The 140,701-nt window shown below is 42.3% G+C and overlaps 11 protein-coding genes across 14 annotated transcripts; 2 read left to right on the forward strand and 9 right to left on the reverse strand.

Annotated features, from left to right (window-relative positions):
- Nucleotides 1–5,589: 5,589 nt before the first annotated feature.
- On the reverse strand, nucleotides 5,590–13,816 carry gata2b (GATA binding protein 2b). Its single transcript, XM_084543272.1, has 6 exons — nucleotides 13,688–13,816; nucleotides 13,013–13,437; nucleotides 11,890–12,483; nucleotides 10,006–10,151; nucleotides 7,432–7,557; nucleotides 5,590–6,596 (listed from the first exon to the last, which is right to left on the reverse strand). Exons 2-6 carry the CDS (start codon nucleotides 13,236–13,238, stop codon nucleotides 6,312–6,314), a joined length of 1,377 nt encoding a protein of 458 aa, XP_084399398.1. The 5' UTR covers nucleotides 13,239–13,437; nucleotides 13,688–13,816; the 3' UTR covers nucleotides 5,590–6,311.
- A 13,958-nt stretch (nucleotides 13,817–27,774) lies between these two features.
- LOC311486888 (fibroleukin) lies at nucleotides 27,775–30,566 on the reverse strand (the record flags this gene model as incomplete). The annotated part of the gene is made up of 6 exons (XM_084542905.1): nucleotides 27,775–28,255; nucleotides 28,699–28,961; nucleotides 29,073–29,185; nucleotides 29,259–29,336; nucleotides 29,669–29,864; nucleotides 30,486–30,566. The coding sequence occupies 6 exons, from the start codon at nucleotides 30,564–30,566 to the stop codon at nucleotides 27,913–27,915; spliced, it is 1,074 nt and encodes a 357-aa protein (XP_084399031.1). The 3' UTR covers nucleotides 27,775–27,912.
- A 3,172-nt stretch (nucleotides 30,567–33,738) lies between these two features.
- LOC311486993 (ras-related protein rab7-like) lies at nucleotides 33,739–41,750 on the forward strand. Of its 2 annotated transcripts, none has more exons than XM_084543068.1 (6): nucleotides 33,739–34,101; nucleotides 37,767–37,829; nucleotides 38,334–38,460; nucleotides 38,573–38,791; nucleotides 40,174–40,302; nucleotides 40,402–41,750. In XM_084543068.1, exons 2-6 carry the CDS (start codon nucleotides 37,777–37,779, stop codon nucleotides 40,495–40,497), a joined length of 624 nt encoding a protein of 207 aa, XP_084399194.1. In that variant the 5' UTR covers nucleotides 33,739–34,101; nucleotides 37,767–37,776; the 3' UTR covers nucleotides 40,498–41,750. The 2 variants fall into 2 exon arrangements, with proteins under 2 accessions (XP_084399194.1, XP_084399195.1); XM_084543069.1 differs by lacking the exon at nucleotides 33,739–34,101 and adding an exon at nucleotides 34,237–34,315.
- A 1,361-nt stretch (nucleotides 41,751–43,111) lies between these two features.
- Nucleotides 43,112–46,709, forward strand: arpc4 (actin related protein 2/3 complex, subunit 4). Its single transcript, XM_084542790.1, has 6 exons — nucleotides 43,112–43,171; nucleotides 44,368–44,486; nucleotides 44,606–44,717; nucleotides 44,824–44,919; nucleotides 45,992–46,162; nucleotides 46,330–46,709. Exons 1-6 carry the CDS (start codon nucleotides 43,169–43,171, stop codon nucleotides 46,333–46,335), a joined length of 507 nt encoding a protein of 168 aa, XP_084398916.1. The 5' UTR covers nucleotides 43,112–43,168; the 3' UTR covers nucleotides 46,336–46,709.
- Nucleotides 46,710–46,929: 220 nt separating this feature from the next.
- On the reverse strand, nucleotides 46,930–63,652 carry pfkfb4b (6-phosphofructo-2-kinase/fructose-2,6-biphosphatase 4b). Of its 2 annotated transcripts, none has more exons than XM_084542789.1 (14): nucleotides 63,561–63,652; nucleotides 53,944–54,060; nucleotides 53,757–53,853; nucleotides 53,508–53,574; nucleotides 53,321–53,395; nucleotides 53,184–53,240; nucleotides 52,970–53,091; nucleotides 52,681–52,888; nucleotides 52,431–52,577; nucleotides 52,227–52,331; nucleotides 52,010–52,139; nucleotides 51,853–51,915; nucleotides 49,339–49,403; nucleotides 46,930–47,914 (listed from the first exon to the last, which is right to left on the reverse strand). In XM_084542789.1, exons 1-14 carry the CDS (start codon nucleotides 63,601–63,603, stop codon nucleotides 47,855–47,857), a joined length of 1,356 nt encoding a protein of 451 aa, XP_084398915.1. In that variant the 5' UTR covers nucleotides 63,604–63,652; the 3' UTR covers nucleotides 46,930–47,854. The 2 variants fall into 2 exon arrangements, with proteins under 2 accessions (XP_084398915.1, XP_084398914.1); XM_084542788.1 differs by lacking the exon at nucleotides 63,561–63,652 and adding an exon at nucleotides 55,487–55,882 and having other exon boundaries at nucleotides 46,931–47,914.
- A 686-nt stretch (nucleotides 63,653–64,338) lies between these two features.
- Nucleotides 64,339–69,489, reverse strand: LOC311487575 (actin nucleation-promoting factor WAS). The gene is made up of 9 exons (XM_084543897.1): nucleotides 69,114–69,489; nucleotides 67,038–67,178; nucleotides 66,699–66,785; nucleotides 66,527–66,602; nucleotides 65,819–65,894; nucleotides 65,648–65,729; nucleotides 65,392–65,545; nucleotides 65,048–65,256; nucleotides 64,339–64,970 (listed from the first exon to the last, which is right to left on the reverse strand). The coding sequence occupies exons 1-9, from the start codon at nucleotides 69,210–69,212 to the stop codon at nucleotides 64,842–64,844; spliced, it is 1,053 nt and encodes a 350-aa protein (XP_084400023.1). The 5' UTR covers nucleotides 69,213–69,489; the 3' UTR covers nucleotides 64,339–64,841.
- Nucleotides 69,490–69,955: 466 nt separating this feature from the next.
- On the reverse strand, nucleotides 69,956–76,858 carry LOC311487574 (MAP kinase-activated protein kinase 2-like). The gene is made up of 10 exons (XM_084543896.1): nucleotides 76,063–76,858; nucleotides 74,901–75,040; nucleotides 73,187–73,251; nucleotides 73,032–73,111; nucleotides 72,811–72,937; nucleotides 72,601–72,676; nucleotides 72,356–72,480; nucleotides 71,170–71,255; nucleotides 70,993–71,073; nucleotides 69,956–70,889 (listed from the first exon to the last, which is right to left on the reverse strand). Exons 1-10 carry the CDS (start codon nucleotides 76,318–76,320, stop codon nucleotides 70,650–70,652), a joined length of 1,278 nt encoding a protein of 425 aa, XP_084400022.1. The 5' UTR covers nucleotides 76,321–76,858; the 3' UTR covers nucleotides 69,956–70,649.
- Nucleotide 76,859: 1 nt separating this feature from the next.
- uroc1 (urocanate hydratase 1) lies at nucleotides 76,860–85,094 on the reverse strand. The gene is made up of 19 exons (XM_084543895.1): nucleotides 83,871–85,094; nucleotides 83,134–83,264; nucleotides 82,546–82,639; nucleotides 82,397–82,456; nucleotides 82,176–82,304; nucleotides 82,035–82,096; nucleotides 81,892–81,958; nucleotides 81,606–81,749; nucleotides 81,409–81,497; nucleotides 80,419–80,481; nucleotides 80,091–80,270; nucleotides 79,897–79,994; nucleotides 79,733–79,805; nucleotides 79,422–79,611; nucleotides 78,844–78,942; nucleotides 78,663–78,762; nucleotides 78,012–78,093; nucleotides 77,799–77,898; nucleotides 76,860–77,691 (listed from the first exon to the last, which is right to left on the reverse strand). Exons 1-19 carry the CDS (start codon nucleotides 83,994–83,996, stop codon nucleotides 77,551–77,553), a joined length of 2,028 nt encoding a protein of 675 aa, XP_084400021.1. The 5' UTR covers nucleotides 83,997–85,094; the 3' UTR covers nucleotides 76,860–77,550.
- Nucleotide 85,095: 1 nt separating this feature from the next.
- chchd4b (coiled-coil-helix-coiled-coil-helix domain containing 4b) lies at nucleotides 85,096–88,797 on the reverse strand. The gene is made up of 3 exons (XM_084543898.1): nucleotides 88,536–88,797; nucleotides 86,864–86,962; nucleotides 85,096–86,779 (listed from the first exon to the last, which is right to left on the reverse strand). The coding sequence occupies exons 1-3, from the start codon at nucleotides 88,555–88,557 to the stop codon at nucleotides 86,442–86,444; spliced, it is 459 nt and encodes a 152-aa protein (XP_084400024.1). The 5' UTR covers nucleotides 88,558–88,797; the 3' UTR covers nucleotides 85,096–86,441.
- Nucleotides 88,798–89,027: 230 nt separating this feature from the next.
- Nucleotides 89,028–109,402, reverse strand: LOC311487461 (protein transport protein Sec61 subunit alpha-like). 2 transcript variants are annotated; one of them, XM_084543742.1, is made up of 13 exons: nucleotides 109,325–109,402; nucleotides 95,298–95,372; nucleotides 94,608–94,675; nucleotides 94,421–94,486; nucleotides 93,781–93,859; nucleotides 93,561–93,692; nucleotides 93,369–93,478; nucleotides 92,717–92,870; nucleotides 92,463–92,623; nucleotides 92,180–92,377; nucleotides 91,591–91,782; nucleotides 91,425–91,501; nucleotides 89,028–90,542 (listed from the first exon to the last, which is right to left on the reverse strand). In XM_084543742.1, the coding sequence occupies exons 2-13, from the start codon at nucleotides 95,302–95,304 to the stop codon at nucleotides 90,356–90,358; spliced, it is 1,431 nt and encodes a 476-aa protein (XP_084399868.1). In that variant the 5' UTR covers nucleotides 95,305–95,372; nucleotides 109,325–109,402; the 3' UTR covers nucleotides 89,028–90,355. The 2 variants fall into 2 exon arrangements, with proteins under 2 accessions (XP_084399868.1, XP_084399869.1); XM_084543743.1 differs by lacking the exon at nucleotides 109,325–109,402 and having other exon boundaries at nucleotides 95,298–95,823.
- Nucleotides 109,403–109,891: 489 nt separating this feature from the next.
- On the reverse strand, nucleotides 109,892–115,407 carry LOC311486416 (inositol hexakisphosphate kinase 2-like). The gene is made up of 5 exons (XM_084542260.1): nucleotides 114,706–115,407; nucleotides 112,338–112,569; nucleotides 112,053–112,216; nucleotides 111,724–111,899; nucleotides 109,892–111,633 (listed from the first exon to the last, which is right to left on the reverse strand). Exons 1-5 carry the CDS (start codon nucleotides 114,917–114,919, stop codon nucleotides 111,025–111,027), a joined length of 1,395 nt encoding a protein of 464 aa, XP_084398386.1. The 5' UTR covers nucleotides 114,920–115,407; the 3' UTR covers nucleotides 109,892–111,024.
- Nucleotides 115,408–140,701: the final 25,294 nt, after the last annotated feature.

Consider the following 140,701-nt stretch of genomic DNA (forward strand, 5'->3'; position numbering starts at 1 on the left):
CGAGGATCCATCTGGAGGTAACACGCGTTGACTTGGGACAGCCAGGTATACCAGAACGCATTTTACGGGCATCATCATGTTGGTTTCAGTTCCAAATCACAGAATGACCGTATTACATCCAGTCTGTATTTTTTATCAAATCCCAACCACCAAGTACGAAGTTTGAGTTCTTGGTATTGATAAACACCCATTGTTGTAGATTCTTTTGCAATGACACACTAATGGGGAAAAAATTCTCCATGGCTAGCAGTTCAGTAGTTTAATTGCTAAATTTAATTGCTAAATATGGATGGAAACTAAACTTGACCCAAACTTGGAAAAACCTTTAGTTTGGTCATTTGAAAAAGGCTTGCTTTGCAACATCTACATGAACTAGTTAGTTTTGAGCAATCCTCAGCCTTTAGACTTACAGTATATAGGCCAGCATTGGTGCAACGTACCTGAGATGTTTTGTCCCTCCTTCCCTCTTTCCAGCCCTCCCGGCCTAGATACCCCGCCTCTCAGATTTCCTGAGGGCTGAGCCCTGGGCTTTTTGTCAACTTTGTTATAAGATAGTGGGGCCCAGACGCCCAGTCCCAGGGGCCCTAACACACAGGACGTTAGCTTAGTGCCTACAGTGTAGCACTGTCAGGCAGATGTATTTCTCCCTCCCTCTCTCCTGGAACCTCCCTCCTTCTTTCATTGGCGCATCAGGCAGAAGAAAAGAGGTGATTGTTTGGAGACAAGAGGGATGAATTTGTCTGCCTCAGACAGGAGAAGAAAAGCAGTTTGAAAGGGACTTGTCATTGGTTGTGGATCGGGTGGTTGGAGGGTGTCCCACTTTTCAGAGAGAATGCACCGGGTGTCAGCATGTTCTACCTTCTCTGCCGAGCCCAGCTTACAGTCACATTGTGTGAAGTCTGAACAGTGTGTGTCGAGCCGTGCGCATGTAGATTGTTGTTCCAGCGTGGTTAGATGGGGACTCCACTGCCTGATTTTGCCATAATTTACAGTTTTATTTAAGTTTCTGTTTACTTAGTTACGCTGGGATTGAAGCTTTATAGTTTTGTGCTTGTCTAGACCGTGGATTATAGTTTCTACTATTAAGGTGCCGTCATTATGTTGTCTCCTACCAGTGTTGTAACGGTGTGGCTACCTTGGTGGAAGCTGTGACACATGTCAATAACCACATCAGCTCACTCTGAGAGTATGTCACTGAGTCTCTGTGGACAAGATAGTTTTGTCATTTCACCCCTGGGAATCTGAAGATGAATAGCTTTAGCCCTCTCTTTCTCTACTCTATTACTGTTTTTGTGTGTTTCACTCTTCTTTACATCCCAGCAGGGTCAAAACCTTTCTCACGTCCTTGTGTTGTCAAAGATGCTTTGGTGGAATTGTTTTAGTATTCATGACCACAGAGTCATTTTAGTGATGTAACAGTCCTTGACCCATGTGAAATGCAACTCTCTATAATACACTGCCTGGCCAAAAAAAAAAGCTTTAATTATAGCATGCATTTGCCTGTTTCGACAAGCTTCTCCAATGTCGCCAGATTTATTTCCATCCAGTGTTGCATTCGTTTTTCACCAAGATCTTATATTGATGATGGGAGAGTCTGACCACTGCACAAAGCCTTCTCCAGCACATCCCAAAGATTCTCAATGGGGTTAAGGTCTGGACTCTGTGGTGGCCAATCCATGTGTGAAAATTATGTCTCATGCTCCCTGAACCACTCTTTCACAATCTGAGCCCCATGATTCCTGACATTGTCATCTTGGAATATGCCCGTGAACATCAGGGAAGAAAAACTCCATTGATGGAATAACCTGGTCATTCAGTATATTCAGGTAGTCAGCTGACCTCATTCTTTGGACACATAATGTTGCTGAACCTAGACCTGAACAACTACAGCAACCCCAGATCATAGCACTGCCCCCACAGGCTTGTACAGTAGACACTAGGCATGATGGGTGCATCACTTCATCTGCCTCTTTTCTTACCCTGATGGTTCCCCAGTATCCTTCCAGTTTTTAATAATGCGTTGGACAGTTCTTAACCCAGTTTTAGTAGTTTCTTCAATCTCCTTAGATGTTTTCTCTGCTTTATGCATGCCAATGATTTGATCCTTCTCAAACAGACTAACATCTTTTCCACGACCACAGGATGTGTCTTTAGACATGGTTGTTTAAGAAATGAGAAGCTACTCATTGCATCAGTTGGGGTTAAATAACTTGTTGCCAGCTGAAAGATAATCACCCATGCAGTAATTATCCAATAGGAGGCTCGTACCTATTTGCCTTGTTACATCCTGGTGGTTATTTATTTTTTTTGTTTTTAGCCAGGCAGTGTATGAATATGCAAGAACTGTGGGCAGGGGAGACTGTTTCTGGTTTCTGTTTGTAGTATTAACAGTACTGACAGACCACATTTTCGAGTGCTTTGCTTGCATGCATTTTAACAGACTGCGTTCAAACTGTTAGCAGAGCGTTAACCGTCTCGTTGCGGTCGCTGACGTGTGAAAACAGACTTCAGCGTTAATAATAACAACGATGATTCTCCCATAACCTCTTGCAGTGGATATCACGTGTATGCTGCAAATATTAACTTTCAGCATAATAATCTAATTGTGTGTACGTACAGTAAATCCAAACGTTGCAAAAAAGCAATGAACTTGTGCTTGTTATTTTCTCACTCTTGATTTTACACGTTAATTATAAGCTAGTTTATAACATATTGGATATTTTCAAGATAGAGTTGGATCTCCCTGACAGTTGTTGTTGTTACCCTGGTTACAGAGGACTGAGCCTCTCATACATACAGTATACATATATCATTTATGGTCACCTCTACCATTTATACTGCATATGATCATAACCTATGACAAAGATGCTTTTTATATTTGAAAAACACATTAATCTGAAAATCTTTCTTTGACAGAAAAACAGGCATTTCTTCCAAAAAACCTCCGACACAACTCAAACACTGCAGATTATGTCAGACTAGACACATTTTTCTACTCAGCAGGACTTTTTACTGCCAACAGGAGACAACAGGAAACACTCAGATAGAAACACTTCAACATGTGACTTTGATTGTCCATCAGAATCCTTCCAGTAATTTCAAAGGGATCTCTGCAATTCTGGCAACTTTGATATAAACTTTACTAGATTTCCCTATCTGGGATAAATCAGAAAATCATTAATGGTGCTAAAATATAATTTTGTAATTTGTGTGCACTCATTTTCTGCTTGCTTGGCTTTCAGTTCAGAAGACGATGGTCTTTAACAAACACAGCTTTAACACCAGTTTTGGAAAATGCAGACATAAAGTAGATGAGTTGTTTTCTTCCTCTCCTGAAAGACGCCCCCCTCCCTTCATCATTATTAGTTCTCTGCACTGGATAAAACTCTGCTCCTTTTCCCTTTCATCTCTTTTATCGCCATCTGTCTACTAACTCACTCCTCTGAAGTCTCCTCTGTCCTTGTTTTTGATTCCAGTAATTGAATTTGGAAGAAAAACACACGGTCTAAGGAGTTGTAGCCGTACAAAGGTGGGAGTTATAAATCTCACTTTTGAGCTGATTTAGGATGCCCACCCACTCGTACAAAAACCCTCCCTTCACAGAGGTCCTCCAAGAGTTTCGCCCAGCAAAGTGGCTCTCACCACCTGGCCGCTTTTTATCTCCTCTTTACGGGGAAACGTCTCGAGTTTTCGCTCTGTCACTTTTTCGGGGAGGACGCGGCATTTTAAAAGGGTCTGTGAGTTAAGTCTGTGGGAGGCCTTGGAAGAATGACACAGTAAGTGCTTCCAGGGTGAAAGGTCAGGGAAGTCATGAGAGGAGGCTGCGGGCTGCACTCATGTTGACCCTTAACTGCATGTCTCAAGGCGCAGCACCCGCGGGGCAACAACAACCTTTAGATTTCTAAGGAACTCCTGCTCTCATAGACACTTCATCAAGGACGAGCGTTACATTGATACTGGTACACATTTCCAATAGTTCACATGCAGTTTAGCTCCAAATAATGCCTATTATATGAGTTAAAACAATCATTTAGATGCTGTACCATTGCTTCAGATACTAAAACTTTAGGAACACAGTTTTGCACTGCTCCCTTTGACCCTAAAGCAGATCTGATCTTCTTAATTATTTTGGGTTTACAACAAAACAGCCCTGTGCAGTAAATAGAATATTATTATTATTACTGTTGGTGTTATTAAGTGTTTAAAGTGTAGTGAACAGGGTCTCCTTTGTATTATTGTATGCTGATCTGAGGTTTGTGGATTGTTTTTGTAACTCAGAGCTGAAACCCAATATCTAATCACCGCTATAAGAAAAAACCTAAAACATGCTCGGCAGCGTTGCGGATTATACATCATTTGTAAACGTCTTATATCACTGTTGCGCTGGCCTCACGTACGACGGATTGATAACGAAAAAGCCAATTTCATAAGGGTATTATCCAATGAGCAGATGCAACTGGTTAAGTAACTGTGCGACCATATGGCTCAGCCTGCTCGGTTTCTGTCAACAGCTCTAATCTCCAGTGCCGTGCGAAACAACCTGTGTTCTTAGAAAGAGGCGGTTCGAGTCAGCAGAGGTTACAGAAGTGACTAAAATAAGCTGATGTTGTACCGTTGAGGATTACTGTAAATGCCGTCTTGAAAAAGAGAGAGTTGTTGCACAATCGTGGAGGTCAATGAGTGAAAAGGTCACAGAATCACATCAACAGGTCCTGGTTAGACAACGAATGCTTTTAGATTTATTTATTTATTATTTTCTTCAAAGTAGCCGGAACTGCAAATGCAGCACTAGCTTATTATTAAGGTAAATGAAGTGGACGCAGAAGAGGTCAATATTCACTTTTCTTTTACCTTTGCTTTTGGTCTCCACCAGTCTCTGCTAAATGCTCCGCTATGTTTATCTTCTGTTCACTAACTTTGTGTCTCTGATCTAGTGCTAAGCAGGTGGCTGTGGGTTTATCAGTGTTTTGATTTTTTGTTTTTTTCATTGATAGCGGATTCCTGCTCTGCCCGACTATCACATTATGTGTAACGTTGCAGGCTTTCAAATCAAAACAGGGAGCTAAAAGATGCTAAAATGCTCAGAGTGGAGCCATGTGATCATTCTCTGCATGTTCATCTGTGCTATGCAGTCTATTTTTTTTAATTTAAAAATAGGTTTGTAGAATCCTATCAAGTGGGAAATAAGTTATCTCACTCCACGCTGCTATGTTTGTATATATTTTTTTTATTTGTGTAGCTGCATGGCCTCCAGATTTTCTGCCTTTTATTAACAGGAAGCGCAGAGCAAGCATGTGCCCTTTACTCTTTACACAAGATGGCAGAAGTGTTAGATGAATACAGATTATTAGTTGAAGATGGAGACGTTAATGTCATCTGTTAATGTGAGACACAGAAAAAATATAGTAGTAAATAATTATTACTGTAGTTTTGATTGTGAATTTTCCTCTTGTGTTTCTCTACCTTAACGTTTGGCCCTGTGTTCTCACATCAGACACAATGCATATTTGGGATTGAATAGACCGGACGGACTAGTTCGTGAACTTGATCTCTTTATTTCTTTCTTGAGAGTATAAATGTTGACCAGCTCAGACAAAGCGCTTCAGCTAAAAATATATTCATAACTGGGATAACAGTATCCATATTATGATTCAGGTAATATAGTCAAAGAAAAAAAAAACAAAGACAGTGAAAATAAATTATCTGAATAACAATATTAATTAAAATAACAATAATTATAATAAACAGTGTCAAATTAGAATTCCTAAACCTTTTTTTTTTTTCTTTTTTTGGTAGCTTGTTTCTTTCTTTTCGTGAAAACTCCTTTAAAATCGTCCATGAGCAAAAAATCCAGCATATTTTTTTTTGTTTTTATTTAAAGTAGCGAAGGAGATTTCTCTGTCCCTTCAGTCCCACACATTTACAATATTCACAGTAACTATAAACCTCTTTAGCACGTGTTGAGCCACACCGCAGTCTCTCAGGCTGTCAGTGGGGGGAAACCTATGAGGTGCAATGACATTTTTTGTATGTGTGTGTGTGTTTAGATGTGTGTGCCTGGCTGACAGGAATCAGAATCTTTCTCCATCAAAATAGGTACCTATAGATAAGGAGTAAGAGGTCCTTTCCCCTCACAATACATCTTCTCTCCCACCTACCACTGGCATAAACAATCAAGAGACAATCTAGACGCACATACTGCATGTCCGTAACACTGTACACACTGTCCATTGGTTAGACCCTCATCCCCGTTCATGTAACTGTCTCAGGCTCTTGACGTATCCCCTATGCCGACGCCTCTCCTGTCCCTCTCAGCCCATCGCCGTCACCATGTTGGAGTGGTGCGGGTGGCCGAACGACGGGTGTATCGGGGTGGGCGTAGGGAGCATGTGTCCGGCGTGGCTGAAGGGCGGCAAGTGTCCCATGGACATGTGGCCGGCCAGGGAGGCGGCGCTGAAGGGGGAGCTCTTGTCGTGCAGACTTTTGGAGAACTCCTCGTAGCTGTCGCTGACCCGCTTGTTCTTTTTGGACTTGTTGGACATTTTGCGGTTGCGTGTCTGTATTCCCTCCTTTTTCATGGTCAGAGGCCGGTTCACCTGTGCAGAGGAGGACAGCGGAGCAGGTGAATGATTGTGTTGCCGTATGGACGGAAATTACATATTATGTGTCTCCATTATTCTCAACTAATCTCCAACTATAGTCCGTTAATACTTTTCCTCTCACTCTGCTCCCAGCTCATTAATTCCTACTCATAATGTCAACCCTTAAAAACAGACTACATGTACAGTGTATAGTAATTTCCTAACATAGCTTGGTAAAGTAGTTTGTAGCAAACAGTGCATGTGTTTGGACTTATTTTAGGCATGGATGAATTATGGAGTGCTCTCTAGGGAACATTAACTGCAGCAGAAACTTCTACAGTGGCATAATAAACTACAGTGAACATGATCATTATCACGAAAGAACATGTCAAAGTGTAATTCTCTGATGTGTTTGGACAATACTGGCGCTCAAATGGCACAGAGAAGTAAATCATATAATGCTTTATACGTGTCGGTGAAATCTGTTCTTTGTTGATTTTGTTTTATAAATACGGTATGCCTCCCTGCTACCCGTGTAGTTTATTTTGATGCCTCTAGCCTTAATGCTATTCATATGGAGACCGGCCTTGTGGCGGTCCCACTCAACAACAGTCCCACCATTGTGACCCTCAAGGGGATTACGCCTACCATGGAAACAATAAAGCACAAAGAAAGAAAACACCAACGAGCGCAACAGTGTCTGAGAGTAAAACAACCCTCATGCCCCCTCTCTCTGTCTCCCTCTCCTCTCTGTTTTCTGCCTCTCTTGTCACTAGACAGTTAGCGTAGCTTCCCCGCTTTCTGCCTATGCTTTTTCCCAAACTGGGGGATCGTCAGCGAAAAGACTCACGTTGTGCAGTTTGTAGTACAGGCCGCAGGCGTTGCACACCGGGTCTCCATTTGCATTGCGCCGCCAGAGCGTGGTGGTGGTCGTCTGACAGTTAGCACAACAGGTGCCGGCTCGTCTGGCAGCAGACTGTGGAAGAATATAGATGAAGCATTGATTAGAGCGAGCAGACGAGACAGATTTAATATTACTCAAAGTAGTAAATGTAATTGACTGAACTTTCTCTTCTATTGATTTAAACTGTTATGTCACCAGTGAAGATTATTTTTTATGATGTATTATTTTTATGTAATTGATTTATCTTCAATTCACAAATTGTGCAAAATGGTCATCACATGTTACAGGAGTCCGCTGTGACATTTTCAAATGTCAGTCCCATGACATTCAGTTAGCATCGCGGCACCAATAAATCTCTGATGTTTTGCTAATGAAATGACAATTAATCACTAATTGCAGCTTTCCTTTATCAATTTTCTGTGCCACAACAAATGCAAATTGATAACAAGCACATTCAGTCCCTGTTAATCGCCTCCTCAGTTGAATGATTTCAAATAGAAACTCACAACCACGATGCCACAATGGAGACAGGATTCTGGTACAGCAGGTTTGTTATTACCAATATAGTTGCTCTCCTTAATTAGTTTAAAAAGACCAAAGGAGGAGCCACATAGTCTGAGTCTCATGTCATTTATAATGGATGTTTTACACCTTATTATTTCTTGCTTTAAACTGAGTTACAGGATATTAATACGACAATCCACACATTAATTCATCAGTGCACTTAAATTAAATCGTTTTCCTAACATTTATTTATATGTTGTTTTTATTTTTCATTGTTAAAGTGGAGTAAACAGTAGTATGCCATGCTGCCCTCTGGCATACTTCACACTTCCATATCTGCAGCTTTGCCATTCCCACTTTAAAATCCCCTGCACTGTTGTTCCTCTGTGTAGTGGACGGGGAGCTTGACCACTAGAAAGTGAGGTCTGGGCCTGTAGTTATGGAGGCCGCAGGAGGAAGCAGGCGCTGGCCCCCCTTTGCTTTATCTGGACCGGTCAGATATCCGGATAGGAAACACATGGAAGGCTGCTGCCAGTGAGCGCAAGACGCTGTGGAGCAGTGCGAGCTCCGGCTGAGCTGCACGGAAACCAGGCCTGATATATGGCCGTATACGCATTTATAGCCGAAGGCGCTGGAAATAAATTGTATAACTAGTTTGTAAGAAGCAGACAGTTTAGTTCCTGTGCGTATTTCAGTGTTTAATGGGACAGACTCGCATCGGATCAGGCGAATAAACGTGTAACAATAATCGCTAACACTGCGTCTGTGCGCAAATGAGCGTTTTATATCCTCGTTGGACCTTTTCCTTGTGCGTGAGAGGATGCTCACGTTTACTGGCGCAATTAAAATATTTATTTGGTCATTCTGATTTCACTGCTGTGAGATGTGATTTGTTGTTTTTTCCTCAAAGCCTCCCTGACGTATTGATCCTTCAAAAATAAAACTATTTAAAAGCTTTTCCACAAGGTTAAAGTGTGGCGTCCGAAAACTGTTAATTAGGCTGTAATTGATTTAATGAGCAATCTGTGTTGACTTTGCAAATGCTGTCTTCCTCTCACAGCTGCACAGGGTGCATGAATGCATTTAAGGTGTCTGTTTACTTTGCATCATAAGTGTGGTGCTGTCAAAGAAAAGATCATGCATGTGGCATTTTTTAAAGTGGCATCCTTGTCTGCTTTGTTTCAGGTAAAATTTGACTCCACTCCTCAGCCAAAACAGTCCACATCCTTGTGTTAAACACTCATTTAAACATTTTAAAGTGTAGGATGGGTGTGCCATGGAGTTTGAATGCTGACCTACTTCCCAGCAACAGTGCTGGTGTTTGAACCAGTTCATGATGGGAAATGTGTGTTTTGTCTGTTGCTTTGATGTTCCAGTTTAAAAACCATGTGTGTCTCCAAAATGTCAGCCTTTCATGAGCTAAGAAAAACAGCCCTGTTTTCAGCCCTGCGTTTTTCACACAATGCCTTTTTTTTATTATTCAACTTCTCAAACCACTGGAACAGTTAATCTTACAGTTTATTTGAAAAACTAAAAAAAATCACCGCAATTGGAGACAGTTTTCACAGACAGTTGCTCCCCACATGTCAAAATAAAAACAAATCCGGAGTTAAACGTCCTTAGCCTAAAGATTTAAAAGATATAGAGGTGACGGACAGCAGCACCGTGGCCCGTGGAAGACTCAGCCAGGCTTTGTGTTGTTTTGAGTGGATGAAACGCCGGGGCCTTGCTATCAGTGACAGTATCAGAAGTAGCTATAATAATGATAACAGAAACAACACAGATAGTCCAAATCTGCTAACCGCTCGAGCTGAAGGGGCAAGAGGTGAGTGAGAAACACAATTCCTGGAAACTGATTGGGAAAATATAACTTTCCTGGAATTGTGCCTCCTCCCCCTCACCCTTCACCTTACACTCCTTTTATTTACTACCCTTCATCGCGCGCACACACACACACACACACACACACACACAGCTGTTCACCGCCATGCAGGAGTAACAGTGGATGGGACTCACCAGCCTGCGCTTGGGTTTGATGAGTGGTCTGTTCTGGCCGTTCATCTTGTGGTACAGCCCGCAGGCATTGCACAGGTAGTGTCCGGTGCTGTCACGTCTCCACAGAGGTGTAGAGGTGGCTCCACAGTTTACACACTCGCGGCCCTCTGAAGGACAAAACGCATTGAAATTAGAACAAGAACATTCATGGGTTATTTTAATTTTGCGTGCACATGTGATTTTTGTGCATAGTCATCAGTATTTGTTGAGTCCCACAAACAACATCTCCAGTTAAAGATTGCATTTTAAAAATTTACACCCAGTAACACTTTATTAAAGTGGTAAAGGAGGCATGCAGTGTGAATAAATAAATTATTTATTTATTCAGTTATTTTATTATTTTTACGGTTTGTGGTAGCAAATTCAGCCTGAATTTGGAGAAAGCTATTTTAGGGAACTGAGTTGAGTTTCAGCCTCAGTTTTTAAAACATAAATTCAACACTAATACCTTTTATTGTTCTTTTAATGCAGCTCAGCAGAATTATTTGTTCCCCTCATGAAATACTGTAAGTGAGCGGATCCAAGCTGAAGGCCTTTGACCCTTCAGCCACCACCAGAAGATAATTTAGGTCAGCATTATAATAATAATCCTAGTCTTTAATTTCAATCCATGCAATATAAAGTATAATTACACTGAATTATAGAAAAAGATTTTACTGCCTGTTTAGATGTCCTGTTTGATAATGGAAAAAGTGAGTTTAGGTTACCCTGCACTGTATCTCCCCTAATAAGCGGCACAAACACAATCCGTCTTGAAGCTGGGAGTCTCCTGGTGTGTAATCAAATAACAATCAGGACAATGTATTCATGTCTTATGTAACAGAGAAGCGACTCCTAGCCTAAATACTGAGGTTTTGGCTCCGTGCGCCATGCGGATCTTCCTTTCACACCTCTGGGCTGGATCCAGTTCACCCGTTCAGCCGCAGCCAGATCATGCGTAATTACAAAGTCACGGATAACAAAGGCGGATTATCAAAGTGTCTCTGTGCTGCAGATCTGTCCACTGCGGGCTAATGTCATTTACTGGGTGGGTGGAAATATTGCTATTATTGCTGGCTGCGCTGTTATCGTTGTTCAAGATTAATGATGCACAAATCACAGCCTGCACATTGCAGCGAGCCGGCTCCGTTTAATGAAATTTACATGAATGACTCAAAAGAAATAAATGACATAACATGTGATCGTTCCGTTCTGAAAATATTAACCGGGATTTATAAGGCGGTTATGAATTCAATTATAGTGAAATAACAAGAGTGTTATTGTTGGGCTGTCAAAAAAAAAACGGTTTCTCGTTTAAGTTTTGTTTTATTGGTAAATGTTATTTTCAAAAGAATTCAATTTTATTTTTATTTTTTAAATTTTATTTGACAATTCCATTAGTTATTTAACCATTAAAGGTTATGTGATAATGTTTACATGACACCATAACCTCATTCAATTTTAAGGGATAGTTTGATTGTCCATAATTAAGGAAAGACTGAAATGATCATCTTATAGGAATATTAACGTAGTAGGCCAAGTATATGAATTTTAAAAAGGGCGTTTTAAAAAAAAAAAAAAAAAAAAAAAAACTTTATAAAACGATGCAAAGCTGCACTAGGATAAAAAGAAAATCTTTGCACCACAAATGCACAAATATCCCCTAGAGCAGAGTGGCACGGGACATTTTAAAAATATATATATTAGGTTACTTTGTTATTGCTCAAGAGTTACTACCTTTAGGTTTGGTTCACTTTAATTTAGATCAAAACAGCAGGCATGTGATAAGATCGTTATATAAATCACAGACTGAGTTTTTGTTTTATTATTATTATTTAGGACTCGTGTATTTACCAGTGGACTCACCGGTGCACGACCGTGTCTTGCCTTTGTTCTTGTGAGAGTAGCTGGATGGTGATCCCAGCAGGCTGCCTGGGTGGAACAGGCCGCCGCCGTACTCGTGGGCCGCTGGGAGAGAGTAGGGGGCATACGTCGGTATGGGATGATGGGTGGAGGAGGTCTGTGCGCTCATTGACGCCAGGCTGCTTCTCAGCGGACTGGATCCCTCCATCTTCATGCCCTCCGGTAACGACACCTGGTATTTGATAGATTCCTTCTCGTCCATTCTGGTGGCGGAGGACGACGGAGACGCGGCCCCTGGGTCCGGGGACACGTCTTTTGGTGGCGTGGGAGGGAAAGTGTATAGGTGAGAGCTGGAGTGGGACGGCGGCGTTAGCGAGGATGCGGAGACCGCGTTTGAGTTGCTGCTGCACGGGTAAACGGCAGAGAGGGCGCCGGGGGACGCGGAGCCGGGGTGGTGCAGGCTGGGCTTGCTGAAGGGGCTCACGGCCCAGGCGTTGTGGTGGTGAGCGGACAGGGCTGCTTTCCCACCGTCCAGCCATGAAATCCCCGGGCTGTGGATGAGATGAGGCCGGCACACCTGAGTGCCCGTCAGACGAGCTGTGAAACAACAGCAGACTTTTATTATGATTGCTGATTCAGAATCCGTGTTATTTTCTTTTGCATGCGTGTCTGGATGCAGAAGTCACTGAGACTTGTTGATTCTCTGGTCTGATTTATTTGAATATAATGACATAATATTACAGAAGTAACGACCAGTGGAATGAATGAAGTATTTCCAGAGCCTGATGCGTAAAAACGCACTGGTACGTTATCCATTCTAATCTCAGAATAGGTTTTTATATTGGAGTCTCAAGACAAACGCACAAAAAAATAGGACAATATAAAACTGTGACAGCCACATAAACAGACCCAGAGGTCAGCAATGCCTTTATAGGCTACATAAAAGGAAAATGATTCACACTTTAATCAACAATTTGACGTTTCGATCTGCAGAGAAATATCAAATACACGTGTGACGTTTAACTGCTCTGAAAACAACTTACGGTTTAATTCTTTACAACTCATATCTCTGAGGCTGATCATTTATTTTGTTTAAAGGTGCACCCTTGTGTTTGCTCCCTCTTACCGTGCGCTTGGCTGTAGGACACTCTGGCCCTGGCAGAGTTGTGGTAGTACGGGTTTCCCTGTGAGTCCAGGTGATTAAAGAAAACATCCACCTCATCCGGAGGCAGGAGCTGCGCCGTGGGCTCCATGTAGTTGTGCCCCAGGCCGGGATGGTGAGAGTCTGGGTGTTGTCCGTTCAGCACGGCGTGGTGGTGCATCCAGCGGGGCTGATCAGCAGCCACATCCATCTTCGCGGCTCTGCGTAGCGCGTTTTTTTTTTTTATAAAGTCAAAGAATATCCAGGGAGAGGACGCAGGTTAGTCGAAATGATCTGTCCTTCGGAGAGATTCGCTGTGCCCATACACAGCACGGGGCTGGTGTTTTGCTTTTTGTTCCTCCGAGTTAAATCCCTCTCATGGACATCGAGTCGAGTCTGACACTGGAAACCTGCAACAAGCAAACATCAGATGTTAATATTTTAAAAGCAGAGCCGTTGTGCAGCCTGAGTTGTAAGCACAGGTCCTCTAAACGCGCGTTTCTCATGTAATGCAACCAAACGAAATAAATAAGAATCCCCAGCCAACACATTTATCACATCACTCTTGCTACTACTCATCCAGAGCCCGGTGAGGCTTTTTATATATTTATACATAATAACTCTCAGTGCATTACTCAACATGACAACAACAAGGCGTACCTCTGCCAAGGTTTTATCCACTGCGTCCGATCAGCTCACCAGTCTTTGGAAAACCCCTCTCTGTCCCTCCTCGGAGCTGCGGATTCCTCTCCAGTTTTCGGTTGGTGTTTGTCACAGTAAACTCTGTCTACTGGGACTTAAAGCAACACGTATAACTGTGTCTGACAGCGCGGGGCCAGCCTTGTTAAGCTCATAGGCGGAGTCTCCAATAAAGCTTTGACTCAGCCAATTGAACGATCCCTCTCCAAAACCTCAGAGGCTCTACCCCCCGACCAGAAAAAAATAAAAAAAATTACTGAGATATTTCTATCATTTTCATACTCTGTCTGGCTGCTTGTGGCCGGGCCTTTGGAACATTTTACTTAGAAATGTAATATTTAGTCACCAGTTAACAAAATGTGTATTTTTATTTTCCAGGGGCTACATCCAATTTGTGCTGAGCCTATATTGTCCATTATACTTTTAATTACAACCCTAGACAAGTGCTTAACAATAATAGATAATTTCTTTTAAATCTAAGGGTTAATAAAAAATAAACAAAAGTAGGGTTTCGCATACATAGCAGTGGCAGATGTGGATCTCTGCTTGTGTTTATCCCACAGACTACAAGATTTATTGACACAGAACTCTCTGCTTATGAAGCTCGAGTTAAAGAAACTTTGATCTGTCATATAAATGAGCCTTAATGGTAGAAATAATGGAGCAGGGTCCCCAGGAATGTTAATTTATAGAACATATACCGGTGGCGTATTGTGATTGATCAGATTATTAATCAGGCAACGATGAGCTGATACGTTTGTGGCCCTGCACGTGGTTTTAGTATTTAGTAGTGCTTTATTTTATTATCAGATTATTTGTCTGTTGTTGGTCTAATAGCTGAAAGTTCAGTCCCTTTCTGTCTCTCTCCCTCTCTCTCTCTCTCTCTCTCTCTCATCGCGCATGATTGACAGACAATAATTGGAGAGGGAGCGCGTGCAGCCCCGACCGGCCGGCACTGCCGCCTGCTTGACGCCGTCTCCTGACGTCAGTGCATCTTAGTGAAGAAAAAACAGATTCAGCAGGACATGAACTTTTTTTTTTTTTTCCCAACGGACAGAGAGTGAGTGAGAGAGAGAGAGAGAGAAAGAGAGAGAGAGAGAGAGAGAGAGAGAGAGAGAGAGACCGGGGTTGCCCTGGGTCGGCTGCGGTCCCAGCGGATGAACTCGAGGAAGGACACTGCAACTGATATTTACACTGTGGCAGCATTAATAATACATCAAGTACATCCTCCTGACCCTGCTGTGATTTCGAAGAACGCGCCAACAAGCAGTGGATGACAAACTTTGGGCGAAATCCAGATTTGATTAGATTAGATTAGATTAGATTAGATTAGACACTTAGACAGGAAGTTATTTTGTTTTGCAGATGCACACCCACCCGCATTGATCTAATCAACAAGCTAAACAAATACCTTTTAAATATTAGAAAATTAGAATGTAGTTTGGTGTTGAAATCCATAGGCCCAGGGAAGTTTTGACTGGTTTGCTGTGAAATGCAAAGACGCACGAAACATTACATCATCCTTTAATTCTTATGTGCTCTGCAGGTTGCAGCGGCGGCTACAGGAGGAAATAAACTGACTCAGAATTGCCCTTACCCCAAAAACTATCTGCACTCACTTGCCAAAACATTAGGTGCATAGTGAAAACTAATGCACTACGTAGCAGCCCTGCTCCAAATCATCCTTCACGACTGTTGTTATGCTCAGTTAATGTACAAACAGTGTAAAGAAAAGATGTTAATTCAACTGTATGATCATTTTGGAGATCATATTGCACACAATGCAATTCAATAGTGCTACAAACCACAACCTCTGAAAATAAAAACACAGCATGGATATTATAAACTTCATGAAGCTAAGATTTAAGATTTAATATCTATCTATCTATCTATCTATCTATCTATCTATCTATCTATCTATCTATCTATCTAATAATAATCTATCTAATAATAATCTATCTAATAATAATAATAATAACTGATCTACCTAATTCCCATGAGGAGAGCAATAACTTTAGATGATAAATCTATGTTTTTATATGTTTTTTTATAATTTCAGATTGCAGTACAAATAACATTTATAAAGACAAAAAGAACCAACAACCACACAATCTTTATAAGCAGCATTAAGAAAAATCTGCCACACTGACTGGAGCGAGCAGAACCGCACCAGAGGGGACGAGGCGAGCAGCATTAGAGCTCATCAGCATGATAATGTGGAAATACACATGCTTTTGAGTGTGAGCCCTTTTGATCTGGCCTGGCGATAAAAACCTTATCGGCGGCGAACATCCACTTCCATTTTAGGATCTGACATTAATTCAATCCAGCCTTTTATTTACGGCTCCTTTCCCCCCCCCCTCACACGAGACCAGGAGAAAGAGGAGAGAGGTCTCTCCCCGAATCAGCCCCGAGAATTTCATTATGGGACCAAACACTGACAAGGAAAGGGGGGTTTACGTAATGCTAAAAATACATTAAAAGGAAACGTGGTATAACCCACACAAATAAAAAATAAATAGATAAAATTTTTAAAAAAAAAGATAAAAATACAAAAGCTATCGTAAGCTTATTATTATTATTATTATTATTATTATTATTATTATTATTATTATTATTATTATTACACTATTTTCTGTTTAAAATAGACATTTTGCATCTAAATAATTATTTTATCTTGTTCCATTAATGTGTGCGTATCTGAGATTGAAGGGGAGAGAAATCCAATGCCGTTAGGATCCTTGGATCCCAGTGATTATAGCCCATCCCGGGGTAATTTTTCATCGGTGCTGGCTAATCTTTGTTCTTTGTGAAGATAATAAATAGCTTAATCGTTATCAGCGAGCTGCTGGAGGTGTCGGGGAGAATGGGGCTGATCGGGCCGGGAAATAGGCTCCAAAGTGCCGCGGAATAAATGACATTTCTTATCTCCCTCTCCCAGATTATCGCCGCCTTTTCAAACTCGCACAACAAATACATCTAATGCAGGGAATGCATCACTTACTGGACCAGATCTGTTTGAATGATTGATAGATAAGCAGATAGATAGAGGAAGAGGAGGAGGAGGAGGAGGAAGAAGGGGGCTAATGCACGTGTGGGGGGGGGGGGGGCATGGTTTTGGCTGCTATTTACAAGTCCAATGTTCTGCATGTGCAAAGTCTTTATTCGGTGTGTTTGACGGCATGGACGCAGCTTCTCGCTTTTCCCATTATTTTTCAGGTTATCTGGAGGAGCCATCTGAGGTTCCGGTTCTTTGTCGCGGCGTCTTATTTCTTTCATCTTGGATTTAAGAGTTAGACACACGCAGCCTCTTCCAAAAAAATAAAATAAATATATATATTTGAATAATCTTTTAAAGTGTGTGGAAATCTTTGCAAATGGCAAGTACGACGGTGTGGAGCCACGGGTTGCCTATAACAGGCCTGAGATTTACTTGATATCTGGAACTCAAAGCCAAAGAGCCTTATTTATTTATTTATTTATTTGTTAAGTCTTAGTTTAAACCCTACTGCACAATTGTCCTGAATATTGTCCCAAATGGGGCACCTTTAAATGACAAAAACAAAGAAAATTGTGCACAAAATTTGCAAGTTCATTAAAATATCAAGCATATGGGAGCTTAATTTAAATAAAATGAAAAAGGGGAACAAAAGTTTTACCCCTGTTTTGCAATTTCTGCTTTATCTGAAATTAAGACACAATCACACAACTTTAGATAAACACACCGCTGAGGAAATGCTGCTTTTATGCTGTTTTGAAATGCTGCACGCTTCATACAAAGATTTAAATAAGAACCTGTGCCCTGTTAGGCACAAAGAATGAAGAGGAACCTATTTATTAAAGCATTGTGCACGAGTGTGTGTGCACGGGCAGTGACCGGTTATGACAGGGGTAGAAAAAAAAAATGTATTTTTCTTTTTTTTTTTTTCAACATATACAAACTGGATGCTTAATAACTTGGCAGCTGCAGCAGCCCTGGGTGCTGCTGATGGTCTCCAGGGTAACGCAGATAACAGCGCAGTCATTTTCCATATCTTACAGTCTATTATATTCAAGGATTAGTTCTCCTTCCCGAAAAGGTCAAACATAAAGTCAAGCCAGCCAGGAGTGCTCCTCCTCCTCCTCCTCTTCCTCCTTCTCCCTCCATTCCCCCTACAATGACGGAGCATTTCCCATTTTTTCATATTATCTAGTTAAACCAGTGTGATGACCTTTGCCAGCGTGCTTTGATAGATGCAAACCTCCCACAGCAGACAACAAACCTCCCTGTATGTGCCTCTAATATCCTCAGAAGGACTTGTTCTGTGGTGAACAGTGTTCCTACAATTATATTGTTTTCTTCATCCAAAATCAGAGTTCTTTCCCCTGACTTGTTCACCGTGAGCCCAAAACTACTTTCTCTCGACTCAGGAGACGAAAACAAAGATCAGATGATATAATAGCTCAGTGGTATTTGGGGGATGTGCAACGCTTGGCCATGCTGTATAAATATGAGAGTTGCCGGCGATCTGATTGCAGGCTCTGTTCACAAAACATCATAGCAGCTCGAAAACTGACTGAGTTAGTAGGAACTCCCAAAAATGAGTAGGCTGTCAGACCTCATGTGGGACTTTTGAGTACAATGCAAATCAGTTAAGCGCTAAAAGTTGCTTTCTCAGGCCGAATAAAAGAGGGGATTGCTCGGAGAAAAGATGCATGAGAAGGCAACTTCAAATGCTGTCGAAAGCTGCAGGTAATCTGTCTCGTCACGTTAGTGTTTTTTGAAGAATAAAACAGAAGTGAAGCCTGTTTTAAAAGTGAAAATTTAAATGACAAAATTTGAAAACTTACTTCGATTCAGGTTAAAATATGCAGTTCAGTGTGCTGCTTGTTAGACTTATCAAAGCCAACCATGTGTAACCTGGAAAAGATTTCTTTCAGCTTTCTAAATCTTCCCAGTTTGATTTTGTTTTGATAGATTTCTTCAGTCAGTGTGATATTTTATTTATTTATTTAATATTTAAATTATATATTTTCTATCAATTGGTTTGTTTCATTTCATTTTTAGTTGGTTACTTCTTCAATTCCATCAAATTTAAATGAAGTCTAATGAATAATCACATTTTTTAATTTACTTTCTTAACGTTACTTTGTTCATTTGATAGATTTCAATAAATCTTTTAATTTTATTGTATTTGATTTAGCCATATCAATGATGTCATTCATCTCCTCTCTCACTAAGCAGTTTCGTGACAAAGCCAATACCAGATTTGCTATGAATGTTTTCAGAAACCAGTTCAGAGGAGGGGGTGACAAGTTGTGCAGGTTGGAATAATCAGGTGGACAGTGACACCTAGAGGAGACGAGTTTGTCTGTTCGTCCTCGTACTCTCGTGTGGAAGATGCTGGCACCTCCTGATTTTATTTATCTTGGGGGTCTTTCATCCCTTCCCTGACGTGTTTATTCCTCACAGATCAAACAACAAATCTCTGCACATGCACTGATGACAGCAAATAAGCACATTCAAACAGCGAATAAGAGAATAGGCTCTGAAAGAAACTCTTCCCTCCAGAGTCGAGAGATTTGATAATAAGCTACAATACAACACCCTAGCTGTTTTCAGTCTCTCCAGAATCTAAATGTTCCCACTCGATCTCATACTTGGTTGTGTGTGTAGTCTTCATTAGGATCTTTTCTAAGCCTTTACAGGTCAGAGGTTCACTACTTCACTTCCTGCCCAGAGAGCAGCAGGAAGTGAGAGTTTACAACACCTTGTCACTAACCACCTGTCAATCAATCTCTGTTTCACCGGCGCTGTCCGGGGAGTTGTAGAATTCAAAACAACTTTTTATTTTTCTCTCCCTCCTCAACCTGTGAGCGTTCATCAGTTTCATATCGTCCTGACTTTATTTTGTCTTTGTGAGACTCCAGGCATAACGTGAGTGTCTGTGTGCGCCGGACACCAAACGTGTTCAAATGTTCAAATATGTCTAATAGTGTCTGCTCAATAAGATCTGAACGCAGCCAGAGGAAAAAATGTCCAAAAAAGCCGCACACAGTCACTTGAATTGTGATGCTTTCTGTGACAGTGGAAAGATAAACAGCTAGAGTTTGTTGTCTCTCACTTTAAAATACACACCACGATGGTTCAAGTTCAAATTGACCTCCTTTTGCTTTTGTTTGCACAGAGAAAGCTGGTAATTCACTGGTGGCAGAGTTGATGAGGACAGGATAAAGGTCACACCCCACTTTAAGTCATTCAGTAAGGATCAAATGTCCTTATATTTGACATCAATTTTCAAAACCAAACTGTGTAGTTTTGTATATTCGATGCCTTCTACAAAGTTATTTATGTGTGGAACGGACATCAGTCAGCACTCTCTTTGCTCTGCATGTCTTTTTGTTAGCGTCACATGAATACTGTTTTGTGGTGACGCAGTTTAAGTGCGAAGAGTCTGATCTTCTTTCACGACAATAATTAAACTTTGATTCAAAAAACAACAAATCTGTATTAGCTAAATCGACACCACTTGTTCACGTCTGATTTCCGTACTGATTCCTCCAGCACCGATGAATGTTATTGTCACATTTGTCTGTATGCCACGTGTTTAATCGAGTACGTGGCCTGCTGCCGCTCACGTTGACTCGTCTGCGTTTCTTCCTCGAGCTTAAAATAACTCCACACAGCTGACGCGATGACAGCACTGCTGACACGTCTCACTCACCTTCTCGCCAGTGCTCATGTGAAACATGCTGCTCGTCTGTGTTACTACTCACACATCTCTGTACCGTATTGGACTGGACATATTTTAAATTCTGTTTCATTAAACCTTCATTTAAACCCAGAGATATGTCGAGGTAGGGGTCTCATTTGCAAAGCAAAGATATACAGGAATAAGAAGATAAAACTTAATGAAGTATCAGAAAGGAAAAATAGCATAATAATGTCTGTGAAGGTCATGGCATATCTATGACCATTAAGGACAAACAAAGCCTTTAGATTAAAACAGAAGTGAATAAAAACAAGAGCAACTGCAGGTAGTTTAAAATTAAATTAAGAATCTGAACTTCAGAGAGGAAACTAATGAGACAAGCCATAGACAGTGCTGCATGTCGTTCCATGACCGCAAGTAAGTAAAACTGAATTTAGTGAAAACAGCTGACACAATTAAACTGACACATCAACTATAATGGACTATAACACACAAACTCTTTAGATTCACCTCCTGGGTTTGTGGACTACCTCATGGGTAGACCTCAGTATGTCATGTTGGGGAACTGCACATCCGGGACTATCGTCAGAAGCACTGGAGCACCACAGTGGACTGTGGTCTCCCCTGTCCTATTCACACTGTACACCTCGGACTTCAAGTACAACACAGAGTCATGTCATCTGCAGAAGTTCTCAGATGACGGTGCAGTTGTGAATCTGGTGAACAACTTCGTCTCATGGTGCTTAGCGAACCATCTTCAGCTCAATACAGCTAAAACCAAAGAGATGGTTAGTGGATTTCTGGAGGTCCAGGCCTATATCTGCAGCCTGTAACCACCAACGGGGAGGTGTAGAGGTGTTTCAGACCTAGAAGTACCTGGGTCTACTGCTGGATCACAAACTGGACTGGTCGACTAACATAGACTAAGTATATAAAAAAGGTCAGAGCCGTCTGTATTTCCTCAGGAGACTAGGATCGTTTAATATCTGACAAAAGATGCTGGACATGTTCTACCAGATTGTCACTGCCAGTGTCCTCTTCTACGCTGTGGTGTGCTAGGGAGGCAGCACTAAGAAGAAGGACACCTCACGGCTGAACAAACTGATATAGAAGGCCGGCTCTGTGGTAGGGGCAGAGCTGGAGTCCCTGACATCGGTGGTATCATGAATAATGTCCACCATACTCTACACGACACCATAGTCAGAAAGAGAAGCTTGTTTAGTGACAGGCTGCTGTCTCCATCCTGCTCCATGGACAGGTTGAGGAGGTCGTTTGTCCCTCAGGCCATAAGACTATACGACGCCTCCTTGTGAGGAAACAACTGACTTTGGTCATTGCTGCCAATACTATATATATATATATATATATATATATATATATTTTTTTTTTTTTACATAGCATTATATATTCATATTATTATATAACTTAGATATCTTTATATCAGTTTCTATGTGATGAAGCTACTGGATACCAATTAATCTAGTAGGGTAGCTAGCATAAATTAACTACAATTCTACGGCCATGCCAAGGACTATGTGAGCCTGTACTGTGGCACAGTTGTGCAAAGAGGAAAACGCTTTGAGTAATTGCGGTATATCATTAAAAATTGTGGTATTATTAATTATATACGGCTCCAAGTGACCTGGCGACATGATCATGGGCGGCCAAGACTCACTGATGCAAGGATAGGGATCGAAGACTCAGAGTTCTAGTCGAGTCCGTGCCTCGACAGATCAGGGTATAATGTTGTGGCTGATCGGTGTATGTAACTCCATCCCACAGCTGTTAATATGGTGGACTGACTCACTGATAGGGAAACTACATTTCTTACCCATCTCCATGCTTCCGTCTGTCAGTTTTAATCCATGTTTCATAAAGGAAACCAAAGTGACCAAGACCTCCAGAAGCAACCCAAAGGGAAATCACATTCCCATCCGTTATACGGCGAAGAACTCACACCAGTATGTGTGTTTTATTCCCTGCCTATTGAGAGTATAAGAGTATGTGTGCGTGCACATCTCTCTGCTCATTCTGCACCTGATCCTCAGTGATTTTATGACTATAAATCCTCAGACTCCTTCCTCCTGTGAAGAAATGTCTGCTGCTTTGCTTAAGCTGATTCTGCCGCGCTAACCCATCCTTTCTGTAACACACACAGAAACACAAACGCAGAATAAACCAGGGGTCTGATCCACCGCACACACACAGAGGAATTCACTGAAGGACACTGAAATCATGAGGCTGCAGTTACAAGACGTGTTTGTGCGTCTGTTTTGTCTGTCTGCCGCAACTCTCTGCAGGTGCAAGAGAGAAAGTGGCAGAGAGAAGAGAAACACAGCTGACCACTGGGCTGCTTTACCACATCCTTCATACGCTACTTCACTTCTCCCACAACACACACACACACACACTGACACACATTTCATAACAATCACACAGTGTGCGTGAGTTGTTGCTGGATTATTAATTGTGAGACATTTTCCCGGTATTTTCACGTGGATTATGATGAGCTGCTTCTGACCTTCACGGGGTTTCCTTCATGTGTGTTTGCGTCAGTAGGTATTATCAGATTAGATAATCCCTGGATTTTAGAAATAGGAGTCTGCCTGATCAGCATTCTCCATCTCTTCACCCTTTCTCTTGCTATTTTCTCCTCGTATCCGAGTGACAGGTTTTGCTGGGTTGTAATGGAGCTGCAGCACGAGATGTTCTGAGAGGAACTGCTGCAGGTAAACTGCTTTGAAGCATTATCTCCTGACACTGAGACCACGCCGGGTTCAACTTCTGCTGCAGTAGGGAGAGTTTCTTTTTTTGTTTTTGTAGTTAAATGAATATCGGTATAGTGTGATTCATGGCCTCATGCATCACCAGATGTGAAAGTGAAAGTGCCCTATATATATATATATATACAGCATACAGCGATCAGTGCCTCCAAAACAGTTGTGACTCATCTGAGAATGGACATGGGCCTTCTGAGGGTGTCCTGTGGTGTCTGGCAACAGAATGTTGTTAGTGGGGGGGCCTTTGGGTCGTTTGGGTTGAGGGGAGGGGCCTCTGTGGATCATCCCACAGATAGTTGATCAGTTTGGGATCTAGAGATCTTGTGTTGTTTTTGTGTGTGTCTGTGTCAGGCCGCATCCTGCTGGGGATGGCTTCTGCCATCAAGGAGTGTCATTGCTATTGTGTGGGGGTGCCTGGTCTGGTCTAGTTGGGTGCTACATGTCTAAGTAACATCCACACGAATGAATGCCAGGTGCAAAAGTTTCCCAGCAGAACACTGAACTGTCACAAGATTATGAATGTTGTTTACAACACCTGTCAGTGGTTTTAATGTTGTGGCTGATCGGGGTCAGTGTGGGTTTGTCAATATGGGCGACACCTTTCACATGCAAGTAGTCAAGTAATCTGTCAGGGAAATAAACAACACTGAATATGGATGCTTTGAAAAATATTTGAAGTAATGCATTGAGTGAGTTCAGAAATAATAAGAAAGCTTTCTTATTATTTCTGAACTCACTCTGAGACAAAAGTTGGACAAAAAGGCTTTAATCAAAATTAGATGATAACACAAAGTATAAATGGCATAAATCTAAATTTACATTATTTCTAGTCAGTAAAATTATCTTTGAAAATAAAGTTAAATTAATATAACTTATTTTTAAAAAAATACGTTGCACAAGTAAGTCTTGAAACCCTCTTCAGACATTCACCATGCCACACATGCTGATCTTTAATCAGATAAATGTTTTTGTTCATTAAAATGCTTTTCAGTGTGACAAACACAGCAGTGCCTCCTCCCCTCTTGCCTGCAAAACTTCTCCAACCCAACTTTCATGTGCAGATATAGCCCAGAGATGGAGTGAGGCCTACCACATGGCGCCCTCTGTGTCCTCCCTCCCTCCCCTCCCCTCCTCACCCCCAGCTCCTCACCACATCAGGATACACTTGTTCTGGTGAATTCCGGTTTCAAACGGAACGCTGCCTTGCTCTGGTTTTCTGCAGGACCAGTATTAAAAGCAGGCACATGCTGTCTCTCAGTGGTCCTGTGGTCAGGGAAGGGGAGCCTCTAACGGCCTGTTACGCTCACACACCTTTCAAACCTCACCCGCTCCTGCTTCCTCCCCACCCTCTCGCCTCCTCACCCTTTGACAGCCGCCATGCACACCCTTATCACCATGAGAGCAGATTAAAGAATGAAAAGTCCCTTCCACTGCAGGCGACAGTTCATCGCCTCCTCCTGCGTCTTTCGCGCTGTCACATCACCATTTTCCCACTTCTGCAGACTGATGCTGAGCCTGTTTATTTTCTATATATACCACATTGAAACTGCGCTGTAGTGTTTTTTGTCAAGTCTTAAAACTTCGCAAACTTGCTGTTACGGTGTGCAATGTTTGTCCTTTGACCTCCAACCTCAATTGTGGCGCCCCCGGTGTTGAGAAGAGGCGCTGCAACCTGAATTTCTGGAAATTTGATGTTCGGTATTTCGACATACTGTAAGTCAAAGCCCCCGCTCCTTCTCCTCTGTTTTTAGTTGGTCTCTGATATGAATCGAAGGCAAGCAGGCTTATCTATCAGAGAAATCAAAACCACTGAAAGGAGTCCTATTTTACAAAAACATATAGCTTTAAAGCACTTCTTACTCAGCGGCCTTCACGTAAACAGACTGTAAGTTTAACACAGTTATTGTCTTTGACTGTTTATTTTCCTATAGGGCACAATATATCTATTGTTCTTTCATTTCTATACGCTGTGTTTCTGCTTCTTTTGTTTTTGACTGCAGGGCCGTTTCTCATGTGAAAGTTATGTTCTTGATTTCCTCTGAGCAACATTGCCACCTGCTGTTACATGTCTACAATTTCATTTACTCCAAGTAGTCGACGTAACAACCAAATTGCCCATCTTTGTGCAGCAGACCTGATTAGTTTGGACAAAATAAATTTCCTTTATGAGCAACCTGCCTACACATTTTTTCAACTGCTTTTAAATTACACAAATTTAATTTGATGGAAGGATATCACCAGGATGAATGGATGATAAAACCAAGAAACAGCATTTGTCGTTGCTGTCGCCATTTGAGGATTTGAATGTATTCATATTAGGAGTTTGTGTGACTGACATGGCTATTAAAAATCACTCTGCATCAAGTAATGCTCTCGGATAAGAATTTTTGTTAATATTTGCTCTGAAGAGGGCAGAGGTTCCTGCCTGCAAGCTGCGTAAAGGTCAACACACGTATCAAGATGAGTTCTCACTCTGACGTTTTACTGTGGCACCCGCAGAAATGAATGACACAGGTCACAGGGGAACTTCCCTCAAAAGGAGCGCAGTGTTTCTCAAAGGGATGTGCTGGCTAACCGCTGCCCAGTCTGGGCTTCCGGCCCTGGGCAAGCAGAGCCTGCCGGTACCCCTCACACCCTGCAGCACCACCACTATCACCCTACCCCAGACACTGTGCCAGGATACTGTGGTGACACAACCGTGGGCCTCTGTTCCTCCCTTGTCAAAAAGACTGATGGATGCAGAAAGGAGGAGAGGAGAGCAAAAAGAGGACAGGATTGATATTTAAAATGATTGCAAAAAAAAAAAGTGTGTTAAATCAAAAAGGAGAAGAGGACTGGAAAAGTGAGGGATAACATTTGAGCGAGGAAGTAAATGGAAGAAAAAGAGGACAGCAAGGATGAGTAGAAAGTGAAGGGAAGGAGTGAATATTGATTTCTTTTTTTGGCAATTGCATGAAGTGAAAATCAGTTTTAGGTGCTGAAGTGCATGTGAGATGTTCATTGTTGTCTTAGTGTGTTTTAAGAGTATCTCTTAACAGACAGAAACTTCATTTAGACAAACATGTAATTTGCTTAAGAGTCTAAATTGCTGCAGTGCAGATTTTTTTACTAGTCATCTTCAACTGAAACAAAACTCTTCTCTGTCGCTCCAATAAGACCAGCAGCCACCAGGGGGCAGAACACAGGGCTTCTGCTTGTATTGTTTCCTCCAGTGATACAACACCATGCACACTCAAACACACACGGGCAAAATCAAATGAGAAAGTTGATATGTATAATGGCCTTTATGGGTGACTGGTCTTGATTGGCTATGGTTAACTGTCTGCCTGTGTGTGTGTGTGTGTGTGAGTGAGTGTGTGTGTATGCAAGCATATGCGTAAAACAGAGAAAAAGGGAAAAGGAGCTTGTGGTTGCATAACAATAATTAAGCCGCCATGATGTGTACAAAGGGAGCCATTTGTTTTTATTAAGCCAAGCACATCACGCAACCCCTGATCTGCTCAGAGAACCACTGAGTGTGTGTGTGTGTGTGTGTGTGTGTGTGTGTGATACAAGCATGTGTACATTAGTGGTGTACGCGAAACTCCACGGCCAGCAGTGCAGTGTGTCTGTGTGTTTAGATCGGCTTCACGTGTTAATATTAGACACCGTTCTTGTCGGAGAGACTGACAGCTCATCGCGAACGCTGCTAAAATAGGTGCAGCATTTTGCATGCACGGTGAGACACACACTCGCCAATCACACTGCTCACACGCCAACTCTAAACTCCCAGAAAAGGCTTTGTGAGGCATGAGCCAGGGAGGGAGCCGCCCGCCTGACGCCAGCTCTAGAGAGCAGGTGAGGCCGAGTGTGTGTGTGTTTATGTGTGTGTTTGTGGGCGGAGGACAGTTTTGGAGTATGGTTTGACGACTGAATAAAGCTCTGAATCAGCATCGGTGTGTCAGACTTGGACGTGGGAAAGTGTTAGTTAGGTGAGGTGAGAAAAATGGCTTCTTCAAAACCGGGCCACTCTCTGTTGAGTGTGAAACTGAGAGCTTTGGGTTTGGCTCTACATTAGTACAGCTGGAGGCAGAACACATGGGCCTGTGGTTAGACAGAAACTGTTTTTTTTTTAAGTTTAAAGTTTAGGAATCTTAGAACTGCTAGAGCAGCAGGTAGTGCAGGGTGATGACCTCTCGGTTGTTATGACGTCATCTGACCTAATAATCACGTGAGCTGTTGCAGACAGCTTGTATTTTAACGGGTTGTGGAGCTTAGGGAAGGATACATGCACGCTTGTAGGATCACTTTCATGTGCAGGTTTCATCTCTATCGTATCTGTGTGCATCCACTGCAATAAAACCACCTTTAATACGTAAACCGTGATTGTGTGCGGACACATGCTGGACCAGACGTCGTAGCAAGTAATTGAATGTTATTTTTAATGTGCAGTAAAGATTCTGGTGATTTATTACAACAACTTCTACAAGTAGTATTTTCACCATCTGTTTCTTCGTTTCACGTTTTGTATTGACATGTTTTTTTGCAAACCTTCTTCTACTGATTAGCTGCCGTGCGCATGTAGCTGCTACGTGACAAGAAAACTGCTCAAAATAGGTCGATGTACAGGCAGCGACTAAAACATCTATCGAATCAAATAAAATGCAAACAGGTTTTTCTGTCTGGTGTGATTATTATCTGCGAGGCAAATCTTTCCACCGCCTTTTCGCCATCTCTAGTGCGTTCCCATAAAGTTCTTGGGTCTCGTCTTCATCTCCACCCTCTTGAAGGAGTAGCGCTCTCCGGTTCGTCCGTCTGTCAGGATGTACCACGTTCCCCAGTAGATGCCGTTGGTCACACCGCTGTAACGGCCACGATAATACTTTCCATTCAGGTTTGCTGCCAGGCAAGCGTCAAACCACCAGCCTGCACCATAGTACTGACCACAGTTTCCAGATGCGTAACGGTCGTGGTCTCGGTCAGCAGTGCTGAAAGGTCTGCCATCATGGTTGTACCGCTTGCTGTAGCTCAGAGCGTTGCCTGCATCGCCAGAGTACTCCCGGGCTGTGAGACGGTACCTGGAAGACGCACAGGCAGAGGCACATTTGTGAGGGTTGTGTCCAAATCTTTTTGTTTGTGTCATCTTTTTTTTTATACTCATTTCATCAACCACAAGTCACTAGAACAGCTTCTGCACTTCTTGGCATAGTTTACACACGCAAATTCTACAACAAGGTCCTGAATGCTTCAAGGCCCTTGAATTTAATTTATGAATCAAATCTATTGCTGCAACTGAGTCCACTTTAAACTGTTGACAAAACCACAGATAAAAACACAGATAAAAACACAGTTCAGATACTCTAATTGTGAGCTCATGTACATTGTCGATACTTGATTGGGTACACAGGTTTCCACTGATGAAAATGGGTGAAATTTAGAAATCCTTTTCTCATTCTGTCTATTCCAGAGGTTACTGTCATCATCTAGTTCACAATGTGTGTGTGTCTGCGGTACGCTTCACCTCTGTGCCTCCGAGGCCACTTTAAAGTTGTTGTAGGTTGCCTGGCGCTTCTGTTGGTGCCAGTCCTCGAGCTCAATGCGGAGTTGGTGTTGGCCAGTGGAGGTGAGGGCGTGCAGCGCTGCGTTACCCAGCCAGTGTTCTCCCTGCAGGCTGCCAAAGCCTTCCCGGTATTCCTGCCATGTTCTGTTGAAGTCCAACGAGCCGTCCTGACGATTCTGGACCACTGTCCACCCACCGCCCGCAGTCTCCATGTCACATTTAGCCTGTGCCAAAACAAAGAGTCGACTGATCCACAGATATAGCACCCAGATCACCACAGGGGTCGAGTAGGGGTTGTGCCTGTGTGTTTTATGAGTGTGATGAATACGAAATACCTCCAGTGCCGGCCCATGTAAATCAGGCTGGATGGTGTAGATCCCGTTCTCTTTGATCCCAAGTCGGTAAATCTCTGCGCAATCCTGAGGATGTAGCCTCTCCAAGGGGGCAACTGAGGGCAGCACACATTTTTATTTAGCTCATTATGCAAGAACTGTTCACATGATTGCCCCTGATGCCCTCACCTGTGGGTGGATGGTGTGTGATGCTCTTGAGGAAAAGCAACAGGTCTTTCTCCCCTTCTCTTCCTACTGCTGCACTCTCTGTCAACCCAGGCAAAGATTGGGTTATGAATGAGACACATGACATTGAAAGTAGAACCTTTGTCTTTATGATGTTGTATGATGTCCCGTTTAAGGTTCTTCAAATTGTGAGCTATACAGTATGTATGTCTCTGTGTGCATGTGCACAGAGTTTTTGCCATGCTTCTTAGTGCAGTTAAATTCCTATGCACTCACCTATGACCGACACTTCGCAGGCCTCATTGAGGTTCTGTTTACTATGTGTGGGGGAGTGACTGCCCTGGCATTTCTGTGTGTGCGCGTATGTTTGTCTGTGTGTTACAGGGTGGGGGATATAAATGTCTACTACGCACCCAGTCGTTTGGCCATCGCCCCAAGGGCCTGACTGTGACAGTGGAGGTCACACTCTGTCAGCACAGCTGCCATTAAAGCCAGAATGGCCCCTAGAGAGTTGCTCTCCTGGCCCCCGTGACTCAAGGGCCCCCCTGTTTCCTGGAGAGAGCGCATGCAGCGCTGCAGCTGAACCAGGCGCTCTTTGACACCTCCAGTCTGAAAGACAGCGGCCACAGGTACTTCTTGAAATGACACATGAAGTCAGCAATGATTCAGGTCTGCTAAATCCTCTTTATGCTCTAAAATAGATAAATACGGTTAAAATGTGTGAAGTAATGAAAAGGAAGCTGTGCATGTCCCCAAAGGTGGGCCCTTAGTTTGGAAGATAACATGTCAAACGTTAATCCACACACAAAACCTACAGCTCAGCTTTGCGTCACGCTCAGCCCGTCTCTGACACTTACATCAGCCATTGTAATCGTGCCCCTCACACACCTGTTGCTGCATGAGCTCAGCACGCCCGTATGATGAGGACATTTTTAAAGCAGACCTAATTTTATCCCTTCTTTGATTGCTGACAGTTATTGCTCCGTGGCTGTTAGGTGGTGCCAAGTTTAGTGTCCCACGAGAAAGGACCTGCTGGCATGTACGCTGCTCACTTTCACTGGCACAAGTGAATGACGATGTCAGACGTTCAGGTCTGCTTCAGCTTGTCTGACGGTGGTTTGGAACCATCTCACAGTTAAATGACATCTGGCTTCTCTTAGAAACACATTTTAAGATTTTATATTTTGGAAAAGCTAAATTGTAGGATAAACCGTAGGCGATGGCCCTTACCTTATACTGAACCTTGGGGAGGTCGGGTCTGTGCTCCACCCTCCGAGGAACGTCTGAGATCGCTGGGAGTGAAACCCCCATCCTGCAGACAGTTGTCCCAGCTTGACCCTCACAGGCCCCGGTAGCCACTCCTGCTCCTGTCCCCGGTGAGATGGGTGCAGCCACTAGGCTATCCCTGCAGGGAGGATGTGTGCAGGCTGGAGATGCATCTGAGGATAGCAGTGCTCCCAAACAGAGTGACAGCAGAGGAAGCATGCTGAAAGAGCTGAGAGGAATCATGAGAAAAATGCGGCGATGCAGGCCTTTTCTAAACCTTTGTTGTAAACTCTGGACTAGTGATCCAAACTTGTTTCCCCTCTCTGCTTTTTGTTGATGTTTCCCAGCAAACTTCACTTTTCTCTTTTAACCCAGTAACGGCTTCTTCAGGTGCAAACGATTTACTGACTACTCCTTTTTGTTCAGCTCCTTGTATTTTTGTCCATCTTGTCTTATCTCTGCTTCTTCTTCTTCTCCTTCTTCTTTCTTTTTTCGTCACTTCATCTCATCGCTGTCATCTCCTTTCTCCCGGTCGCTCTGTGTTAGTGAGGTTGCTTTGGCTCAGATTCCTAGATAAATGCGGCACTCTTTGCTGTCTGACACGGACTAATGCACCCACCCCCTAATTCTCGCACGCACGCACACACACGCACACACACAAACACACACACACAAATACACAATCTGTCCATCTCCCTAACTCATCTCATTCTCTCTCCCACACTCCCACACAGCCACACACAGAGATGCATGTTTACGCACACACATGCACCAAGAACGCGACTACAAGTCTCACTATGTGGTGCCACATTATGCACACTTTGATGAACTTTCTACACCGAGGAGGAGAGCAGCTTTGCTTGCTCTAAATCTCATGTACGTTTCTCACTCTGAACACACTTTGGCGGCTCTTTGAGGCGGTTAAGGGGCATACGTGACAGCGTTTCGCATCGATGAAAATCCAGCAGATGCTTCAAGTATGCGGCTCCTTCCCTTCCCGTGAGCCATTTTCTCACCCACATACTTTTGTGTTGCAGTGTTTGTGTTTACAAACTGAGTTCCAAGGAGGCCATAAAGAGTCGACATTCAATAGGTGTGAGAAGGCAGGAATTCCTCCATAAACACCAGAGTCCTCCCGGTCATCGGGATTCTGTGGAGGCACACTCCCAGTAACGAGGAGAACAAACATGCACACGTAGACACACTTCCACATGAACACGGAGCAGGACTAAATCAATCTAAGATCTCCCTCACGCTGAGTGAAGTGAAGCAATGGTAGTATCGGGACCTCTTGTGAGTTTAGATGAAAATTTTAAAGACTTATATGAGAGAGTTCAGATTTGGGATGCTAATCTTAGATTGTATGAAAAAAAGTCACGTTCACAATTATGTATGGTTTCTGTTAAATAAATAATATATTTTAACAAAGAAAGTATGGGAAACAGCTGCTGTGACTCTGATCACCAGCAAAAGTTGCAAATTGAAATAAGACACTCGGCCCAAATGGCAAATCTTTATCTGTTGTCTGAGGGAAATTATGAAAAAGGTGCCTGAATAACAAAATTAAACTGAATTATTTACCTAAAGCATGTGTTAAATAAAGAAATGTCAGTAAAGATCAAGCAAAAGATACTCAGACTCAGTTTTTTTTGGTTTCACCTCATATATTTTGTTTAATAAATGGGTGTATTGTATAGGTTTGTGCAGTCAATATAAAGTTTAGTTCAAAGTTTAACCCGGTCTCATTGACAGATTAAAACAAATATGTTTTTATTATACAGGTATCTGTCACAAATGTAAAGGTTTGTAATGTCAGCAGACAAAAGTCCTACTGTTCCCTATGCGACTCCCACCACACACTCATGCACGATAGAAGAAAGAAGAAATATACTCTAGTCCCACAGGCTGCAAAGAGCTAAAAGCTAACCTGCCTACCCACCTTAGCATGTTTCACTGGCAGCAGTTTTAAAAGTATTAAAGAAGCAGATCGCTAACCTAACCAACCAACCCCTTTTGACCTTTACACTTTCTCTGCGCTACACGGCACTTAAATGTGCAGCACAGAATGGGCCCCTCACTTCACTTGGTTCCTCCTTTTAAAATGGGTTAACACTGTCCTCTAGTGGTGGATTATCTCGCCCCCTCTTCACCCCTTTGTGTACAACTGACCACACTGAACCATTTATTTCTAACGCGTTATCTTGATTGTACCGAGATCAAATCACATCAGTGGTGGTGAGGGTGTTGAGATGCACAGAGGTGGAAGTCCTGGGTTTAAGATCACCTGAGAATGTCTTATCTTTAGAGGTTTTAAACATATACCGCCAGCAGTTTCACAGTTATGGTCGCACTTTACTGTTTGACACTTTCATCATGTATACAAGAACATCAGAGTAGTTTCAGGACATACAGTGAGAAGAGGCCATCCCTCCAAGACAGATTCATTGGGTTTAAATGTTCTGTATTGAGCAGTAGAATAGACAACAAGCGTAAGATTGTGTAACGTGACCTGGCCTAAGTAGTGTTTCTCTTAAATTTCACCAATTACACTGAAGGAATGTAAAAAATACCGGCTATCAACTGGGACAATGGGTGTGCAGGAGGATATCAGAGCGATTACAAGCCTTCATCATGACCATACTAGTCAAAATACCGCTTTATCTCACACCTTGTGATACAACAATTACCCCTTTAAAAGCAGAGCGGATGGAGATCACGTGAGTCTGGGAAAACAGCTACGCCCTGATGATGTCGTCAGGTTATCTGAGTTTGGGCTTGATGATCAATTTTTAACAGGAAGTCTGCTTTTCAAAGTACGTTTAAGAGGAGGATCAAACAAACAGGCTGCTGAGTTGGCCTCCAAAGCCCATCAGCGACTACTAAATGTTAAGGTGTCTATTTTCCCATTCTTATGCAGATATTTTAGTCCCCCTAGTTAATAAATGTGCAATACTAAATAACTTCTACAACAAAACTGAAACTCGATACCTGTTGTACTTGAAACTTGTACTTTGTACTTGAAACTACATATTTAACCATTTATTCTGAAATTTGTGTTTTTCTTTTTTTTTTAATGAGACATGTTGAATATTAATATAATTATTTTAACAGAAGTAATGAAGAAAAACAAACGTAAAGTAAAACTAATTTGTCATTTGTTGAGCTGCTGGGCGGTCCTGCGTCTGACGTAAGACGCAGGCGTTGTTTTGGAGGAGGAAGTGAAAGGGGAAGGCAGAAGCTGGGGGTAGTAGGTAGTTAGCTGGCTGACAGGCAAGCAAGCCTTCAAGCAAAGTGCCAAATTTACACCGCGTTTGTAGATAGATTGCCTTGTCAGTTTACGACGCAGTTGTTGCCAGTGTTCGCTCAAAGGGCAGTGCGTTTTTTACAACTAATCCGAGTCGAGGTTTTGCCAAATTAACACTAAGCCAGGCGGGATCAGCTGCAGCGAGCTAGCTAGCTAGCTAACGTAACGCCTAGTTAGCCTCCGACGCTAGCTGTCCTGAACAATAACAGCTAGTTAGCTCGCAGCCGGGTCTGATACGATCGAGAAGTCGCCTCTCCGGTGTGCTACAAGTTGAAAGTAAGTGTTTTGTTTGGTTTTTTTTTTAGAGACGACGACAGTCATTTTGGGTGTGTTGTGTTTGCTCACTCATCGTGTTATTCTGTGTCCCATTAACCCTGACGTGTAACGGCTAACGGTGGTGCAATGTTTTTCGAGAAGCTCGATGGCAAAAACAACAAGGCCGGCCTGTGGCTCCTCTGGGTCGAGTCCAACCAAGAGAGGGAGAGTCGAGGTCTGTCTGTCGAGCTAATCATTGTCAAAGGACGGCAATCTCTGTCAAATGTGGGCAGGAGGATTAATGATCTTTCTTACTGAATATAATATATAATTGTCGTTCATGCACAGAGAGAAGGGACTTCCAACCAAAGCTACACACATCTCCGATAAATCACTTCAAATGTGGTCTTTGGTGACATATCTTGACTCTGACGAAGTGTCGTTTTCTCATCTGTTCTGTCAACAGGCTGAGAGAAATAAATGTTGTGTTGCCTGGCAGACGAGACATGTCATGTGTTTCTTTCTTCTTCTCCTCTAGTTTTTGTTTCGTTTATGACTTGCAGGTACACGTCGTTCGCTTTTAATTTAATAACCTAATGTGACCACTCCTATCAGTTATGTTATTGAAACATAAAAGTCCTGTATTTAATTACCCATTCGAGTTTAAAAGTCTGTCAGGACATGAAGACTGAAAGTCTTTACTGCTCCAATGATTGATTGCAGTTGTTTGCAACCAGAGTGCAAACGACTCATCTCAGGTTACTTGATACTGGAGCTCGACTCTGGTAGTTTGGATCAGGCCTGTTTTGTTGTTCACTCATAACACACGATGTTGTTTGATTCTTTGAACATATTTTTATGTTCGTGTAGGGTTTGTCGTACTTTGAAATGTCTTCTTTACTTGCAGTCCCTTTGAACTGGAGCCTTGAAGAGTTTTTATGGTTTCGGTGGCACCGAGTGCGTAACTCTAACCGCATGTTGTTCACGTCGCTCCTGGCAAGCTCATATTAGTGGTAATAATTATTTTAAGGTTAATATTGTGTTGTGTACTGACCAGACTTCTTGATATCACATGAGCTGGAGCGTCAGGTAGAAACTAGTTTACCAGGAAATATTATGATTGACTCAGCACTGAGAAACATCTGAGCTCTGCCTTCCAAAATCTAAATTTAGTTCAGAGTTTGTTTGTTTGTGTCTGTTATTTGTATTCATGATGCATATCCAAGGTGAATTCAGGCTGCTCCTTCCAAGGATGTACCGGCAAAAGGAAGTTACGTTGGGTGACAGATTAAACAGGAGTAAAAGAACATAATTAACATTTTTTTTATAGTTTGTTCACAAATCAGTTGACAGCCAGTTTGTGTATACAGCTTATATAGTGTATACAACCGTGTGTTACCATCCCACATTTCCTCTAACCTGCAGATGCCCTACAAACTTTTCTTTTGTTCATCAGTTTACTCGGCTTTAACTCCTGAAGCTCACATCATTGACAAATGCCAGTCAATCATGTGACTAACGTGTGAGCACACCTAGACTTCAGTGATGTGCTGTTCATTCTTTAGTCAGCTGCTCCGTTCTTCACAGTGTTGTTGTCACGGGAGTGGTATGCTTGTTCCAGTCAGAACAAATGCAAGTGTCCTAACTCAAGAGTTTTTTTGCCGACTCAGTCGACGCACATTCTCTAGTTTTCAGTCCTGTGTGTTAATTTTAGTTTGAATTAGAAGTGATGTCTGTGTTTCGTAACAAGTTACACCAAAACCACTTTGAGTTGGTTTATTGGCATGTCTAAAATCTCTCGTGTGTTTTGTGTGTGATGTATATTGACCTACGTAAGGCTGATGGGAAGTGGTCAGGTTTTTGGTTAAACCCTCTTAAAACAGGCCACTGCCAAAGACATGAAGGTAACCGAATTATCTATTGGTGAAGATCACAGCACTGCTTAATATTTGATTGTATACAGTATGTACAGTGGCCATCCGTACATATGTTTAGATCAGCCCTAGTTATATTCGTGTTGAGGAGACGTTGCTACGTATATTACCTTCAGACAGCTGCTGTCATTCTTGCTGAGTGCACACATACGGTAGACTTACCTAGTTTTTTTTTTTTTGTCACAGTTGTTTGATGATGATTTACGCGGCGCAGAGAAGACAAAAGTATGAAAAAAGATAAGGTAGCCTCTTATGAAATCACAGTGAATTTTTTGTTTGCCTAGCTTATTTGTGCACGGATAAGGTTTATAGATAAGCTTTCAAGACAGGGAACACATTTTACTGCCCGACACTTCTTTGAGTTATACGAGTTTTAGCCATGAAAAGTGAAGTCGGCATGTGCTCCACATCTGTGTCACATGGAATCACAGAACGAGTGTGGTACCAGCTGGGTAGTATGTCCTGTGCACCAGTTCATTGTCATGCATTTGGCCTCGGTGAAACAGACACATTTCATATTTCTATTTTTGTATTACTAAAATTGCACGTACAGTGTTTTGCAGCTCAGAGAGGGGACAGTACACCATTTGTTAACTTATTCATGTGTTGTGCAATGTCTTGCTTACTTCATTTTGACTTGAACTGATGGACACCGTGCACGTAACTGAGCAGTGGTGTGCATTACAGGCTTTGGAAATTACACTGATTGCCCAATAGTGAACTAGAGTTCCTGCTGAAAGTACGGTGGCCTGCTTCATCTGACTGACCCAGACCAAGGGGATAAGATGTGCCATTGTTTGGTTGGATTAATGCAGATATGCCTAATTTCTGCCTCATTCTTGAACGTTATTGACACCCATGGTACAATTAGGAGTAGACACATTAGCTTGAAGGAGATTGGAGTGAGTATATATCCAAAAAAGGTTCAAAAAAAGGCAACTGGACTTGTAGAGTTTTTTTGAGAAGACGTTTCACCACTCATCTGAGTAGCTTCTTCAGTTGTAGGGGACTGGTGGGAAGTTTGAGGTTTAAATAGGACCTCCTACTGAAACTTGCTTGTTGGTATTAACAAACGGAAACCAGTGCAGCTAATTTCCATTAACGGTTGGGTACTTACCTATCGTTGAAGGGTGGGGGGGCTGTTTTTGTCCCTGTCCTCTTTCCCTATCTTAGCTACTCGGATGAGTGGTGAAACGTCTTCTCAAAAAACTCTACAAGTCCAGTTGCATTTTTTTGAACCTTTTTTGGATAAACCATGCCCTGGATGTCTGAGAACCTTCACAGTTTCTTCAAACTCGTGTTGTTTATGGGGTTTTGGTCATTTTTGTAACTTTTCTCTTATTATCTGATGGAAAGTAAGCCGTAAATTGTCAGTTTAGTGATTGTTATATCAGCAGAATATATCAGATTGCTCGGACGGTACGACGAAGAAGTCAGCCCTCTGAGAGGTAACTTCCTGTGCTGTGCTGTGTGAGAGAAAGAGAAAGAATGAAGTGCTCCTCGTGATTTGCCCAACAGCTTAGAAAGCACATGACTGGAATGAAAGGCGTTCAGACCCGATTGGTGCAGGGCCTTGAAACTCAACATGCAATTTTGCAGACCAGTGTTTGCCGGTCTGCTTAGAGACAGATTTACTTTTGTATTGATTTCGTTGTCTCCAAACAATAGGAATCATGTGATCAGGTGGTGACTTGATGTGACGTGGTGGTTAGATGGCGTAACTTTTTTTTTTCCCCTTTTGTCTTTCTGCAGCTGTGGAAAAATGACATCCAGGAAGAAAGTGCTCTTGAAAGTCATCATCCTGGGAGATTCTGGGTGAGTCACAACGTGGCAGGTTTTTTAAAAAAAGAAATTCTCCTATGTGCCAAAACCAGCGGTGGCGTGCTTAAAAAAAAACGTGACGCAGTAAAAATAGTTAGTTAGGAAAAAAACGAACGAGCTGAATCTTCTCTGTAAATTTGTTTGCATGCCGATACTTCCTTGTTGGCACGAGTTATCATTATGTCATAAGCTGTCTCCGGGCAGAGTGCTTCTTGTAAATACAGCCCAGCTGCTCTTATCTGTGTACGGTTTAAAGGGCACTCTATGGTTCACCGCTTTTAATAAGTCGTATGAGTATAGATGTAAGAGCTGGGGGATAGTGTAAAAGTCTTTCATTGTTGTTATTTATTTATTTATTTTTAACTCTGCTGATGATGGTGACTTTCTGTAATGCTTCTTACTCTCAGTTCTTCTAAGTAGCTGTCTGAAGGCACATGAAAGTTGTAGTAAGATTTCGTCCACGTGGCACTCACTCTATACTTTGTGTTTCACGCACAGTGTTGGAAAGACCTCCTTAATGAACCAGTATGTGAACAAGAAGTTCAGTAACCAGTACAAAGCTACAATAGGAGCAGACTTCCTGACCAAGGAGGTGATGGTGGACGACCGGCTCGTTACAATGCAGGTGTGGATTAATTACAGCTGGAAGATCCTTATCTTGAATGTTAACTGTAATTTTTTTTTGGTCTCTATGAGCCTGGAGTACCTAACGTTCTTCTTCTTCTTCGTTTGTCTAGATCTGGGACACAGCTGGCCAGGAGAGGTTCCAGTCTCTGGGTGTTGCGTTCTACCGTGGAGCAGACTGCTGTGTGCTGGTGTTCGACGTGACCGCGCCCAACACCTTCAAGACACTCGACAGCTGGCGGGATGAGTTTCTGATCCAGGCCAGCCCTCGCGATCCGGAGAACTTCCCCTTCGTGGTGCTAGGAAACAAGATTGACTTGGAGAATAGACAGGTTGGTATGAGCGGATAATGGAAAATATCATGATCCTGTGAAACCGAGGCCCGGTCTGTTATCTCATTTCACTGATAGAAGACAGTCTAGATGTGTTACAACGGTAACACGCCATGGTTGTTTGTGCGCTGGTGTACAGGAGGAGTAAAGACTGAGCCTGTAAAGACTTCTATTGACTTGACCTTTGTGATCCGCAAGAGTTGCATAATGTAAATGTTTATGGCATAAAACTGCTGTGTAAACAACTGAAGAAATTACAAGAGTCATTGTACCTGAGCAGAGTCATGTCTGTGCTCAGTGAAAGCATTGCATCAATATCAGCACGGCGCATTTAAATTCAGGCCGTTTTACAATTCAGCATTCATTAAGAGTGTGCAGACATAATTAAAGTTCTGTCACTTTCTGTTTAATTTAAAGTTACAGTAGAGATATTGGCAGTAAGTATGGTGTTGAGGGTCACATACAACCGATAGCTAACCTCACTTGTACAGATATTCTCCTAAATTATTCAGACTGTCGTCTCCTACTCTTCAATAACTTGATCTTGGAATACCTGACATTTTTATTCTTTACCTTATTAGTTTTACTGCTGCTGTACCTGTACACCATGCATGTGATGAATAATAAACCTTGTATCCTTAAACAGTGGCTAGAAAGTAAGTTAAGTTGGAAATCTCTCTCAAAATATAACCAGATCTTCATTGAAGTTAAAATTATGAACAGTTTATTTTAACTAACTCAAGTGACCGAATAGAAACTAGTTTGTAAAAAACATGTAGCACGTCATATGTTAAAAGGGTCTCTGCATCCAAGATGGAAACATCATGCCACAAGTGTGTAGTGGTGTCTTTATTTATGGGCTACATGGCTGCCTCTAACCCTGAACTATTTACAATCACTGAGGGGAACTCCCACATTATAAATGTATATTACAGGAGTGTAGTGTCAGAGCAGTTTTCCATGTAGAATTCAAAAGACTTGAGTCTATTCTGACTAGAGTCTAGAATGACAGTAACTCAATAGAGATGCTGCAGAATTACCTCAAACAAGCCATTCACCCCAGAAATCTGAAAAATATGGCTGAGCTGAAGCAGCTCTGTCATAAATTATTGTCCAAACTTCTGGCTGGACATTATGCAGGCCTGATCCACAGCTAAAACTGTTTTGAGGTTATTCATGCCAAAAGACACAAGGGTTATTATTGTTGGTGTCATGTGTTTATTTAAAATTGTAACCTAAACAAAAGGTAAAATTTTATGAAGTAGAACAACATGTGAAATAGATTTGATTTTATGAAAGGTTATTTCATTTGGAGACGACCATGATCCCGTCCAGATTCGGGTCATCATTGTTGACTGATGTCGTCTTCTTCATACACACAGGTTCCCACCAAAAGGGCTCAGGCTTGGTGTCAGAGCAAGAACAACATCCCCTACTTTGAGACCAGCGCCAAAGAGGCCATCAATGTAGAACAGGCATTCCAGACAATTGCACGTAACGCCCTCAAACAGGTGAGTTATAGTTCCTTTCTATGAAAAGTCCAACTTGTGTTGTCTGTGTAATAACGATTGGTTTCACTCATCGCTGTTTTCTCTCTCGCTGCCTCTCAGGAGACAGAGGTGGAGTTGTATAACGAATTCCCAGATCCCATTAAGCTGGGTCGGGATGACAGAGCTAAACCTTCAGCAGAAAGCTGCAGCTGCTAAGGGACATCTTGGACCACCTTCTCTCTTTCTGAATCACCCCGTCACCGGTTACGTCACCTCCAACTCGCTCCCAGGGAAAAGACTTCCCTCCTGGTCTTCCTCCTTCACGCCACTGATCATTCCATCGACACCACCCCCCACGCAGTACGCTGCACATGGATGTATCTCCCCCCCCCTCTCCTCCCTACCTAGCACACAAATCAACACACTAGCGTACTCTCGCAAATTACGCCCGACAAATCCAGAGCCCAAAGATCACACGAGAGAAGAATGCCCCCCTGTGGCCTCTGAGTCTCTCGCTGAGGGGGCAAGATGGAGCCATGTTCAGAGAGTGCGATTGGGAACTCTAGATGGACTGGCTGATGCTCTGTAACGTGAGACGATGTTGGCTAATGTCAGCATCCCAAGTATCTTATTCTCCCTGTTTTTCTGTTGCTTTCTTTCTTTTTTTTTTTGTCAAGAAATAATCTAATTGAACAATATATATATATATTTTAATTGGCTGATGTTATTTTTTTTTTCTAGCCACCCTGAAACACACGCTTATTGTTTTGCACTTTCTTATGTTTTTGCCTTTAAACGTTATAGAGGGATGACTGATTTTGGGCAACGTCTGCTACCACACGCCTTTCGGTAAGCTTCAAATTATGCCGCCTCACGTTTTTTTCCTTGTTAGATATCTCCTGAGAATCTTTTGAACACTCTGGTGATTGTATTTTCCCCCGCAAGATTGTGCGTTAAAGGGTTTGTAACGGCCTCACGGTGCAAAAGAGACATTAAGTAGACATTAAATAAAAGCTGACAAGGCGGTCACAGTGTAAAACGTGGATTAATCCCCCCTTGCTATATTAATATTTGCCTTTTATGTAACATTACTTGTACTTCTACTATTACTGCTGTATGTGTTCTGTCCCTCATCAGACATCTTTGAGTGCTCTGGAATTACAGTATGCGTCACCGACACTGCTTACACCTGTCTCTTCTGTCATGTCTTTGTTATTGCTGTTCTATCTATCTGCTTGTAGCTCAGGTTGGCTAAGTACTTAATATTTTTAACGGATTGTGTATTACAGTGTATAGATGGCAAAGGTTAAACGGATTGAACTGAAATGGATGTTCTTTCTTTCCATTTAAGAAAATATCCAACTATTTGCCCCGGTATTACTCCTTCTCCTTACAGAAACAATTACTGCAACGCCAATGATGTTGTTAAAGAAAATTCGGACGTCAAATAATAAAAACTCTTGAATATACCAGTTGTCTAACGTTATTTGTCTCAATTTATGTTCGATTGAGTGGTTAATTTCTTTTTGCACTCAGACACCACCTCACTACTGTTACTAGTTCTAATCCAGCACTGATGTGCCCCCTTTAGCCTCGGTATCCTTGAGCAAGTCGCCTAACTCAAGCTCCCCGGCTGCCTCATGTGTACGTACGGCTGGGTTAAATTTAGAAGACAAAAGTACTTTCTTCTTTAAAAGCAAATTGATATCCACTCACGGTTTAATTTATTATCTCTTCTGTGTCATGAACCCCTGTTCAATCATTCCAAGCCGTATGAAACACTGATAAATGGAGGTTGCATTATACGTAAGTGAGACAGCTCCACAGGCCTGGGTTTCAGGTTTCATTATGGTGGTTTACTGGAATGGTTTTCTAATCTTATTTGTGGTTTTCTAGCCGCAACAACTCAACAGTGTCTGCCCTTGGAAAAATTCCCATGTTTGTTAAAACTAACTGAGTCCAGTCTTTGCTGTATATCCCAGTGTATTGATGTCTTTTTAAAAAAAAAAAAAAAAAAAAAATTGGATCTGCATCTGGCCTAAAAACATAACAGAAGTAGACGCAGTATTATTGATGTCAATAGTATGTATTTTTTGTCTCAAATGGTTCATCCTGATATCGTGAAGAGAATTAATCCAAAGGTGAATAAATTCTACCATCACCGCCTCAGTCATTCATGATGAGCCACCATCAAAACAATTTTGACAAATTATATTTTCTGTATTATCTGATTCCATTAAGCTTTAAATGTGTTTTATCATTCATGTGGCTGCGATGATCGTTCAACTGTTTTTGTATTTTGTGTGCCCAAAACGGTGAGATTTTAAAATAATGGTGCATTTAAAAATGTCAGAATAAGCCTGAAAGGAAATTGCATGTGTGATTATAGTAATAATAACTGTTTTTTAATATTACTAAGAGAAAGAAAAAGTGTTTCAAGGGGAGGCCCTACGCCAAGTTTTTGCATGCTCAGAGAATTAATCTGAATACACACGAGTTTAGTAGTCATTCTGGGACATCAATGAAAGTTTCTTAAAATTAAATAAATTATATATATAAATTATATATATTGATATAATAATTAATATATTTATTTTTTTCTAGCATAGTAATGTTTATGTAATTGGGATTTTATCTTAGACAGGAATTGCAGAGAAATAAAAATGTTAAACAAATACGCTATAAATGATTTCCGCTTTGATTTACTTTTGATTAATTACATTTACTACTAATAATGACTCATTTTGAAACCTAACCGTTTTCATTCCATATCTGGATATCTGAGCGCACACATCAACGGCTGTTCATGATTTCCGGTATGTACGCGGAAGTAGCTCTCGCGACTGCAGCCACTTCCGCCTTTAGCCGCCTCTCCGGATACTGAGAAATGGTAAGAGAAAAAAGACATAAGAGCTGATAAAACGACACAATTCAACGGTTACATTTATCAGACGTTGTCGATAGAAGGCTGTGACCGCGCGTACATTAAAGCTGCATCAATTTACGAAGGCGCAATTCGTTTATTTTTTCCGTTGGTCATGTTAGAAGTGGCTAAGGAGGCGGTGAGCTAACAGGCTAACGTTAGCTATTTGGCTTTTTAGCTAAAAAGAGAGCAGATATAATCATATAGACACGACGAATTTTAATATAATATTTATGTTACGACACGCGGGGCTGGTTGTAACATCATAATAATACCCTGTTGCTAAATAACGTATTATGCTAACTGCAATGACGGAAAAGGAAGGCAAGCATCTGTTGAACTTTGCTGCTGGTAGCAGGGTCATCTGATAAAGATGTTTATAGAGCAGGTGGAGGATGGTGGTGCAGCTCCTGGAAAACAAACACTGCTTAATTTTAATATGTCTACATGTCGCATATACAAATTTTTCCCAGTTCTGTCACTGTTTACTGACATTATCTGCAGTTAATAGGAGACAGCATCATAAATGAGACATTGGGCATTTGTTTTGAGTTTATGTCAGCTGCACAGCCTTTGGGACAGCAGGACAATAATAACATTTTGAAGACAGTGTGGCTTTTGACAATCAAAATGTTAAAATATATAAGCAGTTTCTCTTAACTGCCTTTTATAGACCTGAATCACAGCAAAGCAGGAAGAACACAGGCGTCGTAAACAAGACTAACGATGGCTTTATTCCATTTAGACGGTTCCACATGAACCTTTGTGGGGAACTCAACAGAACAGAGTCTTTGTTACTGTTTGTAATTGCGACAAAATATCTGAAAGGTGCATCTGCTGCCATATAAAAAAGAAGAGATGCTGCCTTCAAATGGTGTTTACCGTGTTAACGAGTAAACTACATGTGAACAGCTGCATCTTGTTCTATTCTTGAACTTTTGGTAAGGGCTGAGTTTCATAGTTGTGTACATGGCCTCTAATATTGTAATCACAAGCTCGCTAGTTTCTTTTAGCAATTATTTGCTTCTCCCGCTCAGGTTTCCTTCAAATGTGCCTAAAGTGAAGTAGCACGCCTGTTGTAGCGTCCAATATATAGTATAAATGAAGACAGTGTTCGTTAGAAACGATCGTCATCTATTCTTTTCCTTGTTTTCCGTACCCAGACGGCAACTTTGCGCCCGTATCTCAACGCAGTGCGTGCCACACTGCAGGCCGCCCTCTGCCTTGAGAATTTCTCTTCACAGGTGGTGGAGAGACACAACAAGCCGGAGGTGGAAGTCAGGTGAGGGTGGCACCACAGCTGTGCATGTGACAAAACCAAACGGCGTGTGAAAAAGTTTAACCTCTTAGTACCTGTGACTGACTGACTGAGAGTGTGTGTTTTTTTTTTTTCACTTCCAGGAGTAGTAAAGAGTTGCTCCTCCAGCCTGTCATCATCAGTCGTAATGACAAGGAGAAGGTTCTGATCGAGGGCTCCATCAACTCTGTCAGAGTCAGCATCGCTGTCAAGCAGGTCGGTCGGGGCGCTGTCCCAGTGTGAACCGTCACTCAGAGCAAAGGGATATGTTTTATGAGAATCGTGTCCTGATTGTTCCTTTGAAATGATTTTGCTGCCGTAGGCCGATGAGATTGAGAAGATTCTGTGCCACAAGTTCATGCGTTTCATGATGATGAGAGCAGAGAACTTCTTCATCCTGAGGAGGAAACCAGTCGAGGTAAGTGGACATTAATAGTATGCTTCATTAATGAGATATCATGTATGTAAAATGTTTGACGGGTGCTTTCAGAATAATCCAAGCCTTTAAAACAGTTTTTTTTTATGCCTGAAGTCTTATCAGCATCCCTTAATTTGCTTCAGTATATAATTTTAAATGGAGAGCACTTTTGGCGCCAACCCCTCCTAACTCACCATCCCGCCACAAGCAAGGAATCACTTCAACTTGTGCGGAGCGCGCTTACATAGCTTAAACAGGTGATGTAATATTTTATTACCACCTACAGATGTCAGTATTATCTGATGTGCTCTTTAAAAATATTTCCATATACTTAAGTTAAAACAACAATTACAATTTTAGAGAGTGGTGGACTTTCTTTAAAGATCTGTGTAAATACTCAGTGGTGATAAAATGTCCAAAATAGCCTAATGGGCATTAAAGTGATTGACTGGAAGGCACCTCAAAGTTCTCCTGCTCTCAGAATTTTAGTGTGAAATTTTCGGGATGGAGTCGCTCCGTTAGGAATTCATTATACGTGACAAAGACCTCCTGGGCCAATCAAACCATTCTGGACAGCATAGTCAATTACATCACCTGAGTGGTGTGAAATTGAATTAGTTCACAATGGAAATGGCTGCTGTCAGAGAAGGATTATTTGTTGCTCTGATTGGTTGTAGGACTATCTATATGTAGTTTTTTTTAGTGTGTTACCAGACTCACATTCTTCATAATTATTTTAAACACCTAATTTTAGTCTAAATGTTGTCAGGTACAAGTTAAGATTTTACCTTGAATCACATTGAGTGATTCCTGTTAATGCAGGCAGCTGACGGCTGAAAGAAAATATTTTTTCATTTACAAATAACAGTTTTCATCTTTAGTTGTTTAATTTAAACTGCACGTTTTCCCCAAATATCCAGGAAAGTCCTGGAAAACCTTTTGCAAATAGTGGGATTACTGGTTATCATGTCTGTCTTTGCAAAGTTCATAATACTCATCTCAAACAGATGCATGTGATCGTGTGGTGGGAGGATCTTTTAACGCTGTCATTTTACCCGTCGTTGTTTCGCAGGGGTATGACATCAGCTTTCTCATCACCAACTTCCACACAGAGCAGATGTACAAGCATAAACTAGTGGACTTTGTCATTCATTTTATGGAGGAAATTGACAAAGAGATCAGTGAAATGAAGCTGTCGGTCAACGCCAGGGCTCGTATAGTCGCCGAGGAGTTCCTCAAAAATGTGAGTTACAGTCTCTCAACATGCAAATTTGCACCAAAAACAAATTTATGTTGGTTTATTATTATATTAGGATGACAGTTTTATATTGGTGCAGTGTTTATTCAGTCTGTTGCAGCCATGAAGCACATTTTAAGCTCAGACATTGTGTTTTTGTTTTACGTTTGCAGTTTTGAGAGAGAGACACAAAGAGAAATCCCAGGAAAACATTCCTTTTGCAATCTCGGCCGCCGCTGTGGAGCGTTCGTATCACAGGACGGAGAGGAGGCAAAATGCAATCGGCCCAGAGACGCTGGTGAAACATAAGATGTACAGCAAAAATGTACAGGCCAATGGGGCTTTAACCCTTTAACCTTTAAATTCCCCTGTGCTCAAAAATATTGATGTTTGTACATAATTGATATCCACACCAGACATGAATCTCTGCCTCTGGAATATTGGAAATCAGGGCAGGTCCTTAAAAAAAAAAAAAAAGAGATTTATCAATATTAGTGAGCACAGGATAATACAGGTTTCTTTTTCCAGATAATTTAAATGTTTTTTTTTAAAATACATAAATATATATATAAATATTATATGCACATGCATTTCATTTTTGTTACACCAGTCCGTAAACCATGAAGGCAATCAATTAGCATGAGAACACAGAAGACCCTATTGTACATGACAAACAAATATACCTACACTGGCAGTGAATAAGGAGGAATAAAAACATTATACTTTGTATTTTTCTGTGATTTATTTTTTCATAAAACAGAAACAGCAGCTTTCACACACAAACAAAATTAACGTTTATTGCGATATGGACAGTAGAAGACAGACAAGGCATGTGGGATTATACTTTAAGTACAATAATAGTTCTCATTAAAAAAAAAGTATGATACAGGAAATTTTACACACAGAACAATGAAACAAAGAGGCACGTACAGTTTGCACAGTACCCTTTAAGCTCCTGAATAAAACGGCTATCTATTATTTATTGGCAGATCTCTTAAAAACAGACACTGCATCCCCAAAAATCCTTTTTTTTTTCTTTTTGGTTTCACCACAGTAATCCCAGAGGAAGGAAAGAGACTCGTTTATCGATTACAGCTACATTTTTGAGAGATGCATGTATGATTTCAGCCCTCTGCAGTGCAGTGTGTGGTTTAGTGTAAGTGTTTTATCTCCACGTCTGGAATGTTTAGTCTTTACACACACCTGCTGCCTTTTTTTTTTTAAAGAAATACTGAAATAGAAATAGATCAACCAGGAAAAAAGAAAAAAAGAATAGTTATATTGACTCAGTCATTCAGACTCTTTTGTTTTTCCATACAGTAAAAACATCAGAAACAATGGGAGCATATGGCAGTATACATAGAGCACAACATACAGTAGATATTCAGTATAGACATGGAAGAACATGCTGAAATTTGAGCATATCGTCTTTGCACCAGTAACAGTAGAACCACTTATCAAAAATATTGGCATTTGCCCTTGATTTTTTTTTTTTTTTATTTCCCCCACCTACTGAGAGTGAAGCTACAGTTCAAACAAACAAACAAACAGGTATCAAAATGGATTACATTTAAAGAAAGTGCGTTTCAGTATGAGTCTGGGGAGATGTCTCTGTGTCCGTTTGGAGTAGGCAGTTGAACGGCGGCGCTCCCTGTTCAGAGGACGAGGTCTCGGGCAGGAACGTGAAAGTGCGGGAGATTAGAAGTGGTCCGGGACCGTCAGCAGAGCATCCTCGGTGCTGCGCTGCACGTTCACATTCTAAAACGGTGGTGAGAGGGGAGGGAGGGGGGAAAAAAAAAAGATTTAGTCGTCACTGCTGCTTATGTGACACTTACAAACTGACTTTATATTAAATATTCCCTTAAAATTAATTGGAAATAATAATGCATTTAGTCTAAAGAAGCAGAGTTTGTATGTTTTGGATGCAGCTATAACGGTTTTTAGTCTTTTGCCGTGGTTCAAACGTATTGTCTCAGTTCAGAGGACGTTTTCCCAGTGAAATGATTAATTTGACTTCTTTAACGGCGACTATTAAAGAAGCACTTTAGAAGTAATAATTTGACTGTAGATAGCAGTTCATTCTCTGCTTAGATTTACTGAGATAAACGACTCCCACTGACATGAATGCAGTTCATAAAACTGTTTATGTGGACGTTATTACAGCCAGTGAGTGCTGCTTTGAGCTTTGACAAAATAAACATGTTTTGAGGATAAAATATATTTATTTCCATCTGGATTATTACTATTATTATTATTTTTTTTTATATTCACAATGAAACAAAACATGAAACAAGTTACATCTTGATGAAATCATTTACTGATTTGGTAGTAAAAACACATCTTTATTCTTATGGAGCTTTTTAAAAATGTTGGTGCACGTTATAACCCTTCACATTTAGAAAGTAAACAAGCCTTGGCACAGTCGTAGCTTAGGACAAACACATTAGTGAAATGACAATCAAATTGTGCAAAAAAAAAAGTATGTAAATGTAAAAAATGAAATAACAGCTATATTATACATAATACATGTAAATAGTTTCAAGTCAATACAAAAAACATTCACAATCAGTAATGAAATCTAAAATGTTCTGAGATATAATATAGATATAATGAGCTAGCTATGTTTCTTCATTCATTCACTTCAGTCATTTAAGAGCACACTGCTTTGACTTTTGATGTTAGCATTGATTTAATTTAAATTAGGGGTTTATTGTATGTGAACCAGCTGTTTGTCCCCTAATAAGTCTCAATAAGGTCACAGATTTTTGTCCAGTACACAGGCACTGCTGAGACGATGAGATGTGATTCATGCAGCTCCAGCTAACATGATTAACCGTGGAAATAAAACAGCACGATGCTTCCCATAAACAAGAGTCAAGATGGAGGTAGAGTATCAGTGGTAAGAGATGTCACAGTTGTTCTGGTTCACAGGCCGATGGGAGACTAAACATGATATTGTGTGGTAGGAAAGAAAGGGGAGCTGAATATGATGGAGGAAGACGTAATGCGCCTCTCAAGAAAAACAAAACAAAACACACAGACGGTTTGTGTGTGTGTGTGTGTGTTATCTGCGTGGGATCCTCCTGATTGAGTTGTAGGTCACGGACGAGGGTTAGCTTGAATACGGAGTGAAGTCAGGCGTTTGCTGTGAGACATTTCTGTGAGCTGCCAGAGATACCTACCACTGGTCTGTCTCTGTGTGTGTTCACAGCGTCCACGCCTAAATACACAGACTCCACTTTACATCCTGAGCAGGAGCAAACGAAAAACAAGGAGCATTAGTACGGAAACAGATGACAAAGCAAGTTAGTCCCATTTAAGACTGAAAAAAATATATGGAAATATGTCTACATAATTTCACACAGATAGTTTTTTAAAGTGAGGAGTTGGATGAGATCCACAGTCAGCAGCGAAATGTATTTAAGACAACCTAGTAGGGGTGTAACGGTATTTGTATTCGTGCCGCGGTGTCACGGTACGAGCGTCACGGTTCAGTGCACGCAGTCATACGGCGAATACGTCTGAGGCCCTGTCCACACGTACGAAAACGATCTTTTTTCTCTCCGTTTTCGACGTCATCGTTTCAAGAAATATCCGCGTCCACACAGATCCGTTTCAGCACGACCGAAAACGCTACTTCATATTCCAGGCCTATAGGTGGCGCTGTTTCGGTTTCAGAAATTCACCAAAAATGGAGAGGAAGATGCGGAGCATGCGCACAAAGCTTGAGCGCTGTTTACAAATCGCCTTTTTTGCTCAGCGTGGTGGCACAGGAGCATGATATTTTGCCCTAGTAACCCTAATAGGCTCAATATCGTATTGATAGCATGAAAACTAGCATGTAGTCCGCCATTGTTGTTGATGTTGTTACGAGACGTCTCGCGGGAGGTGGAAGGCTGCTCGGGAGTGTGGCGATGACGTCATCGTTTTCCCGTTTTCCCCGTCCACAAGAAAACGCAGGAGCTGCGTTTTCGAATTTCTCCACCCTGGGACCCGTTTTCAGAAAAGTGCGTTTTAGGGCTATGCGTTTACAGGATACGTCTGGACGCTCGGCCAAAACGATTAAAAAAACCTCCGTTTTGGCGTATTTGCGTTTACGTGTGGACAGGGCCTGAGTGAGTAGCCTATTAAATAAGAGGAAAAGTCGAGTCCTCACTTCAATCCAGGTGACGTAATGAGCTAAAAGCTTCCAGCTAACATCATTAGCCTGCAGAAGAAGAAAAACAGACGAAAAAGAAAAGTAACACAGTGTGTGGAGTATGGATGTACTAAGAGAAGTGTAGAGTTGGAAGAGCCGCCGGCTTCATTTGAGTCACCAGTGTGGGAACACTTCCCGGTGCAACATAACGGCGATGGCACGCGGCCGACAAAGACTGTGTGCCGACGATGTTTCGCAGAGGTCTGGTATGACGCTGGAAACACATCAAACATCCTAACGCACATAAGACGGCATCACCCCTGTTAAAGAATAATTTCTCTTCCCTATAGATAGTTTGTGTAGTTAATGTTAGATTACTGCTGGGGTCAGTTATCTGCCCTATATTCTCTCTGAGGAACATGCCAAGGCCATGGTCCCTCTTTGGCGTCTTCAATCTTACTCTCTGGAGGATACTTTGCATTGCAGACATAGCTGTAGAGTTAGATGATAACGCCCTCTGTTACTGGAAGACACTTTGTATTTCCTAACTGGTGCGAATCCTTATCTTCATGTTTATGTACTGTAGCCAATTGGATGTTAACACATCTCCCCCCTGCCTCGGCCTTCCTTGCTATTATAAGAATCTGAGCTTTACTGTTTGTCCCTTAGAATTTGAGGTGGACTCATGCACTTATGCTGTGATGACGAAGCTTCTGTTCTCCTCCATCAGCATAAGACATACAGGACTCTGGTGCTTCTTCTTCTTCATCGGCATCACCACAAATTCCTCCCTAACAACCCCGATATGTGTATTATTTACTTTTATAACAGGAGGTGGTTTTTAGTTTTTTTTGGTCATTGGTGTCTGTTCAAAATAGATGAAAAAAAATAGTGTAATATATGCGTGAGTTTTTTCCTGTTGTACCGAACCGTGACCCCCACACCAAGGTACGAACCGAACCGCGACTTGTGTGTACATTTACACCCCTACAACTTAGATAAATCAAGTCCATTAAATAATCACTCCTTGAAGTTTACACAACATTAAGGATATTATTCTACACATAGAATTATTATCAGACAGATTTTACAGATGGAGAACTGGAGCTGTTTAATCAACCTAACCACCAGACTCCACTGACAAAAATAGTCATTTTCCTTGGGGGTTTGCTGCTGTGTCTTTGGTGTGTTTACCGCAATAGTGGAAATCCAAATGTTAAAACATGAAAGCTACACAGCATTAAACCCAACAGCTCCTGTGTTCTGTGATGTAAAATTACAGTTTTTGTCAATGGAGTCTGGTGGTTTTGAAGGGAGCGATATCATAGCTTCAGGGTTATAACACATTTTGCTGCTGACCTGCTCCACAACAGTGGAGTACTCTGTGCCAGTACTTTGCTTCTTCACACTGCGGGCATGCAGACCACCATCTACTTAAAGTAATACACTGACTATGGATAAGCACCTCACATGACCCCCCTCCTTTAAATACTGACACTAAAGAAAAATGGTTTCGAGTCACATGGGACATAAAAAGAAAAAAAATGACATAACTCACCATAAGCCACAGGGGTCAACTTCAACACGGTGTGCAAAGGGCACTTAAGATAAGGCAGCTCATCTGATGACGGAGAAGATTATAAAAGTTTCAGGGTCAGAGTGAAATAATCCAACCAATAAATGAAGAGTACCTGTTTACGCCGAGTGGTTCTTACCCGCAGTCTTGTCCAGGAAGTAGGCAAGCAGACAGCGCATGACGGCCTGGTGGCAAACGACCAGAACGTTCTCCTGTCTCTCCAGCTCCATGATCACGGGCTCCAGCCGCTGCACCAGGTCTTCATATGACTAACGGAGAACCACAGACCCATCAGACACTTGAGGACACAAACAGGACACATCATTCACCTCCAAAACAATGAGTCCTGCTCTCACCTCTCCTTTGGGATAGCGGTAGCGGTATTTGTCTTGGTCTCTCAGTGCAAACTCTAGAGGGAAATGCTCTTGGATCTCCTCGTACATCATCTCCTCGCACACGCCCTTAATGAGCAGAAAGAGAAACGTGTTTAGCGTTTCATGAATGCTTTCGTAAAAGGGTTTTAGCACCGACTGACAAATACAGGATACGTCAGTACGTACAGCGTCTATTTCGTTGAGAGATTTCCACTGTTCGTACGGCACTCCCAGACACTCCGCTGTCTGGATGGTTCTCTTCATCTGGCTCGTCCACACCTTCAGATCTTTGATTTCCTGGTCCTGGATGAACTTCCTCAGACTTTTGGCAAACTACACGTTAAAGAGAGCATGAGAGATATATTTAAACTAACCAATAAGATCAGTGGTTTAAAATAAAACCACACAGCTAGCACTAGAAACACTACAAACATACATCTTTTCCTCTGGCGGACAGACCAGCGTCTCCTCCGATGCGCCCCTTGATGTTGAGGTCGCTCTCACCGTGGCGACACAGGTAGATGGAGCGCGGCGTGATGTGGATGTTCATCAGGTAGTAGACGATTCGGCTCTGGATGTGGTCCACGACGCGGTTCACCAGGTAACGGCGGCCCACGTCCATGATCTTAATGTAGGACAGCTCCCTGCAACGAGGCACGCAGTCAATCATCTGTAGTCTTGAGCCGAGTTAATCCCCCCCGAGGCACGTTTGTGTGCGTCCTCACCTGTCCAGGACCTCATCCAGAGGCTGGTAGGATGACTCGTAGCACTTGATCCTCTCCATGAAGTCTTCAATGGCCTCCTGTGAGTCGCAGTGTATGTAGTCAGGGTTTCCCAGCTTCACTTGCTACGAAGAGGATGTGAGCAGAGGAGAAGGGGAAGTTAGCGGTCTGATGCTTATTCAACCAAAACGTTTGAGTAAAAGGAGACAAATCTCACCACTATATTTTGTTCTATGACGTCTGGATCCTCGCACACGGACTCCACAAAAAACACCTGAGTCGACGAGAAGACGCAGTTAGTTTGACAAATCGTTTAGCGACGGTCAGAAAACAGATCGAATCCTCTGAACGCACCTTGAAGCCGTTCTGCTCGGCGAACTTGACGATGGTTCCTCTTCTTTCTCTTGTTGTGTTTGTGGCATCAAAGACCTGAAATAGACAGAAGCAAACAGTCTTCAAACACGGACACATATTTATTTATTCATTTATTTAGTGTGTGATTTACTTCCTGCAGATCTACTCTAGAGCATCAAGGACTCACCGCGACCTGTCCTCCTTCGACGCTCAGGTACTGCCGGACGTCATTGAGGGCCGACGTGGCACACTGACTACAGAGGAAGAAGAAGACAATTTGGCACTTTAACTTTGTGTCGGAATTTGTAAAAAGGATTTCACACAGATGAGGAAACCTGTGGAGTCTCTGGTTGGAATGAAAACCCTGCAGACTTGTTTGCAGTCGGCCAGCCCTGCGTGAGTCAGACAGACAAGACATCCACAGAAGTCGACTCACCGCCTGATTTTTAAGCCTTCTTCATTATCTGGACGGAAAAACTCAAAGGATTTGTAGATCTTCAGACACTCCCTCCGGTACTGGCCAACGTTGAACTCTAGAAGACAGACATTTTTATTTAATTTAAAGATTAAATACGTGATTAAACACAGCTGGGAGTACGTGTTGTTGGGGATGAAGCTGGTACCTTTGGTTGGCACGCCTATCCAGTTTAGGTAGCGGGTGAGCTTCTTTGAAATGTACGTCTTCCCCCTGGCTGGAAGTCCAACAGTCACAATGAGGGTCGGGCAGTTTGTCATGCACACTGAAAGAAAGGGAGACGCAGAAACACCAATTTAAACGGATTTAAGTCACTTTGCTATTGTTCCGTTTGGCTAGAAATTAATTAATCTTAAAAGCTTCCCGTAATTACACTCGAAAACCCCGTCAGTGGGACAGTGACACACATCAACTGCAAGAAGGCGGAGGTATAGAACTGACAAAAACCAAGTGCCTCACAAAAATATTTTGTCTGCCTTTCATGTTTTACAAGAACTTGACGCCACCTTGAGAAAATATGACGAAAATTTAAAACCACACTGGAAAATAAGGAGACAAGAGAAGGTGTGGTCCGCGTGTCATCCACTGTGACCTACTCCTTAAACTGCAAACCAGAGGCACGAGCTGACTAATTGAGGCCAACTAGCATGTTGTGGAGCGAAGGTCAAGTTTGAGCGACGCAAAAACAACAACCACTAACACTAGTAGGTGTCTGTGAGGATCCTCAGGCATCCAGGTCACATCTAAAACAAAGCGGCTTGAAGGAGCAAGGATATTGGTAACCAACGTAGTCACAAAGTCTTGTTTGTATTGTGATACATATGCTAAACTTCTTCAGTCTTGCCCTTAACACACTCTCCTGGTATTATTATAATAAAAAAATAAAACTTAAGACTAAAATAAGAAAACCCACTCTGGAAATAAAAAAGTTAAAACGTGTGATTTCATCTAATTTCCTTTATCTTGTCTTTTTTTTTTTTCCTTAAAGTAGTCCAAGCTGCTGTAAACACATAAAGAAAAACATTTTCAGCCTCAGATGCTCCTCTGGTCTCTGAGACACTCCCTCACGTCAAAGAGGATTTGCGACACAGGGGGGTTTTGTATTGATGTCCCAAAGAAGGGGAGGGGGGGGGGGTCCCGCAATATTTATTATGCAGCAGAGTCAGACATAAAGTGATTAGAAATAAAGTGGGTGAAGGTAAAAATTCTTTGCGGTAGATACAGGACTGGACTAGCTGCAGCTTGTTTCAAAGAAAAACACCAGTGAGTTGAAGAAAAGGAGAGCTTGACTCAGCAAAACCTGCCCAGAGAGAAAAAGAGACTGAGTGAAATTGAAGAGGAGCTGCTCAGTAACAGACTAACATCGGACATGTCGGTTGTTATGATCCACGGGTCATGCCTGTGCAATTAAATGCAGCTGATGTTAAAAAAATAAAAAAAATAAACCAGACGAGCTGATGCAACATTACCAAGCACTAAAATCTCAAAAAAAAAAAAAAAAACGGCGCACAATGCAATATAAAGGAACATCTGTTGAATTTAAAGACAAAACATTTAACATTTTAATGTGTGCCATACAGTATAGGCTGTAATGAAACACACAAATGAGCGAAATAACACCAGCAGACACCCGACATCTCCTCCCAGATGACATCCTTTTGCGCACTTGCCGACCCGCTGCATCTTCTTACCCCGTCTCTGAGCTATGTGGCCGTTCCTGCACGGCATCCAGATCTTCCTGAGCGGGTTCTGCCTGAGCTCCCGCGGGTAACTCTCCAGCATGATCTCTTCGTTGTCCAACATCCCCGGACGGCGGATCAACCCTTGTCCTCCTAACAACAAACTGAGGTGGTGGGCTGCAGCCCTGGCGGTCTGATTCTGCAGGCTGCAGGGGGGGTGGATGTCACATATCAGCTGAGAAACAGCAGTTTCTCTTTACCGTAATGACCGGCCACTGAGCGCAACGGAAAGCGAGGGAGCAAAACAAGACGCCGGGTGCAGGGTGCATCATTAGTGTTATCGCGTATTTACAGTGTTATCCCAGGTTTTTAGTCTTATAGACACAATCTGTGATGAGATAGGCATTTCAACAGTAAAATCTTCCAGACAATGCAAAACTAAATATTACAAAAATGGAATTACAAACCTCCAAAATCAAGGATGACAAAATACTCACACATCCCATAAGGAAAACTACTTCCATGCAAAATACAGTTTCACCAAATAGTACCAACTCAAGGAAAGAACTGTCTACCAACTCTATGGATGTAGTAATTCAGGCTGAATTGGGTGGAATTTAAACAAAGCCTGGATTATACATTCATTCTGTAAATAACTCATAGTTTACTGCTTTCCTGCGCATATTATTTTTTTCTATGGGTTTGTTTCCCTTGAATCCCCTCAAGAAATGTTTTCCCAAACATTCCCAGAGTCTAGGCAGACATCCAAGAACTCATTTCTAGGAAAACACCATTTTAAAAAGACGCTACCGTAATGTCGCGTGTAGTGCGCAGGCAAAAGCGGGAACGAGCGAAAAACAGGCGCCCAGCTGTCCACATGCGGCACACATGGCCAGTGAATGCAGCGGAGGACTGAGCCAATCAGAGGGCAGACGGCAGGCACGGCGGCCAATAGGAGAGCCGGAGCGGAGGAAGCGAGGGCGTGCTGACTTTCGTGGGAGCTCAGATAAACACACGAGCATGAAAACTGAAGGAGCCCCAGGTTTTACACCACGACTCGGCCACGGGGCACCGAGTTAAGATCACACATCGTTCTTGTGGCGAAAGTTCAGCAATTTGAGATACACAGCAGAACATAGTGTCTGACACTGAGTCAATATTTTGTTGAGTGTGCCTCTGAAAAACAAAAACAGGCACATACAGGATATACTAAATGATGATAATAGTAGGCAACTCAGGGCTGAAAGTACAGTCATTTAATAGTAACTGAGAGAGGATTTACTGCTTTTATTCTGTTAAACATTTTAAATTTCTGACCGTTTGTTGGAGAAATAAAGATATCTGAAGATGTTGGATTGTACACTGTAAAACATTACAGCCCCATTAAGTTACGTGATTGTTTTTCTTCTCTTTAACTCCAATAGTCAAGTTTTTGATACTGAATTCAATTTAATAAATTCTCAAAACTTAAAACTTGTCCATTGTCTTGGGTTCGTGTGAGTTTTGTCTGTGCGGTCAATGCTCATTTAACTCATTTAATGCTCAAAAAAGTGATGATGGGGTGGAGGAAGGGGTGATATGATATGAATCCTGGTCATTTTTTAATCAGACAGAACTGTTACCATAAAATGGAGATACCTTTGAAACAGGCTTGTGCACAATTCAGAATTGAATTGAGAATGACTCCTAAATTCCAATTCAATTCTTGAATTTGAATTGAATTTGAATTGATGTCAAAAACAGGATCTAGAATTACAATTCGAATTTGAATTAAAGGAAGCAGAATTGCAATTCAATACAAATTCAAAGAAATTCATATACATAAGTGAAGTGTTTAACAATGAAGCTTTACAATATATGTCAGATATGATTTCATTACATATTCTATAAATGATATTAGTTTGAACTACTTGTACATATTACATTAACAGGAAATGTTTCCCCCCAGCAATGAATGTTAAAAGCTCTAGTCACAGAACACATAATTAAGTTTGATTTATTGGAATTGTAATTTTGTGGAACACAATGGAACGTGACTCCATATCCCAGAATGCTTTGCTTTAACCAAGTATTTAAAATGGTTGCCAAACAATTTGAGGTGGACATTTGTTTGAAAGCTTCTTTTCTACACAATTTGATGGTCAACACCGGACTTTTTAAGTTTCAGAAGTCCCTTACAACTTCAGATTACAAACGTTTATAGATTTAACACCTGTAATAACAGCAACATGGAAAATAATACCAGGCCTAAAAGGTCATTTGTAAATATCTTGCCATACCAGCTTCCTCTGCACCTGTTGAGAGAATCTTTAGTGTTGCAGGAAAGATATTCAGACCAGAACGGTGCAGACTCAATGATAAAACATTTGAGGAGCTATTGAGAATTAGATACAACAGTGTTGCTCAATGAGTTTTGCATTGGAATAAATGACAACTGCATTTACAACGACTTTGTGTTATTTGATTACTTTGAAATGAAAATAAGATTTTGAACAAAACTAATCAAACATTGAGGGAGTAATTTATTTCAAGAATTTGATCATTATCTATATGTTGGAACAAAATGTATGCAGGGTTGAGGAGTGACTAGTTATGTGCAATGACATTATGCTATTAAATTACAAAATTAATGTAATTGTATGTGAGATTCAACACATTCTTTCTGTTGTATGACTGTGTGAAATTTCTTTGAATTGCCATGAATTTAATTCCACTTCCTGTCATTCCAACTCCAATTCAAATTCAACTTCCTGTGGGGCGGAGTCAATTCAATTCAAATTCCAACTCATGAATTGAATGGCGGCCAATTATGAAATTCTGAATTGTGCACAAGCCTGCTTTGAAACAAGGCTCTACCAAACCACAGTATTACAGCATCAGCAAAAATACTGGCACCATCAGCGTAATGGACGGGTGGATTTTAGAAGCCGTTTGTTTGCCCATTAGAAATAAAAGTGTCCTGTTTTTAGTGGATCCTCTCTAAACGACCTAAATAAAACAAATGTGTAATGTTGTTTCTGAACAAACGAAATGTTAGTTGAATGAACTTCAGGTACACTTTGAAACTTGCCATGAGACGTTGAGACGAGAAATCAAAGTAGGAACAACAACCTTAGTGCTCTCAACTTGAAAACTTAAGCCTTACTTAGTTAAACTGATCTTAACTTGGAGCTGTGAGTTCATTTGATGAGATAACATTTGTTAATTAACCTAATAAGTTGCTTTAGCTCATAGTATTACGTTGAAACAAGAAATTGAAACAGATTTTCTTCAAGTTGAGTTTACTCACAATTTTTAAGGCAGCAGGTGAAGTTTTACAAACTTGAAACGTTTTACAGTGTAAGATATTATTAAACTACTATTTTTCTGACATTTAAGATCAAAGCATTTATTTAAACTGACACTTTGGTGGTCAACATTGTTGAAGCCATAAATTTGCCTGAAAAATAGTGTAAAAAAAAAAAAGGTCCATTACACCTGATTATTCTCACATTAAAAATTAAAAAAAGCACAACAACCGCAGATTAAATGTTGGTTTTGATCAATGAATCATTTCAGCAGTGAATCACTTATTTCCTCTAAATTACGGTCAAGTCTACTATTAAGTCTTACAGCATGATTCACTGCTGTGTGACCAAATACAACATGTTAGAAACTGCAGACTGCAGCATAACCCTGGCACGAGACAAAAAAAAAAAAAAAAGAGAAGTCCCGCCGCCCTACTCTACACTCATCAGCAACTATGGATGAATGCACGAGTCCAGTCACTTTCAAGTAATGACTGCCTCGTGTCAATTTAACATCCTGACTCCTAATAAACCTGAGCTGTTTTGATCGCAGCCTTGATGAGAAACATATAATACCACAGCTGAGACACCAGGCGGCGCTGGGGACTCACTTTAAAAAGCCACGAGTTCAGATTCCAGTGAAGTAAAGAATGCAATGCAACATTACTCTGATCTGAGTGGCAGCTGTGTGCAACATTTGTGTTCAGTATTAGAATAAATGGGATAAAAGCAACTTTTTAGATTAGAACATTTTGTCACACACCGATCAGGCATAACATTATGACCACTGTCAGGAGAAGTGACAATTCAGTGCTCTACTGGGAACTGGCATTCATTCATGTAGATGTTACTTAGACACGTAGCACCCACCTAGACCAGACCAGGCACCCCCACCCCATAGCAATGACACTCCTTGATGGCAGCAGCCATCCCCAGCAGGATGCAGCCTGACACAAAAACAGTTTAGGAACAACTCAAAAAAACATGAAGAACAGCACAAGGTGTTGATCTGGCCTCCAAATTCACCAGATCCCAAACTGATCAAGTATCTGTGGATCATCACCTCAACCCATAGGACCCAAACGCCCCCCACTAACAACATCCTGTTGTCAGTTACCACAGGACACCCTCAGAAGGCCCATGTCCATTCTCTGATGAGTCACAACTTTTTTGGAGGCACGCAATATTAGGAAGGTGGTCATAATGTTATGCCTGATCGTGTACATCTAGGAGGTAGTCCTGTTTCTGATCCACTATGGTCTCAGCTTTATTTATTCTCAGCTTTGACCAGCATGTAGTTAATCTAACGTAGGCTCAAGTCCACCTAAAAAATATAAACATGAACAGTTTGGAGAAGTGTCAATAGAACAGTTACAGTATTTAGAGTATATCAAAAAGTGCATTGCTTTAAACCAACAAGGTAACTTCAGTGCATGAAACACTATCTCGTCTGGATCCTCTATTGCCTGAGTTTACAGTATCAACTTACCAAAAGATCGCTGTTTCCACTGGGTTATCTTGTGTTGTGCACGTAACACAGAAACAAACCAACCAACCAAAAAAAAAAAACCAACAACTTCATGCTCTAATGTAAATATAGGCCAAAGCACATCCAGGTATTCTATCTTTAAAATACACGTGTAATACTGAGCAAGCAGCAGACATTCAGATGTAATTAATATTTGATGGAGCCACTGGGTAAGGCGTCCAGTGGCCCGACGGTTGAGATGCACAAGACATATCCACAACGTATATGATTCGGTTCTTGGTCAGAGGTGAAGATGTCCCTTTACTTTCTGCCAAAAACATAATCATTTGTTTTGATTTTGGAACCTGGCTGAGGGGATTTTCCTACACGGCTGTTGAACAATGAGGCCTGGCTTATAGTCAGGATTCAGGCCTGTCCTAAAAGAACCGGCTGAGGTTGAGATTAGGGCTCAGTGCAGACGAGTAAGGTCCTCCAAACAAAGCATATGAAGCTTCCTTTTTTGGCAAGAGAGTCCTGTTTATTAGATTACAAAGCATCCATGCAACACTGGAAAAACACTTTTGCGCCGAACTGGTAACAAAGACCAAACATTTTCCAGAAAGCCAAGGTAACAGCTTAAAATGTCTGGCTTTATCCAAGTGATAAACCAAACTGTGACAACATTAAATTTACAACAAACAGAGCAGGTTCACCGTTTGTGCTCGACACTTTCATTCTAACATAACAGTCCTGCACCAAATCCCCCTTCATGACTACTGTAATGTTCATCCAAAGAGCGTTTAAGAAAGACAACTGGACTTGTAGAGGTTTTTTTTTTTTTTTGAGAAGATGTTTCGCCACACATCCGAGTAGCTTCTTCAGTTCTAAGGGACTGGTGGGAAGTTGAGGTTTAAATAGGAACATATGTGGGTGTAGCCCATCAGAAGTGAAGAAGCTACCCGGACGAGTGTCAAAACATCCACAAATCCAGTTGCCTTTTTGGATATACCATGACCTGGATGACTGACAACCTTCACAGATGTAATTTTCTGCATTGATTTAAACACTAAAGTGTTTCTGTTATTTAGCCCACTGACTAAAATGTCAAAATAACAGAAACATGCGTCGGTACAACACATTACCATTCAATAGTACTACAAAATGAGCTGAATCAACAGCTTTCTCAGTTATCTTAAACTAATGCTGAATACTATAACCTTCATTAAGATAAGATTTAGTGCGGGACGGTTAAATTATTATGCATTAGTTTACACCATTGTACCTAATTCAAACTGTTTAATAGATGATGACAGAAAAAGGTTGTTTCATCTGAGTGTGAAGATGAAGATGATCGGCCCTACAGCACAGGAATGTAACTGTATTTATTTGCAAGCGTTTCAAAAAAATAACCCTAACGAGCATTTGCTTAAACGCCTTCCCATGCAAAACGTCAGCCACGTCGGTGCACCGAGCAGGCAGCACAGTCACTGCACAGGCTTCACACAGCCTCGCCTGGAGCCTTTAATGTGATTCTGTGTGAGCGGGTGAACTTTCCCCCAGATAGAGAGCAGACACGGGGAGGGAGGGAGGGGAGGGGGGGGGGGGGGGGGGGGGGGGCGGCGCAATGAGGGATGTGAAAGCAAGTCTGTGAGCGTGGACTATTGTGGAGATTTCAAATACAAATCAGACTGAGATAAAAATGCAAAAAAATGAAAGCTAATAAGGACTGATTTTTGTGGTGTTTTAGACAAACGGAAGACATAGGGAAGTGTTATTTCAGCTTCTAGCATGTGAGGCAGCCTCAGGCTTGAAGAGGAACATCCTGCAGGATATATGGCCACTGTGGAGTACACGTAATGATATAATCTGTGCTGCAGCACCCACTGAAGCATATTCCCTCTGCGGCGTAAACAGTGCAGACGCACATGACAAAGCCTCTCAACCACTCTTTTTGTGGCATCACATTTTCACTCCAAGGGGAGCTCGATATGCACGCCAGCCGCCATCATCAGGCCGAAACACAAAGCAGGCTAAAATAAACAGACGAGCCTCCACGATCACGTCAGTGTGTTTTTCCTGTTTTTCTGCTCGGCCCCACCTCCCTGCGTTCAGGCATGCAGGCAGACAGGCCAGCAAAGCACTTCTCCTGCCCACCAGCACGGCCTGTGCTCTGTTCATCCCTCGTACATCTGCCACAACGACCCGGGCCGTGCACGCCTACCCCAGCGTTACCACACTTTCACAAAGCACAGCGCGGTGTTCCTCAACATGACAGCACAGCAACAAAACCATAAACAGGCCGTGCAGGATGTGACTAACAGAATTACATAACAGACTATTCTTATAATAACTCAGTCACTGGATTATGTAGGCCATAGTATTAACACTGCTTCAGGTGCCACTCATCTGAACTTGCGGTATGCAGACTGGTTCGACGAAGGACCTTGAACAAGAAACAAGCTGTGGGGCCTGCAGAAGTAAACAGGGAAGTTAGACTTAAACGTTTCTGGTCACACGTGGCTCTGACAGAGCGCAGCACCTGCCTGATCAGGATTTTGGACCCAAATTAACTCTGAAATCTGTTCTCCATCTGTCCCGTCCGCTGCCACACATGTTGGGGGGTCAAATGAAGCAGTAGGTGCTTACGGTAATCGTGTTACTTACTCTGCAGCAGCTACATTAAAAACCCAGACATTCACTGCGTTGTTGCAACTTTTGCACAAGTTGGAGTTTATTTGCACAAATACGTTTATGCAAATTGATTATTATTCTGATTTTAGGTTTCTCTCTCTCTCTCTCCTTCTACAGTAACACTTCCTGTCCATCATCTTTTGCAAAAGTTTGAGCAGATCAACAACAAACTCCAGATACTTCTCAAACATTGTTGAGCGAAACTGATCAGCTCGATCTATATTACAGTGCAGACGAGAAGCGACATGATGTGTGGGAACCTTTTAACACACACAGATGTTTAGAGTCTCCCTCATAACTGTCAGCTGCTTACAGGCTAACTAACCAGCAGCTGCAGCCAGGCTAAAGCAGCTGATAAGGAGGATGCTAGCCGCCAAACAAACTGTTTCTTCTCAACATAACCTTTCAAGTGTGCACGTCTTTCGCATGTCTTCGAGCCGTGTGTCGCAGTCTGTTCCGCCTGTCCTCGACAGCTCTGAGGCGAGCCTACGTGACACAGACTTGTTTACTTCATCCGCCTGCTGCTGCTGCTGCTAACCCAGCTGCGCTCGCTGCACACGATGCCAGCAGCTAGAGGCGTCAGGAAATAGAACAAAAGTGGAAGACAAAAGTGGGGACTGAGCCGGAGTTCGCAGCCTACCTGGCCTGTCCCGCGTGTTCCTCGGGCGGCAGGAGCCCCTCATGGTCCCGGGTTGAAGCGCTTCTTTCCCAGCGTGCAGCGAGGAGAGGACGAGCGGAGGCAGCAATGAATGAAAGTCAGCTCCGAGGGGGAGGCGCGCTCCCTGCCGCGTCCACGTGGGTGCGCGCACACGCACATCAGTTTGTTATTGTGTCCCTTTACCTCCACCCCCGCCTCCACCCCCACCTCCACCTTGGAGATGCTCGTAAAGGTGCTGTAAAGATAGTGGACTGTCATCAACAAGCCCCAGGTAGAACAACATGCCCCCTGGCTGTTCAATAGCCAGTATTTAAATAAAAATAAATGAAGACCCTATTTTTAATTGATTATTTATCCTTTTTTTTCCTGTATTTGTTATGTAGAGACCCCTGTTTAATTACTTCCGCATTTAATGGTCTATGTTATTTATTAATTGCTTATTTTTTATGTGTTTATTTCCGTATTATTTCCCCTTTGTGTTTCTCCTCCTGTTTCATTTATATCTGACCTTTCTTTTAACATTTCTTTATGCTTCACTATGCAAATATGTGCGGGGCTGCCCCACATCAGCAGAATGCTAATCCAACACTAAATAACACTGTCATCCTGACTGTTTACTTCTGACAGTCTGATTTGCTTTAATACACGGTGCTTTTCCCCTAGCACTAAATGACCGAAGCGTATCTCAAACATTTATTTTATTCAAAGGTCCCTGAGCAGTGAAGGTATTTCTAGGATTGTCCCAAAATCATTAGGACAAAGCGAAGGGATTTCACTTTTGTCACTTCCATGTTTTCCTTGTAGTTCATTAGTTCTGTGTGATGACTTCTGCTCTGGTTCTTCATCTTGTATCCCTTGTTTGAACATGATCAACAGCGTTTTTTGTTTTTTTTTATCAGTGTATTTGTTGGCAAGCTCCTGCATACAGCTGCCATTCTTGCATGGATAAAGAAAGTCACGCTGAGTCGAACCGAACAAGCAAAGTGCTTTTCGATTAAGATTTGCACAAACAAAGTGACAGAGAACCTGAAACCCGGGGAGTGTTGTTTACGGTGCAGGAGTACACACCGTCCATTTATTGTCTCGTATGTGTGCTGCACTTGGAGATGACAGGAGACGACACGATGCACTGATATGTGAGGAGGTCCAAGACAGGTTCATTAAATAATAATGGCCTTGTCAGAGACAGTATCAGCAGTTGTGTATTGTACCTATAACATAAAGATGTATTTCAGCAACTCATTTTAAAAGTGCACGTCATTGTCAAAATGCTGCGTCTGGTTGGTTTCCATCTTGAAATGTGCTTTCCTGAAGCATCTGCTTTTTTCTGAATACTTCTTTCAGTGCCGTCAGGATGACGTCGCCATTCTCTCTTGCCGTTGGGGTGCCGACCTGACAGAACAAAGAAAACTTCCTTCAGTCCACATGTACACACAACACGTATGTACACCGAGATCTAGTCCCCTTACATGTTTGAGACTTGCGCTCCTTCTTATCCCGTCTGGAGCAGGAAGAAGAGCAGCGCTGTCCTCCTTTCTCTCGTCCTGTGCGACTGCGCCTTGTGTCGTCTTCTTAGAGGTCGTGCTGCCTTTGACGGCGGGCACTGGCGGCAAGGGCCCTTTCAACCGAGCAAAGTTGGACTTCCCCGCAGATCTCGGCAGTGTCTGAAAGCTTGGGCCTGTCAAACAAGGCAGAAAGCTGTATAAAAGATCCAGCATTGCCTTTAAAGCTTTACTTTTAAAACCACAAATCAAAAACTAAGACACAAATTAAAAAGGAGCATGCACTGCACCGTCCTTTTCAGATAAATTACCTCCTTTCCTAAGCTCTCTCTGCACAGCATCCAGTCCTCCGTTTCGGTTGATGATGCAGTCCACGGCCTCTGCAATGTCTTTGTCTTTCAGGTCCTCCTCACAGAGTTTCGCTTGAATCAAGAGCCTCCTCATAACAGGGTCCAGATCCTTGAACTTCATCAAGCAGATACAACAGGGAATGGACTGATGCAGAACGTCTCCTCCAGGGATTGAATGACTTTGGCTTTATATTTGGCTCAATGGCACTTCACTTACACAACTGATGGCTGGAGGAGCTGTGGCGGAAGGTGATTCCACGACGTAAGGATTCTCCACATCAACGTTATCCTCTGGTCCACTTTGGTAGAGAGCATAAACAGACTGTAAATGATCTCTTTAAAACTTTATCTTCTTTTTAAAGGCTTTCAAGAATTCCTTTTTTCTTACTTTAAATCAAACGGGTCACTCGTTGAGCTGTCCGCTGTTTCTGTGTTTGTCATTTTAATCAGGCTGGCCATCTTTTCTGCAAATGGAAGAAGTAAATTGTGACTAATGAGGGGTGAGAGTGGTGAAACATAATAAAAGGTTTACCATTTTGTTTTACACCAATCAGCCACAACATTAAAACCACCGACGGGAAAAGTAAATAACATTCACCATCTTGTGACAATTCAGTGTTCTGCTGGGTAACTTTTGGACCTGGCATTAATTCATGCGGATGTTACTTAGACATGTAGCACCCACCTAGACCAGAACAGGCACCCCCACCCCATAGGAGAATGACACTCTCCCCAGCAGCCTGACACAGGCACACACACAAAAACAGTTTAGGAACAACAAAAAAAAAACATGAAGAACAGCACAAGGTGTTGACCTGGCCTCAAAAGTCACTAGAACTGATCAAGTATCTGTGGGATGATCCACAGAGGCCCCTCCCATCAACCCATAGGACCCAAAGGCCCCCACTCACAACATCCTGTTGCCAGACACCACAGGACACCCTCAGAAGGTCCATGTCCATTCTCTGATCAGTCCCAACTATTCTGGAGGCACAAGGGAGAACTACACAATATTGGGAAGGTGGTCATAATGTTATGCCTGATCGGTGTATACGTGTTGATGCGGGCGACTCATCTATTTGTCGTTTTTGCTAACCGTGAACAGCCTCCACTGCAAGTTGAAATTCCTCTGCCTCGATGTCGTTTGCAAAGTTGAGGCCCACCTGGTGGTCCTGTGGAGATGCAGCAAATGTGCCTCAAAAAACAGCACAGAAGTAAAACTCTGATGAGCATAATGGACACACACACACTTAAACAAGATCACTTACGTCTGCAGGGAAAGTGTGGAAGAACGCACGCTTTGCGGTGTATTTGAATGGAATGTACACTTCATGCTCCCACAATAACTTGGCACGCTGTGTTTCAGGCAAAACAAGGAAATGATGAAAGAACGGCTATTAGCGTAGCATGAGGAAGAGTACACCACAGACACACCCGTCACTTCTTATTGTCACTAAAGGAAACTGCAAATTAGAGAAAAGGCTGCAAGGTGTCCCATTCGTGGAACTGCGTACACAAGATGAAGCCTGGCGTACAAAAGCAACAGTTATCTCTCTGAGGTAAAAGGGAGTGTGCTGATTTGAAACCAGGTCTGTAGTTCCTCTTACCTTGACGCAGTAGAGACGCAGGAAATAGGAACACACAGATTCATCCTCAACGAGACACAGCACGCCGCAGTCGAGACGACTCCAGCTTGGACTCTCACCCTCTCTGGACTGCAGAATCTGTGCAACTGTAGTTTTGATCAGCTAAAACACACATATATGCACACAGATATATTTACATGGGAGGTTTTATTCTCTTCGTTATTTAAAGTAAAGCTCTTCCATCTCTTCTCTCCAATCCCTCTCATCCTTCCATCAATTTCCCTTATGTCCTGTCAACCAACAAACTCCCTTGCATCTATTAAGGCGCGGTCTTTGTCGTTTAAAACGTTTAAATTTATAAAACATATTGGTCATATCAGTGCAGCAAAAGGATATCCAGTTAACGTGAATGCATTTAGTCAATGTAGTTTTAGGTTAAAAGCTTTTTTTTTTTAAATGAAGTTAACACAAGTCTACCCACATTTAAGAAAACAAACAAAAAAAAATGTTTTCTTCTCCACCATCAAGTGTGACTGCGAGTAACCTTTGAGACTTCCTGGTTTCCTTTCAGAGCGCTAACCAGCCTCCTCAGAGGCACCGGTGACCTCGTTTTAGAGGCCGACGATGCCGCAGAATGATCCACTTAAGTTCTTTTTTATCTCGCGCCAGCTTCAGGAGATCAAACCCTTCATCACATCAGTCCAGAAACTAGGCTGGTGTCTTCAGTCACTCAAGTCCCATCTCTCCAACAGATCCCTATTAAGGGTTCCCTTTGACTTTCAGAGTTCACCGTTATGCTGATGACACACAGTTATATATCTCTGTGAAACCAAGTGTATAATTCATCTTACGAGTGACACTACTGGGCTTGGTAAACTGATTTTCTAATTAAAGGTAAAGATTTGGTTTATCCTCCTACATGAAACTGTCCATAAAGACACAAGGACGCTGTTTATTATTTGATGTCTTGTAAAATCTCCTGCTTTCCTCAGAAATATATATTGTATATAGTCTTAGACGGAGCCCATCACCATCCAGGGCCTGGAGGTGGAAGTAGTGGACCACTACAAGTACCTGGGAGTCCTCGTGAACAGCAGACTGGACTGGAGTGACAACAGTGATGCTGTGGACAAGAAGGGTCTGAGTAGACTCTGCTTCCTGAGGAAGCTCAGGTCTTTTAATGTCTACAGCAAGTTGCTGGAGACTTTCTACCAGTCTGTTGTGACAAGTGCCTTGTACTTTGGTGTGGTTTGTTTGGGGGGAAAGTATCAGCGAAAAGGTCATAAGTAGCATCGACAAATTGATCAGGATGTCATTCAGACCATTCTCAATCCAGCTGTACAACAACTCACCTTTCTGTTACAGATAACTCCATGTTATTAATGTTAATGCACATTACTGCACCTTATTATCATTCCTCTGTATATAACATATATATTCTGTCTGTATTTCTTGTACGTTTGTTAACGTCCAAATTCATGGAGCCTATCCCATCAGTCATCGGGCGAGAGGGCTTAATATGCAAATTTACTTATATTATTTTATTTTATCTTTCTTTTTACTTGTGGTTCTCAAGAGTGTTTTTTATGTGCAGCTAAGCTACCGTGACCAAGAAATTTCCCTTGTGGATGAATAAAGTCTAAGTTTTGTGCTCTTGCATCCATTGTGTTTGATCTCTAATTTATGTGTACTGCATCGACCTAGATATTTGTTCACTAATTTTTATTATTCGCTCCTTAGCTCTATTTCAGCACCAGAAAAGGTTTCACATGAAAATGGATTGTTGCTGTGCGTCTGTCCATCTTGCAGGACCTCTTTGCGCCATGCAAATCTCATGCAAATCTAAAACAGTCCCCACAGACAACCCATTCATCCACAAGTCTTCCTCTGATTACAAGAAAACTATCTCAGGAGTAAGAGTGAAAATGACAGAGGGCACGGTGTTAGGATTCAGATAACAATGCATCCGATTACATGCAGTTGCTACTACTTTTTCTACTACTTCTTCTTAACACACATGTTAGTGTTTATTCATTAATTAGCAAAAAAAAAACTGCATATCAGTAACAGGTAGAGACTCGAATCGACTGAACTGACCTTACAGTGAGGTTCCAGCAGGCTGACCAGGACACCTTTCTCCCAAATCGTGAGCAGATCACTCATGACCCCGCTTCCAGTGATCAGACAGAAAGCCATCACAAGACAATCGGTTTTCTTTCACTACACACACACAAAAAAACAAAAAACGGTCTCAGCTTCGTCCTCTCATGCTTTCTGAATGTTTCTGCTGCACCTTCTCTGAAACTCGTTCAGTCCTGATCCTAAACATACCTGGTTTCAATGGGAAGATTTACATCTGCAGCCTGCAATCATGCAAATCTATGGCTGCTCTGCATGCACTTTGGCTTCCAGTAACCAAATGAACGGCGGCCCATTGCACCCGAATCTGCATGGAGACAGTTGTTGATCACGTACACGTATGATGAACTGTGAATAAACCTGTTGTGGAGGTTGTGTTTTAGTCGCTTCTTCTGCCCCAGTGTGCCCAGCAAGGTTTTTTACTCAGGTTCTGCACACTAGAAGAAATTTAAAATATTTGCACATTACTTGGATGTGTTAATTTCCAAACTCTGCGTCATTTCAGAAGAAAATATTGGCTCATTTTACTACATTGACGAGATTGTGAGATTTTAAAGTGTAAATCTAGAAGATCTCTGCTGAGCGGAGTACTGTAATGTAATGCTGTAGGCGTGTAGTAATGCTACCATGCAACTCTAGCATAAAAAAACAAAACAGTGCAACACTGCACACAAGTTCTAGCGTTAGCTCCACCCACCAGGTCTGTCTGGCAGAAAGATAACTGCTGACTAATGGAACAAGCATCAATACTATGCGCTGCTTGTGATTTTGCAAAGGAGAACCACAGACACCCAGCTCATAATACAGTAAAGGCCAGGGCTTGATTTAATTTCAACAGTAGCTACAGGCTAGATCAGTATTGCCATACTTGATGTCAAGAGACATTTATTGAAACAGAATAGCTGAGATTTGCTCTTTAAAATAAGACATCTTGCTACAGATGCAGTTACTACAATGATATATACATGAAATATGCACATTAGATGTTGACTTCCAGGCTTAAACACATTTAGAGGAGGCCGTTTCAAGTGAACGGAAATGGGTCTGTTCGAGTCAATAGATCACATTAGCACGAAGCATGTTAAAACCTCGACCTCTCATGATTTAAACCAGCCTTGATTGTGCGCATTACAATACCCACATAATTAACCGTCATAAAAGTTCCCTGGAGGACTTTTAGTCATACCTTATCGTGTCTGATAAACATCTTTTATGACTTCCACATACTGTTTTCATTTCATACTGTTTCATACTTTTTCCACCAGTCACCAAACACGTGCTCTCTGTATCAAGTGGTCCGCGTGAAATGACACTGACAAAGCCACACAAAACAGTTATAAAACATAAAAAACAAAACTTTATTTAAATTGTATAGAGTAGTAATGGTTAAAAATAAATGACATTCTTTAGACTACTGAGTGCACTGACGAAAACAACAGGTATATAAAGTACAGTAAGTGATATGTAGGCGGGAAGATATTGCTGGCTTTTATTCTACTTTTGCCCAATAATCATTTCCCCGTGCTCTTCAGAAAAAGTCACTTCTCTGTTGCTATTACACACCGCTCTTCCACCTCCATCCCCTCGGTTAGCATCCTCTGCACTGTCAGCTCCTCCAGGGACGGGCCTCTTGCGTCTCTTATTGAGCAGAGGGTTGTTGGACGTGTCCAAGTCCTTGATCTTCACCTGGTCATAGTCCACACGCATGGTGGCCAAGGCACTGGTCATTTCCTCCTGTTGGATGACACAAACGTACAGTGAACGTGCTGCGGATCAGAGCCGGCGCTCTGCTCCCACCTTGTGGCCACATTCTGAAAGTGCATCGACTGAGTTTCACCTTCACGTCGTCCCACAGCTCCTTGTCCTCAGTCAAGACACGAGAAGTGTGCAGCGGTGTTGGAGGGACCACCATTGACTGCTGTTGTACAACACATACAACGAACACACGTGAATACACAGGGAACAACACGCAAACTCTGAAGGCACAAGTGAAGCTGTGAAAGTGTTATCTTACACTGATCCAAGGATGGTTCATGAACTGTCCGATGGTCATCCTCTCGCTGGGGTCTGTCTTCAGTAACTGAATAATGAGCTGTTTGGCTGCAGGAGGCAATGAATGAAACACAATTAAATAGTTAGTTTGTGCATGCATATTTGCTCTACTTATTTTATTCATTCATTCATTCTGTCATCTTCTGCAACCGCTTGTCCTGAGAAGGATCGCAGGGAGGCTGGAGCCTAGCCACCCTGGACAGGTCGCCAGTCTAGAATCACCAATTAACCTAACATGCATGTCTTTGGCCACCCAGGAGAGAACCCACGCAGACACAGGGAGAACATGCAAACTCCACACAGAAAGGCCCCAGTCGGCCCATGGATTAGAACCCAGAACCTTCTTGCTGCATTAGTGTTAACCTCCATTCCACTGTGCCGCCCTACTTATTTTATATTTTGTGTTATGTATACATATTTTAAATTCTACTTTTACGAATCTTATATTGTTAGGCATTCATTTGGGTGGCAAAGAAGAATGTCAGTGTGCAGGGAAACGTGTTTCTACGCCGTGCACATGACAATAATCTCTTTGAATCTTGAATCTTGTCCTTTTTTTTTTTTATTATTCATTCATTTCCTGTCCTCTGGAGGGGGCTGGAGCCTAGCTGTCATTGGGTAAGAGGGACAGACAACCATTCACACTCACACTTACTGCCAATTTAGAATCACCAATTAACCTAATGAGCATATCTTTGGACAGTGGGAGGAAGCCGGAGTACCTGGAGAGAACCCACGCAGACACAGGGAGATCATGCAAACTCCACACAGAAAGGAACCAGTCGGCTGATGGGTTTGAACCCAGAACCTTCTTGCTGTGAGGCATCAGAGCCTTTTAGATGAAATGTGAATCTAAAATAATACAGGCTATCTAACCGATGCAGAACAGTTTCAATTTTCAAAGCTTTAAAGTGTGTTATCATCTCAAATCTACTGTAATCTACTACACTGTAAATGTCTGATTCAAAGTTTCCACAAGTGATAAGGTTAGTACAAGATGCCTGGGTTAAATAGAAAGTGAAGATACTAACACCATGTGTTTAAATCATAATCGTTCTGGATTTCGTTTCTGTTTCATTTTTACAGCGCTTTACAAGCTTTTTTTTTTTTTTTCCTGTCAGATGTATATTTTATGTTTAAAGTCTGACCTTCTTCAGAGACATCAGCCCATTCTGGGTTGGGAAACTCATACTGGCCCAGCCTGATCCTCTGCTTCATGCCTGGAGAGATGGCCTGACCTGTGTTTGAGTAGAACGGAGGGAACCCACAAAGTCTGGAAGAGGAGAGGAGAGGAGAGAAGAGGAAGCATCTATAACTCAGTGTCTTTTTTAACCGTTATGCCCAGCTGATTAGTTGATCAGATTAAACTATATCCATCACAGATGATACTCACAGAATGTACATGATTACCCCCAAAGACCACATGTCGCATGATTTATCGTATTTCTCCGGCCCGAGCACTTCTGGTGCTGCAGATGCAGAAAACAATCAACGCAAAAATGTGAGCAATGAAAAACACCAAGCATGCACATCCAGAAATTATGACTGTAATAGATGACAGCGGCTAGAACTCCCACTATCATATTTCAGTACAAACACTCACCAACATAATACGGAGTGTAACAGGGAGTTTGGAGGGAGTTGTGCACTGTTGTCTCCTTAGCAAAGCCAAAGTCAGTCAGTTTTAGAGTACCGTTACTCTCCTTGGTGGTGTAGAGCAGGTTTTCAGGCTGTGTTAATAAGAAAGAGAAACATTCAATACAATTATTTAGCCGCTTTATTTAGCTATATTTAGACTTATTTTGACAGCAGCAGCAGCAGTACCTTCACGTCTCGGTGAGCAATGTCCATGTGGTGGAGGTAGTCTATGGCCGAGCCAATGTCATGCATGATCTCTGACACCTCTGATGATATGACACAGATATGATCAGCGCAGATCGCTCTACGGAAACCGGTTTAAAGCGTGAACTCTAACCCACCTCTCTCTGTGAAGGCCTGGTCCCCTCTGGCCTGAATGCGACTGAACAGCTCCCCTCCCTCCATACTGTAACAAGGTTGACAAAGAGATCAGAACTGGGGCACAGCTTTCCACTGTAACACCGTTTTATAACAAAGCAGGTCATCGTGTCTATTTGCTATTCAGATGAGGGAAGTAGATTCAGATCAGTAAGGACACTACATGAAAAACCCACAAAAGAAAAGATTCACGTCACTGCATTTACATTGCTGTAACATAATGAAATACAAACACATCTGATGTAAGTGAGCTGATAGTGTAATCAGGGAATTTGGTTACACGGGCTAAAAATTTGTATATAGATCAGTTATTACACAATCATATGAGCTTTATTTGAATACGCACATCATAATCTTTCTGCACCTGATTATTACCGTATTGTCTCTCTCTGACTTTTCTCAGTTTGCTTTTTGATTTCTCTTTGAGTTTCTCTTATTTAAACAAAAAAACATTCACGAAAAGGTCAAATTAAAACAGGGCAATAATAAATAGGCTATACACCGATCAGGCATAACATTATGACCACCTTCCTAATATTGTGTAGGTCTCCCTTGTGCCTCCAAAACAAAACAGTTGTGACTCATCAGAGAGTGGACATGGGCCTTCTGAGGGTGTCCTGTGGTGTCTGGCAACAGGATGTTGTTAGTGGAGCGCTTTTGAGGGGAGGGGCCTCTGTGGATCATCCCACAGATACTTGATCAGTTTGGGATCTAGTGAATTTGGAGGCCAGGTCAACACCTTGTGCTGTTCTTCATGTTTTTTTAGTTGTTCTTAAAGTGTTTTTGTGTGTGTGCCTGTGTCAGGCTGCATCCTGCTGGGGATGGCTGCTGCCATCAAGGAGCGCCATTGCTATGTTGTGGGGGTGCCTGGTCTGGTGATGGTGGGTGCTACATGTCTAAGTAACATCAACATGAATGAATGCCAGGTCCAAAAGTTTCCCAGCAGAACAGTGAATTGTCACAAAATGTTATTAACTTCTCCTGTCAGTGGTTTTAATGTTGTGGCTGATCGGTGTACATGAAAGACACAGTAAATCAGAAAGATAAACATGAACATATTTTTTATATGTTCTGCTGGACTAAACATAAATTTTGGACTTTTAATTGGACAAAACAACATATGTGATGTCTGCTTTAGGAAGTAGTCACGAACACTGAAACAAACTAGAAAATAATCAGCATCAACAATCAACTTGGGGCGACGCAGTGGCGTGGTGGTTAGCACTGATATATCACAGCAAGAAGGTTCTGGGTTTTAATCTATCGGCCGACTGGGGCCTTTCTGTGTGGAGTTTGCATGTTCTCCCTGTGTCTGCGTGGGTTCTCTCCGGGTACTCTGGCTTCCTCCCACCGTCCAAAGACATGCTCATTAGGTTCATTGGTGATTCTAAATTGGTCGTAGGTGTGAGTGTGAACGGTTGTCTGTCTCTCTGTGTTAGCCCTGAGATAGACTGGAGACCTGTCCAGGTTTCACCCAGTGACAGCTGGGATAGGCTCCAGCTCCCTCGCGGATAAATTAATGAATGAACAATCAACAGTGCTGTTCCTCTGTTGTTGAACTTACATACCATTTAAAAATTCGCAAATTAATTCTAAAAAAAAAAACACAGTGTGATTTTCCCCTTGAAGCTTCCCAAAAATGCCAACAATAAATAACGTCGAATGATAAATTCTCACCATTCCATCACAATGAGGAGACATTTCTTCCCCAGGTGCATGTTCTCGTACAGACTGAGTATTCGTACAATGTGGGGCCCCCCGGACACCCGCGAGTGCAGCTCCACCTCCCGACGGGCTTTAGGAGTGTCATAAAGAATCTGTACAAACATGACAGGAAGATGTTTTTGCATTTATGTTTACACACAAACCACACTATTCAAGAGAGATATGCTCTGCAGCTGTTTGATAGAGAGAACATTAACACTAAATACTTCCAAGATTGCGTCTAACAGCAAACAGCATGCTTTACCTTTAAAGGCACAGTGCTGCAGCCAAAAGAGAGAGAGAGAGAGAGAGACTGAGCTTATCCTGTTTTGCTAGTCGTGTAGATGACAGTCCAGACCCTTGTGGACATGACAATGCATTCTTAATGAGTAACTTTCCTTCTAAACCACAAAATCATCGCTTTACCACTCACACTGACTCATCCACGACTGCTTACCCGAACAGAGCTCTTAAGGTTTCATTAAGATTTTCCAGAGAAAACACACGGAGGCCCTCGTAGCGGCTGCTCTTCCTGTTTGTATTTCCACAAGGCTTTGCTGCAGCCCTGCAGCCAGCTGTTTACTGGCTCAGCAGAGATGCATTTCTCACAACACATGCTGTGAGCGGTGAACAGTGCGGCTGAGAGCAAAATGCAGATTTTTGCTTTCGTTAAATGTCAGAGGCTCTTGTTGTTGTGTACAGTGTAAACAGAGTCCATCATTGTCCGCACATGAGTCTTTAAAACAAGAGTGGGAACTGTGTGGAAGAGTCCCAGACAGCACATCACTGTCTGTGAGACATGTCCACTGTCTGGGTATAGCTCAGTGAGTGGCTTTGATTTCAGGTTACTGCTCCATCCATCCCTGCATGCATGGAGGGACTGATTCATTTGTGTCACATGATTTAATTAAGCATGTGCAATTAAGAAACCTGCAGGACATAAAGCTTGACAGTGAGTCAGAAAACTGTAGGGAAATTATTCAGATTTCTGCCCAGACTTCCGGTCTAAAGCACCATTAAATGGTGCCCACCCCAAACACTAATGACAAATGAATAATTGATGGCTACTCTCTCTCTCTCTCTCTCTCCAGTGACAGAAGCATCCTCACATAAAGAAGCAGGCAAACACACCAACCTTGAGGGCGCATTTCTCCCCTGTTTTCTTGCAATAACACTCCAGCACTTTGCCGTTGATTCCCAGGCCAAGAACCTGAGCTGTGACTTTATAGTCATCGGTCACCGCATATCTCCTGAACTCCACTTTCCAGTAAGGAGGTGGCTGGAGGTCAGGGAGGCCGCTGCCGAGGCTGCTCCCCTGGTTGTTGGAGTCACTGTTGTCCGCTGTCCCGTGTTGCGCAGTAATTTCGTTTACCGTCTGCTCCTCCTGGTCCATTTTTCCCCCCTCTAAAAGCCGACAGCGGTGCACACAAAATATCAACAGCCACTACGGCAGAAAATGACCGATGTCATCTCAGTTCTTCCACGTACGTCCGAAAGAGTTTCCTACTTTCCGACGCGCTCTTAATAACGCGCAGAAATCTGCCGGTGTGGCCAACAGAAACAGGGCGTAGGTCGTAAAAACTAAATCGTTCTGCTGGCACAGTCAAAGATTTAAACTGAAAACTGGGTGGAAGATAAAGAAGAAGCGGAATAAGTGTGAAGAATGCTAACAAAAACCTGGCAACCCCTGTCTGGTCCTCATCACCGTTATCTGCCTCTTTCTGCGGAGCACACCAACCTCTCCAACTCTCTTACGTCAGCGCATTGAGGCTCAAGTTCATTCACCATTCAGAGGTCTCTTAAAGGAACAACCACGCGTAAAGACGCACGGCGGGGTATACCGGCGGAGAGAGGACAAGATGACAGCAAATCACTGTAATAAACACACGGTGCTTCAAGGCGAGTTAGAAAGAAACCACAAATATTCTCCAATGATAAAGATTCTACTGGGATGTGTGCAATTTCTTTCCTACCAAATGCCACATTAATTCATTTGAAATACTGAAAATATAATCTTCGGTCTCTTCCAGTTGTATTGAGCCTAGTTGTGACAGACACCCGGTTTAACTTTCTTTTCACTTTTAAATGAGCCGTGCTTGATCCGTTTCTGGTTTCCTGCTATTTGAAAATATGCGCAGATGAGGACAGAGCCCAACAAGTTCCAACAATGTGCCATAAACTTGGCTTTGGCTTTCCGGGAAAAGATAATCCAGTCTTTACTTGCTGCTTTTCAATCATGTGTAGTTCCGTGAATTACTACATCTTATTTTCCTTCCAAAATAGTTGAGAATCGACACACAAATACACTGTCTCAGCTTGATCACCTATACATGGTTATAGTTTAATTTCCAGCACAGAAATACAAAGAAGATATTCTTGCAAATGATTAAAATAGTCAATTTATTGCAGCTTTGCATTCTGAGTTTAACTTCCTGTATGTAACTGTGATTTTAAGTATTGTAGTACTGCAAAAATATACTACAAGTTCTCACTGTGTTGCTTCCTAATAGTCTGCTGAATATGATTTCAACAGATGGCTTCATTCAGACAAATGTGTGATTACAGCTGCTGGTTTTCCTTGCACCTCTAAGCAGCAGGCTGTTAAGCTATGGCTATAGAAAGGCTAGCCCTGCAGGGCACGATCCAACACGCGCTCATCCTTCACGGGGAAAGGCATGGTGACACGCAGCTGCCTGTTCTCCTCCATGGTGCGCTGGACGGTCTCGTAGGCGTTGGAGTTGCCAGACCAGCAGCGACGAGCCACCTGCAGCACACAGAAACGCACACGGATTACAGCCGGGTCGATAATCGTGTGAAACCCGAGCAGAGAGTGTGGATTCTATCGAGCCGCTTCTCTTTCTGCACCCTCACCCCGTTGGAGACGTCCCAGTTGAGCATCAGCCTGGCGCGCTTTGCTGCCTCCTCTGAGCCGTCCAGGAGCAAACCAAATCCTCCATTCATGACTTCGCCCCTGAAGGAAGAATGTCGTAAATGGCTTAAGTGATGGTTACCTAATTCGAAGAGATGACTGTGATGATATGTAATAGCCACTCACACAGTCTAGTATTTATTAGATAGCCTTACCAGCCAACACCACCTCCATTGTGCAGGGCCACCCATGTGGCACCTCTGAATGCATCGCCAACGAAGTTCTGGACCGCCATGTCTGCAAGAGGAGGACACTGAGATGTGAGTTGACTTTTTATGTTATTTTCTGCTGAAAATTTATGGCTTGTACATATGAGGAGAGACAAAAGAGCAGTGGTTGTGTGCAGCCAAGGATATAATTTTGTGGGCAAATACACAAACCTCAATCATAGTTATTTTCATGTCAGCTGCCGTTTTAAGGCTTGTTTAAGTCACACAAGTTTTTATAGTCAATTGATCTCGACAGCCATGTGTCTGTGTGGTTTGTGTCATATGCATCGTATCATCTTCATCTAGCAGAGACACTGAAAACCTCAAAAACCAAGAAGCAATTGCTTAAATATTGTGCTACAAAGCTCCATCCGCCTCACATAATGTGCTGCCTGGAAGGCATTTTTAAAAAATTGTTTTATTTGTTATCAATTCCTTTTGTTTTCAAGCCAAGTCACCACGACAGTCAACATCATTTTTTTGTCAAATTGAACTCACTGCTTTCTGGTAGTTCGACCGAAAGCAGGAACTGTTTGTTTCTCTCAGATCAAACTTTAAAGATTCAAATTCTTTCGTTGCAGTGAACATACCACGTACCTGCACAGAAGGCAGACCCATCGTACACATTAGACGTTTCCCTGAAGGGGCTGTCTGTGCCGCTGACGTCGTGATGGTCTCTGCTAATGACGACTGGTGCCTGAACATCAACAAGAGACGCTCCGCTGAAAAGCTGATGCCACGCAGGCAGCAGTAAATGTGAGATCATTTAAACTCTTACTGAAACTCTTCCATCAGCGATCGCCTGGTTGATAGCCAGAGCAATGCAGACTCTTCCTTTCTGGTCGGAGTAGAGGATTCTTGCTTGAGATCCCACGACCTAAACAAAGAAAATACACAGTAGTAGAAACCAGCAACTGTAGCTATATAAGCCGATAAGCCACAACATAAAGACCACTGACAGGAGAAGTGAATGACATTGACCGTCTTGTGACAATTCAACGTTCTGCTGGGAAACTTTTAGACCCGGTATTTGTGTGGATATTACTTAGACATGTAGCACCCACGTAGACCAGACCAGGCACCATTCACTAGATCCCAAACTGATCAAGTATCTGTGGGATGATCCACAGAGGCCCCTCCCCTCAATCCATAGGACCCAAAGCCCCCCACTAACAATATCCTGTTTCAAGACACCACAGGACACCCTCAGAAGGCCCATGTCCATCACAACTGTTTTTGAGGCCTACACAGTATTAGGAAGGTGGTCATGATGTTATGCCTGATCGGTGCATATTTTTACATGTGTGGTTTGCAATAAGAGAGAAAATGGGAACATCATTAGTCCACAAAACTGACCATGTTGTGTTTTCCAGCCTCTCTGATCCAGCGAATGTTATCGTTGTACTGCTGTTTGATACGATCAGACACATTAGCGCTAATTTCCTCCAAGATGGTAGCAGCAATGTTGTCAGTTACAGCGAGGTCTTGGGCGTCACCGGATGTACACACCCAGCGAAATGGCCCAAAGCCCAGTGAGAAAATATCCCTGTGACAAAGGCAGAAGAAAAGAGATGTCAAGAACTTCCAAATGTAGACTATTTAAAACTGTATTAAGTATTTTTAAATCCAGATTTATAGCTGGATAAGTAAATGAGAAAAAGCCTCACCCCATAATGTGCTGTACATAAGAAGGGTAGCGGAACTCTGTTGCTCCTCCACCAACTTTCTGAACCTCTGCACCTATTTAAAACAATGAACACAAGCCTCTTCAGGTCTAAAACCACAAACTGAACGATAATGACGTTATATGTGTGTGTTTTAAATTACTTACCAGCTCTTTGTGCCTCCAGGAGGAATGCATTACCATAGTCCCAGAAGAACATACCTGCATCAGACAACTTGTTGATAGCTTTTATATGTCTTCGAAGGCTGCGACAGCATGAAAAACAAACAAACATGTTATTTCAAATTAATTGAACAATATCATCCGGAAACAAAGCTTTAATTAACGGAGAATAATTTAACCTTTCTTGGACAGCGGTTCGGAAACGGTCAGGATCAGTCGCCATGAGCTGGTTGGCCTGTCGGAAGCTGAGCTGGACTGGGTAGTAGCCTCCGTTGAACGGGTTGTGAAGTGAGGTCTGGTCTGAACCCAGATCCACCAGGAGCTCTCCGGTCTTCTCAAACTCCAGGAGGAGCCTCTCCCTGATTAGAAAGGCACAAAAGAACGACAAAGGTTTTGTGAGCTTGTAAAAAAAAAAATAAAATAAAGAAAACAAAAAGGTGGCTCTATCACTGTAGATGTGGATCTGGGTCGTTTCTGCTTTTGTGTAAAATTTCATTCATCACTCACCACAGGTCCACGATGTTGCCATGGAAACCCAGACTAAGTGGTGTCTTGGAGCTCTTGGCTTCTCTGTAAGAGACAAAAAATATAAATGGACTTCACAGGTTTTCCTGCAGTCCTTTTTGTGGGTTTACGGAGGAACACGTCTTCTGAAGGTGGAGCGATGTTAAGATGCTGAATATAGAGGACTGCTCAAGTAGTGCAATTTTTGCATGTACTTGCATTTTACGTAAACAAGCTACAGCCAATATTGTCATACTAACAATGGATCACTGCACAACACTGACACAAGGGTTTGTTAGCTGATGATAACTCGTCCTGCACTCAGAAACATATCCTCATTTCCCCTGCATAAGAGTTTCATCAGGACTTAAAGGAAGTCAACAGATTCTCCACCACTACTGAACAAAGCTCATATTTGCTATAGATAGCCTCTAATTAATACTAAAACACATCAAATCAAAACATTCGTGTTCAGTAATAGAATAAATGGGATAAAAGCCATTTTTTAGATTAGAACACTTTGTCACATCTTGTGACAATACAATGTTCTGCTGGGAAACTTTTGGACCTGTCATTAGTGTGGATGTTACTTAGACATGTACCACCCACCTAGACCAGACCAGGCACCCCCACCCCATAGCAATGACACCCCTTGATGGCAGCAGCCATCCCCAGCAGGATTCAGCTTTAGGAACAACTCAAAAAAAACATGAAGAACAGCACAAGGTGTTGACCTGGCCTCCAAATTCACTAGATCACAAACTGATCAAGTATCTGTGGGATGATGAACAGAGGCCCCTCCCCTCAACCCATAGGACCCAAAGGCCCCCACTAACAACATTTTGTTGCCAGACACCACAGGACACCCTCAGAAGGCCCATGTCCATTCTCTGATGAGTCCCAACTGTTTTAGCAGCACAAGGGTGGCCTGCACAATATTAGGAAGGTCGTCATAATGTTATGCCTGATCGGTGTAATTCATCTCTTAGTTACCTGATGCATTTGATGCATTGATCCATGCTGCTGGTGACCTCCATCAGCCAGCCCTGCTCGTGTCTCTTTTTCAGAGGAGCCTCATCCACCTTCACACAAATCGCATTCACACAGTCACATTGGTGCGTAGAGTATTTCCTCTTTTAATGCTCGGTCAGCAATGAGAAGTTGTAGGAAAAGACCGGAAACCATCTGACCTCCGCAATCACGCCAATGCAGCCGGCGATGACGGCAGCTTTAGCCTGAGCTCCACTCATGCCTCCCAGGCCCGAAGTCACAAAGACGCGGCCCCTCAAGTCACCAGAGCCCAGGTACCTCCGACCGGCATTCAGCACTGTCAGCTGTACAGGAAACCGACAAACTGTATGAAACATTTAACAGGCACTACACGACCTACAGGCAATGTCAGGTGGTGGATCATTGTTTAAAAGGAATCCATATTTTGTAGGATTGATGTGTGGTATTTTCATAATTTTTACAAACCATAGTGCCGTGAACAATCCCTTGAGGCCCAATGTAGCAGTAGCTGCCTGCTGTCATTTGACCATACCTGTAAATGATCAATAAAAGAACACAGATTACTTCCACGATAGGCTTAAAAGTTAAAAAACAACTTAAAAACTTACATTGATACGCCAAGGGCAAACATCTTCTCATACTGATCTCTGGATGAGTAATTGGGAATAACCTGAGTGAAACAAAAAAACAAACTGTGAACCTGTCGCGTATCTTCACTTTACTAAGCCAGATGTGCGTCGTGCACTCACCATGCCGTTGGTGATGATGGCGCGAGGTGAGGACGGCAGGCTGGGGAACAAGCCCATGGGATGACCACTGTACATGACCAGAGTCTGCTCCTCTGTCATCTCACTCAGGTAATGCATCACGAGGCGGAACTGCACGGTCGCGTACAAACACAAATCATGAATAAAAATCTGTACGTGTCGTCATCAGGTGTGATCCAGTGAGGTTTTAACTGAGGGCTTACCTGGGCCCAGTTACTAAACACCTGTCCATTCCCTCCGTAGGTCACAAGCTCTTGGGGAAACTGAGAGAAAAGTAATAAATTAGAACAGAAAGCTTGACACGCGGATGCAGAAAGCTCATCTTTTGTATTCAGCTGCATCTAAAGCTCACCTGGGCAACTGCTGGGTCCAGGTTGTTCATGATCATTAGCATCATGGAGGCTGCTTGACGCGTGCGGCATGGGTACTGATCTATGGGGTAAGCTCTGACGAAACAAGAGGGACATTCACATCAGTCTGGTGGTGGAGCACTCTTATCTTTCTTTGTGTTCTTCTTTGTTTACTCAAATCTAATGAGTCTAATCCAGAGAGCACTTTAATCAAAAGATTTAAATGACCACAGTCATGCATGCATGGCTCCTCTTCCACAGAGTCTGCCATGTTGTAGCCCAGGGTGGACAAACCAAGCCCTGGAGAGGAACCCTTCATGTTTTTAGCAGCCACCATATGTTGCAATCTGCAATCTCACCACTAGATGGCACTAAACCCCACACACTGGACCTTTAAGTAAGAGTTGGTGTTCATAACATAAAGATAATATTTTCTGCAGAGCCTGGCACACATAACAGCAGGTCTGTAGATATTGTGACACATTTGCTGTTCAACTCCAAAATATTCTGCTTTAGTACACTTGTCGGTGGTCTTTAAAGACAACGTATATATCAATAGCAGTATCAACATCTCATTAAGTTCCCCTCACCTCATCCGTAACGTGGGACAGAAGCGGTACATGTAAATGTGCCCGTACTGCCGCAGCTCTTGGGCAAACTCAGGCGCAAGCGTTGCATGGTGAGAGGGGGGGAAATAGCGCAGGGCATTCCTCAGCGCCAACTAGAGGGAAGAGGCATTTACAGTAGGTTAGTGAAATTATATATAAATGTCTAAATGAGGACAGACAGACACGAGTGGATCTTTTACTCCCGGTCTGGTGCAACACGCACCGCATGTATCTCTCTTAATTATTGACCACAGCCTTTGCTCCGAGGTTGGGCAATCACTGGAGGACCGTCGAGGATGATCAATTATTAGGGTAGCACATGAGCCAAGAGAGGTGATGCAATGCACGGCACAATATCAACTGTGCTTCCACATCTGACACATTTATAAAAGAGCATCGATCAGAGCCGTTTGTGACGGCCGGGTTGACTGCGGCCCGGCATCTCTACATTCAGTCTGTTTCATAATCACAGTAGGGTTTTCATTATAAATATATTTTTGCTTTCTAACTTGGTTTTAGCAGAAATAGGTGTAATTAATAACAATGAAAGCACAGTGTGTATGAATTAGGACGTAGCTATTATTGGTGTCAGTCACAGCTCTGTTTAAGCAATGTCTGAAATTAAATGAGAGCGTAAAATAAAACACTTACTCTAAAAGGACTATTATAAAATGATAACAAAACTGAATGCAGACATATTTTTTTGTATATTAACTCACCCGCTCCTCTTCCGTTGTAAGGTTGGGAGTTCGAATAGGTGCATGGGGTACACTGGGATCTCTTCCCCGGTTAGGTGGCAACGGGTCCAGAGGTAAACCACTGCAAATCTCTTTTAAATTAGACATCCTGTCGGGTACTTTCCGTCAGTGGAGACCTTGGGGGAAAAAGACCAGGCTGGAGACTGAGGGCAGCTCTGAAAACTCTTCCCCTATAGGAGAGACAGACTGCGTACTTGGGAACGTTTTGAGGGCGATCACTCTTTGCCTTCCTGTCCCATTGGCTTTCTGATCTGTTGTGCCCTTCAGGATCCACCAATGGAGCAGCACTGCTAGAAAAGTTTGTTTGGTAATTATTGATCCATGAGGGAGTTTAAAGTGGCTCATGCTTCAGTGGACAAACACTAACCCAGACCTCTGACCCCTGATACACAGACATGTAACTCTGTGCGTCTCACGTCCTGGACAGGTCAACAGCTATTATGTATAGTCATGTTATCACCTATCTCAAGTCTCTGCATTGACACTACCACCACCACCACCTGCAGCTCTATGTGTGTGTGATCTGTATGAAATAATCTGAATAAACTATCCACACTGTCATGTAGATGACATAGAAACTGGCCTAGTCACTATGATGGCTGAATTGTATAGTATACAGTATGTTTTTATACCTGAAATCCCAAGTGAGTGTCAGTATTAAGAGACCCGGGCATAGCAGGGGACACCTACATGAAATGTTTTCATGTGTTACACAATCCACAGATACATTCTTTGCAACAAGGTTAAAGGGTTAATATTTTATGTCTGTGGAGGACAGAGTGCACAAAAAAAAAAAAAAACAGAGCCGGGTAGATAATTATCAGCTCCTTAAGTTTTAGTGAAAAGTAAAAAGGCTCTGGGTTATGTTTTGGGGAAAGTTTGAGAGACAAGGCCACAAACCAAGTGGGGGAAGTCTAAATAAATGTGTTGCACTATGGGAAAAGCAGAAGCTAGCACTAATAAAATAAAAACTAGAGGTTGACACTCCAATATAAGTTCCTCTTAAGTCTTTTATGTTACCGTTCCAGTACTTAAAGAAATACTTGATTGTTTCACAATGCAAACTCATTTCATCTTTACTGCCACGTCTGTTCGCACATACGAGGATTTTGTTGTAGTGGTTAGTTAAATAAACATGAGTCAGAAAAATCGAACAATACAAAAAATATACAAAATATAGAAATATAAGAGGTCCTGGGCATTAAAAGTGTGATTCATACTAATTTAATACAGAAAATGCTTTGTGTTCACTTTCTTCTAATTATCTTGACTAAAAGAAAACAGAAATGTTTTTAAGGGAGCAACTTGTTTATTGTGTTTATCGCGCTTTTATTGCGTTTTAATGACGCTAACACGTTTGCTATTGTTGATAATGAGACCCTGAAATACTGAGCATATAGTATGAGGCAGTTTGAGGATGTTCAACCACAGAAGACGGGAAAAGAAATGAGTTAATAGCTCACAAGCCAGACAGGTATAATATTTTATTATAAAACGTTCAGCAATATTCACTTTAGTCACTCCTGTGCTGCACACAAATGGTTCAGTCGAGACCAGCTGAGGTAAACGTTTCAAGTCTGGTTATAAATTAGCAAAGTTGTCCTGTAGGACAGAGGGCAACAGTGGAAACATGCTACTGAAGATGCCACACTTTAGAGATGCAAGAATATTCTGCAACCTGATAAGTGGCGTTACCAGTTTTAAACTTTGTATAACATGTAATGAAAATGAATCGCAATATTCTGCACATCTTTAGAAAATCAATATGAGAGAACAGAAATGAAAAAATATCTCTGACACTGACATTTAACCACAGAAGGGGTGGTTAGACCTTTTCATAACAGTAAAAAAAAATAAACACAGCATCTCAGTGTGTTAATAAGCTTGGTCCAAGAAACACGTGATTAGTTTAAACTGTTTATGATCAAGGTAAAGGCAGGTTTGAACAGATTGTATTCAAGCACTTAAGATTAATTTGTTATTTGATGGTGGTAAATGTATTTACGAGTAGAAAAACATTTAAATATCATGTTTTTGTCTGCTACTGAATCTGTGCTGTAAATCACATGACCTGTGTTCACCTGACAAAAAAATAATCAGGAAACAAAAGGCTATCATAAAGAAACCTTGATTATTTTTGCTTTCATGATAGCAGCCGATCGTGTAGTACAGTCTGAACTTTATTTGCTTACAGCTAATCAAGTAACTTCAAATTACACCATATATTCTTAAAGAAAGATCTGCTTTTAAGCTATGCTGCCAAGCTTTTTTATTTTATTTTTACTTGTGTCCCTCCCTTCCTTGCTGGTCATTCTGTCACACTTTCACACCTACACGAACACACCCCTGCAGCAGCTGGGAGGAAACCAAATGTTTCTAACATTTTCAAAAAAAAATAGCGTTTTCTTGCAATAGGAAAAAGAGCTAATGACAAATAACTTAAAAAATATATTTGTAATATTTCTTTTCAATAAAATGGTGTAAAATGCTGAATAATTATGATGTGGCTTACATTGCCACTGAATCTCATCATTAGCTTTCTCCTGAGCTCTCCGTACTGGGCTGTGTGGTATTTGAGTCCTGCTCAGAGGCAGTTGTTGAGTTTGCACCTGATGGTTCTGTAGACACAGATTCAGAGTCTTGTGAAGCCTGGTTGGATTTCTCATCTTCTTGTGGATAGAGCTCTGGGTAACGCTGCATACACTCCTGCATCGCGCTGAACTGCTCCAGGCAGTCAGAGCCCTTCACCTCCTCCTCACTGTAGTGGAAACAGGAGAAGGCATCCTTAAATTCAGTCCCACAGGGACCGCTGGCCATCCCACCCAGGCAGGGGCAGTTCCAGTTGATCTCCCCACTGGGAAGAATGAGACCTAGGATGTGAGAGGAGGTTTAAAAAAAGAGCTACAATTGAGCCTGATGACAGAATAAACTCTAGTGGTTTTAGTGCCCCTCACCTTGCTGCTCATATGGGTCACTGGGATCCTCCTCTACAAGCTCAGCACTGCTGGGCGCTGCATGATCCTCTTTGGTGACAAAGATGATTCTGTCTTTACCTGTAGTTTGAAAGAGAAAACAATGCATCAGTGGCAAGTGCAAAACAAGCCCTACAATATTGTGAGAGTGTGTGCATCCCACATGTCAATGAACCTGAAACATATAAATGGATTTATGAGTGAATGGTTAAGCAGATTTCAAGATTGCCTACTTACCTCTGGTTTATATAATTGTTTATCTTGGAACAAGTTCATTTAGCGTCTTTTGGATTTGTTTCGAATGATGGCGTGCTTGGTGAGCCGTTACCAAACTATGAGTTTTAACACATCCATTTAAAAACACTCCAGTGCAAGCAAAGTAATTCATTCTGCAGCACATATCCAATAGTGATTTACACTATTTTTTGATTTTTAATTCTTTAGCATATGTTGTATTGTCTTACATGATTAAAGTGGAACCAGTTATAAGGTTATTTAAGGTAAGGACGACGTCCAGAAGAAGCGCTGTCTGCGTCGTGCTCGCAGCCTTCTGAAGGACTCCTCCCACCCGGCACATGGACTATTTTCCCTCCTGCCCTCAGGCAGGCACTTCAGAAGCCTCCGGACAAGGACCAGCAGACTGAGGAATAGCTTTTTCCCCATTGCTGTGACCTTACTGAACTCAGACCCCCGCTGACCCCTGCTGACCCCTACACAGCAATTCACTCACACCCCTTAACTCCTCATTTCCTCACTGACCAAAGACTTTTACACCATCACCACTGCACTACTGGACTGCTCTGCACATTCACACTTTAAACAATCTGTTTGCACAGTACTATGTATCCCGAATATTGCACTAGTTTAGTAACATTAGGTAGCTACTGCTTATTGTTTATGCACTGTTTAACTACTCACTTCATCTGTATTTTGTATCATCTAATTTATCATCTGACCATCTCCTGTTTGCAGTTTATAGTACTTCATTCAGTCATTGTGTATATCCTGCTCATTCACCTGTACATAGGTTTCGATCTGTAAATATTGTCCATATGCTGTAAAAAACAACCTGTACCATACTGCTTATATACCACACTATTTATGCCACGTGCACTTACTGCCTGTTGCACTTCTGGTTAGATGATAAACTGCATTTCGTTGCTCTGTACCCGTACATGTGTAATGACAATAAAGCTGAATCTAATCTAATTTAGTGTCCTAAACTGGAGGTAAGATCCCCTGTTAATGTCAGAGAAATGCTGGTTTCAATATCCTCTATTACAAAATCTTATTGAATGTGATTTTATCTGCAATATAGCATCAAAATAGAAGCCAAATACACTTTAAAACACTTAGACTTCTATGATAAACACCTTAAAACGAGTCAACAGATGATGTTATAGGCCTGTATACTGCTCTATAGCTCGACACATGTCAAGGTTAAACTCTGTGATGGTTACAGGTGGCGACTAACTCCTGTTCACTCATAACGCACACACAGTTACACACACTTCGACAGCCCTAATTCACATTTTAGCGAGAGCATTGTTAATACACACAAGTACTACCGCCTGTGTTAATGTTTCATTCAAACTGAACTTAACTTCAGAGAGCCTTCTAGAAAAGTTAGCCGGCTAGCATAAACATGGGTTACCTTCCTGTCTGAGCGAGCTCATCTCTTCACGCCGGCACAGATTAGATTCCTTCTTCTTGATTTACTGCAACAGACGCAGGTCACCGGAGATTAAAAACCTCTTACTGACAATGAACACAACACATGAGCATGTCACAACTCTCCGTCCATCACCAGGAGGATGTTTCACAACTATCCTTACTAGAGAGAGGGATGTCTTCTTCTTCTTCGGCTTTTTTTTTTGTTTAACTTCCGGTAACGTTGGCGCTAAAGAGGCGCATTGCTGCCTCCTACAGGCCAAAACATGTCAATACAGTCGTTTTCACAATAAAATACTTGTCATGTTGTTTCTTGTATATTTACTTTCTTATTATATGTTGTTTCCACAGCTTTATATAAAAATGTGTTCTTGTATTACAAATCCTGTAAAATAAAAATTGTTTTATGATATGATTCCAGAGTAAATATACTGCACACAACAATTTTAATGATAATCATAAGCTGTGGAGTCACAGAGCATGTGGGAATGTAACTTAGTCTATTAGTACTTAACTATAAAAGATACACAAGTGTGTAAAATATGGTTGTGTTTTTAAGAGTCCTGCAGCAGCTCAAACATAAGGAACAAATAAATTATTTTCTTTATAAACAACTTCCCCAAATATTGCCTGAGGGATTAAATGACCACAGAAACAAAATCTCTATCCGAGAATAAAACAATGTACAACAAGGGCTAAGAGATGACCAAACACGTTAAGATTGTAGTGGGAATCTACTGTAATATACCCGAAACACCTCAGAACGTTATAGAAACACACCTGTGATAGAGAAGCCACAACTCAAGGAATCAAAAATAAATAACTTTCTTCACAAAAATGTTTTATTGCAATTTTTTCTTTTATACAAGTTTGTTCTGAAATGATTTATTTAATTTTTTTTTTTTTTTTTTTTTACATATTCAAAGAGTTTATCTTACACTCAAGACAAATTCAAAGTTATTCAATGTATGGCCTATGTACAGAAAATCATTATTTGTTTGAAAAAGCGATTAGTGTAAGAGTATGTGTAAAGCAGACAATAAGAAAAACAAAAAACAAAAAAAAAAAAAAAACAAGAGGTCCTAGGATGTGGGTAACAAGAATGAGTGTGACATAAGAGTTAATACTGCAGCTCCCTGGGAATGCCACACATTAAAACAACAAGGACACTGGATGACTGTTCAAACCATTTCATTTGAAGCCGGAACCCAATGTGAGCTCCACGTCCTCTTCTCACAAGACCCTGATCAAATACAAGCTATAATACAGGGTCTCAATGCAGGAACATATACAGTACTTGACTCAGCATCTAACTGTTCAGCTTCTGGTCCACACCTTCAACTGATTGGCAGGTAAACGAAAAAATAAAATAAAATAAAATAACGCTTAAAGGAAAAGAATAAACTAAGATAACGCTAAGCACACAGCAGGCTATTGACCGCATCATCCAAATCAAGTATGCCTGCATACTGAAGCGCTCGCTTGTCAGTCTGAAAAAACAGAAAAGAGACCAAACTCCCGCAGGAAGCCTTTAAAAAAAACAAAACTTGAGGAGCTTTAATCTCAAATCAGGTAGAAAATCTGATGGAGTACAGTTGAAAAGGTGTCACTTTGGAAGATATGATGCGAATGTTAACATCACCTCGCAGCATCCCATTGCAGCTGAGATTCCTGAGGGTTCCTCAAATGTCCTGAAATTGCAGAGCTGATGATGCAGGGTTTTTGCATGGTTGGTAAATAAATGCAAGGTTGGTGATTCGAATAAAAGTTAGTACAAGGTGGCAGGACAATGGCTTTTTTTTTCTAGAAGAGCAGGGCCCCCATGCTGCCGACTTCACTCTGTTCTTTCACAAAGATCTCAAAGTACTGATAGATGATGGTGACAGCCAGCAGGATACCGGTGCCTGAGCCAATAGCTCCGAGGAAGTCCGCCATCACTGACAAACCGCCGATACACAGTCCACCGAAGGCAGCAGCTGTGGGAATGTACCTAAAAACCCAAACAGAGATATTGAGATGACTGAACTCTTGACGATGGCCTTTCAGTTGAACTGCTGTGCGTAGCAAGAATGGTAGATATTCAAAAAACATTTGATGACTGTGAAGTAGAGAGTAAAGGAGTAATTTAACATTTTGGGAAACAGATATGTTTACTTTCTTGCTGAGAGTCAGATGAGATCATCAACAAAACTCTCAGAGCCGTGCATTAAATATAAGGATTCAGTCATTAAACAGTTAGCTTAGCATGAAAATATAAAACAGGGAGCAACAGCTAGTCTGGAGTGAGCAAAAAAATATATGACTTAGGCATCTGGAGCCTAGATACGGAGATATATTACATTTCCATTTGACACAAAGAGCTTGATGAGGATGAATACTTAATCACGCAGCAACGATCTACTTCCTACTCCCATCCTTTGAACCAGTTCAGGTACAAGCTGAACCAATAAACCAACGAGGTAGGGAACTGAGAGAGTAATAGGACTTTTTCATAAATTACTTTTTATCAGTAGGAAACCCATAGGTGGTGATAACGTTATCTATGACTTTGTTGAAGTTTAGTGTCCCAACAAGCTCTTCCAATGCAACAGTGAGTCGGCATGTATGATACCAGGACTCTGAATTCATCCATCATTCATTTTATTATTTACACACCTTTTCCTGCTAAAGCATAGCCCCATGGCTTATTAATGTTTCCTAGGAGGACAGAGTGGGAGACCTCTCTGTATAGTAGTCTGTGCTTTTCTGAATTTATTTTTGTCAGAGACTTAAGTTTGGGTGTTTTCCGCTGCTTTCAGTTTATGAATTTCGTCTCAGAAAACATGTTAGGATGAGTTTGCAGTCTGTAAGTATAAAGGGTTCTTGATTTTACCTGTTCAGTTCATGGACCATTGACGTTTCTCTGTGTCCCCTCATCACCATCTGCTGCTCCTTCAGCTGTTTCGCCACCTGGATGATAGCGAAGAACAGAGCTCGATCACAAAGTCCCTCTGAAATAACCCCGTGACACCGCCTGACAGAAAGCAGTCATGACTTACATCTTTCGCAGAGGAGCCTGAGACTTCAATCCAGGTTTTGGAGAAAAAGGCGCATGAGCCGAGCATGAAGAAGATGTAGATCAGCGCGTGGACCGGGTCATCAAGAACAGAGGTAAATGACTCAGGGGGGGAGAAGTAGTAACAGAGTCCACCGACAGGGTAGGCACGGGCTGGGCCAGCTGTTGTTGCGTCCTACAAACACAAGGAATATAAAGGATACTGTGTTTAAGGAGAAGAAATCTCTAAGGCAACTTCTTTGTGTTTACAGAGAGCCACTTATCAATTTATACCGGTTTTAAAAAAATCTGAATATGCTAGCTGAAGTACTTTGACCACAACCACGAAAACTGTTGCATATAGGTTTCTGACAACCTATAGACTTTATACAGTGTCCAGTACTTAACTGAAGGACAAAAGGTCAAGCATTTAGGACCTTTTTTTTTTTTAACAACTGAAGTCAATGTTAAGGTATACCTATAGTAAAATAGTGATGAATGCTAGCGTAGCTTATTGATGCCCTGTATTAGCAAGTAACACAAAAACTAAAGCAGAATGTTGTGTGAAAAGTTTAGATTAAATGTATACTTACAGACCACGTTCCCAGCAGATTAACCAGGAAATTGCCACTGAAGCGAGTGGAAAGCATCTGGGAGATAACGTACAAGTTGGAGACTAGGGCAGACTGAAGGATGATGGGAATGTTGGAGGTGTAAAACAGCTTGATGGGGTATGTGTTGTACTGGCCGCGGTAGCGAGCCGACTTGATGGGCAGATCCACTCTGAAGCCCTGTGAGAAGAAGTTAATATTTAGGATAAATTCATCCCCTTGACTATTAGCAGTTAAATAGACAGTTTAGTGTGAGGCCGTTTACCTGAAAGTATATCACTACAGCAAAGACAAAGACTGTGGCGAGGAGGTTCATGAGGTTGGGCAGGTTCTGTCTGTAGAAGGCCTCCCTCAGAGCACGCACTTTGTCTGTCCTTGTAGCCAGCAGATGGAAAAGAGCAATGATTGCTCCTTCAAACTCAGTACCTAGAGACAAAGAAAATCCCAAATATTACAAACATTGCTACGGACTGCAATCTTAATTATATCTTAATTACAGATCTGTTAGTGGTCCCTTACCTCTTCCAGTGTTCACAGTGGTGGGGCTGAAGGCTTTCCACACGATTGTCTCACAGATGTTGGTGGCAATGAACAGTGAGATCCCTGAACCGAGACCATAGCCCTTTTGGAGCAACTCATCAAGCAGCAGCACGATCAGTCCTGCAACGAACAGCTACAGAAGAACACAACAGATCCAGTCAGCTGGACGCAGTCATGTGAAATGTTTCTCTTTGCTATGAATACACACGTCTTCAGAGGAACCGTTTGTTAAGAAATATGCTTTTTAAGGCCCTCACTTACAGTTTTTTATCTGAGTAAACTCCATTAGTCTAAATAACAGGGTAAATCAGGTTTGATTATGACTAGTTAGAAAGTTAACTGTTTTAGTAGGGGAATGTTTGTATTTGGGGAACTTTGGGGAAGCAAAGGAGTGAATATTGATCCAAAAAGAGAGAAAGCTTAAATAAAAACACAGAACAGGAAAGTGGTAGTCACAATCCACAATTCTTAATTTGTTCTGTGTCACTAGTGTGTTTTTTTATTGGCCTTCAAAGGGAAGTCAGCATTTTTTGGTTGTGTGCAAACACTAGATGCCACTACATGCTACACACAGGTTCTTTAAATTAAATACTTAGTTCGAGACATTGGAAAAATTCCTCCCTGTTCTCACCTGAATGATGATGAGCAGACAGATTCCTGCGCCCATCTCAGACGGATCTCCATACATGCCCGTCATCACATACACGATAGCCTGGCCGATGGTGATGATCATTCCGAATACTGAAAACATTATCAGAGGTTAGAGACTCGAAGGACTTAATTACAAATTCTGGACACTTCAACCTGATGAGAGTTTACTTACATTTCTGCGCTCCATTGAACAGGGCTCTGTCCTTTGGGGTGTCTCCGACTTCAATGATCTTTGCTCCAGCAAGAAGCTGCATTATCAGCCCGGAGGTGACAATGGGCGAGATACCCAGCTCCATCAGAGTACCTGGAGAGATATTTAAGTTAAGATATATTGTACAAGTAGGACAGCAATGTGTGTGTAATGTTTTATTCAATATAAGCCTGACAAATACCTCTGTTTGAAGCTAGAATTACTCTCATCCAGTAGAAAGGATCTGCAGAGTCTGAAGACATTATGCCGAAGAGGGGAATCTGGAGGAGCAGAATTTTAACACAGCATGTAAGAACGACATCTTTCAGTTGTGCGCGATCTAAATGAACAAGGAAGTTTTGAAAATAACACATTGCTTCCTCTTGATGGTATGACAATCATGTAGTAGACAACATACTGCACAATGCTAAAGTCACTGCAGGTGGTTATGCAGGTAGTTTAGATTAGTTGACTGAATTAGTATTCAGCGTGCAAAAGTAAAAGCACTACAGATTGTTTTATTGCACCTTTTCAACATTTGTTTCTCTTTTCGCAACACATATCATCCTGAATGGACCTCTGTGACTGACAGACAGGAACTCTGTGCTGATGGCCAATGGTCAAAACTCGGAACAGTTTATGCACTAAATTTAATAGACAAAGACAATTATTATACAATTATCATAATCCATAATCTGTCAAATATATAATAATTGAATAGGAATTTATTTTTCTTTTTTTTTTTGTCCGAAGTGCAAATTCTTAGACGGACTTCGCAGATGAAGCTGACTGGAGATAGAGATTATATTTAAATACACACAATAATTAACAGTGGCACTTACTTGGCAACACACTAGAAAGATGAAAAGAGTGATGGCGGTCCATAGCACCTTTTCTCTGAACTGGATCTGTCGGTCAAGGGTATTACAAGAAGTTAAAACAAGAGGCAGCCAAATCAAGGCCAACATGAAGTGTGAAAGTGTACTATTAAAATATGGACGTGTTTAAAAAAATAAATAAAATACACACCTTTCTTTCAGGTTTTTGGATTTCTGGCAGCACTGCACAGAATGGCTTAATCACCTCCAAGAATTTGACTGTAAAACAAGCAAACACGGGTGTTTAAAGGGGGATATAATAGCTGGTCTTGAGTGGGACGTGGCAGTGAATGGGGGGCGGACTCAAGGCACATTTGAATTTACTACAACCACCAAATTCCAACACATTGAATAATTTTATATCACAGCTCTTCCAGATGTTTTTACCAAACACTAACACTGTTTATATCACATGTTTCTAATAGTATTTGGCTGATTATATCAACCTCCGCCTCACGATAAACACCGGTTGTGTTATGCGTCGTCATCACTAGACTGTCAGTGTCTTTGAATGAGTGGCTAACAAGTTAGCTTACAAGAGGTTTCTAGCCACAAACTCTGGCGCCTATAAAATTAAAACACAGCAATTTTAAAAGCCGTTTGTAAAAACACCACCTGGATATTACATTTAATCCTCAAACTACTTCCAATATGACACAGTTTATAACAACAGAGGGGCAACTATCAACCAGCTAGCTAGCAACGTAAGCCGGCCGCCTGCTATCAATGCTAACGGTTAGCTAACGAAGTTGCCCAAAACAGAGAAAACAGCAGTTTCAGCTCTGCTACACGGACTTCAGGTATCAGTTTCATTCAGGTCATTTGCCAAAGTAATACTCACTGCCCATGGTGTCCCGAGTGTCCACTTGTACCCGTCCTTACTGTGGAAATCTGACTCAAACTGACTAGTCAGGGACTTGGAGGAAGAGGAGGAGAAACTTTAGAGACACGTCACCACTAGAGACACGCAGACCAGAGATTTAAAGAGACAGAGACGCATTGCGAATGACAAAACATTAGGTACACTAATGAAAAGGAATACATTCAATCTTGCACAGTCCTGCAACAAAACCCACTTCGTGACTGTTCAGTTTATTTTCAAACGGAATAAGAAGTGTAATAATTCAACTGCGATCACTTTGGAGGATGTAGTTTGTTGCGCCGTTAAACTGTATTGAGTTAAACACAAAACTAATGCTGCAAACACAACCAAAGATTTAGTGCAGGACTGTTATATTAGAATGCATTTATTTTCACTAGTACAACTAATGAACTATATATGACTTCTGGTGAAGGAATAAAATATGCCTCCACTTTGAATGTGAAGATAGAAATGTACAGCATATGCAATTGTTAACCTCTTTGCTTTATCATTTCAAATTGAATTTTATTTTGTGTACTCTGCCATCACCTTATATTAATTATAGATTCTCTTTTTTTAAAACTCTTACAACTGATTTGATTGTAAACTGTTTTCTTGATAAAGTTTGTGTAATAAATAAATAAATAAATAAATAAATAAATAAATAATCAGAGAACAAGACGATTATCATGCGATTGCTGAATGATGGCATTTAAAATATGCCGGCTTTCACAAAGTCACGGCTGCAATACAAAGACTGCTTTTAACTAAAAGAAACTGAAGAATTGAAGAGACTGGTGATACAGCTTCAAGCAAAGAAAAAACAACTGCAAATGCCTTTGTTTTTTGTTTTTGTTTGTTTTATTGTTTTTTTATTTTGAATGACCTTCAGGATCTTTTGCAACCTAAGGGCATTTAAAGTGATTACTTTTAAGTGGCCTTACTCCTGAATTTTATCACCTCCTGTGGGAAATAAACAATATGATGGCCAAACCTTGAGACAGCATTTTTACACAACCTTCAGAGGTCAAAAAAGTTGCGACAAAACCTTTAATGTGATTAATACCGTTAAATAAACAAAGGCTTACCGATATAAAGAAGGCAGGAGGGTCTGCTGGGATAGAAACAGGCTACTAGGTGGTTTCTGTGACTTTAAACATGGGCAGAATTTATGAGTATACACTCAAAATTTCTGTAGATTATCGACCCAGCTAGCAATATCTAAAGCTGTAACTCATTGACCAGTTGCGCCATTGAAATGCTCTACATACCTCAGTGCATGCATGCAACAATTTGACACTCTGTAGAGACACTCGTCCCAATAAATAAGTTTACTTTTGATGCATTCACTTTGTTGTTATTTTCAAGTCAGATTTTTACATATTAGAATAGACGTGTTGCTTAAAAAAATATCTATATAAATATCAACCTGTTTTTTTTCTTAAAGAAACTTTAAACCATTTTAGGAAATTACATATGGTTTTATAAAGTAGAATTTGTGAAAAGCAGATCTTTATTTTACTATGCCACATGTCCTTCCTGGATGAACACCTGTATGTCTCCACCAGAGAGCAGCAGTGACCTGAAAACTACATCCACAACAAGATTGAAACACAGGTAACTGGACATGTAGAGTTTCTTTAAGATACTTAAACCGTCCATCCAAGTAAATCAGTCAGTTTTAAAAGACTGGTGAGGAGTTGGGGTTTAAATAAGAGCATCTGTGGGTGTTGCCCACCTTAAAATTTCATGACTGGGGCCTGTTAATGACCAGATACTTATCTGTAATTGCAGGAATCAGTTTTGATCCTGTTTTCCTTCCCCCAGTGAATGGCACTCTAACCACCAATTATTGGCCTAAGACTCCGGTCTTAAAGTGTAATCGAGGATGAAACTTTTTAGGAACAGACTGTGTTGTAAATTGATGCCAGATTATATCCCAGTCCAATCTTAGATATATAATCGTACGAAACGTCCTCAAGAAAACTTACAAGTCCAGTTGGCCTTGTTTTAGTGTGTTTTGGCTGTGTATCATGGATGACTGAAAACCGTCACAGATACACCAGGAAACAATGTAACTGTGGACGCTTGAGAAGACAGCGAGGCAGTTTCACTATCAATCAAGGAAGTGCCACACAATGTGGAAAATACCAAGTAAGAGGTTTACAAAGATTCTGATTGTTGTCAATAAAAGGGTAACAGAGAGGCCAAATAATGTCATACAGACAAAACAAGCGCAGGAAAAAAAGAGATTGGCTGGATATAATAATTTCAAATATGATTTCAAATATCTCAGTTAATGTCAATGTGTCTAAAAGTTGATTTTTTCTAAAATGTCTACTATTGAGGAAGTTAGGTGTTATACAGTGTGAAGAAAAGAATTCAGCCTTTCAGAGAACTCCCTGACGACACAATGTCCTACTGTTGGGGCACTAGGGAAAAGATAATGACGAGGCTACACTCAAATAGAATAAAGCCGTATCTAAGCGTTTGTCTGTTGGCATGGAGGTTCTTAAACTGTAGGGCACAGGTGTGCTCAAGTCAGTCTCCAGGAGCTCACTTTCTGGAGAATATGCCACAGTGTGGAACCTAATAACCAACTCTTCATGTTTAAAGATCATCAAAACTAGATGAAGTAGACACAGAGCATAAAAGGTCAGGGCAAAAAAATCTGTTGTCAGGAGTCCTTAGTATTGGAGATAATCCAGCTAACCAAATTAATATATATATATATATATATATTTGTGTTGAATATGAGGTCTGTGGTCTGGCGACCTGTCCAGGGTGTACCCCCGCCTCTCGCCCGATGACAGCTGGGATAGGCTCCAGCAGACCCCCGCGACCCTTAACAGGAAAAGGCGGGTACAGAAGATGAATGAATGAATGAGGTCTGTGGTTTGAGTTTTCTTGGTATGCTGTTTTAGGAAGCAAAAGGTTTGTTTTATTTTGAGTTATTTTACAGTAGGAATATATCCAATCTCCCATGAATAATTAAAAGATTGCCAGTATTTAAAGAAACATACAAAATATCATTAAAATTATTTAACCCTAACACGAACTGTGTAAGTAAAGTTGACAGGATCTGATTTTGCAGTTGTATTATTGCAAAATGCTTTATATCACATACTGTATGTAGTGCATACTAAGCTAAAGTCAGATTTAAGATTAATTTTGTTCCCAACTTGAGAGTTGGAGCTACTCTTTAAGGTTACTAGATACCTAAAGGGTTTGCTCACAAACCAAAAAAGTAGTTACTTAAGTCAGTGGTTGAACCCAAAGATATAAATCTGGAAACAAAAAAACTGAACTTGTAATGTGAGCTCAATTGGAGCTTCGTCTATGCCTGAGGCTACATTAGCTGCTGCAAGCATTGCGGCCCCAAATCTCAGATTTAATTGCCCGTGGTATAGCTGCATTATGGGTAATGTAGGAAGGTTTTGACAAGGAAAATGAACATACTGAATGAAAAAAGTTAAAACTGTCCATTGTGAATAAAAACACACAATAGTATATCAGTGAAATGTCAACTCACTGGATTGTTTAAAGTGTTAAGACAAAAAAAAAAAAGATAGTTTTGGCACTTATTCTGAGAAGAAAAACATTAGCATTTGGAATAAAAAGTTCTGGACCACTGATCCAAATTGTTCCACTAACAAATATATTTCCACAGACTTACTTAAAGCTCTAGTTAAAGTGAGCAGTATGCACTCTGTCACTCTGGGGACATGGCTTCTCTTTTCCAATGTGAATACAAACATTGAAGCCCGAACAAAAAGACAAAAGTTTCAACTGTAGCATGAAGGAATGTTGATACTGACACTGTCTGGTTTCGCTGCCATCTATTTTTTTTTCTCTCACATTCACTTCATTCCTTGTTTTATTCCTGGCAGCCCACCCTCCTCTGATGCAACAGAGGAGCAGTTCACTCACTTGTTCAGTGGGCCAGAATCAGGTCTCTAATCACACACAGTCCCTCTCCGATTCCATTAGTGAGATCAATCGCCCGTCATTCACCTATAATTTATGCTGTTTTGTATTTCTTTCTTCAGTCACTGCATCAAGTAGATGATCGCACTAGGTGATTAGTGGCCTGGGGGATCTTGAAGCAGGAAATCAGCTTTTCTTTTCTTTCCCTACACCCCTTGGAGTTGACTGAGGCAGAGGGGGAAGCAGTGGATGCATCCAACATGAGAACCTGAGTGGGAATAATAGGCGGTTTGGACTTCTGCGTTAAGTTGATGCAGAAGCTACGGCAACAGAGCAGACCATAAGCAGACCATAGCAGCATAACTGACGTGCACCTCCCCAGAAATGTAACTATGCGCCGCGGCGATGCAGAGAAAGGTTAACGGAGGAGGTTGGGAGATACAAACATCTGTATGACTCGTGTTCTGCAAAATTTCTGCGAAAGTTTCAGTTGCCATTGTTGAAAGTGAAGCAGGAAGCAGAAACAAAAATTTACCCAAATGGCGAAAAAGACACAAGGCCGACTAAATGGCTCGCACCGGCGCAGGCTGCGTGCGTAAATTACGTAAAAGTCACGCGATCACCATGACATCCAGCAGTGTGAATCACTCTCTACTCATTTGTCTCATCTGGTCCAATCTGGGATAAGAATACCTCACCGGTTTGACAGGAGAAGCTTGTTTAAACCTCATCCACCCTGATCTTTAGCCATCATACTATTTCATTGTCTTATAAATTTTCTGACAGATTTGATGCTCACTGGCGGCTTAGCGAAGACATAACAGGGTCTGGAGCTGGCCCAGTCTTTACTGCTCTGAAATAGCAGGTCGTCTCTGTGGCTGATCTGATCTCCTGGTGACCCACAGACTGCTGACATACAGTATTTTTCTACGTCTGTCATACAGTGAAACTGGGAGAGGTCAGGGGTTTATGTCAGTGGGTTTTAACTGGTGGGTTTAATTGTCTCCATAATCCGCTGCAGTAATCCAGCAGACCGAAGAACACTGTGTCCTCGACCTCAAGCTCCAGGTTACATAAACATCAACTGATCAAAGAGCCCGAACTCCTCCCCGCCGGCCGTTTCTCACAGGGCATAGGAAACAGTCGGCTCTATCGATTTAAATAACAGTACTATAAAATAAGTGCATAAAATGTGGAGAACAATATCGCTGACATGTAGCTGTTTTTAATCTGGTCTGACAAGCAAAACAACAGACTGCAAGTCTGCAGTCACGCCAGCAGCTCTGTGATGCTGCACAGCAGACAAAGTGGTGCTTTGAGCTAAATGCTAACAACAGCAATACCACCATATTCACTATGTGGTCACGACCCGCTTCAAAGGAACAAAATCTGGAGACCACAAATGAATCTTTTTAATAAAGTAAATTTATTTTATTGACTTAAATCAAATGTACTGTCAGTAAATGAGTCATGTCTGTAGTGTGTGTCTGGGTGAGTGAGTGCAAGAATAGAAAAAACAGAGGACGACCCAAAGTTCAACCGAACCAAAGTCTAACTCAGCCAAACCAAAGTAGAGAGAGAGAGACTGCTCAGACACCTACATATATATTCACAATCACATCAATCCAGTCAGCTGTCAATACTAATAAACCACCCCCCAAAATACCAACAAATGAGGGAGTAGTTCTTTAGGCTTAGAGGCCGTCACCATGTTCACTTGCGTTGTTCATGTATTAGCATGCTAACATGATTAGCACTTAAAGGCCGAGGGGAAAACGCCAATAGTTTTGCAGGTTATGTCCCTATTATTATTCATCCAGTGTCATTCATTCATTTTCTGTAGCCGCTCGTCCTCTGCAGGGTCACGGGGGAGGCTGGAGCCTATCCCAGTTGTCATTGGGGCGAGAGGCAGGGTGCACCCTGGACAGGTCGCCAGTCCATCGCAGGGCTAGCACCAAGAGACACACTAGGGGTGAAATAGCAAACAGCTATTTTCACTTTTGGAAGTCTGTGACAAGAAACAACAAACTGACGCCCAACATGTCACTGTAAGATGGGTGTAAGGGTGTAACCCACAAAAGTTACATTTTTGTTTTTTGTTTTTTACAAACATCCAACCCTGGCTAGCCACATTGTTGGAGAGTCTCAGCTGAAGTGCTGTGAAGTGATTGTTGGTGTGAAAATGAACTGGTGACTGGTTGATCGTTCAACATGTCACTGGAGCCCTGAGATATTTCAGCCTGAAGCACACTATTGGCAAGATTAAACAAGTCTTACTTTCAGTGTACTGTACTGTAATTCAGCTTTGTTGACAGAGAGATTGGAAGGAGTCTTAGGGGGGGATAAGAAAAACCTGACGTGGGATGTCTAAGCTGGCCATAAAGCTTTGTAAATAACAGCAACTTCAAATCTCAGAGCAGCAGAATAGAGAGGGGTTTGCTATGTTTTTTGGCTTTTGTCGTCCTGCTAATCTCACATTAAGAGCAGTTCACTCCCAGAGTGTGTACAGTGTTACTTAATCTTAACGTAAAATAACAAACCTGTCATTTTACCTGAAACTCCCCAACCCTACAGTTTTTATGTTTCTATATAAAAAAACACTATACGAATATGAATATACAACCTTTGTCTAGGTTATGTTCAATGCTCAGGTCTCCTCCTCACAATGGGTTTGTGGTTTGGCAACTCACAAAGTCAATTCCTTGCAGCTTACATCATCATGCTGGTTGGTCTTTTACACCTTAAGGATACAGATACAGCATGGTGCATCTTTACCAGATGTTGTCTTGTTGTCGGTGAGGTGGGATACAGTAAAATCCTGACGTGGGATGTCTAAGTTGGTCATAAAGCTTTGTAAATAAAACCACCTTTAAATCCCAGAGCAGCAGAACGGGGAGGGTTTTGCTGTTTTTGCTTTTGTCGTCCTGCTAATCTCGCTTTAACAGCTGCGCTCAGCACAGTCTCTGTGTAACTGACTTACATAACCTGTTTAAAGGTTCACCGACATCTTTGCTCTTAATGTCAACACTGTTGACCGTGAGCAGCCAGGTGGACCCTGCAGAAATATGCAGTGCCGTGTTTTAACCTTAACATCAACTGAAAAGTGTTTTAAAAGACACTTGTTTGATGGTGATGCATGGGAATAGAGAATACAATGCAACAGCTACAGTGATTTTATCTTAACAAACTAAACAAACTGTTAAATGACACTAAAAACAATACAGGACACAATGAAGAAGAGCTACTTTGTCTTAAAAAATTCTCTGAGGAGAAATGAACAAGCCAGTATGGCCATGAAACTATCGTCAGTGATCTCAATGACAGTAATAAACAGGTATATGGTGACATCACTGTGCCCATGAATGAAAGTGTGCTACAAAGTCTACTGAGCCTTTCATTGAAACTTACCGCCCACACCTCCTCCACTCACATACAGACCCTTATTATCATCCACCTATGGGCGCTACAGTTATTTTAGGGAAGGAGTCACGACAAGTGGAAAATGTATGTAAAGGGGATTAATGTAGTCATGTTCTAACCAGAGGAGGATCAAAACACTCCTACATACCAGAGAGTAAGGAGTGACTGGACTGACATCAGGCTCAGGCCAGATTATTCCAGACTATGAACTGTACACTCATTGCTTTCCGGACCCGTCTTCTCCTGTGTCTGGGTTATTTTAAGCACTCATACTCACACACTTCAGTGCAGTTGCCCCTGGCAAACTGAATGTCCCTGTGCTATAATGTGGCTATGACCCCGCCACCTTTTTTTCACAGACGGAGAAAGGATTTCTCTTTTGTAAAGGATGAAGGCTACGAGCCAAGTGCGGAGTTTGAAACTCTACAGGACATAGATGCCGTAACGTACACATGTAGTCTACACCGGTGCAAGTCGGTGTCTTTTTTGCCAGTCGGGTTCATTTTTGTTTCTACTTCCTGTTTCACAATGGCGACTGAAACTTTCGCCGAAAGACGAGTCATACAAATGTTTGTATCTCCAAACCTCCTCAGTTAACCTTTCCTCGATGTGTTCCATCTTTATTGTACGCCGCGGTGCGTAGTTACATTTCTGGGGAGGTGCACGTCAGCTACGGTACAAGGCGTAGGCTCTGCGTAGGAGTCAACTTAATGCAGAAGTATAAGCCGCCTATCATACTACAATTGCTGCTGGAGTCTTGACCTTTCTACAATATCTTTTCCTCCTCAATGCACCTTGGTAGAAGGTGAAGTTGCACCAGAAATACAATTCAGAAATCTGCTCAGAAATCTCACCGCTGATGGCTTTGCTTGTGAGTCTGACAAGTGCAATTACATCTTATAGATCAGACACAAAGGATGTCACAACTGTTAGAATCACACATATTGCCCTTCTTTTCTCTAAACACATTACCTTCTCACAACCTCTCTACCCATGTGTTGGACTGACTCATATATGATTTATAAAACTGTTTATATATCATTAGAGGTTAAAGATAGATGACAAATTAAAAGAAAAACCTCCATTTAGATTAATGAGACCTTGACCCCTACAGTAATGGAGTCTGCTGGCTCTTTGGTGCTAAAGGGGCTGTATTTCTGGAGTCGTTTGGATCCAGTGGTGCCCTTAGAAGAAAATGTCACTCCGAATAATATTCATTAGCTAGGGCCTTACAACACCTCCCTCTAAATGTCATGATCAACACACCAGATGAGGACTTTCTGTTGAAAGTCCTCATCTGATATGTACGGACAGACAGCAGGCTCTTATATTACTCAGCTCTTGGTACCCTGGCATAACCCCTGGTGATCTATGTTAACTGAAACTGAAGAAAACAGCCTGTGACGCCACAGAGGAGTTACACAATCCCAGTCCAGATATACCGTTACCGTACTGTTTTTTCTTCCAATACGTCAACAGACCCATGACTCCCATGAACCTTGACCTCAACATTCAGAGGATGCAGAGGACACTTTGAGTCTGTCATAACTGCTATCTATCTATCTATCTGAAGCCGTGCCATAGCATTACTACTACTACTGTAGGATTGTGACACAACTGCTCTAATTGGAATATGAATCAACTGATGGAAAGGAGGACAACGCGTTCAGGTTTGTCATAAAAGATCGATGACCTGTAATTTGTAATTTCTCAGGGGCCGTGTGTTATCTGATCGATCCTTAGAACATGGATCGAGGAGGGTTGCATAACGGGCCCTGACTTCATAAACTTTGGACTTGATACTTGTGGTGCCTGGTACTCTCACCTGGAACATCCAAAAAGCATTTAAAACTTTTAGAGTTTTTGAGAAGATGTTTCGCCACTCATCCGAATAGCTTCTGCAGCTCTCGGGGACTGGTGAGAAGTTTGAGGTTTAAATAGGAAACTCTGTGGGTAATCAGAAACTTGCTTCTTTGTGTAAACAACCAGAAACTAATACCTCTAGCTAATTTCCTGGTGCAGCTAGTTTCTATTAGCTGCACCAGTTTCTGGTTCTTTACACAAACAAGTAAGTTTTTGATGGGTTACCCACAGAGTTTCCTATTTAAACCTTCCCACCAGTCCCCTAGAACTGAAGAAGCTATTCGGCTGAGTGGCGAAACGTCTTCTCAAAAACTCTACAAGTTTTAAACGCTTTTTGGATGTTCCAGGTGGGAGTACTAGGCACCACAACTATCAACTATCAAAGCCCAGTTGCCTTTCCAGAACGCTTTTTGGACATACCAGATTTTCTTCTGCATGTATTTTAAGATACTTCAATTTATACTAAATACTTTATACAACAACACTTTGCAGATCTGTCCCTTTTCCAGTTATTTCAACAGCTATTTGTTTGGCTTCACAATTCATGTAAATTATCTACTTTCCCCATTTCCTTAAAGCTTTTTTTGTTGAATACCGGCATAACTTTGTCATTTATAATATCTACAACATAGATCTCTGCTGCATCAACCAGACTACCTATTTGCTTCAATACTGTCTGAAGCAGTCAAGCAGTGTTGCTACAGTATGGTGGGGTAGTAGTGGAAATATCTAAAGAAATCTTGGTCTACTAGATCACATTTTAGCTTTTGAAGTTTCGTACATTCTCCTTTTTCATGGCACAGGACACAGCAACACCTTCCTCAGTTTATTGTTTAAGCTGGATGGATGATTGTTTTTGCATTCAGGTCAGAAGAATTTTTATGCTGCATCAGAGTCTGCTTTTATACTTCTGTATGGGTTATTTTTAGCTCACATACACATGTTGCTGCAGGGAGAGAGAGAGTGTGCATGAGTTGTTCTGCGGACTCACGTTTCGTTTTAGTGCCTTGCTTGTGTCTGTGACAGAGAGTCTTGTAAAGAGCGTTGGTGGCTGCAAAGAGAATCTATCAGATAAGAATTTTCCTAACCCTTGGACTGTGAAATCTGTAAAACCGTATCGGTCAAATTAGACACCACGATGCATCACGGGCCTCTGTGCGGCAAACACACACAAACACCTGCATGTTTGCTTTGTGAGTAGTCAAAACTACTGCGTACATGCATTATCATAGAGTATGATTAGTCACACGAGCTCTTACGCAACGACTGCCGCTTTATCGTGTCCTTTTCTGGTCAGCCAGGTTTTATTTGCTCTCAAGACATTGCAGAACTACTGCTTTGATCCAGTAACCTTCAATCTGATCCCATTTAATGTTAGCCTGTGTTGCTAATCCATGTTTCCTGTGAGGTTTTGAAAATGAAAACAAAAGTATGTCTTAATATAATCCTTACCAGTTCGTGTTTATTCAGGCTGTGTGACTATATTTTGTACGAACAATGACACCCCTGCATCCTGTAGGACCAAAATGCTAAAAATATTGGTCCTGTTGCCATAGCAATGCTTCACTGGTTCAGTCACCAAGGCAACAGTCAATGTTCCACACCAGCACATCCAAATACACACTCAACACGGACGAGACGAGGAAAAAGAAATCAGCACATCAAACAAAGTAAGAGACTGAAATCTGCGTTAATTCTGAAGTTTTGTATATTTTTCAGCTTCATCAAGAGCACGCAAACAAGTTAGCCTCTGTTCCACTCTGGAGCAAAGCATATCCATCTAAATCTGTTTTGCAGCAGGCAGCAGATGAGCAGGGAATGTGTGGCTATTTTTAGATCTGGAAAGAGGAAATTATAATCCCTCTCATCTAGCTCCTATGATCTGCGTTCACCTTCCTTTGAGGGTATTCACTCTACCGAACCCACATAACCTGTCAGCCAAGACAAATGAAGTGTTACACTGCTGAAAACAATGTGTTGCAGTTATGTAAGCCAGTTAATCAAGTTATGCCCTCCCTTCCCATACGAACCCAAAAAGAAAACCCCCCAAACAAAGACAAACCAAATCAAAAGCAGAAGTGTTTGCATTTCTGTATTTCTGTGGGATGTGCATGAATAGCCTTGTGTCTAAATGACGCACATAAAAGGTGCGTCCATTGAGTGAGACATTTTGCAACAGACTTTAGCGATGATTCCTCCTGATAGCAGATCGTCTGCATTAGTGAGCATCACTGGGGCTTTCTGTTTGTACGTGGACAAGTTCAAAGTCTTGTTTCACGTGCACTTAAAGAAAAAAAAAAAAGACTTGAAAACCTCCTAACGGGCCAACCAATCCCTCTGCACAAAAGTAAAGAATAATCCTTATAATCCTGAGCAGTGTAAACAACCTTCGTGTTTTTATTTGGTTAATCAACCCTTTGGACTTCATGCAGTTGTCCTGGGTTGAAAGCAGGTGTTTGTTACTTTAGCAGTTGACACAAATCACTCTAGCCTTTGTGTGAAGCAGGTGTGCCAGCTCGCTGAAAAAGTCATGCGGAATTCTGGGCATACTTTCCACACAGCTAGTGTTTCCGACTTTCCTTGGACTTACTCACTTCAGCTCAGTGTTTTCCGGTGCCGGAAAGCTGATTAGGCTGACTACAAAGCTTCCAGTTCAGGCCGACAACAGCTTTCACTATGGAGTTCAGGTTCAGTGTGTATACAATATGTTAAACAAATACTGGTCATCTGAGGTGGGAGCTAACACATTCTTTATGCTTCCTGCTTGTCACTTAAGAACTACAATGGATGTTTTTGATGTTTGAATATAATCTGAGCTCTCTCCGGGTTTTGTGCAGATCAGTCACCGATGTCACCGTTGAACAGCAACTGAGCCAAAAACCTCAACTAAACTGCTTAATAATGAACTCTGTAACTACGATGACGCATGCAAAGTCCTGTTTGCAACCTTCGCATTTATGCTGTCTCAAGCAAACTTGTGAAACCAAAGGAAAAAAACGCAAAGTCTGGCCTCTGGGCATGTTCCTGCGGATGTCTAAATTACGTGGAACAGCAGCAAATCTTGATGTTTTGGCTCTTAATCGCATTAAATCATTAACACTTTATCACATTGTTCAGAATCAGTAAGTTTGCGCGTACAGGGAATTGGCGTGGCACGGTGGTGCATAAGAAGGAAAGTCATTTCAAAGCAATAACTGCAGTAGTATAAAGTGATCGTAAATTTTAACATCGTTTGGAACTAACTAGCTTTAAAGTAGGATATGTAAAGCAGTATGTGGCAGACACAACACTTAACATCACACCCATCTACACCACACACAGCATCATCACATACATCAACCGAAACCGCACAGACGGGTTCAGCATTTCCCTGAATTTGTTTTAGCAGCTAAACTAATCTGCAATAAAATCTCTACCTTCAGAGACTCGCTGTAAGTGGATTCGGTTCCTCTAGCTGGTCTGAAAACAAACCAACAAAACTTTCTGCTCTTTCACAACTTGATGGTGACCTCTCTTCAGCCATGTGATGTCTGAGAACAGACGAATAGGAAGATGATTCAGGTGAAATGGGTTAATCCTAATTAAAATCTTCAGGAGTGGTAAATTTGATCTGAAATACAAATGCATGACCCTTGCTTTGTAGTTTTGTGAAATTTACAGACTGTTTTTGCAGTAGTAATACTTTAGCATTAGGCTACTTTATTACAGACACAATCAAGTGCTGGAGGATTTTTTCTGTGGGGGTGTGGGGGTTAGCACTGTCGCCTCACAGCAAAGAGGCTCTGGGTTTGAATCTGGTGGCCAGCTTTAAACACCCTGTGGCTGCAAGGGGTTTCTTTTGGGTGCTCCAGCTTCTCTCCACAGTCCAAAGACATGCATGTCTATATCGGCCATTAGGGGATAAACTCATTTTCTGTAACCGTTTGTCCTGTAAAGGATCGCGGCGGGGTTGAGAGGCGCGATACACCCTGGACAGGACGCCAGTCCATCGCAGGGCGGGAAACAGCCATTCATACTCACATGCACACCTACAGTCAATTTAGAGTCACCAATTAACCTAATGAGTGGGAGGAAGCCGGAGTACCCGGAGAGAAGGGATTAAATTACTTCCCTTTTTTTTTTTTTTTTTTTTAAACCTGATTAATATGCAGTGAAAGTCGAGTTGACGTCGACTAGTCGATGACGTCACACACAAAAGTAATTCTTCGAAACAAGGAAATCTATATTCTTGACCTGAATACATATTGTTGTGTCTCACATAAAAGAAGCTACGGAGGCTTTTCTACAAGGTAGTTGAGGCTTGAATACCGGCTACTGTCAGTATTAGACCATGCCAACACCCTGAGTCTGACAATAATATGCGAGTCTCGCTCGATAAAAAAAAAAATATATATATATACTCTCTACAACCACAGCAATAATGTCAACTAACAGAAAACAACAGAACTGAACATGAACATAAGCTCATCAATACTGTGCTCCGCAGATAAGCCTAACGGCACCATTAATGGCATTTAATAGTAGCCTACTTAGCGTCTTGTAAGATAGGATCGTGTAGATAAAAAAGCGGTATATCTCCGAAGCCTTTTCCGTGTACAGCAGCTAAAGGTCTAATTACATCAGACGATGTAATTCATTAATGTGTAAGCCTTCTCTTTGTTACCGCAGGTGAAGTTAATTGACAGATGTTGCACGTTGAGAGGATTTGGACCGTTCCTCTGCTAGCGTCAGCGGAGGCCTTTTTAAATGAGTGTGAATTGCGATAGTACATTTCTTGTCTTTCAAGACTGACTTACATAGAATGGGCTTCATCATCTGTGAAGTATTTCCACACACTTGATGAACCGCTGCAAAGACCCACTGGGCTCCTCACCAGTCTTCTCCGAGGCGTCCATGTTGTTATTGTCATGTGACCCCCGACTAGTCGACTTCTTTTTTAAAGCGTCTCGGCACAGCAGTAAAGTCGACTAGTCGGTACAATGTCTATCGGCCATAGGATAGGCTCCAGCCGCCTATGGGATAAGCGGTTAAAGATAATGGATAGATGGATGGAGATTTTATTGCTTACAGAAACCCAAAATATTTAAGGTACCGACTCCGTCCTTGCTGGCTGATTGGGTCTTGCTTTCCTGTTGCAATAAACTTAACTTTAAACTAATTTAACTTAGTTTGGTCAGCAGTTCAAAGTGCTGAAAGACCAGGTGACGGTAAATTTAAAAATGTATTCACATGCACATCTGTTATAGAACCACTTCCTTTTTATTCCAGATGGATTCACACATCTGGTGTCACCGACATGCTCGCATTTTCACTTCTCTTTCCTCATTTCGGTATTTCCTGTCCACCTTCCCTGTTACTACGCACTGACTGACCTTCGAACCCGCTACGTAAAAGAACACACAGACCACGAGTTTTACCACAATGAATGCCTTTATTATTCAAGACACTGTTATCACACAGGTATACAAGAAAGGTCTCGCGATAACAAAATAAATCAAAGTCTGTATCAGGAGGACAGAATATTTAGAGTGGTAACATGGAATGTACTTGTTTCCATTTTTTTTAAACAATCCTTTCAAATAAATAGTCTCTATATAGTCTTTGTTGCTAGTGTTTTTATCAATATATTCTCTTTGTTAAGTCAAAATTGCAGGAATGAAGAGGAGAAGAAAACAAAGACAGTGACAAAAATAAAAAATACTAACCCCTTTGCAGTCTTTTGCTTAGAGGCAAAAAAGTACAGGAGAGAACAACTGTTGGAAAAAAGGCAAATCCCTTTTTCTAGACCTAAATAATCTTGTCCACCGAAAAGTATAAATCCAAGTGCCTGATTGACACACAACCCATATTTGTTACAAGGGCCTTAAGAGACACCAATATAAACACAAATGTCCTTATCATATGCTTAACTTGTCAGTTGCTACAAGGCTGCTGACCTAGCCAGCCAAGGTCAGCTTGTTCAGTCAACTTTCCCCACTAATATTGTGCTGTGCTGTTGGGGATCGACAGTTCAAACTTTTTTAAAAAAACAAACAAAAAAAATGGACATATCACAGGTAAAGCACCACGACAGGCTCCTAGCTAACTACTGCTTCAATATTCTCTGCCTCCATGGGTCTCTCTCGGAGAGAACTTGACAATAACCAAACATCTGTACCAGAGGAGGAGACGGGAAGGAGAGTCCTAGGATGCTACAGGAGTCCCTGTGTTTATGGAGAGACCTCTGTCTCAGACAACATTTCTCCTACCATGTTTTACAAAGAAAAGTAGCAATCTCAGAAAAGTGCAAGGAAGGGCACAGGTCGCCCTGTTCCTCCGGCAGGTAAGTGAGAGCGCAGGACAACGCAGACTCTCCCCTGACCTAGAGGTGTCTGAGGTTTCCACCAGGCAGACCCTCATGTTGGCATAAGGGTAATGCACCTTGGGGTAGCAGGGTTTCAGCTCAGTGAACTCTTCCCATGCTAAAAATGTAGACCAGGTTGGCTCCAATGCAGCCTCAGTCAGTACTGTGATCCTCCAGCTGGGAGATTATTGTGATCAGGTTCTGGAGGCCAAAGATGAACCCACTGTCCTGTCCTTCATGTACTACACTGTCTTCTCCATAGTGCCGACAGGTGGTGTGAGCAAAGTCAATCATGCGCACATCCACCGCCGGGTTGCTGGCCTCTCCTGTGCCGTGGGATGAGCGACTGCTGCCGCTGTTGCTGCTCCCTCCGGCCACACCGGCGCTCCCACCAGCCGAGGAGGAACGAGGGAAACCATAAGCCCCTCCCTCCTCTTCTTCCTCCTCCTCGTCGTCTTCATCAGATGGCTCGTCCTCATCACCTTCTTCCCCGCCTCGATGTCTAGGTCTAGTGGGAGTCCGGGGTGGATCTCCATCATAGATGATGAGCAGGGAGCTAGAGTAGAAGCGGTACGACTCGCAGGCCTCCAGAGCAGCCTGCATTTCCCGGAGTCTGCGCAACACCGGAGACAGCAGCTCATGACGCAGGCGGCGCCCATCGTGGAAGAACTGGTAGATGGCCTCCTTGAAGCCTGCTAGCGTCAGCTTACGCCCATGGTACTTATTCATGAACATCAGCTGGCCAGAGTCTGACTGGTACACCTGCAGGTGTCACACAACAACATTAGCACTACGGTTCCGCATTTGAGAGAAGAATCACAACGCTAAGCTGGGTCTCATCTATAACTTTACCTGCATGCCACAAAGTCGCACTCCAATAGATGCAGATGTGCTCTGCTGACACTTGCGAATCTGATTGGCTTTCTTCTCCTCTGATGCATCGTCTCCATGTTGACGAGTTCCCATCTTCAAGTCTAAGACACATGGTACTGTATAGCGCCATGTCAGATTTTCTAAAAGGATAAATTCTGTGGAAGAGGGTCAAGGATCATACAACAACAAAAAAGGCACAAACAAAACAGAGTGTTCATGCTAATATTAATAACCAAGACCAATACCTCCACCGCTGTGCATTTCATTGCGGACAGTAATCTAGTAAGCATTTTTTTTTGAAAGGATACTGTATTGGTTACGGTGCTTTGCATTGTCCTTCATCCTCTGCAAGTGCTGTTGGTGACATTTCAGACTCCAGGGGTTGTGTTTGATCTGTGGCACCACATTTCCTTTCTCCAGGCTGAAGTAGAGAACCTCCGCCTGCTGCTGCTGCACCTCATCGCGATTATAACTGCAAAGATAAAACAGATAATGTAAGCTCTGGTGTCAGGGAAATTCAAACTAATCTGTCTTTTAATTCAAGAGTCTTGTAGTCAATAAAAGGATGCAGCCGCTAAGGCAAGTCTCCTCACCTCATGATCTTGTCTTCTTTCCGACTGTGTCGAGCTCTTTCTTTGCTATAGTTGTCGTTCTCCTGCAGCAAAGTGGACTGTTTTTTGTTGCTCCACTTCAGCATCTTGCTCTTGGGCTCGCAGTCTGCCGAGGGGTCTTTGTTTTCCAGGTCCCCCGACTCGCTGTGGAGGGGGTAGGCGATGAGACACAAGTTCCCCTCCTCGTCTTCCTCAAAACTGACCGACACAACACCTGAGAGAGGGGGAGAGAGTGTTTTAACTGGCTGATAACCAAACATGCCCAGCAACAACATTTACATACAGACACTGACGCACTGACATCGGCATGTCCCCACGGTCTATGTCCCACACAGACGACAAAATATCACACGAGGCGGTAATGTTTCAAATGCAATGAGTGATTTATTAAGCACATTTCATACATTCTGATGTTTGGATGATACAGAAAACATGGTTTAAAAAAAAAAAAAAACACTTTGTCCATATATACACACTCATATACAATGAACGCATGCAGAGTCACTATACAGATATTCAGCATTAAGTCCATCTGCAAAGGTCAAAATTCAGATCCTTAAATGAAATAAACCGAGCAGCGTTATCTTTGAAAATACACACGGAGTTCATAAATGAATAGCAATTTGACTAATTTTAACGATGAAAGAAACAGAGCGGTTATGTTAGTGTTGTGAGCCACTAACAGGCGCCCAACTAGACCCCCTCCCCAAGCCCCATCTCCTAATAAAACTCCATACAAGGACCGGTGTATTGCACGTCTCTGTGCAGCGTGTGTGTGTGTGTGGGGGGGGGGGTGTCGCACTGAGAATAAACAGCTGCAGCAGCTGATACAAGCAAAGCCACAGACAGGAAGGAGGGATGTGGTCGAAACCGATCGATGGCATCACAGATATGGACGTGATGCCACAGTCTTTTGATTACATACAACTCGAGTAGTAGAGTACTGCATTTCAAAACAGCCTCGGGGCGATATACATTTACTCTGGTGACTAAACAGATCCAGCGTCTCAAGAGACAGCGGCGGCTGTGTTGTGAAGGGCAGGCCCGAGGGTGCAGCATCCATATTACCTCTGCAGCCCAGGCCCGGCTGATGTCATGTGCACTGACATCATCGTCGTCATCCCACTGAAGCCACGCCCTTGGAAATTTGTCCTATGGCCTATGCCGTTGGGCCGGAGTCGCAGTGTCATCACACCACCGTACATGTGTGGGAACTTATGAGTCACACTGACTTAAGCAGGGCTCATAAATGAGTGATAGAGGGTACGTGAATTGAGATCTTCTATAACACAATAGCGCAAACTGACTACGACATATTAGGATCTGGCTGAGCAGTAGTTCAGTATCTAGTGCTATTATTTAATTGGGTTCATTCAGGTCCATATGTTAACATTATACTATAGTATGTATCCTCCAAATTAAAGCTTAGAGGTCCTTCCCTAACCTGTCTATATCTCTTAACCCTTTATCTATACCTCCCTGATATAATATTTCCAGTATTTTATTCTAAAAAAGAACATCCAAACTCTCACTACTGAGTGAACGACTAGGAAGTGCCAGTGGCGAGGAGCATTTGAAGGCCCCGGATGTCTACAATCTGCTCGCCTAATCACACTCCTTGCATCCAGGGTCGTTTAATAGTCCCACGCTGCATTACTGAGGAGTCAGATAACACACGTGGGCCTTATCTCCGTCAAAAGGCCACATGAAGACGTCTCGATAGCCGTGTCCACGCGTCATTGTCTGCGGTGGAGAGCGTGAGAGTCTGAGGGCCTGGACGCAACCGGGGGACATAGCTTTCAAATTAGAAGTGTGCAGGGGGAAATGTGCCTCGGTGGGCAGTAATGGACCTGAAACCAGACCTGGGAATCTCCTCAAGTGACTTCTGAATGACTCCCCAGGTGATCTGTGCTAGATATTTTTGATCCCTGTGCTGCTCATCTTGAAACCGTAGCTGCCTTAAAAGCCAGGCAGTGCACTTAAGAGACCTGCTCACTGCTCATTTGTCTGGCAGGTAGTCAATCCCTTAGGCTGGACGCTACTTGAAACCCCCTCTTGAACATGAGGGTCCCATCCAGAAACCGGGATGTATTGTCTGCCAACAGCTCTAACGTGACTGCCACTGTGCACAAATCATTACGGGTTCCAAAATAGGAACGCATTTAACGACCAGTACATCACAGAGCTGCTGTGAACGCTATGTTCTTTAAGCCATTAATATATGACCATAACACTTTATAATCTGAATACTTCTTGCAGTGGAATAGTTAATGCAAGACAGGCTGACACATTGCATGCAATTGGTCTGTTTTGACAGCTTGATGTGTCCTCCAGATTTAGGATGTCTTACCTTTATATTGAGGGGTGAACTTCCTCATCTCTGCAGGGAGGCTCTTGTAGAACTGGTGCTCTCTGGGGATGAGGGGCTTGCAAATAGTTTGTTCCCCAAATCGTAGCACGCAGGAGTGGCCTCCCACCTGGTGCACGAAGGGCTCAAGCATCACACCTTTTCCGGGATAAGGAGTCCCATCCGCCTGCATGAGGGCTTCCAGAGCGGGACTCATCCTCACTCCGCATCGGACAGCTGAGCTGGGGGGACCCACGTCGCACGGGAGGCAAGAGGCTCGGCCGCTCGTTTGGCTCCCTATCCTCTGGCTGTTCCCTGTTGGCTCGCAGGGGGCGCTGTTGCTCGCCTGCTTGACCGAAGCAGTGAAAAACAAAGGGCTGAACAGGAAACGCAGAGCCAGCTACAAAAACCCCCTAATCCGTCTCCTTTCTTAACCAGGGGACAGAAAAAAATTATAAAGCTCCTCCGTTGATTTGTATATTCTCCAGGTTTGTGTGTTTAATAATACACATATGCAGCTATGAAAGCTGCTAAAGACAAAAAACACCGTACGTTGTCCGTCTCTTTCGTTCTCTAGCTGTTGCCGAAACTGACGACTGATCTGATCGTCCAGCCAGAAAAACAGCAGAAGCGGAGGGCAGGCCCCGCCTCCGCTCCGGAACCAGCCAATCAGAGAGCCGCGGCTGTCGCTGGGAGGAGACAAGGCACCGAGGAGAGGATCAAGCAGATCAGGCAAACAAAGAGGAAGGAGAGAAAACAGGGGGGAGGGGAGAACAGGAAAAATACTCGACACAAAAACACAACATTGAAGGCTTTTTGTTATTACTGTTAATATTTTTAATGTGCTTGCACGTTTCCTCGTTCTTGTTACTTTGGAGAAAGGCTGCAGTTCCTGTCTTGTTCTTGTGGCATCAGCTGTCCTTGGAGGCAAACTAAAGTAGAGCATTTAAAGGGAAGGCAAGGAGGAAACTGAAATAGTTCACATACGGTTTCTCTTTCATTTTACGCAGTGAATTTAGGTTTTCACATCTCTGGTGTGTTGCGGTGGAATATGAAACAGAAGTAATGGACGTCAAATGTAGCTTTTGCTTTTCCCTCGATGAAGATGAAGAATAACACCAGAGGACAGGAAATAACTCAGAGACGAACGCTGTGTTCACATCACAGAGATCAGAGATGGGGGAAGAGTCCCCTACCATGTTTACGACTTATGTGTACATGTCATCAGATAACCCAGACAGAGGCGGCCACGTGAGGGTTGAATCTGCATTGCCAAAACAAATCCCTCCGTCATACCGTGTTAAAATATGAACACTGTTTACAAGTTGGATGGTGGGACAGGCAACGTAAGGGCAAGTTCAGAACAAAAATAGGGCTGCATATATGGAGAGAACATAAAGCTCCGCTAGTGTCACCGTGTTGCATCAGGTACAAGTTACCACCATCAGTTAGTCCACTAATGAGAAGAAGCTGTTTATAAAAACGGACAAATGCTCTGTGACAAGCTTTCTTACGGAGCGTGTTTGAGGCCAAGTGTGGTGGCTTCGACTGCTGTTGTAGCTAAATTTGTGGCTTCATTTTTAGCACTGGAGGCTGCAGCTGTGTCGTAGGCAACCATCTATAATACTGCAGTACTACAGCATAACTCCTGCCAATGCAAATCAAAAGCTAAAGTTCTGTCTTTGACTGACCCCACCAATAGACTTACACTGAGATAACAAAGAAGTTCTGTTAAATCTGGGGGAGTTTAGGTTATCTCTCAGTTTGTATCGTTTTTTTTTTTATAACCATAACCATGGTCTGCTGGGACATGTCTCGTGTCTCAGGAATTTTTGTGTTGCAGCACTGTGGTTGCACGTTGGGAACAAGTGACATCAAGGCAGCCTCTCCGTGCCGTACTCAGCTCTCTATATGTACAGCCACGCTTTATGGATTTATTGCATGCTAAAAGATAGCATAACTGTTGGGACCACAGTGGGACCTTGCTGTTGGTGAAATAAGTAACTGTTTTTGTTGCACAGTGGCGCCCAAGCTCCTCTTCAGTAATCTCAGGGAAATGAGTGGGAAGACTCATTCTTTTTTGATGTAGTTTGACTGTAGGGAAAGTAAAATCAACAAAAGGCCTTACAGAATGTAAATTGGTAATGTGAATAAACTGCTTATATCCTAGTGGATTGTTCACAGTGTATCTGCTGTATCTCGAAGAACAACATCCTTTTGCAGCACAGTATAATGTGCATTCCAGTGGTAAATAACTCAGTTCCTATAAATAGACTCTTAATGCAGTAGCTAGAAATGAGGATCCCTTAAGTTTCGTGGAAAAGAAAGAAAACTAAAAGATACTGTAAGTATATATTAATATACTTCAAATGTGTGCCTTTAAACGTGTGAAATCTTGTATTTTTTCTGTTTGTTTTATATGTTTATTAATTAAAATTGAATGTGATGAGAATCCATAGTCTTCCCTTAGTTTGGAGTTCTGTCTGCAAACATACTCTACAAATGGAAGAGATTCAAACTTAAAACTGCAAAAATGCAGGTTAGTAGGTACCTTCACTAGAGCTACTGTTAATGGATCATTGCTCACCCATGCTTCAACTAAACCAGACAGATTAAACTGAATGTTTCTTTGTAAGGTGCAGTCAACCTAATGAGTTTGACCGAGATGAGGTACTGTGGTCAAGTACAGGCTAATCACACAGTAATCTCTGATGTTCCAGTTCTGCACTGGGATTACTACACAAGGGAAGAAAATATCCCAGATCTGGGCAGGGAGGGGATTAAATGATCAGGACTTGAAGTGGAAACCCACTCGTTTGACTCCCTGTTGGACTGGAGTGAAAGGTGGATCCGAACAAAAGAAAAAAATGTGTGTGTGTGTGTGGAAAGGGTACACTCTAGGCTTCCCAGACTTTCTGATCCTGGGATCTACGGAACAATGGACTTAATGATGCCAGTGGACTTTTTGGCAAAAAGAAAAATGGCAGTATCATTTTACCATGTGAAGGATTTAGCCATGTAATTGCAAAGGTGAAGAGTGGGCCTCAACAGTGGGGTCAGAGAAGAACATATGCGTTCAAGAATCTAGGACACCCAGTAAGATGGAAAAGATCCCACAGATGGATTAAAAAAATATAGTATTCTTGGATATTCTTTCAAGGGGTGATGTATATCAGCACAAATTGGCCGCCAGTTATGAAATCACCAGAGAAAAAGCTGTTTGTCTATCATAAAGCTAATCTAATCTTGAGACACTTGTGAGAAAAATTATGATCCAACTAAACATGAGGATATGTACAGTCTGACAGATGCAAAAAAAAAGAGGCCTGTGTTCATGCATATGTTTACTCAACTTTCTAGCCCACTCTCCTCGCCCTCGATTCACTGATGCGTCAGTGTTATGTCAGCTTAGCACGGCTTCCCCGCTCATCTTATGGGTGCATGCCCTTGGACAAAAGGTCCAGGCAGTGCCACAGAGGGCCCACAGTCCAGCAATGAATCAGAGCAGTGACGCAATGTGCAGAAACCCTCTCCCTACATGTCACGTAATGCATGACCTTCTATGGACGCAGCCCTCTGCCCACCAGAGAATTTGCAGCAGCAGAATTTTCTGGAAACCCATCCTTGTACAAATCCATTAGCAGCTTGAGGAGTGAAATTGCACCATAGTTGGCACTTACTGAGGATACACTGTCCCAGTATCTGTGTTATCAGCTCAGATGCTGAAGCTATTGAGATGATCGACTAGTTGGGAGGACATGACTGATCCACATTAAATACACTTTTTTTGTGTAGTCACCTATCTGGGAAGGTCGGTCACCGTCACCACAAGACGGGAAGGCAAAGAAGGCAACTGGACTCAACGATTGCTGGAATAAGTATGTGAATATAGGAGGGTCTGTACTTTATGTTAAGGTGTTGAATTGCTGAGGAAACCCTCACCCGGTCCTTATCCATATTTATGCATCCGACTCTGTTGTTTTTAATTTTAATACGACTAACACAACTCGTACCAGTACGTTTTTTAAGGTAGAGCCATATAACCTTCGTAAAGTTAACCAAATTAACGATTCACTTTTTATATTTCACTTTTGTTTTTCAGAACTACAGAAGACAGATGACACTGTATAAAATGCTTTGACCTAGAGAGTATGACCTATTTTGGTCTGCTGCACCGCCACTCACTCGTCTGCGTTGTGGCACAGTTTGCTCAATGTATTGAGTTTTATATGATACCATATAAAAGACTGATTCTGAAACTTCAGAAAGGCACAGGCTTGAAATACATTTATTATGGGATGATTCACAGTCATACTACTGCATGGAATGAAGGGTAAACATTTGTCCTGTTGGGCAGGAAGTGTCCTGACATCTCCATGTAGGGGAAATCACCACGTTATTATTCTACCAACTTCACAAGCAATTTCCTAGTGGGTCCACAAGCCCCCCGACTCCCCCTTTCTTCCCTAGACACGTGAAAAACATGGTCATGAGCGATGGCCGCATATGCTCCTTCAATTAGGCTTCAGGCTGTTCTAGTAAGTATCAGTGTGTTGATAGTGATGAGTGTTGCGGGCACTCTGACACCTAATGCCAAGTCAAGGACAGGCTTGTTTACTCCTGCACGCCCTGCCACCACCCACGCTTCTCTCATACCTCCTTCTGCCATTCCCTTTGTCTACAATGGAAAAAAGGGCTCACCTGATTACATGATGGCAAATGCGTGACGATAAAAATACCATCAAAGCACCTGTTTGTCATTCGGTGAACCTATGCCAACATAATAAAACCCGCAGTGCGGAAAACATTTGTCTGGGTTAATGCTGTGCTCCTTTCACTTACAACAGAACTTTCTACGAATAAATAAAAGATAAGCGCAGAATGCTGAAAGCGTATCAATAAATTTGCCTCCATTATATTTCAGTTTTCTTACATTGTGACAAACATGAGTAACTCCTGGAAAGCAATGAGGATGTTTGATAGGATGGTAAATACGATCATAAAACGTGAGCAACAGCGATATCCAGTAACAACTGATAGGGCTTCCTCTACTCATGCGAGTGTTTTTCATAGAGAAACTTGTGACTTGGTAGTAAACTCTCTTAAAGCAATCAATCCAGCAACCAAACAAGCCTTTTATGTGGCGCTTACACAAAGAGGGGTTATCAAAAGCAGAGGGTTAAAGAGTGAAAAAATAGATAGGCTTTACTTTACACTGGCTGATAATACTGAGGGGAATAGGTTTGTGTCAGTACTGTCTTCTGACAGTCACTGTCACGGTTAAGTTTATTATAATCCTCAGAATGTGGTCACGTGAACGAACAAAAGGTGGAGAAATGTGAACATGTGCTTATTCAGAATGCAGACTGTGACAAACTTTATCAAGAAACGCAACATCTTTGGTGGCGAACAGCCCTGGACACGTTAACACATCTGTAGTTGCTCTAACCAGTGATGCCAGATGAGGAATGAAGAAATATTGTGCTGTCGCTTTAGAATAATCGGATTTTGACCCAAACTATCTTATGTACGATAGATCTATCTATCTATATTCAATAATTACCATATATCTGGCAACACTGGCTCTAACCGTGGCTACGGAGAGCACAGGAGCAAACCTCCCAAGTTTGACTGCAGATACTTCAAGTATACTGGACACATTCCTGAGGTGCATTCCTCAAACTGCACAGTCTAGCTCACTGGGTTGCACTGCTGTGGTCCATAGCCTGAAGGGAAAAGCTATTGCCATGGATGATCCCCATGAAGCAACTTCCTCCAGGTTGCATTTGTTATTTTGAGCCAACTATAAGCTGCTGGATTTTTTCAGTAACAAGCAAACCCTCCTAAACAATGCAGAAACAAGCAAGGGAATGTACTGTCACGTGCATAGAAGTGAAAGTTAAATCCCTTGTGGCGTAGCGCCAACATAAGCTATACTTGGTGTATTGGGCTGTGGCAGGAATGCCCCTTTCAAGTGGTGGAGATAAATGCATGCAGTCACCAGATGCCTTGACACCAGATGATTGCAGCGTGTCGCTGCAGCCTAACTAGGCTGTGGTGGTGGTGCTAATACCACACTATCAGCCAGACGCTCTCAGCCTGTCAGTAGACAAACAGTCAGATCATGACCCGTTCTGAAGGAGGTGCTTTACTGGTTATCTCTGGTCTGCAGGATGGCTGGCCTGATTCAAGGTGGGGTCACCTGGAATATCTGTTTGTAAACATGCACTCTGGAACGTGAGGCATGGTCAATGTTTGACGAGGAATGAATGAGCAAGCGTGCGGCGGTGACGTCGCCGTTTAGGTTGCCGTCTGTCTCTCTCATGCTCGGGTTGAAAACGAAGGGATATGTTCGACAGGATCCGTGTTGTGGCCCAGTTTCTACATGCAGCACATCAACGCTAAGTCTGCACTCGCACGTCGCCATGGGAACAGCTTCGAGAGGACAGCGTGTACGTGAGCAGTGTGGGGAATTCAAGGTTTTATTGGGTTGCGGGAAGTCGAGAAGAGATGCAGACTGGTTTTGTTAAGTCGGGTCAACATTTCAAGAATATTTACAGCACATATACACCAATAAGCCACAACATTAAAATCACCAGCAGAGTATTGTGTATGTCTCCCATTTGCCTCCAAAACAGTTCTGATGTCTGGCTCCAGGACATTGGTTGTGAGAGCTTTAGGGACCTATGGATTGAGGGGAGGGACCTCCATGGATCAGACATGTCCCAGCGCATCCCAAAGATACTCATTCGGTTTGGGATCTGGGGAGTTTGGACAACAGGTCAACACTTCAAGCTATTTTTCAGTTCCGTTGGTGCTGGAGGAGGCCCCTACCATTGGGGAGTGTTGTTGTTATGGGTTGGGCATGCCCCAGGAACACTGTTTAGGTAGGTGGTACGTGACAAAGCACACCTACATAAATGCCACGACCGAGAATTTCCCAGCCAAACATTGCTTTGTAACGAGATGATTAATGTAAGTCACTTCACTTGTCAACGGTTCTAATGCTGCGGCTGTTTTGTGTATTGCATATCTGTCTCGGGTTATTTATATATATATATATATATATACATATAACCCCTTTGGCTTCTGTCCAGTGATCAGTTATAGCTCTGCACAAATATTTTAACACTTGTACACCCTGCAGAACTGAACTCTCCCCCTACTTGACTCCTGACCTCTAATAAACCCCTAAAAAGTAGGATGAAGTGCACTGATACTGGCTCCTCAAGTTTTGATATCCATCTGGCCTGTTGGTGAAATGAGGTCACATTCTATGTCCCCAGTCCAGGTTCTGGTTGGCCAATGTTCTGTGTGCACGTTGCCTTCGGGTACTTTTCTCAGTGGTCGTATCAAGTCCGTTTCACGTGCTCTGCTCCAGACGCTCACCGTCAGCCAAGTTCCCTTCTGGCCCACATCGAGTCTGGTTGACCATCAGATCCATGTCCCAGCGCGGTAGGTGTCCATCCTGGGCGCCATCCTGGGCGAGTGGACCAGAATGAATAGACACTCGGGGGGGGGGGGGGGAATTACTAAGCACGTGTAACTGAAATACATCCTACAAACTACTGCATAAACCAGCAGCTCATTTCCAACAATATCCATGTTACAGGTAAAAATAGCCCCAAAACTATGCTCTAGTTTATAATGTACACTTGATTCAGGAATCTGTTGCCAGTTAACTTCAAATGTTAGTGGATATTTCTTTGAAATAGACAGAAAGTTGCTGTACACAGAGGTGTATGGATTACTTCCTTTAATCAAACAGAGCTCCTTTTCATCACAGCAGCCCTTGATCTTTTACTTCTCTCTGTATCCAACTAGCTGTCAACACCTTCGCTATTTAGGAGCAGACTGCAGCACTCATACGGTTTCCTGAGAGCAACGGATACACAAGCGCGCACGTAGATACGGGGATAAATCAAAACAAGGTGTAAACTCGAAATTCCCATCATGCGACCACACGAGTGCAGCTAAACAAGACTAAAGTTAAACGCTGCGATCACAAAGTGTTCTGCACCCGTCCCTCCTTATTGATATGGTGATCAGCTACAAATAGACTGCAAATGGACATCCAGTACAAGCGGTGCGGTCACAAGTTCGAAGCCGTGCACTCAGTACAGTGGACACACACAGGACTAATCAACAACACTCAATTAGATTTTGTGTTGGTAAAAAAGAGCACTCATTCATCTTATTCACAAAGTAACGGGAACACTTTTGTTTTCTTGGAATGCAAATGAGAAAATGTGGATCGGGCCCAGTACTGACAAGTTGAGTCTTACACGCCTGGAAAGCTCCGTGGGTGGAGACTGTAGGGAAAAAGAAAACAAACTTTCCAACCTCGTGGCCTATAGGATTTGTTTTTCTTCGGCTGGGCAAAAAGTTACCAGCGTCTGTCTCTGGTATGTTCCCTGAGGCTTTCTCAAAAGGTTAATAGACAGCAGTGGAGGGCTATGAATATCAGCTGCTTTTGACTTTGAACTAAAACTCACAAATTTGTTTTTTACGATCTGTGCTTCACTCTGAAACGACAGAGTAAATGACTCAAAACCACATGATCTGAGTTGATCCTTGCAGGAAATCTGTGCATAGCTTTGACTGCAAGTGTGCGTACCTCCCCTGCAGCTCACTGTACATTAACAAGTTCCATATGACCCAAGTATGCAGAGAGTGAGCAAAAAAAAAAAAAAAAAGGATTTATATAAACAAAACCACTCCTCCTGTTCTCCACGTGTTGTACAGGATGTCACGTGGCGCCTAGGACTGCCAAAGACCAAGACCCATAATATTTTGATTTTCATGCACACACACACAAAATATGTATTCTGCCCGAGCTCAGACATGTGCAGGACGAAGATTCCGCCCCAAAGGAACAAGGCAGGGAGACTTTCACCATTCAAGGGCGTTCACGAAGCTCAACGAGTCACATAGAATAATCTCGGTTAAAACTTTAAACTCAGGAAGCATGACTGAGCTTCAAACAGCTTAACACAGAATTTGTCGCTTGTGGCACAACTCCATAAGATCCTTTCAAAATGCTTGCGATCCTAAAGACGACGAACAGACATAAACACACTTAGGAATGCGTGAATAGTTGAGTCGGGGTTCTGTCTTGCATCTGGGACAAAGAGCACGGCTGCTTGTCCCTGCTACTGGATCTAATGGGAAGGAAGTAAAATGCTGTCTTTGTGTTCTTATTTTACTTTTTTTGTGGTGGCAGTGAAAAGCAAAATTAGGATTTTCTTTATGTGTGCAAAGGTCACGGACGTGGTGTCCTCGCTGCTTTGTGCAAAGGCCCCTTCACCGCTGTATGCACTTTAGCGTACACCAGTTTTCTATTTCCAGGAAAAAATGGGGTAAACATCATCTGCTGAAAAAGTCAGAATCAAGACTCCTCCCTACTTGGCTGGACATAGAGAGGGTGTTTTTGTTTTCAGTCTGCAGATGTAAGGGCCCCTGGAGTTCCCTCGCATATCATTGGTGTGCGAACATGTGTCTGTGGGTGTGTGTTCATGGCCTGAGCATGTCTGCGCATGCCCCGCGTGAGTGTGTGCCTATGTATGAGGGGGGTTTTTTGAGAGAGGATGGAGGAAATTCAGGTCCTGTGTGCTCCTGTCGTATTATGTAACAGCCCGAAGAATACAATCTGACATCTGCATCTGAACAGCATGACATATATTGACAGCAAGTACAGGCTGTTCACAAGTGGCAGCCCTGCAAAAATAAAGACACAGCGGACTGACCGTAGACGTTAGCGGCCTCTAGTTTGTGCAGTTCACACTGTAGTGCTTATTTTGAGGACTTGTGGGGCGGCTGGTGAAAAAGAATGGTAACAAAAGAAGAATAAGTTACAAACATTAAAGGGGAACTACTGTTTTTTACAACCTGGACCTTATTTCTAGCATAAAATACGGTCGTTTACTCACCCAAATAACTTTTGTGTCATTTGCACTCGTTTAGGAAATAATTAGATCAACGAAAATCCATATGGTGGGAGCGACTGGGGCACCGAGACGCAGGCTCTAAATAACGCATTATCTGCCACGAAACTCGTTCATTTCACCAATATTTTGTTATCGTACGCTAGTTCTTGTCCCCGTTGAGTCAGGAGTTACCTGTTATCATCATCCGAGGTCTGAAGATTGACCTACAGACCCCGGATGATGTTTTCTGACCTGAACAATGTCATCTCTGAGTGGCGCATGCACCCGCGACGGCCGGCTTGTTTACCTGTAACCTGATCTAATTATTTCCTAAACGAGTGCAAATGACACAAAAGTTATTTGGGTGAGTAAACAACTGTATTTTATGCTAGAAATAAGGTCCAGGTTGTAAAAAACAGTAGTTCCCCTTTAAGCAAACGTATAGGTATCAAATGTTGGGGCCTTTAATAGAAACCTTATCACTTACAACAGAAACACGCCCAGAACTTTCTATGAATAAATAATAGATAAGCGCAGAATGCTGAAAATGTGTCAATAATAAATTTGCTTCTATTATATTTCAGTTTTTCTTAGTTCAGGCCGGTGACACACATGAGTAACTCGGTTCCTGGAAAGCGATGAGGATGTTTGATAGGATAGTAAATACAATCATAAAACGTGAGCAACAACAACATCCAGTAATACCTGACAGGAGTGTTTTTCCTAGTGAAACTTGTGGCGTGGGAGTGAACCCTCTTAAAGCCATCATCGGTGTTAGAGAATAATTTCACTTGCTTATAGATAGTTTGTGTAGTTAATAGTCAATCCATCTGTGTCATAGTGTAGTTAATGTTAGATTACTGCTGGGGTCAGTTATCTGCCCTATTTTCTCTCTGAGGAACATGCCAAGGCCAAGGTCCCTCTTTGGCGTCTTCAGTCTCACTCTCTGGTTGTCTACAGACACAGCTGTAGAGTTAGATGATAACGCCCTCCGTCACTGGATGACACTTTGTATTTTCTAGCTGGTGTCAATCCTTATCTTCATGTTTATGTACTATAGCCAATTGGATGTCAACACATCTCCCCTTTGCTGCCTCGGCCCACCTTTCTAGTATAAGAATCTGAGCTTTACTGTTTGTCCCTTAGAATTTGAGGTGGACTCATGCACTTATGTTGTGATGACGAAGCTTCTGTTCTCCTCGATCGAGCCTACTCCTCGATCGAGCCTAAATAAACTCCTTCAGCATAAGACATACAGGACTCTGGTACTTCTTCTTCTTCATCGGCATCACCACAAATTCCTCCCTAACAATCGGGGCTTTAAAATAATCCATGAGTTTGCGCCCAGTAGAGAGGTGAGGAAATGTGGGGACAAAGAACAGCAAGTAGTGCTATTTTTATTGTGAGTAAGCACAAAAAAAGTAAGCAGTTCTGGTGGCATCTGCAGCGTTTCATTTGTTTTTCAGGTCAGCTAAATGCTGGGTGTAAAAATATTAAAGGGATAGTTCAGTTTCTCTGAAGTGAGAGATACATACATGACCAGATATGTAAAGAAATACATATTATCTTCAGCAGTGGTCAACACACCACCAGTATGGAGAAGCAAACAGGTCACATCTGTTTCCATATCAGTTGAAGTGTATGCTCTATTTTGAATATTATCGTCACGTCACCTTGCTGCCAGCCTTTTCCGAACTGAAGCCTTTATATCAGTCGTTTCAAAGGCACTGACTCCACTCTGCAAACAGCAGCTTCACCTAAAAGAAAATGGGAATGTCTTATCTACTGCTGTGTGATGGGTGTAACATTTCCCTGGCTGTGTTAAGCTGTTAAAATGTCGAACTTGAAGACAATTTGTGTATGTTATGAAAGTTAGAGAGAACGGAAAGAAATTATTTAAGGAACCATAGTATCAAAGTTCAGTCCAAGAATCAGTGATCACAGTCGCAGACAGAGGGTTTTGGAGTCCATGTCTTAGCTGGCTGCAAATCAACACATTTTATAGAAATAAATGAAACCTCTTACACAGAGGTCATATACCTGTCTCCAGCAGTCTAATATCTTTTTTTTTTTTTTCCATATATATTGTAGTGTGCCATGTGGACCACAGAAGCTGTCACCATACACAGATCAGCCACAACATTGTGATGGATGACATTGACCATCTTGTGACAATTCAGTGTTCTGCTGGGAAACTTTTGGACCTGGCATTCATTCATGTGGATGTTACTTAAACATGTAGCACCCACCTAGACCAGACCAGGTACCCCCACCCCATAGCAATGACACTCCTTGATGGCAGCAGCCATCCCCAGCAGGATGCAGCCTGACACAGACACACACACACAAAAACGCTTTAAGAACAACTCAAAAAAACATAAAGAACAGCACAAAGTGTTGACCTGGCTTTCAAATTCACTAGATCCCAAAGTGATCAAGTATCTGTGGGATGATCCACAGAGGCCCCTCCCCTCAACTTATAGGACACAAAGGCCCCCACTAACAACATCCTGTTACCCTCAGGAGGCCCATGTCCATGCTCTGATGAGTCACAACTGTTTTGGAGGCACAAGGGAGACCTACACAATATTAGGATGATATGTCATAATGTTATGCCTGATTGGTGTATTACAACTTAGACCAACCAAACTGATTAGCCCCACCATTTGTTTTAACTAGAGCCCTAGACAGTCAGTGATTCAATACTACTGATTAGTCCTGTCATGATGAGAAAGCATCAATATCTTACATTGTCAGTGGCGCTTTGGCCTGGGCTGCTACTGTCTCTGCTGCTGCTACAGTGAGGCAGGTCAACTAAACATCTCAGGTTCAAGAGGTTTGTTATCCACTTGAAGCATCCATACGAGAATCCTTAATGGGTCTTCTTAAAACACCATCCATATAGTTGTCATCCACATCATCTTATATCAAAATGCCATCCCATCCCATCTAACTCTGCTGTGAGTTTGGAAGAAACCGAGGTTCACATTCCCAGGACTGCTGACAGGAATGAGTTATAGTGAACTGCCTAGAGCGCTATCACAAACTTCCCAAACTTTCTTTTCTGATCCAAAAGCTGAAGCCGAGTTCTTGGTATTACATTACTCTACGCAGAATTGCAGTCGAGACGGTACATGGGTGCGATGCAGAGCTGCAGCAGTTTCACGCCAGAGGCTCGGAGTTTATGAGGGATAAAGGTAAATGAGTTTAAATACATGGGTGCCTACATTGTCCCACATTACACAGTATTCTGCTCACATGTCTGGATTTATAATATGAAAGAATGTAAGAGACTGGAAGTGCGGCCCAGTGTACACTCCAGATACACAAACTGACACAGAGACTAAGATTAATACGTGAATTTTATCGACTGTTTAACATCAACTGAAGTTTGAACAATTCCAAGCTTTAAACTAGAAGCTGAGCGGCATTTCCATGATGCAATGAGCACAAACAATGCAGTCAAGTATGTTTCGGATATGGGTGAAAGAAAATATGGCTAGGTCACATATTTGTTTTTTATTTCCTCATTCACTACAGAGCACTGTACAAAGGAATTAGACACACCTTCAGGAAAATATTAAAAGAAATTGTTCTTATTCAAATTCATAGTTCATAGTTGCACCTGCAACGGCATCACAAAAACCTGGTTCACTTTTCTGCACAGACTGCAAAGTGCTGATCCGAAAAGCGGGGGCACTTATCTTCCACGATGCATGAGTCGCCTTTTTGCAAAGTAAAAAAAAAACAGCGCTGTTGTAAAGCAGAATGAGTGGCACTTAGGACTTGGCCTCATTATAAATGGAAGCGTCTAAAAATGTGGGCTGAATATAATGAGGGCTATAATGAGTTTTAGTGGAGCACGTGTTCTCCAGTCGCGTGTCGCACTTCTCCCTAATTTTCTAACCACTTGCCAGGGCATCTGCACGCTGCGTGTGATGTTGGTCGATGACACATCAGGCTAATAGTTTTGGATCAATCTGTGTGGAACAGATCCCTATGGCTGAGCGATTGATCGGTAGCATTCTGACGTGTTTTGTGGCCCGAGTGTGTTTCAATGTGACATTGGCAGAGTCGAAATGAATGTGAGTAAGATACTCTCAGCACGAACACGGAACAATTACTCCTGCCAAAATCTGTGTTGTTATATTGGTTGTACATCAACTGAGTTTGCTGATAGAAGCACTATCAGGTTTCTACTTTACTGCTTTGAGTCACTCTTATTGCCAATTACATTTGCCACAGAAGGCAGTTGTTTTTAGTGAAAAATCCACTGTACAGTAAATGTTCAGCACTATGAGGACATTATACACAACACTATACCATATATCACTCAATACATGTCTGGGGTTAAGACCAAAACAGAGCAAATATTAGCATTCAGTCAAACAAGACTTATCATGACCTCCCAGTCCTTTGTACAATCAACATGCTGGTTTATTATTTTACCGGAATTCTGTCTAGGTGCTAGTGTGTTTATACACCAGTCAGGCATTACATTATGACCACTGACAGGAGAAATAAATAACATCTTGTGACAATTCAATGTTCTGTTGGGAAAAATGGACCTGGCATTTGTGTGGATGTTACTTAGACATCACCACCCACCTAGACCAGACCAGACCCCCCACAGCAATGACACTCCTTGATGGCAGCAGCCATCCCCAGCAGGATGCAGCCTGACACAGACACACACACAAAAACGGTTTAACTCAAAACACATGAAAAACAGCACAAGGTGTTGACCTGGCCTCCATCTGTGGGATGATCCACAGAGGCCCCTCCCCTCAACCCGTAGGACCCAAAGGCCCCCACTAACAACATCCTGCTGACAGACACCACAGGACACCCTCAGAAGGCCCATGTCCATTCTCTGATGAGTCACAACTGTTTTGGAGGTACAAGGGAGACCTACGCAATATTAGGACACTGTTAAATTGTATAATTGCACGTCTTTTACACACATGGGAAAGTAAAAGGTACACAGCGCTATAAATATGTGTGAGTAGAGCAAGCAATGTCAGCACGTGGGTGTGGATTACAGCTGCAGCTCCTGGAGTTAAGTGTTAGTGGGTGCCAGCTCTTAGCAGCAGTGTCGGGGTACTGCAGAGCTCTTCTGCTCATTCTCAGAGCACGTGATGATGAGTGCACATTTCTACCGGGTTGATACAGCAAAAGAAAGACACTTCTCCTCTCCTCTCTCCCTCTCTCTCTCTCTCTCTAGATACGTCTTCCTCTGTCTGCTCTCCGTCCTTTCTCTTCCAAAAAATTTACACCATTGCTTGTGTATGCTATAAAATGCATTCATGTTTTTGTCTCCTCAAGGTGAAATCCCTGCAAAAGGGAGCTGTCAGTTTTGCAGTGCAACATTTTTCCTCCATCCTCTGAATCTGCTCTTCATTATTATTCACGGTTAACAATTGTGACACACCATATCCCTTTCTCCGTCCCGTCTCTCAGTGCTCGCATAATTCAGAGCCAGCGTCTTCCTCCCACCTTTTTCAAGCACATTCTCGTCCCTTCCGTCCCCATCCCACCTGCGTCTCTCTCTCTCTCCTCTCTCTCCCTCTCCCTCCCTCTTTCTCTCTCTCTCTCTCTACCGCCACCCTTCAGTTTGCTGCAGTGTGGAATTTTCCAAGCACAGCAAGTGCTGCAGTGCTGGTGCTCTGAGTGTTGGTGTGAAGGAAGGATAAAAAGGAAGGAGGAAGGAGGCAGCATGAACACCAGCACACATAGAAACACCCTGAGCAATCATAGTGAAGGATTCATCACCTCATCTAGGTCTGAATTCAATGGAAAAATACCAGACAGACTGACGGGGAGGCAGCTGTGATGGAAAGCAACCAGAAGAGGATTAATACTGTAAAACAAACACAATGGCTACATAAGTGTTACCTTTATCATTACATAAATATATTAGTATCAGTACACTAGTATTGTCTGTGCCCTACATTATACAGTACTAGTGAAATTCCATCAGTCATTTTCCTAAATGCACTATATGACTAATTATTTCTGGCAAGTTATTACAGTTTTTCTCCTTTTTTAATGCATTTTTTTTTTTTAAAGAAAGGATTGTCTTAAGACCCGTATTAAAAGCTCTGTGCTCAAAATTTTCTGGAACAGATAGATTAGATGTTAAGGACGACTCGTTCCCGGCACTTCGTCTGATAAAGCCACAAGAAAACAGTCATGTAACAGTCAGACACTGCAGCATCTTGGGTGTGAAACCGGAGGAGGTGACTGGAAATGTGTTGATGACATTTTGTGACGACTGTGTAGCAATGAGCTCCCGTGGTAATGTGGTAATGGCTGCAGTCGAGGCCGTTTAATGGCTTAATGACTGGGGCAGGTTTTTGCTGCAGCTCGTCGGGTCAGTGCGAAACGATGACGCTGTAAACGGTAGCGAGAGCGGGAAAGTGAGGGTGTGTGCGTTGGTACATTGTAAATCACTGTCCTGCGTCACCGGTGATGTAGAGAGCAAGACCTCATTTACTCTGCTGTGGGGATGTCTCTAGTAACCTCAGTGAGGACAATCATGTACTTTCTATCTTTTACACACAGGGGTACAGTACACTCACTCATACACCCATCAGGCATAACATTATGACCACCGTCCTAATAATGTGTAGGTCTCCCTTGTGCCTCCAAAACAGGTGTGACTCATCAGAGAATGGACATGGGCCTTCTGAGGGTGTCCTGTGGTGTCTGGTAACACAATGTTGTTAGTGGGGGGTCTTTGAGGGGAGGGGCCTCTGTGGATCATCCCACAGATACTTGATTAGTTTGGGATCTAGTGAATTTGGAGGCCAGGTCAACACCTTGTGCTGTTCTTCATGTTTTTTTTTAGTTGTCCCTAAAGTGCTTTTGTGTGTGTTCCTGTGTCGGGCTGCATCCTGCTGGGGATGGCTGCTGCCATCAAGGAGTGTCATTGCTATGGGGTGGGGGTCTGGTCTGGTCTAGGTGGGTGGTACATGTCTAAGTAACATCCACACCAATGTCAGGTCCAAAGGTTTCCAAGAAGAACACTGAATTGTCACAAGATGGTCAGTGTTAGTGTCCACATTAATCCTGCATCTTACAATTGCTTCCTGATTGGGTCTTGTCTGTGCCTACATCCTATGGCCTTCCCTTTGTCACGCCTCTACTACACGGAAAACAGACACCAGCCATTGCTGTTTGCCTATGCTACTGTAGCAGTTGTTTTTCAGTTCAATTTTGCAATTTATCATGCGACTACTACGTACATGCACACCAGATTTGAAAGATTTTTGTCAGTTCTCGTGTCCAGCAGCATCATGAGTCCTGCACGAAATGTAACACAGTAAGTATAGTGTGGATGCATCTGTAATCTGCAAAATGAATTCTGCAGTGTCATCCAGTGTCTCAATGGAAACTGAGTAAGATAAAACTCACTCAAAGTTGCAGCACCGCATGCAACTTGAGAACGTATCACTCAGTGATGTTAGAGCCTGGTTATGTTGGACCGTGAACATTTGGCATCATATTGCCGATTAATGTCTGACATACATGGATTCTATTCAGGGTAGCAAACATTTAACCAGCATGGGTGTGTGTGACAAACCTCAGCCACTCCTCCCTGAATCCTCCTATCATTAACTGCTCTCTTTCTGTCACATTGTGGTGCCAAAGGAAACTAGAGCCAGTGTGCCTTAGTGACAGGAGGGGTTTTATGGGGATCCTGAGGGGCCTGGGAAATTGGCCAGAGCAGGCCACTGCCACAGGTGCCAGTCATCTGTCCTTGTACGTACAACCTTTGGGACAACAAAGGCCGTAGTTAGGCAGCCAGTCAAAAACTCAGATATCAAATAAGTCTTTGACAAGGAACAATAAAGATCATTATGTCACTTCTCTAGACACACATATCAACATCATCACCTACAATTTTAATATAAAACGTGTCTTCTTTCTACTAAACAGCTCTATAGGAATGTGTCTGAACTTCTGGCCGGTGTACAGTAGTTTCAGCCTGTCTGACTCCATTTGTCCTGCGGAATAATCCCAGGGTTGCATAACCCTGACCCCCGAGCCCACCCTCACAACTATCCACTAAATCCCAGAGATCAAGACAGGGATCAGACAAAAAGAGGACAGAAAGAACAATGAAGGGACAGAATGAAATAGAAGAAGCAAGTGGATGTAAAGCTGCTCGACTGGCATGCAGCAAAGGGCATTTGGCCCTCTCCTCTGAGAACACACAGACTGGGTGAGTATATTGTGGCAGCGGACGAAGGGTACAGCCAGAAAAGATAATAGCTAACACAGTGAAAACAAATGTCGACATAAACTCCCAGTGAACGGCATGTCCACTGACCCTGTGCTGGGCTTTGGCAAACAGGTTACGTGAAGAGTTAATTATGCCAACAGGAACTGCCCTGCTGTGGCATAATGAAATTAGATGAGAAGGCAGTAGAGTTTCGGAATAAACCCGCATTTCCCTGCAGGGACATTAAGTCTTGAAGAGATCTGCCAAAAAAACAAAAAAATACAAAAAGAAAAACCTGGGAACTGGGGCAGACCTCACTAGGTGTAACGTATCTGAGAAAACTAAAAAAAAAAAAAAAAAAAAGGCCTAACATTTTCACTTTCTGAGATAGATGATTCTTAAAAGAAAAAAAAAAAAAAAAAAAAAAGGGTCAAGCACTTTACTAGGAGAGAAAGACGGGTAAATTAGAGCCAGAGGACGTTTTCTGGTAACGAGAACAGCTTAAATATAGCCAGAGAGGATGGGGGGGGGGTTCAGGCTGAACCCTCATGAGTTTGAAGTCACTTTCTCCATACGTCCCTCTGACAATTTTCCACCCTTGCTCTCAAGTATCCTATGACAGTTTACTAACACATACACCTAGCAGTATACCCTAATGGAAACACTGGGAACAGGACATTAAGTTCATGTGGTGAAATGATACATGATACCACGGATACAGGATATGATCCCTGCTGAATAATATCCAAAGGACATTAAAAAAAAAAAAAAAAAAAGCAGTCCACAATGTTATTATGCTTGGCATTGATACCAGTAATGATAGACTTAATAAAGTAATGAGGGTGCCCCTTCATACTGCCACCTTCCGTAAAGATGTTGGTATCTTACAACATAGGTCCATTTTAGAGGGCTGAATAAAGTGTAAAACCCACCACACATTTCAGAAAGCAGCCGTTTCTGTGACTTTCCAAACCTGTTAACCTGATATTCATGTTTTGAGGTAAAAAAGCATGTCGTTTTTGGCTTTACATCTACATCCCTCCTGTCTTCCCTTTCTTCTTCATGCTGCACCTTCCTCCTAGTGAGCATGCTCAAGACCAACACAGGCTCAGAGAGAAACCCACACACTGCCTCTTACATATGACAGAGGTGAAAAGTGATACGTCTGATATCCTGTTACGAGCACAACTCAACACCCGGCGTCGTCTCGCTTTAATCACGTCAGAGACACTTCTTGCATGTTGCAAGGCAAAAACTAACACAGGAAAAGTTGGACTGGATGTAACCGTATCCAATATGTGAAGAGTTGTCGTCTTTGCGTGCGCTCTTTATCAGCCGTTATTCATCTGCGGCGAGCCGGTGTGTTATCAGAGCTTGGCTGACCGAGGAAGAATCACCACAAGGAGCAAAAGTAAGCACACGCAAAGGGTCAGCGACACTGCTGACATGTGCTGCACACAGATCCTGTGCTTACATAAGATTCAGAGAATGCTGGAGCTGCACAGCTCCCAACAACCACGCCGAAAAAAGACCCCTGAGCTGTCACAGACTTGGATCCAGAAAGGAGAATGAAGACAGAGCTCCAGCAGTGGTGGAGAGATTCTGTGTAAAGGATAATTATGTGTAAGACATGTTCTACTATATGATAATAACTGTGATCACTGGTAAGAAGCAGACACAAGCTTTTGAAATCACATTATACAGCTGTGATATGTCACATGTCAGCCCCTTCCTCTTCGTCTTCTCTGTGAGCTCTTTAATAAAATGTAGGTGTGTTCAGGGACAGACTCTCAAAGGATGGTTTATTTTGGGAGCCAGAGTATTCTTTAAGGGATATAAAGGCTTTAACTGTTCTCCTGAATGAGATACTATGCACATATAAAATGAAATGGTCTTCAAGCCTGCATGAGTTTAAGCACTATACACCGATCAGCCACAACATTAAAACCAAAGTAAGTAACACTGACCATCTTGTGACAATTCAGTGTTCTGCTGGGAAACATTTGGACCTGGCATTCATTCATGTGGATGTTACTTAGACATGTACCACCCACCTAGACCAGACCAGACCCCCACCCCATAGCAATGACACTCCTTGATGGCAGCAGCCATCCCCAGCAGGATGCAGCCTGACACAGACACACACACATAAGCACTTTAGGAACAACTAAAAAAAAACATGGAGAACAGCACAAGGTGTTGACCTGTCCTCCAAATTTGCTAGATCCCAAACTGATCAAGTATCTGTGGGATGATCCACAGAGGCCCCTCCATTCCACTCATAAGACCCATAGACCCCCCCACTAACAACATTCTGTTACCAGACACCACAGGACACCCTCAGAAGGCCCATGTCCATTCTCTGATGAGTCACAACTGTTTTGGAGGCACAAGGGAGACGTACAATATTAGGAAGGTGGACATAATGTTATGCCTGATGGGCATATGATGTATATGTTTTACTTAATATTCTGGGTCAACAGGCAAAATACTCATGCAGTAATGCATGGCAATTAAACATTTTAGTCTTTGAATAAGCAGCTGAAGATTATCTCATGATCATTTTGCATGTCCCGGCTACATTAAAAAAAATGTAGTTCTTCCATCCATCCATTCATCAGTTAATTGTTTATAGGTTTTACAAATTATTTAAGATAACATGGAATAAACGCAGTCTTGAGAATGATCAGGCTAGTGGAGACATTGAAAGTCAGTACACTCCCCCGAGTGCAGAGCGAGGTCATCAGCATTTTAAAACATTTTCCAGGAAATGACAATGAACTTTAAAATGTCATAACCAAGTGGCTATTTTTGTCATTGCTGGGTGAGATAATGGTGTGTGGGTGATGTATAGCGTGTTATTTTTAAAACTTGACTTTATGGGGGTTTTTAACAACTTTCTTTAAATATGTTTATAGCAAGCTTAAAATCACAAGTGGTTAAGTTACAGAGGAGAGCCATTTTGGACTGGACAGTAGCCGTGTGCTGCAGGAGTTAGATGACAGGGTATGTGTGTCAGGGCTCCTCAGGGTGCATGTGCTTCATTTATTCATCCATTCACCCCTTCACCTTGTGTTCTGAGATGCTGGGACATGGTAATGTAACACCGGAGAACCTCCCACGTGAGGATCCAGCCGCCTGCTTAACACTGCAGAGCCTCTCACACAATCAATACTACTATGAGCGTGTGTGAGTGAAAGATAGAATGAGTTCAGGGAGATAATTATACCAACCCCATGTACTCTTTTTGAGGCTCCCGTGAGAATCGTTAAGAATAGAGTGAAATGATCTCATTACTCGTCTGACCTCAGCTATGTTCCAACACGTGTGAAAGATGAGAGGAACTGGACGGCGTGACAATTATCCCTCTAACAGGGACACCACTGCTGTCAATTAGTGATCTTAGCTGTAATCTCATTTCAAAGAGAAAAGGCTCAAGATGTAATATGAAAAGAATTGAATGCAACAGGAATTTATTTTCTGGCTAGAAGTGATGTTTTCCCCTAATTAAAAATAGAAGCATAAGATCCGTGGAAAAAAATATTTGGACTTAACCCGACTTTTGCAAAGTTAGCCAATCCTTACTGAGTTCAAGGCCTCAGCTGGCTCAGGAAAATGTCTGATGATCTGTGTAAACAGCTGGAAGGGCCGGTGAATACGTGACATTAGGTCTACATAAACACACACTGGGAGGAGTAGGATTGTTAGGCTCGCAAAGATGTGGTTGCTTCACCATATGTTTATAAAAGCCCTGCTGAGCTGACAGTCCTGCCAAGCTGAAAGTCACCTGGCAAAAGTACAATGCCAAATAGTGCCCTGATGACCACAAGTGTTTAAGAGATGACACCCCTGCCTCGCTAAATCCCTCCAACATCAGAACTGGCATCTCCCCGCAGTAGTTGGTCCAGGTTGCCTATCATCAGAGGACTTAAAGAGATCGTCAACCGTTAATCTGTGTTCTGTCAAATGATATGAGGCACTGAAAGTGTAATTTTCTTTTTGCTGGAGTCAGGGCTGAGCATGCACCGTGCCAACGCCCCTGTTTTGTGTCCTCCTGATCTTAGCAACAGGACACAGCCACAAACATAACATCTTGATCTATGGGTCGCAGGAACAGTAACCCCTGAAACATTGCAGCCGCCCCTCATGGCAGCCCTCTTCCTATGCTATAAATAAAAACTTTCCAACACACTGGTCAATGGGAATTCTTTACCTCACACTGGCCCAGTACGGAAGTCCTCCGAGGCAAAGGGTCACTAGCACTGTGGCATGCGTCTCGCAGGATTACATTACTCGCCTGTCCGCCAACAACTGAAAGATCGTAGCGGAGACGACAGCAGAGAGGAGAAGAGACGGTCTGTGACATGCATACCACCAAAGGAATCTGTGTATTTGCAGTTACATTTCCAAGTATGTGACAGAAGCAAATAGCCTAGCCACCAAATTTATTAACTTTGCAACCTGTCCTTTCTGCAAGATGTGGTTAGTGCATTATGTTCCTAAAAAAAAAAGACCAGAGAAACGATAGAGAGCAAGAAAAAGTAAACGATAAAAACAAACAAGCAGACATATTTTAGATCTTTCCACTTTCCGTTGAGTTGACGGTAGAAGAATAGGAGCTGCAGCTACATCAAACAGAACTTAACCACCGCTTTCACTTCATTGTTTGTTGCTGACAGGAAACATTTGAGCTAATCTGTAATTTCAACCCTGAAGGTGCGGAGCTTCCTGCCATTTTCTACTTTGATGAAATGCCGGGGAAGTTGTGACACGTTTCCAAAGACACGGGCCTTCTGCTGACCTAACAAAGAACGGCCTCCTTGGAAATCTTGACTGAAAATAGTTGCTTGTTGGCAGCGGTGGAGGAGGTATTCAGTTTCTATGCTCAAGGACAAGTATGAAACCCCTCTATGTTCTGTGTACTTATTTGAATAAAATGGTACGACTGGTAGCATGCATAAAGGACATCAAATAAGTTCTTAAGCACTTGAATGCATAGGCATATACATTTCTTTCCAGCGCTGCTTCTTGGGAAATGAAAAAAGAAAAGAAAGAAACTGGAAAGGGTAAACTTAACGACATGGTTTATTGCTGGATGATAAGTACCTGATGGGAACCAGGACATGTTGCAGCTGTCTGGTATAAGTAGTATTTAACAGACAAGAACGCTATCCCCTGCCCTCTTATCTAACACATAGCTGTGCACTGTACAAGAGCCAACTGCACAAATCAGCCACACAGCATCATATATGTTTGTTTTTTTTTTTAAAAATCATCATGTCAGACAAGACTTAGGTCAGAAGTGATGGCGTAAATCAGGGGTGTTAAACTAATTTTAGTTCGGGGGCCACATACAGCCCAATTTGATCTCAAGCAGGCCGGACCAATAAGATAAGAGCATAAAAACCTATAAGTAACGACAACTCCAGATTTTTTTCCCTTTGTTTTAGTGCAAAGAAGAACAAATAAATCGGGTGAATGTTTACATTTAATAAACTATCCTTCAAAAAACATAAATAAATAAATAAATAAATAAGTGCGATTTGGGCACATTGCTGTCTGCTGTTTAGTCCTGGGTCTCAGTGTTGTGTTCTGTCCACTTCTCTAACTAAATCAGTGGACAAATTAGATAGTTTTCACACTTTTCACACAAATTCATGCTGCAGGCCAGAATAGACCCTCTGGTGGGCCACTTTTGGCCTGCAGGCCGTATGTTTGACACCTGTGCCATAAGAGGAAATGTACCTTACATCAAGAAACAGCGTTCATGACGCTGACTTAATTTCAGAGGCAAGGATTTCAGATTGAGGCTCAAACATAACCCACGTAAATGCACAGACCTCTTTACCAGCCATTCTGTGAACCATGCAGCTTATTAGGAGTAGCTGACAAATAGGAATCATAATCGTGATCACAGTCATAAACGTAATCTTAATATCAGAATCACATTAAAAGTAGAATAACATAGACGCTCATTCATTAAATGCAACTCCAGATCATTTACAGTGTGGACCCAACAAAACAAGAGGAAAAACCATAAACAGTGACAGGAAGTTGGTCTGTGATAAATTAGCTTTGTCTCTTTATTCAAAAATGGAAGCAAAACAAAATTCTCTTGGTGTGACTTGTCTGATCAGCCGGAGATACGTGATTAAAATTAACAAACACATCCTCAAAACCACATGTGCAGAAATAGGTCAACTCATTCTGGTGTTAAGTTTCTCTCTTCCTTTTTCTTTAATTATGAAAATAAGTTTCCTCCAATGCAAAATGCAACTGATACCGGACTGAGGTTAATACAGTAACGCCATCAGCCCGTCCTTCAGTTCTACCCATTGTTTGGATAATGGCTATTTTGCATCTGTGGTATCATGAGACAGCGGCTGTCTCTCAGGTGTCTGGGACAGGAGGGACTGGAGCAGGTAGAGACAGGGAATCTTTGTGCCATTTGGCACCAGGGCTGTAACTAACAGAAAGACCACAGTCTGCACTCAATGACGGTGCATTTGAAAGCAACAGTATCTGTGTCTGGCTCTTTTATTTGCGAGCCTCTCTTTCACTTTCTCCAACTTGTGTTTGTGTGTTACTCTGGGGCATTTGCTTTCTTACCCGAGTTCAATGGCTCTATGTGTTCTATAGGCCACACAGAGAGCTGCATGCAGGAGGACAATCTGAGATCTGAGAAGAGGAAGTGCTCTTGGGAGTGGGCTTGTTAAATACAGGAAGTGGGCCTATTCCGAGTATCTGCGCAGCAAAACAAAGCACTCATCCTGTCCTCTGTCTGCAGTGCTGACATAGAAATTCAACACAACTGCTGAGTAGAGGACTTATCTTAACAAAACCGGACAAACATTTGGACATTTTGTCAGAAGAGGGAAAGCTCAGCCACAAGTTAATAACATTTCCCTGCGTTCAGTTCACCTCATAGGATCGATCATTTAAATTTCAAATTTTCAGGTCAACATGTGCCAGGATCACGGACTGTACACTGATCAGCCATAACATTAAAACCACTGACAGGAGAAGCGAATAACATTGATCATCTTGTGACAATACAATGTTCTGCTGGGAAACTTTTGGACCTGGCATTCATTCATGTGGATGTTACTTAGACCAGACCAGGCACCCCCACCCCATAGCAATGACACTCTTTAACGGCACACACACAAAAACGATTTAACTCAAAAAAAACATGAAGAACAGCACAAGGTGTTGACCTGGCCTCCAAATTCACTAGATCCCAAACTGATCAAGTACCTGTGGGATGATCCACAGAGGCCCCTCCCCTCAACCCATAGGACCCAAAGGCCCCCCCTCACAACATTCTGTTTCCAGACACCACAGGACACCCTCAGAAGACCCATGTCCATTCTCTGATGAGTCACAACTGTTTTGGAGGCACAAGGGAGACCTACACAATATCAGGAAGGTTATGCTTTATTGTGCTTGATCGGTGTATATGAAAATAGATGAACCTTCCATGACGTCACCCATATGAGTGGTTTTGCAGCACAGTGTGGGTGGCCTAGCCCATCGCCATCATGGCAGTGTCTGATTCCAGCTAATTAAAGAATGGCCAAGGAGGTGTAGCATGAGTGGGCGGGTGGCATCTAGGCCGTCGACCTGTCGATAAAGAAACCAAAGGAAGAAGGAAGAAGCCAAAATGTTTTTTATGTGCCAGCCTGTAAATATGTTTATTTCCGCTGTAAAGTTGGGCCTTTGAGCACATGCCATATGAGGTACTGCGGTTTTTGGCACTTCCTTGTTGGCTTCATCTTTCAGCCTCAGAGGTTGCTGCTTGGCTGTGACTCCAAAAGTAAACAATTAAAATGGATGACGGCAAGAA

Source organism: Chelon labrosus (assembly GCF_963514085.1).
Source record: "Chelon labrosus genome assembly, chromosome: 4".
Classification (NCBI taxonomy): Eukaryota; Metazoa; Chordata; class Actinopteri; order Mugiliformes; family Mugilidae; genus Chelon; species Chelon labrosus.

What these genes read in the sequence shown, in the direction of transcription:
- uroc1 (XM_084543895.1), bottom strand. Translation starts at nt 83,996, where the DNA reads ATGTCTAATTTAAAAGAGATTTGCAGTGGTTTACCTCTGGACCCGTTG. An exon ending in TGTCCCACGTTACGGATGAG is followed by an intron (nt 82,640 to 83,133) that starts GTGAGGGGAACT and finishes TTGTTTCGTCAG; the next exon opens with AGCTTACCCCATAGATCAGT. An exon ending in CCATCATCACCAACGGCATG is followed by an intron (nt 82,097 to 82,175) that starts GTGAGTGCACGA and finishes TGTTTCACTCAG; the next exon opens with GTTATTCCCAATTACTCATC.
- LOC311487461 (XM_084543742.1), bottom strand. An exon ending in TCCAAAAACCTGAAAGAAAG is followed by an intron (nt 94,487 to 94,607) that starts GTGTGTATTTTA and finishes CTTGACCGACAG; the next exon opens with ATCCAGTTCAGAGAAAAGGT. An exon ending in AATTCTAGCTTCAAACAGAG is followed by an intron (nt 93,693 to 93,780) that starts GTATTTGTCAGG and finishes ATATCTCTCCAG; the next exon opens with GTACTCTGATGGAGCTGGGT.
- LOC311486993 (XM_084543068.1), top strand. Translation starts at nt 37,777, where the DNA reads ATGACATCCAGGAAGAAAGTGCTCTTGAAAGTCATCATCCTGGGAGAT. An exon ending in ATCATCCTGGGAGATTCTGG is followed by an intron (nt 37,830 to 38,333) that starts GTGAGTCACAAC and finishes TTTCACGCACAG; the next exon opens with TGTTGGAAAGACCTCCTTAA. An exon ending in TTGACTTGGAGAATAGACAG is followed by an intron (nt 38,792 to 40,173) that starts GTTGGTATGAGC and finishes TCATACACACAG; the next exon opens with GTTCCCACCAAAAGGGCTCA.
- LOC311487574 (XM_084543896.1), bottom strand. Translation starts at nt 76,320, where the DNA reads ATGGACCAGGAGGAGCAGACGGTAAACGAAATTACTGCGCAACACGGG. An exon ending in CTCCTCATTGTGATGGAATG is followed by an intron (nt 73,252 to 74,900) that starts GTGAGAATTTAT and finishes ACCTTGTTACAG; the next exon opens with TATGGAGGGAGGGGAGCTGT. An exon ending in GGGGTAATCATGTACATTCT is followed by an intron (nt 72,481 to 72,600) that starts GTGAGTATCATC and finishes CTCCTCTTCCAG; the next exon opens with ACTTTGTGGGTTCCCTCCGT.
- arpc4 (XM_084542790.1), top strand. An exon ending in AAGCCGGAGGTGGAAGTCAG is followed by an intron (nt 44,487 to 44,605) that starts GTGAGGGTGGCA and finishes TTTCACTTCCAG; the next exon opens with GAGTAGTAAAGAGTTGCTCC. An exon ending in TGAGGAGGAAACCAGTCGAG is followed by an intron (nt 44,920 to 45,991) that starts GTAAGTGGACAT and finishes GTTGTTTCGCAG; the next exon opens with GGGTATGACATCAGCTTTCT.
- pfkfb4b (XM_084542788.1), bottom strand. Translation starts at nt 55,598, where the DNA reads ATGTTGGACAACGAAGAGATCATGCTGGAGAGTTACCCGCGGGAGCTC. An exon ending in CTCTCAACGAAATAGACGCT is followed by an intron (nt 52,332 to 52,430) that starts GTACGTACTGAC and finishes CTGCTCATTAAG; the next exon opens with GGCGTGTGCGAGGAGATGAT. An exon ending in CACACAGAGACAGACCAGTG is followed by an intron (nt 47,915 to 49,338) that starts GTAGGTATCTCT and finishes CCACCGTTTTAG; the next exon opens with AATGTGAACGTGCAGCGCAG.
- LOC311486416 (XM_084542260.1), bottom strand. Translation starts at nt 114,919, where the DNA reads ATGAGTCCCGCTCTGGAAGCCCTCATGCAGGCGGATGGGACTCCTTAT. An exon ending in AAAGCACCGTAACCAATACA is followed by an intron (nt 111,900 to 112,052) that starts GTATCCTTTCAA and finishes CCTCTTCCACAG; the next exon opens with AATTTATCCTTTTAGAAAAT. An exon ending in TGCGACTTTGTGGCATGCAG is followed by an intron (nt 111,634 to 111,723) that starts GTAAAGTTATAG and finishes TGACACCTGCAG; the next exon opens with GTGTACCAGTCAGACTCTGG.
- chchd4b (XM_084543898.1), bottom strand. Translation starts at nt 88,557, where the DNA reads ATGAGCTCGCTCAGACAGGAAG. An exon ending in GAGCTCGCTCAGACAGGAAG is followed by an intron (nt 86,963 to 88,535) that starts GTAACCCATGTT and finishes TTCAAACTACAG; the next exon opens with GTAAAGACAGAATCATCTTT. An exon ending in TGACCCATATGAGCAGCAAG is followed by an intron (nt 86,780 to 86,863) that starts GTGAGGGGCACT and finishes CTCACATCCTAG; the next exon opens with GTCTCATTCTTCCCAGTGGG.
- LOC311487575 (XM_084543897.1), bottom strand. Translation starts at nt 69,212, where the DNA reads ATGGCTTTCTGTCTGATCACTGGAAGCGGGGTCATGAGTGATCTGCTC. An exon ending in TGCGTCTCTACTGCGTCAAG is followed by an intron (nt 66,786 to 67,037) that starts GTAAGAGGAACT and finishes CCTGAAACACAG; the next exon opens with CGTGCCAAGTTATTGTGGGA. An exon ending in TCCACACTTTCCCTGCAGAC is followed by an intron (nt 66,603 to 66,698) that starts GTAAGTGATCTT and finishes GCATCTCCACAG; the next exon opens with GACCACCAGGTGGGCCTCAA.
- gata2b (XM_084543272.1), bottom strand. Translation starts at nt 13,238, where the DNA reads ATGGATGTGGCTGCTGATCAGCCCCGCTGGATGCACCACCACGCCGTG. An exon ending in GTCCTACAGCCAAGCGCACG is followed by an intron (nt 12,484 to 13,012) that starts GTAAGAGGGAGC and finishes GTTGTTTCACAG; the next exon opens with CTCGTCTGACGGGCACTCAG. An exon ending in TCAAACCCAAGCGCAGGCTG is followed by an intron (nt 7,558 to 10,005) that starts GTGAGTCCCATC and finishes ATTCTTCCACAG; the next exon opens with TCTGCTGCCAGACGAGCCGG.